Source organism: Urocitellus parryii, chromosome 9 (genome assembly GCF_045843805.1).
Source record: "Urocitellus parryii isolate mUroPar1 chromosome 9, mUroPar1.hap1, whole genome shotgun sequence".
Taxonomy (NCBI): Eukaryota; Metazoa; Chordata; class Mammalia; order Rodentia; family Sciuridae; genus Urocitellus; species Urocitellus parryii.
In genome coordinates, this window is record NC_135539.1 from 6,206,292 (window position 1) to 6,347,404 (window position 141,113).

The window sequence follows — 141,113 nt, forward strand, 5'->3', positions numbered from 1 at the left end:
GGCCTGCCTTGGCGACTTAGCCAGACCCTGTCTCAAAATAAAAAATAAAAAAGGAGCCCAGTGGCAGAGCACCTCCCTGGATTCAACCTCCAGTACCAAAAAAAAAAAAAAAAAAAAATTGTGGAGGGCTAGACACATTTTACTACAGCCACACACTCTCTTTCCCCTCTGCTCCTCACTCTCTTTCCCCTCTGTTCCTCTCTCATTGGTCCTCAATGACATGACCTTGTTTCCAATGTCCAAGGTAATCTGCAAAAAACACACAACTGCTTGTGAAATATTACTTATAAAACATTATGTAGCCCCTAGGCTGTCTAGAATTTGAGAACTTTTACGTAGGAAGAGGCCTGGATGATGGATGTTCCTTGAATTCTTTTTTTTTTTTTTTTTTTTTGTGCTGGGGATTGAACCCAGGGCTTTGTGCATGCAAGGCAAGCATTCTACCAACTGAGCTATATCCCCAGCCCCTTGAATCCTTTTTTTTTTAAATTTTTAACTTTTTTTTTTTTTTTGTAGTTGTAGATGGACAGAATGCTTTTTTATTGGTTTATTTTTATGTGGTGCTGAGGATCGAACCCAGTGCCTCATGCATACTGGGCAAGCGCTTTGCCACTAAGCTACAGCCAGTCCCCCTTGAATTCTTTCTTAAGCAATAGAATCCTTTTAAAAAATGACATGTCAGGCAGAACCCCAATGAATAAACCAGACAAAAGGGGAACTTCATGACTGAAAGAGGGATGCCTGGCCCATTTGGTTCCCCCTCATCCTCCTGTTGGCTACTGAAGCTTTCCCCAGAGTCAGGAGGGGCCCTAGGAGAATAGCTTGAAAAGTGCCTGGGGACTCTAGTTGAACACTATATCCCATGAGCTGAAGGCCTACAGAACTATAGAGACATCTCGACTGCCGTCGAAACAACAGTAAATAAATCAGGGGTGTGTGTGTGTGTGTGTGTGTGTGTGTGTGTTGTTTTCTTCCTGAGGGTCAGTTTACAGTACCTCTCTCTGGGGGCCATATAGCAGATTTCTGTAATTGCCATAAGTCTTGGCTCTCATTTGGGTAGAAGATTTCCTCTAAAACTCTTTGCCAGGGTGAGGGTCTGTTGGGCCTCTCCGTCCCTACTTGTCTAGCTCAGGGGCTTTCTTGTGATCAGCTTTCTGCTCCAGCGGTCGGTCACCTGGTTTCTGCCTATTTGGGGGGCCTGATGATTCAGATACTCGAGGCTAATCACGGGCACTGTGTTAAGGAGGAGGTGATGAGGTTCTGCACCTGAAGTGATCACCCCTGTCTCTCTCCTCGGGCAGCCTGGCTGAGAACCAGATCAGTAACAAAGGGGCCAAAGCTCTGGCCAGATCCCTCCTGGTCAACAGAAGTCTGACGGCTCTGGAGTAAGTAGGACACCTAAGGCCACTGGAACAAGGAGAGTTTTAAGCCATCTCCCTCCTATGAAGTGACTGGGTCTTATCTGTCCTTCCCTGAGGCCCCAGACTCAGCCCTGGTAGACTCTGGGCATGGCGTCCTGTCCCATTTAGGACAGGTTTCACCTCCCTGCAGCCCACATGTCCTCCTGGACGGCTGGAAGGACAGCCGAGCTTGCAAAGTCACGGCTCCTCAGCTGTTGAGCTTCACCCTTAATAGCAGCCAGTTTTCAGTCCTCAGCTCGTCATTCTCATCTCCACACTGGAACTGGGCCCGCTGGGCTACCAGTCCTGCTTCCTTTCCCCATGTGTCTGCTACCTGGAGACACTTCCTCATTGCTCACTTATTAAGGATCCCTGCCTTGGTTCCACCTCACGCATTCCCTTCAAAGATCCCAGATCTGAAGGTCTGTGTACTTTCTGTCCCTCCTCTCCTCCCTGAGAGTCATTGTTCTCTCTTCTGTCAGCCTCCGCAGTAACACCATTGGACCACAGGGAGCCAAGGCGCTGGCTGAAGCTCTGAAGATTAACCGCACTCTGACCTCTCTGAGGTACGTGTCTCCTGCTCCCAGCCTCCAGGAGAGGGCCTGCAAAACCCTTGCCTCAGGAGGCACCTATGGAGTGGGAGGTGATTCAAAATGGTGGGCATGGGACACCAGCTTTCACCCACTGGGTACCAGAGCTTGTATCCTAAGCAAGCTTCAAGTCCTAACTCTTCCTTCCTCTTTGAGCCTCTGTAACTCCTCAGTCATGGTGTTAGACTTCCCCGGTAAGCTGCCTTCTTGAAAGGGCAACATTTGGTGTGGTTGGCTGTGTCCTTTTCAGGAGCCTGTGGCGGTGTCCATCCTTAGTGGAGTGGGTACCACTGTTCTGTTGTTTTTCCATTTGTTTATTGTTAGTATTACTCACTACCATTTTGAAGTACCAAGGTAACTGGTATTAGTACACTCGGCGCTATGCCACCATGCCTCAATCTCGTTCTGAAATGTTTTCATCATCACAAAGGATTAGCTGTCACTTTCCATTCTCCCTTCTCTCCAGCCCCTCTCGTGAGCCAATCCTTCCTGTCTGACTGGATTCACCCATTCTGGACATTTCATCTGAATGGAATCAATGGTGCCAGGTCCATTGATGACATGCCTCTTTCTTCTCTCCTGCTTGGCTCCTTTGTCTTTTTCTGTAGGGTGGAAGGAGTGGGGTGAGCCTCAAGCTTCTGACCCATCTGGATGGGCCCTACAACAAGTAATAGCATGCACTGGTGTTTCATTCTATTTTATGATAATACTCTGTTGAATGGAGAGGCCACGACTGGTTTATCCATTCACCCATCAATGAGTATTTGTGCTGTTTCCTCCTTTTGGCCATAATCAATAATACTGCTATGAATATTTGTGTGCAAATATTCAAGTGCCTGTTTTCAATTCTTTGGGGTATATACCTAGGAATGGAATTGCGGGGTCACTTGCTAATTCTGTTTAACCTTCTGAGGAGCTGCCAAGACTCTCTTCCATAGAGGCTGTGTGAGGGTTCCCAACAGCAATGTGAGGGTTCCAGTTTCTCATCATTCTTGCCGGTAATTGAGTACTGTGGCTTTTAGGTGCAATGGGCTATTGATGATTTTGTTGTTGTTTGACAGAAGCATGGGCATCTTGCTCTCACTTGGTAGGCATGGGCTTAGAACCCAGTGAAGGAAGGTCTGACTCTAGTGGGCAGTGAGGAGGGCACATAATGGTCAGGGCCTCTTCTCACTAAGGCCAGCTGCTGCCCTCTCAGCAGGTACCCTGTGGAGGTGCCTCCACTGCAGGGAGTTCAGGCCACACCAGGAATTCTCTTGTGCTCCATCAGCGATATACTCCTTCCTGCCTCCACAGCCTCCAGAGCAACATGATCAAGGATGATGGTGCCAGGTCCATGGCGGAGGCCTTGGCCTCCAACCAGACCCTCTCCCTGCTGCAGTGAGTGAACACACCTCCCCTCTCTTCTCCCACCTCCCCTCTCTCCTCCCACCTCCCCTCTCTCCTGTTTGGCCTCTTCTTTTCCTGCAAGGAGAAATGGATGGAGTGAGGCTGAAGCTTTCTGACCCCTCTGGATGGCCCCAGGATAACTTGATGCTCACTGCTTTTCCAGAGAATAGTTGTGGGGAAATTACTGGAAATAAAACCTCTTGTCAAACCAGAAAGCCCTCTCCACAAACGTAGGAATGAACACAACAGTCTTATTGTTGAATAAGCATTCAGGACTGCAGTGCACATTGTAGGCAATCTGCTGCTGGCCTTTTCTGCAGCCCAGCAGATAGGACCCATCCCTTACTCTCTCAAGATAAATGACAACTTATAAGAAAACACAACATCATTTTTTTTTTTTTTGGTAGTACTAGGGATTGAACCCAGGGCCTCATGCATGCTAAGCAAGTGCTCTTTTTTTTTTTTCATTTAGCCTTTTAAAAAAATATTTGTTTTACTTGTTGATAGTCCTTTATTTTATTTATGTATTCATATGTGGTGCTGAGAATCGAACCCAGTGCCTCACACATGCCAGGCAAGTGCGCTACCACTGAGCCCCAGCCCCAGCCCCAAGTAAGTGTTCTTCTTATTTTTATTTTGAGACAGAGTCTTGCCAAGTTGACCAGGTTGACCTCAAACTTGCAATCCTCTGGCCTCAGTCTCCTAAGTAGCTTGATGAAGCCATTTGTCACTTATAGCTTATGCTAAAGTCACCAAATAATTGGGGGTGATCATCTATTTCCCCAGTTGCTTTTATCTAAGGGAAAAATAAAAATTTTTCTGTCTTTATGACAAGCAGGTACTCACAACAGGTGCCCAGGCTAATTCCCACAGAAGCAGGAAGACAGGGACCATCCCCTGCTAGATTTTTACCTGTATTGAGACCCTGAGAAAGACATTCCTAGGCTGTGAAATGGGCAGGAGGTTGATTGAGCTCGTAAAGAGACTCGCATATTTCTCAACAGGACAGAGAGTACTTGCAACCTCATGTGTCCTCTAAGAGAGTGGGGGTTGTCTCTTTCCTTTTTGGAAGATTACATTTTTTTTTAAGGCTAGTATTTGGCCTCATGTAGGAGGCTCTGTCCTGTTGATCCTCCTGTCCCTCTCCCCAGAGGTTCTCAAGGGGGAAGGCAGGCTACTGGCTGGTCTAGATGGAAGACTGACAGATGAGGGCCCAGCAGATCTTGTGCATGTAGGTCCCCCATGCAAGAGGGTGCTGGCGCTATCAGCAGCCACTGATTACCACTTGCAGGCAACTTACGTGGGAGGCCCCAGCTGCTCTTGTCCCTTGTTCTCCCACATGAAAACATCACCAGACCCTCTGAGACCCCTTCCCACTGCTGTACAAATGGAGACATGCTCCAACTTTTCTCTACCTCTTGCCCTGAACCTAACTGTCCTTGGCCTGGCAATAGCTGTGGTCAGATTTGCTGATGGACCCCTCTTGTCTCCCACAGCCTGCAGAAAAATAGCATTGGGCTCACGGGAGCCCAGCGGATGGCAGAAGCCTTGAGGCAGAACAGGAGTCTGAAGGAGCTCATGTGAGAAACACAGAAGGGCCAAATTGGTATTCTCAGTGCCCAGCACAAGACTAACCATCCTAAATATTTGTGGGCACAGGCATGAATAGAGAGATGGGAATATGGTTGGAAGGGAAGATGGGAGGATGGTGAATAGATGGATAGATGGATGGATGGATGGACTAATGGATAGATGCAGGACAGCTGGCTTTTTGATTACAAAGCACTGGGCCAGAAGAGTGGAGACCCAGATGTCCAGGATGGGGTGACTGCTCACCTTCTCAGGCTCATGCTTACTGCCTTCCCAGCTGGTACATTTCTTAGTAAACTTCACATTAAAGTACCACCAAAACCTCTCGCTAAGGGTCGATACTGACCTCCTGCCCTTGCCAGGGAGTCAAGAAGAAGGACTTTGCTACCTTGATCTTTTACAGGGATAGGGGGTCACTTGCAAAGACCACAGATTAACCGGACCCAAGCAGAGCAAATTGCCCTGGGCACCCTTGAGACAGAAGAGGCTGCTTCCCCTGAAGGCTTCCCTGGGCCCTGATGCCCAGGTCTGGCTCTGCGCAGCTGCTGCAGGAGGCGGGCTCACCCATGTCTCTCTCTTGCAGGTTCTCCAGTAACAGCATTGGTGATGGAGGTGCCAAGGCCCTAGCTGAGGCCCTAAAGGTGAACCAGGGCCTGGAGAGCCTGGAGTGAGTCTGCCTGAACACCTTCCAGGGTGATAATCATTCCCGGGCTCTCCATCTAGCAGAAGGCTGTCTGGTAGTGCCAGAAGAAGGCTGCCAGCCAGCACCTCTTCCCTGCCAGAATCCTGCTAATTCCAGCCCTGAGTGCATTCTGCTCTCCTTGTCCATCAGCTCCATGTCTCTGGACAGTAAGGCTGGGGTTACCTCTAGTTTCCAGAACAAGTTCCCAGTGCTCTTGATAAGTGCGCAGATGAGGAGGGAGCTGGCTGCCACAGCCTTGACTGGACAGGGGGTGCTGAGTGACTGCTGAACCATACTCTTTGGGCCGCAGAAGCAACGTGCCTTCCTCTGAGGACATGTGGAGCCACCCATGTCAAGGCAGAGTCTAGACCTTGGTGCTTGTGCTAAACCTACCTACCCTGACCTGGCAGGGGCTAGAAGGTGGGGCAATGGGAGGAAAGAGGGATGAGAGCAGCAATCTCCAGGCTTCCCCAACCCGGAGCCTGTGGCCTCAGGCTGGACTGGACAGCTTTCTCTGGGTCCTGGGACAGCCATGACACCACATTCTGTCTGCAGCCTGCAGAGCAACTCCATCAGTGATTCGGGAGTGGCCATGCTGATGGAGGCCCTTGGTGTCAACCAGACCCTCCTCAGCCTCAAGTAAGTCCTGGATTCCCTCCCACCCAGGGTGTCCTTTTGACCAGAGGCTATGCAGGAACTCTGGGATTTGGAAAGAAGAGCTGGTGCTGGGAAGCATGTTATGGGGAAATCTGTGGCTGGGGCAGGCTTGGCTCTGAAAACTGGGCACCCTGCTCCTCTTGAGGGCAGGACATAGTTGTGGCCCTATGGGCTGCTCTGCTGCTCCCTACCCATGTGCAAGCCCTTCAGGTGCCCAGCATGCTCACCTGCCTCTTCCCTTCACACTTCTGAGGTCCTGTCATCCTATCCTCTTCCTCCTGGACGTTCTTGTATGGTCGTTAGTCCTGAGTGGGGGCACCTGGCTGGCAGCCCTGGCTTGGAGCCCTGGTTTGCTAGAACTGGCTCCTTCATACCTCGGCCAGCACCTCTTCCCTGCCAGAACCCCACTAATGCCAGCCCCGAGTGCATTCTGCTCTCAGTCTCTGACCTCCATCCCCTTGTCCAGCAGTTCCATGTCTCTGGATAGTAGGGCTGGAGTTACCTCTAGTTCGGCCCAGGATCCACCTGAGGTTTCTTAAGCTTCAAAAAACCTGGGTGTATCTGCCACTAGAGGTCTCACCTGCCTTGTAGGAAGCTCAGGGTCTTCCCTTTCTTTCTTAGCCTTCGAGAAAACTCCATCAGTCCTGAGGGAGCCCAGGCCCTGGCTCATGCTCTCTGCATCAACAGCACTTTGAAACATCTGGAGTACGTGATGGGGCCAGGGAGGGTGTGGGGAAGGGGGTAGAGACTGGGCCTCCTTGGGATCATTTGTGCCACAGCCTCCTCGCCCACCCAGAGCTCAGAGCTGGTGGGCACCATTGTAATGGGCCAGGCCCTCAGTACCCTCACCATTTTACAAGGCTGAAGAAGGACCTGGATGGGGAAGAGGCAGCCCTGGTGACTGGTGGCAACCCTCACACGAGCCCTCCCCTACATTGTGGTATAAATGACACAATTGACGACAGGGAGATACTCTGCTGGTCTCCGCTGGGGATGAACCAGCCGAAGGGAGGGGACTCAAGAGTTGATGTGGGGTCTTAGTATTGAGAAGCAACCCCCAGGGCAGCTCCACCACATTCTGGCCAGCTGACCTGTCACTGCACCCACTGAGCTGAGCCTGGGACCTGCCCCTGGGTTGTTTTCAGGATTTGGTACGACACTCCCCAGGACACCAAAGTTCTCACAGATATAAGCCAAATAACTAATATCAGCACAGACTTGGGTGGTCCTTGGGAAGAGGGGGAGTGGGTAGAACTCCCCAGTGACCAGGGACAGGCAGCTTCAGGACAGGTTCCCATTCACTCGTTTCTTCTCCCTTTTCCCAGCCTGACAGCCAACCTCCTCCATGACCAGGGTGCCCAGGCCATTGCAGTAGCAGTGGGAAAAAACCACACCCTCAAGTCCCTTCAGTGAGTCTGTGCCCCACCCCAGCACCCATGCCCCTCTGTAGAGCTGCAGGACTACTCCCAAAGGGCCACAGACCAAGCCTGGCTTCGGGACACCCTCACCTGGGTCTCAGGGGCTTTCCAGGCTGCCCATCTTCAAGTAATATGTGCCCCCTCTCCATGGTTCTGATTCCTGAGGCTGATCCTCAGACAACACAACTGTGGTGGGAGATGGGTGCCACCACGATGCCCTGGGAAGCCATGCTTTATGCAGGGACTGTCTGGAGAACATTTAAGCTTGTCCCTGTGGTCACCACTAGTAGAATATATGCTGACCCTTTGGGAACTAAGCCTGAGGGGAGCAGCAGGAATCCTCTTGGACTTATCCTGCTATCAGATCCTCTAGAAGCTTCTGGAGCCTCCTTGGCTCTGCCCCTGAGCCACGTGTTCATGTGTCTGTCTGCTTAGCCTGCAGTGGAACTTCATCCAGGCCAGTGCTGCCAGGGCCCTGGGACAAGCACTTCTGCTCAACAGCAGCCTGACCAGCTTAGAGTAAGTGTGGCCTGCAGGGACTAAGGGGAGGTGGGGTAAGCAGGGAGGTCTAAAACCTCAGAGTCCCCAGGCACAAGGCTGGTGAATGGATGACCCTTGGTGGTACAGAGCTATCTCTGCCCTAAGACCAGCGGGCTTTTTTCAGGCCTCGCCTGTTTATCTGTGTATCTGTTATATAGAGATATATAGCAGTTTTACTGGGACATAATCCACATACCATAAAATTTGCCCATTTTATTTATACCAAATAAAATGTGTACATGCACACAAACATATTCTGCCATAAGAAGGAATGAAGTACTAACACACGGTGCAACAGCAACATGGATGAACCTGGAAATGTACAATAAACACAGGTGTGCTGGGGAGCTCAGGGGTAGTGTGCTTACCATGATCCAGGCCCCGGATCCAATCCCCAGCACATACACACACACACAAAATTGTAAAACCAGTACCAAGATCATCTTAGAAGATTTCTCTCATCCTAAAATGAAACCCATACCCATCAGCGCTCTCCATTCTCCTTCCCGCATCCCTCAAAGATGAATCTATCTGTCCCCTGGATCTGCCTATTCTAGACATTTCATCATTCCACATAAATCCAGTCATACAACATGTGATCTTTTGTGACTTTTTTAGAGCCCCATCTGCTTCTGCCCTGACAATTCTCCCTCGGCCTCCAGGATACTCTCTCTCTGGATGGTCCTCCTCAATCTTCCCTTCTGTTCCACTCTGATTCTGGGGCTCTTTGGGGTTCTGGCCCAGACCCTTGTAATGACATTCTTTTTCTGAGTTTGCCTCCTCTCCTAGGGCTCCCACTGCCTTGAGAATTCCAATGACCTCCACATCAATATTCCAGCTCTTAAGCCCTGTGGAATTCACACCTTGGCCTGTCCCCTCAGTGTCCCACAGGTAGAGCAGGATGCTGCATTCTTTCCCACAAGCCTTTCTGGTTCCCCATCCGGCTCCTGGGACAAGCTACTATGCAAGCCAGAGCACCACACTTGCTCCTTCCTCCATTTCCAGCTCATCTCCAAGTCCTGTCCATTCTCCCTCGTGGTGTCCCTCCCCTCTGTTTCCCCTCCACTGCCAGCATCCAGGCCACATCCCTACTCACCTGCTTCCCTGGCAGCCATCCCCTCAGGCTGCTGAACAGTGTCCCCACCTGGGTGAGATCCTTCAGTGCTGTCCAGTGCCTGCAGTGAAGTGTTACCCTGCAGCATGGCTTACCAGGCCTGGAAAGATCTATTTCCTTCACACTCCCCAGTCTTTTTTTTTTTTTTTAATTTAACTTTTGTTTACTTGTTATTTATTTTTTTAAATGTGGTGCTGAGGATCGAACTCAGGACCTCACCTGCCTCACCTGTCCTAGGCAAGCACTCTACCTCTGAGCCACAACCTCAGCTCTCCCCAGTCTTTTGTTTCTCACCACTCTAGGAACTCGGCTCAATTTCCCTGGGCTCCTCAGAGGTGCCAGGCCCTCCCCACCCCTCATTACCTGTGTTGGTTCAGATCTGTCTCTGGGTACCACACTGGGATAGGAGACTCCATTGGCCTTCCCTGCAGCTGTACTTAGCTAAACTACTCATTTAATTGAAAATTCCAATCTGAGTTCCAACAGGGTAGAACTGCCTTTCCTGCCTTGCACATATCCAGCACACAGGGCATGCTCAAATATAATGAATGCAGACTGATCACTTTACATGCCATATCCACTTGACCTAAACTCAAGTCATTTATCGTGCCAGTGCCTGCTATTTTCCTTGAATTTTGAGGAGTGGTGGTTATAAAACCCTATCAGCAAGAATGGTCTGGAGATTGAGAGCTTTGAGTTAGTTTCTGGTTGGCTTTGAAAAGCATTCCCCTTTTGGTCCCGAACCCTTGTTATCAGCAATTCCCACGTGTTCTTTCCTGGACTCTGATGGTTTGTTCATGGCTGGTGTGTAGTCTGAATTGAATCTGGAAGGCCCAAACACAGCAGGTCCTTCCTACAGTGCTGGCCCGTCCCTCTGTGCCTGAAGAGGTCACTCTGTTCAGCTTACAGGAGAACGCCATTGGGGATGAGGGAGCTTCTGCGGTGGCCAGTGCGCTAAAGGCAAACACAGCCCTCACTGCTCTCTAGTAAGTCCCTGTGGTGCCAGGAGCCCAGGAGCCCAGCTCCTTCACCATCCTCTCATGCTGCCCGCCATCTTTGTTTACAGTCAAGAAAGGTGTGTTTGATATCAGTAACTGGGAAATCAAACACCTAGAGGCATGAATTAGGGGTACCATGTGTCCTCCTCCAGTAAATCCAGGAGATTGCTTCTGCTTTCTGCACCCTGTGTCCAGACCTCCGTCTCAGGCATCAGGGTGTAGGAGGGAGACGCAGTAGTATTCTCTGGACAGGTCATAGACCAACAATCTGCAGTGCTGTTTTTCCACTTCTACTCCCCGTGAAGGGTGGACCTTTTGGAGGGAGGCCTTGCCTGCCTACACTGATTGCCCCTCCCCTTGTAGCCTCCAGGTGGCCTCCATTGGTGCACCAGGGGCCCAGGCGCTGGGGGAAGCCCTGGCTGTGAACAGAACGCTGGAGATTCTTGAGTGAGTATTCCTGTCTCCGGCAAGTCTTTTGCTCAAAGAATTCAAGCTATGGATTCATAGTGGATACCAATTGACACGGAAACTCACAGATGATCTTCAGTATTTCAGGTCATGTGTACCCCAGCGTCTCTATTCCCACTCCCTGCCCTTTTCCTGGAGTCACTAGTTTGTCCTGCTCTTTGGGTTGGCCTTGCCCAGGCTAAACATGTGTGGAGCCCCTGTTTAGGTCTCTGGTAGCAGTGGCCATGGATCCTGGTCTCTGAGAAGGTCCAACCCCTGGTGAGGGAGCTTAAGCACCATGAAGCTCTTGGGTGTGTCCAGGTCATCCTTGCTCTTATGGTTCCCTATGAGGCTAAGCTGGTCACTTGCTGGATGGAGTGCTGCATTGTCCATCTCAGCCCAGCCTTTCTTGGAAATGTAAAAGGACAAGGACTCCAACAAAGCACCCAAGCCTGGGCTGGCCTCAACCCCCTTCGTGTTGTCCTGCTCCCTAGAGCCCAGCCTGGTTCTAGTGCCTAAAAATGAGGAAGGTGCAACCCTCACCTCCAGTGATTGCCGAAGTCCAAGTAACCCCACATCCACCTGGAGAGATGCCATTGTCACTTCTCAGCCTGTCCCTGTACCTTAGGTGTCCTGTTTTTCCTGACAGCTTACGAGGAAATGCCATTGGAGTGGCAGGAGCGAAGGCCCTGGCCAGCTCACTGAAGATTAACTCCAGTCTCCGAAGGCTTAAGTGAGTGGCTGTCAAACCTGCCTGTGTCCTGGAGCAGCATACTGCTGTGCTGGATCTTCCCCGTGAGCTAAAATGCTCCTGATTTCCTCTAGCTACTCCTCTGACTATTAAAGTCCATACCCTTTGTCGGTGGCTTTGTTCCTTCTGCTTAAGTCAGAAATCACTTAAAATCTGCACTTAGGGTCTTGGGTGGGGCAACCTGGCTGCTGACAGACACCATCATGGTCAAATGCCATCTCACAGTTGTGGCACCTACAAACAAGTCAAACCCAGAACTGCTTGTCCTCCTTGCCCCCAATAAGGTAATGTCTCCTTAGGCATTTCTCTGGTCCTGATGACTCACTGTAGTGACTCCATCTTTTCTTTGCCTAGTCTTCAAGAGAACTCCTTGGGGATGGATGGGGCCATATGCATTGCCAGTGCTCTGTCTGGGAACCATGGGCTGCAGCACATCAAGTGAGTAGCTTCACTAGCACTGGCCCTTTCCACTTTTGCCCCACCTTCAGAACTGATCCCAGGTCAGGCCCTGCCTTTAGCTCAATTCTGGGAACCAGTGCCCAGGCCTCCCAGCAGCTCCACAGAGGAATGCATTCTAAGGAGGAGGCAGCTACAGACTCATCTGTGGTAGGGACTGTGGAAGCACAAAGGTTCCTCAGTTGCTATGGTGACCACTGCTCTACTCAAGGGAACGGGTGGGTGCTGAGGCCTGTCCTAACCCTTCTCTTCTAGTCTCCAGGGAAATCAAGTTGGGGACTCTGGTGCCAGGATGATCTCAGAAGCTATCAAGACCAAAGCTCCCTCATGCACTGTGAAGATGTGAGTAAAGCCAGTCACTGGTGGAGAGGATGGACAGACTCCAGAGAATGAAAGCTTCTGAACAGAAAGTGATCTCTGGGCACAATCCTGCATTCTGGGAATGCTGCTGACCCAGTACAAGAGCTGGTCTCCTGCACAGAGGAAAAAAGGGTGCTACAAAGGAGGTCTCAGGCACCTTTTCCTAGCCCAGGGCAAGTCCTGACAATGGTGGATAGAAATTCTGCAATGGTAGAGAGAAGGAGCTGCTACCAAGGGACTTGAGGACAAAAGTCTCAAAGTTCATCAATGTAGGGAGTTGGTTCCACGTTATTTATATCCAAAGTATTTAAAAGTCCCAACTTTGAACAAATTTAGCTGGGTACAGTAGTATAATCCTGTAATCCCAGCTAACTGGGAGGCTAAGGAAGGAGGATGGCAAGTTTGAGGCCAGTCTGGGCAAGTTAGCAAGACTCTGACTCACAATAAAATTTAAAAAGGGATGGGGAGGTAGCTTGGTGGTAGAGCACTTACTTAGAAGTGTGAAGCCCAGGGTTTAATTCCCAGTACTAACACACCCACCCTTTTTTCCCCTTCATCTGATGAAAAAAATCATCCCTTTCTCTGGAATGAGTTGCCATCTTCAAGTCCACGAAGGACATAAGTTTGGCAGGGGTGACAGTGGGGACCTTTCTTCCCTTTCTTAAGAAGGAAAGACTTTTGAGTGATCCTTATAGATATAGAAAAATTAAAGGAGATTTGTGAAGATAAATGAAGAATTTAATTCTAAGATTTTGGAGATGGAGACGAAAGTCTCCAAGGGTTCTGCCAGTTTTGATTCACTCTACGTAAGATCTCTTGGACAAGGATGATGTCTGCCACATTATCTGAAGTCTGGCACACTGGTTAGTCAATGCTGGTTCCTTGATGTTGTTATCCTGTGTTAGGCTTCCAAAGCCTCTCCTGTGGGTATGGCTTCCCTACAGAGATAAGCAAGCTGCGCTTCCATGCGGCAGAATTCCGTAGCTATCTGTCTGGATTGAAAAGGGAAAATCCAAACAAACATCATAGCACTCAAAAACTAACCAACCAAGAAAAATGCTTATGAAGACCATTAAGTGATTATCACTTATAATTGTGAGAAGATATAACTGCCATTCAAAATATTTACTTAAAAATAGGTATCCACTGTGGCTCAGTAGTAGAGCACTCACCTAGCATGTGTGAGGCACTGGGTTTGAGCCTCAGCACCACATAAAGATAAATAAAGGTACTGCCCATCTACAACTAAACAATAAAGATATTTTTTAAAAGTTTATTTATTTATTTATTTATTTATTTTTTAAATATAGGTATCCAGCCAGGTACAGTGTTGTAATCCCAGCAACTTAGGAAGCTGAGGCAGGAGGATTGTAAGTTCAAGACCAGCCTCAGCAATTTAGCAAAATTTAGTGAGACCTTGTCTCAAAATAAAAAATAAAAGGGCTGGGGATATGGCTCAGTAGCTAAGTCTAATCCCTCATACCAAAAAAAAAAAGCAAGGGCATCCAGAGTCGTCATGGATGTTGACCCTGAGAGGCAATGCTGCTATTTATAAAGGGGAAGAGGTGCCTTAGGAACTTGAAATCTGACATATGCTACCTTAACATCACATCAAGGGACAAATGGCCAGCACATTCCCTGATGCACTGCCTTTAGGACATAACAGCTTATGTAGCTTCTTGCCAAAAATGTTCATCTGAACCTAATCATGAAAGAATGATGTCACAAAATCCAAATTGAGGGCCATTTTGCAAAAGCAGCCCAACCTCTTAAAAAATATCACTGTTATGGTAAACACAAAAGGCTGGAGATTATTTTAAACAAGAGATTAAAGAGGCCTAACAAATGTTAATGCAAAATCTTTGGATCTTAGACTGTAGGAAAAAAATTCTCTATAAAGAACATTATTTGGAAATTGAAGACGTGAACATTGTCTTACATTAGAGATATATTTTTGTTGGGTACAGAATTCTACGTGACCGTTTTTTCTTTCAGTACTTTTAAGAGATTGCTCTATTGCCTCTTGTTTGCACTATTTTTACCTCAATTGAGAGCTCAGCAGAATAGATAAGAAGGTAGCAACCAAATGCTGGAGAAAGCCACTCCCTGCAGAAGCTGAGCACTGGAGAAGTCGGAAAGGCCAAAGCTGTGGAGAATAAAAGGGTGTCCCTCTAGGGACTTGAGGCAAGCCTAACTTAAAACTAGAAGGCAAACCCCTTTTTCCACCCAAGCCTCCCTAGCACCCCACTGATAAGGCTTTATGGCATACTGGCTGCAAAGGAGAAACAAAGTCTGGCTCTATTATATCACCACAGAGCAGGCTGAAAAGGTAAATATGGAGTTGAGGCAATACACTGATAATAGAAAAAGTTTTTTTTTTTTATTTTTTGTCTTTTTCCATTTTTAATTTTGGGCCATTTCTACTGCTGTGTTTTCAGGGTCAGCATGTCACCTGCTGTTAACTGCAAATCACACATTTTCATCTCAGGCTTTTTTAATCTCTGGAAGTTTTGTTTGAGGTGACCCTTGGGTCACAGCTCAGCTCTAACACTTCTGTTTTTCATGTTCTCATCCACTCCATTCTGGTTCTTGTTAACCTTGCCTCCTTTGAAATTTTTCTTTTTCTCTCATATAAAATTCTAGTGGAATTTCAGGAAGACAGAGGTAAATTAATGTATTCTGTCCATCATGTTTAACTGGAAGTTTCCCATTTCCATAAGTGAATTATACCCAGATGTACCTTCCTTACCTGCTATTCTTCCTGTATCTCTCAGGTTACAAGCATCCAAAACAAAACTCCCCTTCACCTTCAATCTCTCCTCTTCACCAGCCCTCCCTAGATAACAGGCTTCAAAGCTTGTCCATTCTCCTGAGGTCCCTTCTGAAAAATGAACCTAATTCTTGAGGCCATCACCAAGAGCTTGCTAACCCTCTTGCTGTCTTCTGTTCCAGTTTTTGCCAGAGTGATTTTTTTTTGGGGGGGGGGGAGATCTAGTCTCTGCAGGTTGCCATCTGCCTACAGAACAAAACACAACCTGTTCCTTAGCATGACAGAGTAGTTCCTTTGGATACTCCCTCACCATATGCTCTACTCTTCAGCCTTAATGTAATACTTATCACTCTGTAGAAAGGCTGTGCCTTTTGACCACTCTGTGCCTTTGTACATTCAGGCTCACTATGATGCCACATTTGACTTGTCTGTCTGATGGAGACTTACTCAGCTTTCAAGATGCAGTCCAAATCTGACATTCACAGAAATCTTGTGTCAACTCTTCCAGGCAAGGATAGTTGCTCCTTACTGTGGATTCCCATGACAGTATATAATATTCTTAACATGCATGCAACATACTGCATTATAATATTAAATCCTTTTTCTTTCTAGGTTGTCAGATGCTAAGACTTAATTATATTTGAATTCTCCAGGGTTAGCAAAGTGGCTGAAAACAGTAAGTGCTAAAAAAATGTTTGGTGCACAGAGGAAACAAGGACCAAGAAGCTCATCCATAGCAAAATGATCCCAAGGCCAAAAAGCTGGACAGAGTCCATGTGACCATATATTGCATTCCTGAAACTGCTACATTATTACTACTCTTTCCTCTGTATTATATGTTCACATCCTTAGAAAACAAATATTCCCTCTGAATCATTTAAATGTGCCATTCCTTTAACCACAAACTGGCCCAACTGACAGGGTCACTGATTACATTTTGTACCAGCCCTCCTCCTTTCACTCTTTAAGCAGACCACACCCTCTTCTCAAGCCATCTGAAACAGCTGGGGTTCAGTGTGTGATCACAGATACACCAAAGCCAGCTGGCCCACACAGACCCCATCAGAAATAGTAGAGAAGAGAATTAATTCATATACCCAGAGAATGGATTTCTGTTTCAGGTAAGAGGTAGAAGCTTTGGCTCCTTTCTAATTCAATAAGTCCTGGATCCTAGCACCTGAGAGGCCCTTGGGTCCCTTTAACAGCTGTGATATTTACCTTGAGTGCTGCTAACCTAAATGGACACACTCTTCTTTCAAATATTTGACATCAATTAATTTAAAATGATAATGAAAGAAATTCATATTTCTTAATGTCCCAGATAAAATGGAAACAGTTATTTGCATTTCCCATTGGAAGTCCCTGCTTATGTTTTTGGTTTCTGCATGGTACTGGGATCAAACCCAGGGCATCAAACATCTTGGCAAGTGCCCTACCACTGAGTTACATTCTCAGCCCCAATTTTGTTCTTAATGGCTACTGCCAATAAAAAGTAAAATAAAATAGAGGATTTGAAAATTTCTTTATATTTTCTGCAAATGCACATATTTTAAACATTTGAACAGGTCCTTTAATCATATAGTAAAAAAATTGCCAGCAATGACCAAAATGTTAATTTTTCATTGACCTAATCTCACCATTTTTTTCAGGGCCTGAGGTATGCTCAAAGCACCAGGCCACAAGATACTTATACATCTCTGACTCCAGGATCTGTCACAGGGACTGAAACACTTAATGACAAGGACCAACACATGCAGTTCTCTTTGTTATAGAACCTGCTCATGCAGTGTGGTATTGCACCATGGTGAGACTCTGCATGAAGTCAGCGAACCGACTGATGAAGGATGACATGGAAGAGGTGAAACTACAAACTGCCCTTTGCAGCTGCTGCTTGCATCTGTATTAAAAGCCCTGGGAAGTGCTGGGGAGTGATACTGGCCTAATTATATTGTTATACTGTGTGCATGTATGAATATGTAACAACAAAACCCACCAATACGTACAACTACAATGCACCAATAAAAAATGTGGGGTCAAAAAAAGCCCATTATAAGGAAATATCCCAGAAGGAAAACAGAATTTTCCTGACATAAGTCAGGTCATCAGGTAAGCCAAAACTGTGACATTTTGGAAAACAAGTGACTCTTCTGCCTCTCAGAAGCCATGGGGTCTGAGCAGCCACCAGGTTCCCAGCCCACCCATTTCCTCTTCAAGCTAATGCAGAACATTTCAAATTAAGGTAAATTAGCTTAATGCTAAGTGTTTTTTAGGAAAGATACATAAAATTTAGGAAGAGAGGAAAAAAGAGCAAAGATGACAAAAACATTTGTTACATAGTATCCTAAAAATTACATGTATCATATTAACCTGTGAAACTTTCTTGAATACATAAATATGAATAAACAAAATAATAATACTTTCAAGTAAACATAATACAAAAAATATGATATTAAATGTATTGTATTACAGGATAAATAACTTTAGAAATCTTAACTTTATGATTATAAAATATATGAAAGCTGTTCCATGATTTTCATATTAAGCTAACTCTACTGTGGCACAGTGGTACACACTTGTAATCCCAGCATCTTGGGAGGCTGAGGCAAGAGAATTGCAAGTTCAAGGCCAGCCTGGGCAATTCACCAAGGCCCTTCACAATTTAGTGAGACCTTGTCTCAAAATAAATAAAAAAGGTTGAAGTTTAGTTTAATGGCAAGGTATCCCTGGGTTCAATCCCCAATACAAAAACAAACAAACAAACAAATCCACAACCATAAAGCAAAAAACAAACTCCACCTGTCATTTTTTATTTCACAAACAGGGAAATTCTAGTGCTATTCCACTTAATTCTGGTTTATTTTCTTAATTAATTAACTAATTATTATTATTTTAAATTGAGGATTGAATCCAGGAGCACTCTACCACTGAGCTACATTCCCAGCCTTTTTTCTTTTTTGAGACAGGATATCACTAAGTTGCTGAGGCTGTCTGTGAATTTATAATCCTCCTGGTCCTTGGGAGTCACTGGGATTACAGGTGTGTGCCACCATGCCCATTGATTCTGGGTTATTTTTTTTTAAATGAGAAACATGAATGTATATTGGCAATGTTTCCTTAGTTGACTCCTTCTCCTAAAGAGACATGTGGGTTGGGAGATTCAGAGAAACTGTCTTTGTCCCTATATTATGGATAAATGTCTTGCCCAACTTTAGACAAGACCAAGGAAGGAGAGTGGAGTCCCGACCGCCACTGTGGCAGGAGTTTGGAATCTCTGAAGGGGTAGCCCAGGTCTGTGGTTCCCAAATTTAACTGGGGAAACAGAGGGGACTTTGATCTGAGGTGGATCTGACTCCCAGGGGAATGTCAGCTGTCAGAGAGAAACTTAACACATTCATAATCTAGAATATCTCTCTGTTGCCTGACTTCCAAGGATACGTGGTTTTCATCTAACTTAGCTACTATTTCAGAGAATTTTAGTTATTAAAATACATCTAGGCTGGGTGTGGCGGCACATGCTTATAATTCCACTGACTCAGGAGGCTGAGGCAGGAGGCTTGCAAGTCCAAGGGCATCCTTAGTAGCTTAGCAAGAACTTGCTCAAAAATAAAAAAATTAAAAAGGCTGGAGATGTAGCTCAGTGATAGAGTAAGAAATTATGAGAAGAAAAAAATAAATAAAGGCAAGAATTAAAAGCTGATATATAGTAAATGTTCTAAACTATGCAAGTGATTAACAAGCCAGATGCTCCCCTGTAACTCCTAAAACAAGTATTGTGCCAAGTTCCAACCCAAGATCTGCTGGGTTCTGAGAGGAATGTGTAATAATAGCAGCAGCCAAGACTTACACACTATCAGCCTGGTTTTGTCCTGTGGGTTTGAACTACTAAGAACACATGCATTTCCCAAGGTTTAGGAAATAAAGAAGGCAAAAGAAAAACATCTTTGGGGTTTGCTTCAGTTGTTGATTAGACTTTGTGGAATGCAAATACAAGATGATAAAGCAGAAAGAAGTAATGCTTCTTAACAAATGAGCCAAGCTGGTGTAATGAACAAAATACAGGTTAACTTCCTTGCCATCTAATTTCCCATTTACCTACAAATCTGAGGCTTTTAATCTGCCTGGGTCCCTTGGCAAGAGGGTCAGAAGTCATTGTCACTCTCATCCAGGGGCTCAGGTTTCCGAACCCTTCGATTGGGCTTTGCTGGTGAGAGAGCAATGCTCTCGTCTTCCAAATCATCGTCATCTTCTTCATCATCTTCCATGTCAATTTCACTGTCCTCCGAGTCTTCCTATAGGAAAAAGGCAACAAATGCAACTGGGGAGCCCACCTTGTCCTGAGAGACCCTGCCTCACTGTTCACTGTAGCACCAGGATTAAGAGTACAGTAACCAGCAACAGCTGACACAGCGGAGGAGCAGGGCAGCGCTGCAGTCAGGCATCGGGGCCTCAGCAGACACTGCCGGCTGGGAGACATCACGAGGTTCCTCATCCTACCAGCAACCTGAACACAATATGCAGCTGAGCTTGGTGCTGCAGGGGTTGGCTCACTACCGGTCACAAGGCACCCCTGTCTGCACACTAAGAGTCCTGGACACTGCTTGGCTCCTGGGGCACCAAAGATCCAATGAATAGCAAGGAGGAAGGGAAGGAAGGCTTGTTTTGGTTCCTTCCAGCTAGTGATGGAAAGCAACACAGAAAATGGGTGCAAAGAGCAAAGTGAAAGGCACACCTGCACCTCCATCATCTGGACCCAGGGAGACCAACTCAGGCCAACTTTAAAAGCGGATACACACACACACACACATACACAGAGTAATTTTCTTCTTAAAGAAAAACAAAAACAAAAAGACAGAAACCTTGCACTACCATCCTCTCATGTTACTCCACCCTCCTCTTGGCTGAACTCTTTAGGAGAGTTGCTGAGCTCACTGTCCCACTCATTCCTCTCTCATGGATAGGCTAATGAGGCTCTCAGAAACCCTACCCTGCTCTCATCAATGGATTCCAACTAAACGGATTCACAGTGCTCACCTTGCTTGACTTATGGGCTCCATCTGACAGAGGATCACCACTCCTTCCTTGAAACCCACTCCTCTGGCCTCTTCCCCCAGCTCTAGTGCCATTTACTCTATCTCCCTTGCCTTACCCTCTTTGCTTCCTTTCTTCTCTTCCTGCTCCCCTGCTAAGCAATTTACCTGCTCTCCTGGTTTCAATACCATCTACATATGGGTGGCTCCCCAACTCCATCTCCAGCTAGACCTATTCCTGAACAGACCTGAATTTCAACTGGCTATTCCATACTGACACATGGATGTCTAATAGGCAGCTTACCCTTAGAACATCCACAACCAAACTCTTGATCTGCCCTCCAAGCTCCTCCTCAACAGCCCTATCTCAGGAAAACAAAAAACAAAAAACCCTGCACTTAGTTGACTCAACCATAACCGAGGTGGCTTCCTCTCTCTTCAGCACCTATGTCCAACCCACTAACAAAACACGATGGCTCCCCCTCAGAAACATCTAGAACTTGACCTCCTTTAAGTACCTCCACTGCCACTCCCTGAGGCTGAGCCACTGTCACCTCTGACCTGCAAAACCATGCTCACCTCCTCACCAGTTTTTCTCATGGATGAGCTAACTCCTGGCTCTCTGGGGCTGTAGTGTTTGCTGGTCCCACTCAGGGAAAAGACTGGGTTCTCATGGCATCTGTGAAGCTCATGACCCCTGCTACCTCTTTCAGCTCCTAGCTAGTTCCCTCCATCCATCACATTCCACGGCCATGCTCCCTAGGCCCACATGCCACTCCCATGCAGTTCATTGCCTCCTTTCATTCAGGCCTCTGCTCAAATGTCACTGCACCAGAGGCCTTCCCTGACCATGGGGGGACATCCTCCCACCTTGTCTCTGTCACTCCATCTCCGGAACTTGCTTTGATCTCCCTGAGCATCCTGCCTGGCACACCTGAGCAATGGCTTTCTCCCATGAATGTTTTAACAGTGCATACTGCAGGTACTTAACAAATGGATTTTTAAAAATTATTATTTTTTTATATTTATTTTTTAGTTGTATACAATACCTTTATTTTGTTTATTTACCTATGACTGTGGTATATCTGCTTGACTTCTATCACTGGAACATACATCCTAAGGCATGTATCCCCTGCTGTATCCCCCAGAGCCCATAACAGTACCTGGCACATAACAGGCACCTCAAATATGGCTGTTGAGTGGCTGAGCATTGCCTTGAAGAACCAAGCCCATGCTTGGGGGCTGTATGACAAGTGACAAGGCAAGAAAAGACCTGAGCTATAACTGAAATTTCATTCTGAAAAGGACACAAGCAAATCTAACAGGGACCAGATCCCCTGCCTTCTTGGCACTACTGGCTCCCAAGTCAGACTCAGTTTCAGACTCAGGTATGTAGGACAGATGGATGGAAGCTACCTCACCCTCTACGCCCTACCTGTTAAAAGTTATTTTTGAGGTACTTTCCCTGTTTCTTTACAGACTGCTTCCTAGGAAATCAAGACCTAATCCTCCATGTGCATCCTGCCTGGTACACCTGAGCAATGGCTTTCTCCCGTGAATGTTTTAACAGTGCACACTGCAGGTACTTAACAAATAAATCTTTTTTTTAAATTATTTTTTTAATATTTACTTTTTAGTTATACCCAATACCTTTATTTTGTTTATTTATTTTTATGTGGTGCTGAGGATCAAACCCAGGGCCTCGCAAGCACTAGGTGAGCGCTCTACCGCTGAGCCACAATCCCAGCCCAACAAATGAATCTTTGTACAGACGCATAAGCCTCTGCTTCTGTCTCTGAATGGCCATCAGTGCTGTGCCCAGATACAGGTGGATTTCACAACAGAGCTGGTCTGGGGTCCAAGTCAGTTCTGACACCTTTGCCATGTGGGCCATTACTAGGGGTTCTCACAGGGTGAAGGCCCAGGGTGATGGTAGGACATCCGTAATGACGTGATACCTCTAGGACCCTCCTCTGCTTTTCCCTTCTAGTTAATTTCCCCAGTCAGTTATCAACCCAGTAAAGCCTAAGGTGATGTCTTAGCTCTTGCCCGGCCTGAGCCCTGGTCTAAAGAGAGCATTTTTACAATGTTCCTTACCCAGAAGGGAGCTGAAGACAGGGCTGGTCTTGGCTACAGCACTGTCCCTTGATTTCAGGGGCCTGCTGACTCCTAGCTACAACCTTTCCCATGTCTGGCCTTGGCACTTTCCCTTCCTACTGAGTCCAGGGACCTTGAGGCCTCTCTGCCTCTCACTGTGGGGTCTGTTCTGAGTGGTTTCTTGGCCAGCAGAGAGGAAGCATTGTCCCTGGGAGAGGCTCTGCTGGCTGAATGGGCTGACATACACCAACAAACAGACGAGGCAAAAAAGAAAACCAACCTGCTTCCTGGAGCTGGGAGTCTTGCATTTACCTAAGAGAGCTGGTGCTGCTTCCATCTTTGGAAAGCGAGAATGGAAAGAACAGTAAGAAGGCGAAAAAAGTAGGGCAAGCAAACTGTGTGAAATGAGAAATGAGCTATCAACAAGCAAAGAGGAGCTTAGCCCCTTAGTAGGCCAAACTTTGCCCCCAATCAGTAATATACTGGCTGGGAACAGACAGCCCCCTGGCTGCCAGCAGCTTCCTGAGCTAAACTAGTCTCTGAGGACAGCCCAAGATCAGAAAGTACAGAACTGCTTGGGGAGCAGGATGCAGGCAGTTGGTTGGGACTCACATCGTCATCAGAGTCTCCACCTTGCATTGTGCCCACGACGCGTTTGCCTGGTCTTCCTGGAACAACAAAGGCATGCAAGAAACATGAAACTTTGGCAAGTAAGGCAGGAAATGGCATCCAGAATTTGTTCTCCCTTAGAAAACTGAGAAAAAGAAGCACACTAAAAACTCATTTAATCAGCATCCAACTGACCAGAACTGTCAGTAAATAGTAATGGATACCCCATACTTCTACTTTGAAGGAAACAAGAAAGGCAATAAAATATAAACATGAGTAATCCCAGTGAATTCAAAGGCTGAGGCAGGAGGATTGCAATTTCAAAGCCAGTCTCAACAACTTAGTGAGACCCTGTCTCAAATTAAAAAATTAAAAAAACAGGGGCTGGTGCTGTAGCTCAATGGTAGAGCTCTTGCCTAGCATGTGTGATCCACTGGGTTTGATCCTCAGCACTGCATAAAATATACATAAATAAAATAAAGGTATTTTGTCCATCTACAACTAAAAAAAATTTTTAACAAAAATAAAAAAAAATAAAAAGCTAGTGATGGGATGTAACCAGTGGTAAAGTGCTACGGGTTCAATCCCTAGTAACAACAAAAAATATATAACCAGGCACACAAGTATGTATATGTGTATATGTATGTATGTATGTATGTATATATATATAAAAAAATGTGTGTGTCTGTATACATATGTGTGTATATATATATATACAGTGTGTGTATGTGTCTGTATATAAAAAACAAAACAGGAAGGCTGGGGGTGTAGTTCATCAATAGAGCAATTGCCTAGCATGTTCAAGGCCTTGGCTTTAATCCCAGCAGCACAAAACACAAAATAACCATTTATTGTGAATTAAAATAAAATTTTAAAAAAGCACCCTGAGTGTTTTAGGAAAATTAATGAATTCCATTATTAGTTTACATGCAGTGGAACTGGCATGCTAGCTGTTGAAATATATCTTCCTTTAAGGACCAATGCCACTTGTATTTGGATCTAGGTCTGAGCTTTGAAATGAAAAAGTTAAAAAAAAAGTTAAGCACTACAATTAGTAATTCATCTTTCAAACATCATTATTATCTCAGAGATTCTCTTCAGAAGTCAACAGTGTTTAGATGTGACACCTGCAAAAACTCAGGGACTGTCCTTTACCAGGAGGTGGGGCAAGGGAAAGGAGCAAGCATGACTCCCAGCCAGGTCCATGTGAAAGGCAGCTTGGGCAGTGCATTGGGAGCACACTTGGGACAGGCTGAGATGACTGAACACTATTTACAGACAAAATGCAAAAACTTTCTCAAAGCCCTTTTTTAGCTTCTAGAACTGAACTCTCTGATTTTACTCTGCAGGTAAAGTAGTCAACAGAATTTAGGAGAACCAATGCTTTACACATGTCTTTTTACATCCCTGGCTCCTATCCATCAAGTGGGAGTCATAATCTCTAATCTCTACTTATGCCAAAATGCTTCTTTTTTTTAAATTATCTTATGAAATAATATAATATATAATGAAATAATAAATGAACAGAGCTAGGCTAAGAATAAGAGAAAGCAGCTGACAACCAAAGTTAATTGTAAAATGATGAAAGGACAATGATTCATCCTTAAATTTATTAGGTATAAAAATGCAACTGTACTCCAAACATTAAGTGGTGGTAGATAAGAAATGTATTTAAAGGAAAATACAGGTCAATTTAGTAACACCTATCAAAATTAGTTTATAGATGGGGCTGTGGTTGTGGCTTAGTGGTAGAGCACTTGCCTAGCATGAGTGAGGCACTGGGTTCGATCCTCAGCACTACATAAAAACAGATAAAGGTTTGTGACCACCTAAAATTAAATATATATATATATATATATATATATATATATATATATATATATATATATATATATATATAGTGTATAGAACCTTTGGCCTAAGAATTCCATTTTTTTCATGATGCAATCTGAAGAAACACTTGCAGAAAGAAGTATACATAAGAAAGAGTAGAAATAAATGTCAAGTAAATGACAGAGTATGCCCAACTTAATTAGGAGTGTAGTCATACCACAGAATATGATGCAGTCATTAAAAAAAATGAAGACATGGGGAGAGTCACAATGTATTTAATCTTAAAAACAAAGGCAACTTGCAGAATCATACAAAAGGTCTGGTCCCATTTAGGACAAAGAATTTTTGAGGTGATCTCTGCACCCACATTTGATTCTATGTGTGTATATGTACGTACAAGCTTGTATGTGTATGTGTAGGTACAGAAAGGCAATTTGTAAAGACACGAACCCCAGCCACTAGCTGTGAACCCTCTATGGTGGGAATGGGACATGAGGAAGACCCCAGGGGAGCATCCCATCTGCATCAAAAATCCTGTTGCTAGGATCTTTGCAATTAGAAGGCAGAAAACAGAAGAACATTTTTAAAGGCTGAGGTGGTCATGTAATCCCTTCTCATTGCATTAACTTACTAACTATAATGGGTGCAATTGCACTAAGAGCAATTTAAGACTGAACATGGGAAGAATTGAGCTCAATGGCAGAGGCAGTGTGTTCCCATGGCCTCTGTGAGAAATGCCAGGCTATAAATAGGAATCATCTGCTCTCAGGACTGCAGGTAAAAGTGTTAGAAGCAACCATGACCACTGAGCAGTTTAAGAGCCAGATTCTGACAGACAACAGAGAAGAACAAACCTGGGGCAAAAACTGCTTCCAGGGACCATTCATGGTCCACTGTGTACCTTAATATTAAGCAGCCCTGATCCAATCCTGGCCATGGTGTTCTGTGAAACAGACCCAGGAAGTGGCACATGTGAAAGAAGCCATGCTACCTTGCATGAGCACCTCCATGGCCGTCCGTGGCTTGGACAGCCGCCGCTCCTCCAACTCACTGTCGGATTCATCGTCCTCCTGGATGTCTATGTCTGAGTCATCATTACCTGGTGGGAACACAAGCAGGCAGAATAAAAGAGCAAGTCCATCATTACAACTGAACAGCTTTTGTCTAGTAAGGGTCATGCACAAAAATTTTCTGCCCTTCCTATCCTTTCTCTGGATGCATTAGATTTTATGAGACTCCCTGGATCCACTTGTGTAAACTTAGTGCAGAGTTAATGCAGACAATAATGTGCCACATTTATTTTAAGCAATTTTCATGGCAAGAAAAAAGTGGGTCACATCTATTAGTTAGAAACACTAACAGTCTGAAATTTTAAAAACTGAGTAGCCACCTAACAAGGAAGGTGAAATTCTTGGTTCACTGAGAGAAAAACCACTCTCTGTTCAGTGTCAGGCCATTACCCCAACTCCAGCTCCCTGATCATACGAAGATGAGGAGAAGTAAGAAGAGGAGCCCACTGAAAAGACAGCTAAACAAGACCAGAGGAAGGAGTAGTCAGGCCAGGAGTGGCAGAGTGGGCTGTCTTGAGAAAGCTGGTGACCTGATGACTGGCAATGTGAGCTGGTGTGCATGATGCTGTTGTGGGCCAGGCTATATGGGCAATGACCAAACAGACTCCATTTTACACTGAGACTCCATGTCGTATAAAATGCTTCTCCCATGGGAACATTCTGCCTCTGTACCTATCAATAGTTGCTTAGCACAGCATGTTTGATAACACAAAATGCCAATTCTTATACAATGTAAAACTGTTCTCTCTTTGACTCCCATTTTTCTTGGGAATGTACCCTGTCAAGAGATTGACTGTCTAGATGTTAGTAACCATTCTCTAACTTGTACTCGGCTAGGGTCATCTGAACCCACTTCTCTTCTGCTTGCTTGCTTCTATGCCAGCCTGGACATCTGTGGGAAATTCCAATGTACCCATTGCATTATTTCACTAACTGCTCAATTCAGCTTCTGTACCCCTGCTTGCTTGTAGCTACATCAACCTGGATGTGGTTTTTGCCTCTAAAGACCCTGAAATGCTCAGGCTTGAGGCTATTCCTTACAGAGACACTTATGGGTTTTGTGGGGAGTAGTCACAAAACTACTGTGACTACTTTTTATTTAATAAATAAATAAAAACTCTCCAATTCAGACAAAATGGACTTGGTACGTTTTCTGAGAGGTCTGCCCCATAACAATGCTCTTTTCTTCACTGAAGAAACTCCTTTATAAAAACACATCTTGGCTGGAGAGAGAAGCAGCTCAGGGGCAGGCTTAGCAATCCCTGGGCCTGGGTTCCATTTCCAGTGACAAAAAAAAGATGTATTTTTAAAACGTCATTTTCAGTGTAATAGCTCTTCGTATTAATTCTTTTTTTTTCTTTTTTAGTTGTAAATGCACACAATATCTTTATTTATTTTTATGTGGTGCTGATGATCCAACCCAGTGCCTCACACGTGTAAGGCAGGTGCTCTACCTTTGAGTCAAGGCTGAAAATGCCCCTCTTTATATTAATTCTTAAATACTTCTCTGGATTCTTGCAGGCTGAACACTACCTAAATGGAAACTACAGAAGGAAAGTCTCCATGGTGGGAATAAAAAGCTCTCCCCCAGTACCTGACTTCTCTATATCTAGGGAATGATGTGGATTTTGATGGGGTTTGTAGTTGCCTTTCTTCTTTTTTCCTTAGCAGTGCTAGGGATGGAACCTAGGGTGCTGCCTCCACTGACCTACATCCTCAACCCTTTATATTTTGGGACAGGGTCTAAATTGTGTAGGCTGGCCTTGAATTTGCCATTTTCCTGCCTCAGCCTCCCAAATTGCTGAAAATATTTTTGTACCTACTATCATCAATGAGATTATATACATTAAAAAGTTTACAGCCTGGTGTGGTGGTCTATGCTTATAACCCCATATCATCTGAAGGCTGAGGCAGGAGAAGCCCAAATACAAGGCCAACCTCAGCAACTTAGGCCATAAGCAATGTAGATACTGTCTCATAATAAAAAAATAAAAAGGGCTGAGGATGTGGTTCAGTGATTAAGCACCCTGGTACCCTGCCCCCCCAAAAAAAGTTTACAGGGTAGATCTCATATTAATCGTTATTACCATATATTTTCTAAAAAAGTGCTAAAAGAAAATATTTACAAAATAAAAACTAAGGTTAGAGAAAGTAAATGCAAATGTGTCAAGGCTGAAAATGCTAGTGCAGAACAAGCAGCTCTGTCCCAGCTCGGCCTTACTTCCACTCTTGAGCAGCCGCTTTTCCTCCTCCTTTAGCTTGTTCTGCATCAGGCGGAGAGTATTTTCAGCTTCCTGTGGGAAAGGAAAAACCATACTTAGAAGCCATGACCCTCTGCTAGACAGTCCTCTTCTCCTTTATCATGGAGTGAGCTCTGCTAGGTCTGTGATAAAGAACTGGGGAAGATCTAAACTTTCCTGAGCAACCCTTATAGTCCCCAAACCAGGGGCCCTTCCTCTCTGTGATCACCCAGCAGCCCTATGGAAAGGGCCTGAGAGGTGTACTGGGCCCCACGCCCTCTCACTCCTCCTGCTATACCGAGCAATACAACTGCTGCCATCACAGGTGCCATGTGGGCTGGCAGCCAGGACTGACAGGCATACGCCTCTTGCTCACAAAAGGTGGCACCAACGTTATTGTCTTTCTGCCTTGTGCCACCTCCACCACTCATTTTGAGAGATGCCAATGGACAGGTCAGGACCTGAAAAGACAGGAGGTAACAGCAATCTTAGTTCCTGGCCCTGATTAAGCCAGGCCTGGTGACATACACCCATAATCCCAGCTCTTGGGAGGCTCAGGTGGAAGGCCAGCCTGGGTAACAAAGCAAGACTCCATCTCAAAAAAAAACCAAAAACTGTGGCCTTGATTTGGAAATTAGTTTTCAAATTATTGTTGTTGATGTTCTAAACATTAAAAATAAAACACAGCAGTGGGGGCTGGGGTTGCGGCTCAACAGTAGAGCACTCGCCTAGTATGTTCGAGGCCCTGGGTTCGATCTCAGCACCACATAAAAATAGATAAATATAATAAAAGTATTGTGTCCAACTACAATTGAAAAATAAGAATTAAAAAAAAATAAAGCACAGCATTCAGGTATGAGATATATTGAGGGAACAGGTGCCATAAGAACCCACAGCAGGAGTGAATGCAGAACGGGAGGAGAGGACTTGCTGGAAGAAGGGGTAAGGGCATCCTCAGAAGCAATGTGGGCCAGGGGCTCTCCTTCTGAGGCATATTCTTCAGTATCTTCTCTGAACCCAGGTAAACAAAATGACCATTAAAATTTTTCAATTTAATTTTACTTTTTTTGTGGTACTGAGTCAAAATTTATTTTCACAGGGTTTTCATTGTGGTTTCCCAGATAGCCAATGTTTATAATGTCCTGAACTCCAGAATGTACCCATTCTATGCTGTTCCTGAATGGCTGCCCCTCTGCCACATAGCAGTGGTGGCAATGAGTTAGCTGAATCTAAAAAAAAATGTATTACACACTCCCAATCAGCAATCTCGGACAACAAAACTGCCTTACCTAACTGATGTGCACAGGCTTGTAAGATGGTCAGCATTCCCTTAGTACCAAAAGTCATCAGGGAGACTGTAGAAAGGGAGACTATAGACCAACTTCACCTTGAACATCAGTTCTAACTGACTATTCTCAGCTTAAACAGAATATTTCTAAGAGTCAAGTCCAATGAAAACATGACTGTAGCCTGGCACAGTGGCACACACCTGTGTTCCCAACTACTTGAGAGACTGAGGCAGGAGGATAGCAAATTCCAGCCTAGGCAACTTAGTGAGACCTCGTCTCAAAATGAATTTTAAAAAAAGGCTGGGGTGTGGTGATGTATGTCTGTAATCCCAGTGGCTTGGGAGGCTGAGACAGGAGGATCACGAGTTCAAAGTCAGCCTCAGCAATTTAGTGAGGCCCTAAGCAACTCAGCAAGACCCTGTCTCAAAATAAAATATATTAAAAAAAAAAAGCAAAGAAAAAAAAAGTGATCACTGTGTACTCTATTTTCTTTTGCTTTGAAGCTCTGAATTTCACATTGATCAACTTGTGCTGATATCTAAAATACTCTTTCCTACATAAGACAGCTGTTCAGTTCTGGGTCACAATCAACCAATATAAAGCAATGAGCTAGTTTGGGTTGTTCAATTAATAAGGGCTTGAAAATCTTCAAGTGCACTGAGAATGTTTAGATCTAAAGACCACTTGCATAATTTGTGGGGATCAGTGCAAAATAAAATGCACTTGCAAATTATGATGTATTTCAAGATGGTGATAGCAGAGCAAGTGCAGGCCCTTTTTAAACACAGGGCTACATGACTGCACAGGTCCATGTTGTTCCAGTTTGTACTCCTGACCAAACACTGATAACACGACATCAAAAGAATCACATGAGCAACACTCAGATTAACACTTTTTTTCCACAATGATATCTACAAACTGACATATCACCAAGCACAAAACAACACGCCAGGAGGAGCAGTCTGCAGAGAACAGGCCAAAGACTCACTTCAAACCTCTCCTGCTCCATCCTGTGATGATCCTCAAGCTGCTGTTCCAGGTAAGCCAAATTTCGAAATTTTTCTAGGTAAACATCATAGTGCTTTTGCAATTCTTCCTCAATCTTCTCATACTCATCCATAAAGGCTGGTCTAAAATGAGCACATGAAGTTAAAAATGAAAGGTTAATTAATATACAGTGACTTGAAATTTTTATTCATATCCTGACTCCACCATGGCTTTCTTTGGAAACCTTTAATTACAGAAGGTTCTTTACTCTTGATAAGTGCTCAAGACTCATGTCCTTTTTCTCCTCCCTACCCCCTTAATAAGCCTTCCTTTCCCTTCTTTTCTTCCTTCCCTATTTTCTTTTCTGCGACTGAACTCAGAGACCACTGAGGTACACCCCAAGCCCTTTTTAATTTTATTTAGAGACAGGGCCTTGCTAAGTTGCTGAGGTGGCCTGGAGCTTGTAATTCTGCCTCAGCCTCCTGAGTAGCCGGGATTCAGGTATGTACTACAGGTGGAACATGCCTGCTACAAACTTCTTTTTAAATTACAAATAAGATGTTTATTAAAAAAAACTTGAAATAATCCTGAGTGTACAAAGAACAAAGTAAAAATTATTCATAATCTCATCACCAAGTATGTGTGACAGACATTTATTTTTTAGTTGTAGTTGGACAAAATACCTGTATTTATTTATTTTTATGTGGTGTTGAGAATCAAACCCAGGGCAAGCACTCTACCACTGAGCCACAACTCCAGTCTGGAATGTATTTTTTTTTTTTTTTTAAGAGAGAGTGAGAGAGGAGAGAGAGAGAGAGAGAGAGAGAGAGAGAGAGAGAGAGAGAGAGAGAGAGAGAATGTTTAATATTTATTTTTTAGTATTTGGCGGACACAACAACATCTTTGTCTGTATGTGGTGCTGAGGATCGAACCCGGGCCGCACGCACGCCAGGCGAGAGCGCTACCGCTTGAGCCACATCCCCAGCCCCTGGAATGTTTTTTTTTTTAACAAAAATTAAATGTTGCTATAAATGAAGCTTTGTAGTTTATTTTAATATACTGCTGACTTCAATAAAGAGCTAAAAATAATTATATGCCTTATACAACTCTTAAAAATCATTAAGTTAAATATATTTTACAATTTTTTTTCCTGTGTGTGTGTGTGTGTGTGGTGATGGGGATTGAACAACCCAGGGCCTTGGGCATGTGAGGTAAGCACTCTACCAACTGAGCTATATCCCCAGCCCAATAAATTAAATATATGCATTGTTATCTTGGCTAAATATAATGTTCCACTGTTGGGATGTACCAAAGTTTAATGGGGTGCTGCAAATGAATGCAGTTTTTAAAACATAAGACTTACAGATAAACCATTACATAAAAACTTGTTTCAACAGAGTGTAGTGGCACTTGCCTACAACCCCAGTAGCTCCAGAGCTTGGGCAGGAGGTTCTCAAGTTCAAGATCAGCCTTAGTAACTTAGTAAGACTCTGAATTAAATAACAAGTAAAAAGAAGCCAGATGCAGTGACACATGCCTATAATCCCAGCAGCTCAGGATGCTGAGACAGGAGGATTGCAAGTTCAAAGCCAGCCACAGAAACATTGAGGTGCTGAGCAACTCAGTGAGACCTGTCTCTAAATAAAACACAAAACAGGGGTGGGGGTTGAGTACCCCTGAGTTCAATCTCCCTGCCCCTGCCAAAAAAAAAAAAGTAAAAAGGACTGGGGGTGTACTCAGTGGTACCCAGTACTGGAAAAAACAAAAACAAAAAACAAATCTGTTCAGAACTAAGGCCCTAGGTTTGATTCCCCAATGCTGCAAGCAAAAACAAACTCTGTTTCAACTAGTTGGTTAAACTTTTTCTCTTATTCTTGATCTTAAGGGAAAACTTTGTTCTTTCAAAAATACAAACATAGAGCTGTGCACCTGTAGTCCCAGCTCCTCAGGAAGCTAAGGCAGGAGGATTGCTTGCAGCCAGGACTTCAAAGGCAGCTTGGGCAAAACAGCAAGACCCCATATCTTAAAAAATAATAAATAAGTAAATACATACACATCCACACACATCACTGGGAATGGATATAACTTAGTGTTAGAGGACTTGCCAAGGAAGAATGAGGCCCTGGATTTAATTCCTAGTACCAAAAATAATAGTAATACATACACACACACACACACACACACACACACACACACACAAAATACATGATATATATACCCACAAACTAAAAGTAACTTATAATCTCTTAAAATAGAACAAATAAACTTGTCTACTAAAGGATCTGGGCTTCAGCAGAATGACTTTATGCCTTAAGACAGAATTTGTCAATAAGACCAATTGAGGGCTGGGGCTGTAGCTCAGTGGTAGAGCGCTTGCCTTACACATGTGAGGCACTGGGTTTGATTCTCAGCACCACATAAAAATGAATAAATAAAATATATATTAAAAAAAAAGACCAATGGAGCTGGTGGTGCTATTTCAGGAGTGGAAGGAGAGTTGCTCCCCATGCAGTGGAGAGCAATGGCAAGGAGTGAAGGTTGGAAACAAGTGAAAAAGGTGGGCAGCAGCTCCAAGAAAACAGAAGAGCAATGACACAGCAGCCGTTCTGTACTTTCCTACCCTGCTCCCCAGAATCGTACTCCAGTGAGATCCAATCAGAAGGAAGCTGAGTTGCTAAAACATGAGGAATCGTCCAAATCTGAAAAGTCTACAATCTACTCAAACCAAGAGGTGGGAGTATGTTCTGTTTCTACCTAATTTAGGCAAGGTCTTAGGAGATGAAGCCTAGCGTAACTCCCACCATCTGGATTTACCTGCTCTACCTCATGATCCAAGCCACTTAAAAGGGTGGCTGAAGAACTCAGCTGTCTCCTAGACCCTGAGACTTGGGTGCAGCATGCCACCCCAAGCGCGACACCTCACAGGGGGTTCTGCTTGCTACGGGAAAAGTCAAAGCCAGTGAACTCTGATCCTTTGTTATAGCTTTACAAGTCACCCTTCTACTTACTCAAGTGTTCACACCTACCTGACGCTCTGTAGAGTCTGCAGTCGCTTCCGATTTCTTTCCAGTTCTAATTTTCTCTTTTCAATTTTGGCTTCCAAATTAGCCTCATCGGAGGCCACATTATTGAGTAGGTCTTTAGTCTTCTGAACCTGCGCCTACATTTAACAGGAAATAATGAGACCATGCGGACTCTTTGAAGATGGCAACTTCTCAGTTCTTCAGACCCAGCAAATCACACTGAACAAACAAAAGCACAGACAACACAGGCACTCCCCCAAGCAATGCTGCACCTCACCACCTAGTTCCAGGAAGAATCATGCACAGATCCAGAAAAAATTTTTATTTCAGCAGTACTGGGGATTGAACTAGGGGGGCTCAACCACTGAGCTGCATTTCCAGTCCCCCTCCCCCATTTTTTTATTATTCATTTTGAGATAGGGCTCCTGCTTAAGCTGCTCAGGCTGACCTCAAACTTGTGATCCTCTTGCCCCAGGCTCCCAATAGCTGGGATTATAGGTGTGTGCCACCATGCACAGTAAAAAATATTATTTTCATGAAAGGCAGGCATTTCTGCCCAGGAAAATAAATGAAGATGACGAGAAATGTCTTAATGGTGTACCTGTCCAGCTCGCCTGGCTAGAACTGGGTGCCTACGCTTGCACTGTGGGCTTGCCTTCCAACACTAGGCTGTTCTACTTATAGAACACACACACAAAAGTATGGCTCTACTCTGGAGGGACAAAAAGAAATATGAGCTGGCCCCAATCCTAACCAATTGCCTGCTGGGATAAAAAAAAAAGGTCTCTTTTCCTCTTGATGTAACAGAAGCTTGACGATAGACTAAAAATAAGAGAAAACCACTGTGTTGGTGAAGTCAGCATAAAAGCAGCGTGACCTCATGGAAGGTCAAGTGGTGTGCTGGTGTGCTCCATCCTTTGGAAGGGACCTGTGTAGAATGGGACAGAGGCCCTGGGTAGTGGGCCTGAGGAGAGGAGGGAAGGAGCAGAGACCACTGTTGACAGCCAAAGACATTCTTATGCTCTGGCTTGAAGCAAGTTCTATGGGACCAATTGCCCAGTGATGTCTGTGTCACCTGGGAAGCTGGGCAGCAAGTGCCCCATGGATCAGAGTGCCAGTGAGCCACACCAGGAATCTAGACACAACTGGGCTGTGTGTGGACGCCCTCCTTACTGCTGTGACTGTACAACCCTGCATCAGGTTTCTGAAGGTGAGGTAGGTTTCCCTTCAGTAAGTCTTCATGTGTCAGTGCCTCACAAAGGTTTCCTGACAGTTTACCCACAGGCCTCTGAAAAGCTATGGAGTTCACCTGAGAAGCCCAGATATTATCCATGATTCTCAAGAGATTTAAGTGCGTTTTTGGAAGCAACCACAGTTACTGTCAATGAATTTATGGTTTAATTTTCATTAACCACTTGGTCTAACTATATTAACCACTTCTAAGATGCTTTCTTTAAAAAAAAATCACTAATGATTCATGAACTGCAAATACTTTAAAAATCCAAGTAGAAATGTGAGTCTGCTCCAGTCAGAGGAAAGGTAAGTCCCTCCTGAACAACTCAGCTAGTATCAACTGCTCTCTGAATCAGTTAGACTAAAGCCTAGTGAATTTATCTGACCTCAGAAATGAAAATTATTAAAGGTATCTGTTCCTCAAATATGAAAGACAGACATCTGTAAACATAAACAATTTTTCTGTTTTCTGATATATCTGGTCTTTACTTCATATCCCCTTTTAAGTATCCACATTGTTGTTTTGGTTTTATTTTTAGAATTATAAAACATAACAGGTATTTTCCAACAATGAAAGGAGATCATAAGACATGATCCAGGGGCTGGGGCTGTGGCTCAGTGGTAGAGTGCTCGCCTAGCATGCATGAGGCACTGGGTTCAATCCTCAGCACCACATAAAAATAAAAAAATAAAGATACTGTGTCCACCTAAAATAAATAAATAAAAAAATATTTTTTAAAAAAAGACATGATCCGAGCTGGGGATGTGGCTCAAGTGGTAGTGCGCTCGCCTGGCATGCGTGTGGCCCGGGTTCGATCCTCAGCACCACATACAAACAAAGATGTTGTGTCCACCGAGAACTAAAAAAAATAAATATTACAAATTCTCTCTTAAAAAAAAAAAAAAGACATGATCCAGCTCTCATTTTTTAACATATGAGAACTAAAGGCACATTCATGCCACATTCACTTGATTCAGTCAGAGTGTTACCAAACATGAGGATGAATTAGTATTTTTTAAATTTAGAAAGTCACAAACTCACAGAAAAGCTGGAGTATAATAATACAAGCATTTTTTTTTTTCCTACCCAGGGGAGAGTGGTGCTACCCTGAAGTCCCAGTACTTCTATAGACAGGGACTTCTTCCTCTACAAGCATAATGCCATCAGCACAGCATATGTGAGCAAAGGCCCATTTAGTCTCCCCTCTCATCCAGAGGATTCCCCCCACCCATCCCCTGCAGGCAGCAGCCCCATGGCACACAGGTGTCACTTCTCTGGGGCCTCCTCAATCTGGAGGGTTCCTCAGCTCTGTCTTTGATTGCCTCATTTTTGAGGAGGACAGGCCAGCTCATTTATGAAATGCCCCCCGGTCTGTCTGATCAGATTTTGATCATGCATCCTGAGCAGGGATACTGCAGAAAGGGCTGCCTGCTATCAGGCACCACAGTTTTGATTTGTTTCACTGCGGTGATGTTTGCTTTGGTCATTTGATTAAGGGGTAATGCCAGGCTTCTAAGAAGGTACTCTTCTCCTCTTTGTAATTAGTAAGTATTTTGTTAGGAGATACTTTGAACATTTATTTCTTAAATATAAGAACCCATGGTTTTCTATTTCTTTCAATTGCACTGTAAAATCAATTACTATAATTTATTTACTTAGATGCTTACACTAACTCTGGTTTGGCCAGCAAAAAGCCAATCAAGCTGGCCTGTGGCCCTTTAACAGATCCCTGTACTTCTTCGAACACTTCCTTATTTTGACACACAAGCTTGTACTTTTCTGGACCCAGCTCTGGAATTAATCACTTTCCCAGAGAGCCTTGTCTCCCTTCAGTGGATAATGGCACAAAGAAGCCAAGATGCAGGTGCTGGTTGTACTCAGAGCTCAGAAATGTGTGAGTGTGGGTGTGCTCATGTGCATAATGACATATCTACATATATGCATACATTCCCCTACATGTATATCAACTTATTCCTATATTTATTAATACATATACCAAATATCATGCCTTTAAACAATACTTCCCATTTTGGGGTTAATTCTAAATTTCTCTTCCCACATTTATAACTCTCTTCTCCAATGGTGAGGAACTCTGCTCTGTTATTCTTTTTTTTTAATATTTTTTTAGTTGTCAATGGACTATTTTATTTATTGGTATGTGGTGATGAGAATTGAACCTAGTGTCTCACTTGCTTGCATGCTAGGCAAGCACTTTGCTACTGAGCCACAATCCAAGCCCTGCTCTGTTATTCTTTTTTTTTTTTTTTAAAGAGAGAGTGAGAGAGGAGAGAGAGAGAGAATTTTTAATATTTATTTTTTAATTCTCGGCGGACACAACATCTTTGTTGGTATGTGGTGCTGAGGATCGAACCCGGGCCGCACACATGCCAGGCGAGTGCACTACCGCTTGAGCCACATCCCCAGCCCTGTTATTCTTAATATATTGACTGATCTGGTTGATTTGCCTGTGAAAACCAACTTCCCAACCCTACTGCCACACCTTCTTACTCAAGAAGGCTTAGACTCCCTTCTCTTGGCTGCACAGGGTAATTTCTGTTTAATGATAAGAGTTATTAAAAAGAAAACCTGACTTTTAGAATTGTGTACAACTTACAACCAAGTCTGATTTTATGCCTATTTCTAATTTAAATATGGCTCCTTGCCTGTGTTTATTGAATAAAAGGAATCATTAATGATGGCTGAATACCTATTGTGCACCAAAGACGAAGCTTAATGTGTACTGCTGTAATTTATGCTCCATATAGTTGGTACAGTTGTGTTCCACATTCTACACATGAAAAAATTGTGGACATAAAAGTTAATTCACAGTTGGATGCAAACCCAAGCACTCTGAGCCCAGAGTTCTCCTGATCATGTGTCTTCCATCATGGATGTTTCTAGATGATAGGAGCAAATAATAGTTGATGGTGGGTGAGCAGTAAAAGACAGTGATCATTCTATTTACTACAGTGCTGTTTAGTATTAAGAGAACCTGGAAAAGGGCTGGGGTGTAGCTCAATGGTAGAGTGGTAGCATATGCATGGCCTTGGGTCCCATCCCAGTTCAATAAGAGAAGGGGAGGGCAGGAGAGGGAAAAACTGGGAAATTATTTAAATGCCCAGTGGTAAGAAATTGATTAAATAAAATAAAGCCTTATTTACCAAAACTACTGAAGAATTTAAAATTGCTAAATTATTAAAATAAATGAATTTTTTATTGTTTCAATTTTTTTTTAGTTGTTAATGGACCTTTGTTTTATTTAAATTTATATGGTGCTGAGGATAAAACTCAGTGCCTCATACCTGTTGGGCAAGTGCTCCACCACTGAGGTGGAGTGCCCTTGAAAGAGAGACCTGGAATGCTCCCTCATCCTTGGCCAGATGAGGACATAGCAAGGAAATACCATCTGAGGAACCACTGAGAAACCACCCAGCCCCCAAAAAACTGATGAATTTATTTTTTTCGGGTGGGGGTATCAGGGATTGAACTCAGGGGCATTCAACCACTGAGCCACATCCCTAGCCCATTTTGTATTTTTATTAGAGACAGGGTATCACTGAGTTGCTTAGCGACTTGATTTTACTGAGGCTGGCTTTGAACTCATGATCCTCCCGCCTCAGCCTCCTGAGCAGCTAGGATTACAGGTGTGTGCCACTATGCCTGGCCAAAATTGATGAATTTTAAAACATGTTTTTTAGTTGCAGATGAACATAATACCTTTATCTATCTATCTATCTATTTATTTTTATGTGGGGCTGAGGATCCAACCCAGTGCTTCACATGTGCCAGGCAGTGCTCTATCACTGAGCTACAATACCAGCCTAAACTGATGAATTTTTATTAACAGAAGAAATTGTTCTTATGCATATGAGGAGAAAAACAATAGCAGTTAGTAACCTAAGGCTCCTAGAATACCCTCTAAATCCCTTTGAAATATCCATCACTAGGTGTAGTTTGTTCTATCTTATGCAGGTATAAAATACATATTTTTGAGTCCCAGGCATATAAAACCAAACTAATCTTACCAAAATCTCTTTTATTGCAATTCTCATTACTTTTTCAGTTTCATTTATTTCCAGAGGTCTGGCAATGGCTTCTGTTCTCAGTTCCTAAGAGAAACAATAAAATCATTTACATAGATTTTCAAAAAAGGAGTATTCAAAACCAGTGTTCCTAGATCCACATCTGGCTTATGGACTAATTCTCAAAAGTTTCATTACGGGACTGGGGACACAGCTTGATGATGGAGCACGTGGTTAGCACATATGAGGCTCTGGGTACAATCCCCAGCACCAAAAGAAAAAAAGTCTCATTATTATGTGGATCTCTGATGTAAAAAGACTTCTGCCCATGACCTATAAATGTCCTTTGATGCCAACCTTGTCTCTCCCTAGACCTCAGGATTCTCCTTTTCAGTTCAAGGCCTAACATGCCCTTAGCTCTATGTGCAAACCTGAACTTAGCATCTGTTACCTTTTCTCCCAAATTTACTTCATGACTTACATTCTGTTCAAACTAAGCACAACATAACTTGCTGTCTGAATCCCTGCTATAACCTTTTTTATGATTAAGTCTTTCTAAGTTGCCTATTACTGATAAATGCAGATGAGAATGGTCACCTTGACCCTGCTGCTAGTATTAAGCATAAACCAATCAAGGGGGCCTTGTGGCTATCACATCAGTACTGGGAACTTTGGAACCATGGGATTTTAATGTGGATGTAGTTATTAACCTGGTTAGAGACTGAATGTTTGTCTCATTCCTGAGGATCCTGTTGAAACTCTAACCCAAAGGGTAATAGTATAAGGAAGTGAGATCTTTAGTATGAGTTAGATCATGAGGGTGATACCCTCATGAAGGAATTAGTGCCCTTGTACGAGAGATCTGGAATGCTCCCTCATCCTTGGCCAGATGAGGACATAGCAAGGAAATACCATCTATAAGGAAGGAGCCCTTACCAGACACCAAATACACCAGCACTTAGATCTAGGACTTCTTAGTCTCCAGAACTATGAGAAATAAATTTCTATTGTTTTCAAACCACTGAGTCCATCATATTTTGTTGCAGTAGCCCAAATGATTAAGATGCAGCTGCTAGAGCTCCTATCACACTCTACCTTGCACTTCTGTTACTCTTGTACATCTCATCTCCCCCACTGGTGGGAAGCAGATCATGGCTATGGCTTCCTTAAGAAGGCAGAGCTTGATGTTGTGCCTGTGGCTGGCACTGGCTCTCAATATAAGTTCACTGAGTGTGTACACACATTGTGGGGTGGTGGCAATTGGGAATTGACCACTGGGCTACCTCCCCATCCCTTTTTACTTTTTGAGACATGGTCTCAGTAAGTTGCCCAGGCTGGCCTCAAACTTGTGATCTTTCTGCCTCAGCCTCCCAAATAGCTGCGCTTATAGGCGTGCACCATTGTGCTGGCTTATATACCACATTAGAGAAGTACTATATTCAGAGCTCATGGTTTCCTTGGGAACAGTTCAGTCACTGATTATTTATTATTCCCTAAAGGACAGTGCTGAAAGAGTGTCCGGGGGATGCTGGTGAAGTCTTACAATGATGCCATAGTTCCCCTGGTGCTCAGCAGGTCACCAGCTCTGTCTCTGGGTCTCAGGAAGGTGTATAGACACACAGGCACTATTGTGCTATACACAAAAAACCTGGAATTGACTCCCCAGTTACCAGAAATGGCTGTCAGATGTTAGTGGCAGTTTTGTTATGCCTACCACTTCACCTGGTAGCAACATTAGATTGGCACATGATGAGCCAGGATGGTAATGTGATATCCAAGTCCTCACCCCTGATATCTACTTCCAGTTTGTTCCTGGGTTACAGTGAAAAGCAGGGGAACAAATACCTTTACACTGTAGCAGAAATGCCAGAACACAGGCAAGACAGGAAGAGAGGTGTTGAGGCTGGCATACCTAATAGAAAGCGAGGGAATGAAATTCATTTACTGCAAAAACACTAGATTGGACCCGTGTGCTTCAAATGCCATCAATCGTTACAGGTAAGGATTCAACAGTACTTCGTTTCTTCTTGAACCAGTACTTCTCCAATTCTGCTGCTTGTTGGAATAGCCTGGATAACTTTAAACCCTGATCTGGTTCTTAGCCTCTGATACGCCAACTCACTGGTATGAGGACAACCTGGACATAGGGTGAGTCTAAGGTTCAGTAAAGTTTAGTAACCACATTATTTACAACAGACAAGTACATGCCTGTTCCTTGGCTGGCACCAGTTGAAATAAAGGATTGTAAATAAGTTTAAAAAGTAACATTGATTCCAACTGTTTGGGTATGACTGCCTGGATCACCTGGAAGACTTGAAACTAAAAAAAAAAAAAAAAGTCCTAAACTTTGCTGTATGTATCACCTGGGAGACTTGAAACTCAATGCCTAGGTCACATTTCATAACAGAGACATCAGAATGAAAGCTTGCTTCAGGAGTTTGTAAAGATTCTCCAAGTGAGGCCACAGGAGCAACGTTTGGGATCCATAGGCTGAGAAGAGCATTGCTGAGAATTCTGAGGTTGAGTTCATGGGGAAAAGAGCACCATGATCAGCAAGGTTAGGCACAGGTTCAAGGACAATCTCAGCCACAGGCCAATATTTGCCACTCCTGAATTAGAAGTTCAAGGTATTAAAACCAGTAGATCTCTGACCAGTAGAAGAAGAGGACCTAACATTTTACATCACTTTCCACATTTCCTCATTTAATCACAGGTAAAGTTTAATACAATAAGAACCACCAAAAAGCAAGAAGCATAATTGAAAAAGAAAACCTGGAAGAGAAAATCTACATTCTTTCTCTGAACAATGCTTACCCTCAATTCAACCTCCTTGCCCAGCAAGTCATATAGTGATGCTCCTTTGGAGGTGATTTCAGAAGCAAGCTGCCTAGCTGCTTTCAAATCTGCAATCTGGAAGGTAAATATCAGAAGCATGAATTTCAGTTTTTAACAGGCATCCACAACAAGTTGCTTATTATCAACTGCTACCTTTAGGGAGGATATGTTTTTAGCAGTCCCACAATTACGTGCTGTAGGACAGCACTCCCAGGACATCTGCTTAGGAAACACTGACCTAAGTACAAATAAGACCAATTCCAGAATATCTGGTGTCTCCAAAAACCAAATTTCAAGCCAATCTTAATCCAAAACCAAGAGATACAGAAAGAAGAAACCTGACATGCTTCCAGTTTTGAATAGGTCACAATGGGTCCAGCAACAGCAGTGGGGTAACCAAATGAAGGGGCAACCTAAGGGACACCTGCCCTACTGCAGCATCCTCAAGGCCTATATTCAACCTACCCTGTCTCCTCATTCTCTGCCTCTGACTTTCCCCAATAGGGTGCTGTGAGGCTCAGGTGTGGTTGCATCCTCTAAGTACTCACAACAGTTCTCAACTCCCACAAGCATGGGGGCTACTGCCAGGAAGACAATGCCAGTGACTATGATGCCAATTTAGCAACCAGTCTTCTTTCTTAGGATATGTGTTTGCTCCCCTCTTCCTTGAGTGTGTTATATTTCCCAAAGATCCAAACATAAACATCTACCTGCTAGGTCATTCTCCCTCTCTCCAAAACAAAGAATCCCCAACTGCTCTTTTATTTCCAACACACTAGCAAGAGTCTGGGGACATGGTCTGATCCAGCTCCAGATGCTTTTCCTACTTGACTGGCAACAAGTTTCTAACTTGCTTTGCAGGATTCTCCTCACCTTCCCCACCTCTTGACAGTGATACCAGCATTCCTTCTAACCCCATGACTTTAATTCTACTTATGTGCTCCTAACCCCAGCTCCAGCCTCACACACCAACTACCTGCTCAGCATCTCTACCTGGACATCCAGGGCACATCATAAATATAACATGTCCAGAACCAAACTCATCTTCCCCACTACACCTCTGCCCTTTCAGACTCTTCTTTACTTCAGCTAATGGCAACTTAATCCTTCCAGGTGCTCAGACCAAAAACTTCAGAGCTGAATGTCTAATACTGTAACTGTTAGCCACATATGGCCACTTTCACATTTAAATGACTTAATAATAAAATACAATTTAGAACTCATCTCCTCAGCTGTGCTAGCCACTTTGGCCAGTGGCTTCTGCAGAAACACAGCACAGATGCAAACCATCAGCAGAGCAGGTCTGACAGTATTGTGCCACTTTGGGATATTCCTAGCGTCATCTCACCTATCTCAATCCATAGTCAGTCCCATAAAATCTACCTTCAAAATATGTCTGCACCTGTAGCTACTTCTCTTTACCAGGGGCCTGGCTCCTGGTTAAAAAACAATGTGTGAAAAACTAATAATAAAAAAAAGTAGAAAGCAAACAAACAAACAAATAAAAAAACACATGATTTTTCAGGCCTGACCATGATAATTAGAAGGCTTTCCCTGGCAGGCCTCACAGAGGAGAGCTGTCCTGATCCCCAATGAGGGGCATAGCTGATGCACTGGTCTCTGAAGGGCACAGCAGGCAGGACCCAGGCCCCTGGCCAGTCATGCTCTAGTCTGTGTTCCTAGCCTGGCTGCCTTTACTCTAGTCTCCTCATCTGAGCCTTGGGCCGAAGTCTCTTCAGGTGCCTCTCCTGGAGCATGGGGCTCAAAAACACCTTCCCCACCTTGGCAGTATCTAGTACTTTTCCACTTCTGGTCCTCCTTTCACCCCACTTCAGGGTCCATAAAACCGCCAGAGTCTTTTGTTGGGGGTTCTGGCCCTTAACTGGCAGACGCATCATTCTATGGGGGAACATGAAACAAACAGTTATCCCTTCCTCTGGCATTAGAGTCTTGCTCAGACTACGGCAATCAATGATTAACTTCCATGCTCGACTCTCACTTCAGTCTGGTGGCAATGCAGCAGGCACAGGGATCCTTTGCATAGAAAATTCAAGCTTAAACATCTCTGCTCAAAATCCCATTTTCCAGCTCAAGTAAAAAAATTAAAGGGACCAGAGGGCCTCCCGTCGTGGCTCTCACCACAGAGATCCCTTACTCTTTTCAAACATACAAAGCACACTGTTATCTCAGGACATACGTCCCCACCCCCATTTGCATGGCTGTTCCTTCCTTCCCTCAGATCTCTGAAGCCACACAACCCATGAGGCCTTCCTGGTCACTCTAGGAAAAATACCTTCCCCAGCACTCTCCATCCTATCCTGCTTTGTTATTCTCCATGGTGGTCACTTTTAACATTGGGGTTCATAGTCTGACTCCCTCAACTAAGCAACAGGACAGAGAACTCTATCCTCTTTGTTTACACCTATATCCCTAGCATTTGAATGGTTCCTATTAAATATGAGGCTTTCAGTAAAGAATTGCATTAATTCACTGTGCCTTTCCTTTTATCAGAATGCTGATGAGCACAAAACTGGCCAACTGCCCTTGGTCAAGCAGTAAGGAATGTGGTGGTGCTCTGAGTGCCACGCACATCCTACTCCCGAGTCCAAGAAATAAGCACTCCTTTAGTCCTTACCTTGGAGCCGAGATCAAACTTGAATTTGCTGACATCTTCCTCTCCTATTTTTGAACTCTCCATCCCTTTGGTCTTCATAGCATTATAAAGGACAGATGTGACCTTCAGCAGTTCTTTCACTGCATATCCATCAGCCTGGTAAAGCTTCTTAGTATTGAGTTTTATATGTGCCTTCGTGGCCTGTTTTAAAAAAAATATATTAAGGCCCTTTCTAAATAATCCTATATAATCTAACCCAAATCCTATGCAGGTAATTTGAAAATGCCTCTGCTGAGAATTGGGAGACAACCTAATAGTATTACGATTAAACAACTAAGTGACTCATGCATTGTGATCTGGTATATAAATTGATACAATCTTGATGGAGAGCAATTTAGTAAGACACCAAAATTATATATGGACATATCTTTTGTCCCAGCAGTTTCATTACTAAGAACTTACTCTAGGGATATATGTAGACACCAAATGATATGCATAGGCTATTCTTCACAGCATTGCTTCAAAGAGTGAAAGTTGGAAGCAACTAAATACCTGTCTACATAGATTACATCAGTAATGGTGTATCCATGGGGGGGGGCACTCAAGTGTAAGAGAGAATGAGGAAATTCTGTATGGGTCTGGAAAGTTCTATAAAACATACTATTAAGTGAAGACAGCAGAATATTACACAGGGGAATACAGCATACTACCATATGTGTAAAAGGAAGGAAAATAATAACACATAACATTTGCTCGAAGAAATAAACTCTGGAAGAAATTTAAAATAGTGGTTACAGGGAATGCGACTGGAACCATGCTGACAGGGTAAAAAGTCAGTGTATTCTATGTAATTTCATGATTTTTAGCAATTTTAAACCATGAAATACATTGTCTACTCAAAAATAAACTGGGCTGAGAGTGAAGCTCAGTGGTAGACCATGTGCTTAGCATGCAGAAGGCCCTGGATTTGATCCCCAGTATCAAACTAATTAAATTTAACAATAAAATAAGCAAAAATCTTAAATAGTAATTAATTAAAAAACAAAAAGCTTCTTTGTGAATTGGCTCCACAGAACCCTGGCAATGGAATGGTTTTAGAAAGTAAACTCAATTTGAAAGCAAATCTAACTAAAATTTATCCCTAATTTATTTAATTCCACAAAATAACTGTGAACTAACCATGAACTGGGCAATGGCCTTAATGAAGAAAACTCGGTCTTGTTCAGTCTCAACATCAGAAGGGATGTCAGTCTGGGGCTCATACCTATGACAGAGAATAAACAAGTAAGTCCAACAGAAGTCCTCAAGAGAAAGTGGGCAACTGAAAGGACAGTGGCTCTCCAAGTCTTCAGATAAGGTAATATGGTTAAGAAAAACTTCAAAAGCAACACAAAATACCTAAAGGGCAAACTCCCACCTAACAACACATTTAATTGATTTAAAAATTAAACACGGGGCTCAGCTTACAAAATCAAATCTATGTCAAATCTCAATGTTTGGTGAAAATAATCAGAACTGTAACTCTAGCTAACAGCCCTTGATACTGACCATAGATACTAGGACTAAACAGTTCTCCTGGAGAAGGAGCAGAGTTGTTGAAGTTACTTTCACTGAGTTACTGATAATTCACCAGGGCCAGCAGACTGCAGCCCTCAACCTGTTTTTGTTTAGCTTGCAAGCTAAGGATGTGTTTTACATTTTAAAGACAAAAAAATTATATTTTCTATACACAGGGAATAGATATGTGTAAATATACGTAAATATATCCTATACATAAGAGAGCTTATGTAACATGTATTTATTATCTGGCCTTTAGACAAAAGTTCTCTAACATGAATCATCTCAGATTTTTTGACACAAAAAGAAACCTAAGATACTCCTAATCCAGTACATCCCAAGTACGAAGGGAGGTCCATGACATTCTGTGGTGAAAGGATGAAGAGGAGCTTACATAAATGCCTTACAGAGAAACATTCCCTTCCTGGGGTGTTCTTTGAATTCAGCCAATTCTCAACAGGTCACAAATTCAAATTGTACTGAACTCTTGCATCACAACAGTACCTGGTTTACAGTTGGCTAATTAATAAAATCTAGCCTTCATCCTTAGATTTCAAGTGTGGTCCTAACCTTTTCACAAGCCAGAGCAGCACTTCAGACACAAGCCCAAAGTTGGGTGTGCGGAAATTTTCCATAGAAATGTGTCGTGGGTATCCCAGGGCTCTCATCATCTCTGTGAAATCTGTCCAAGAAAAAACATAATTCAGTCAGTTCTTCACCAAATGGCAACTGCTTATTACCTTAGATATTATCTCTGCTTTCCCTTCTTACTCTCAATCTACTAACAGCTTTAGGGGCTATTCAGCAATTCTTAAGAGGGAAGGAAAAAAGGAAATAAAATTGAAAATACCTAATCTGTTACCAGGAAAAACATCTACTCAAGTCCAATGGGAGAAGATGCTATATAGGAAAATGGGCTTTAGGGATTAGCTGTGGCTTTAATTTTTCTCTGATTATCTCTTTACCATTCAAAATAAGAAATACTTGGCCTTATAAAATTTAACAAGGAAAGAATATTTTAAAATGTTAACAGCAGTTATGGGGGGTAGGGTAGGGTAACTTCATGTTTCTGAGTTGTCTTTTTGTGTGTGAATATACAGGATCTTAATAACACAAATTTTAAAGATTAATTAATTTCCTTGTATTCAGAAAAATGTTAAAGAGAGCAGTTCAATACTAGAGCAATATTTAGATTATCAAACAGATTAAGAAATAGTATTGCTAACACTTCTTGTTATTCCTAGATTGGGAATGCCTCAGGAAAAGCCATAGTACTTGCAACAGATCAAGATTTGGAAACAAACACAATCAACATTTTTTTGAGTTTCCATAGTGTGCCAAGACCAATTTTCCATGTGCTTCCTGACTATGTAATATTTGTCCTCATTCTTCCTGAAGAGGGATGTTCCAAATGTCCCAATGACATTCACAAATAACCTACCTACCTGGATATTGAGAGTCAGGTCGGCTTCTACCAGATAGTGGAAGACAAGGTTTGAGCACAGGGAAAAGAAGTCACTTTGTGACTCTTTTTTGAAAATCTGAATAGACAGAAAATAAAGCAGCAGCTTTCTCATCACAGGCATTGCTGAAATACTTCTTCTTGCTAAGGACTACTATTAGTGGTCGAATTCTGTTAATTTTGCATTTTTCTTGTCAAATGGAGACTAACTTGAGACTGTTACCATACACTGCACGATTGCAGAGCATTCAGAATTTTATTCTGAATCCCTCTTTTACACTTTCCCCAGCACAACCCTATTCAATGTCCCCTAGCAAAGTGGTGGCCCCACCAAAAAGTACACAGTAGGAGACACCTGTCTTTACAATGTAGTCACCAAAGACTCTCTCTCATTCCAGAAGATATGATCCCACAATGCTAAGAGGTGCCTCAATGAAATGTGATTAGTCTTCCTGTATATGTACACCAAAGAAAGAGAATTTCATAACAGAAAAGAGTATTCTCTAATGCGGAAATTACAGACACCAGCAATTTGATGAGAAAAAGAGTCCAGAGACTGCAGGTTGACAATCACCTAGTACTCCTCTGCAGATGAGGCCAGTTAGCTTAACGGCTTCAGATTCAGAAAATGACTGTGTATAAAAGACAAGAGGCTGGGATTGTGGCTTAGTGGTAGAGTGCTTGCCCCACACATGTGAGGCCCTGGGTTTGATCCTCAGCACCACATAAAAAATTAATAAAAAATAAAGACATTGTGTCCATCTACATCTAAAAAAAAAAAAAAAAAAAAAAACCCGAGATTTCCGAGTCACACAGTCCTAGGTCTTAATCCTTTGTTGCAACCAGTTCTAGCTGTGTGACCTAAAGCAAGCTACTTTACCTCTCTATGCTTCAAAATATTTCATCTACCAAACCACATCACCGCTAAAGTGAGGACTAGAGCAAGTCAGTGAATGAAAACTCCTGGTGAATAACAGGCGCCCCTCAAGGGGTAGGGACCCACTCCGCGCTCCACCCTGCCCCAGGCTGCCCAGCCCTGCCCTTCTGGCAAAGGCGTAGAGTCCCTTCTCGCCAGCCCTTTCAGAAGGACGCGGGCTTTGGAGTTCCCACACGCTGCATCCCATCCCCGCGCGACCTGCTACCACCTGTCACTCGTCCCAGCTACCGGCCTTCTCGGTGCCGCCTTGCTCATCTCTAAACGAGGGGCACAGAACTGTCCAGAGGGCTAAGGAAATCATGCATATACACTGAAAAGTACCAGGCAGAACCTGAAAACTCAAAAAGTGCCAGCCGCATTAGCCCATCCTCCAGCCCCCTCCTGCGGTCGCCGTGTCTTCCCGCACAGCGCCGAGTGGACCCGACTCGGAAGTCTGCGCTTTGCAGGCACCTTCCGAGGCGGCTGTTGGGTAACGAGTGAGTTCACGAGGAACCGTAAGGCCGGTCCCCCGGCCGCTCCCTACACTTCAGGTGCTCGGCAGCCACACGCGGCAGGGCACACCGAGCTTTCCAGATCAAGGCGCTCTCGGGGAGGGGGCTCGTGGTAGCGTGGGGACCAAGCGGGGAAGACCCGCGGGCACGGGGGGAATGGGCGGCCTTACTGCGGAGGTCGCGGAAAGACATGGCGCTCTGGTTCACGGGAGCCGCGGTTGCCGTCGCCCTCCCCTCAGCACTCGCGGGTCTCTATGGCAACACACCGTCACTAGACGGCGTGCGGACTGGGCCAAACAGGTCGTGACGCACGCATGCGCACTAAGAGGGCAGTCTGCAGGGGACGCCACGGGAGACGCCTAGGGCCGCGGGCTTGGCGAGTTGAGTCCTTTTACACGCTTTACGAACACTTGGCATCCGCTGATGTGTTCTGAATGCCTACTCTGTGTTCCACAGAGTTCTAGGCGCTTCCCACACGCCTAGATTTCCTCACTTCTGTACAGAGCGTACTCTCATGACGCGGGGTGCCCCTTCTGGGTCCTGCCTACAGCATACTTCCTCTCTGACATACACACAGGGCCCGCGCCCGAGGCCATCGAAAAGCGTCTGCAGCACGGAGGGGTGGAGGTTTCGAGGTAGACGATCCTGGACTCCGCGCACGCGCAGCCTCCTCGGTTTTTACGACCGGCCGGAAATCGTCTGGCAGTTGTCGTGACAACCTTGGCGGATTCCTCGGGGATCGACCGCAAGGAGGCTTCAAGTCCCTGCCAGGACGCAGAATGTCGCGGCAGTGTCTTCCCGGGGCGCCGCAGGGGTCCCTCCCTGGCGACCACCACGGGGCAGAGAGGCGACGAAGAAGCGCTGGGGAGATGAACTGAGCTGAGTCTGGTAGGGTGCACGAAGAGGAAGGCAAACCCCAAAGTGAGGCGACGCCGGGCCAAGGACGCCCTCTGTCGGTGGGTTGTGGTATTGGCCCAGTCCAGAGCCTCGCATCTGTGGCCAGTCCAACCTGCATTTACGTGGATAAAGAATAGTCTTCAACAAACGGTTTTGGAGCAGTTGTAAACCCATGGCAAATAAGTAAGCCTCCATTCTTATCTTGCACAATATACGAAAATTAAAAATGAGTCGGGCGCGTTGGCGCACGTCTATAATCTCAGCGGCCTGGGAGGCTGAGGCAGGAGGATGGCAAGTTCAAAGCCAGTCTCAGTGGGGCTAGGGTTGTGGCTCAGAGGTAGAGTGCTTGCCTGGCATGCTTGGGACACTGGGTTCGATCCTCAGCTACCACATACAAATAAAATAAAGATATTGTGCCCACATAAAAAATATGTTACAAAAAAAAAAAAAAAAAAGCCAGCCTCAGCAAAAGCCAGGTGCTAAGCAACTTCTGGCAAATAAGTAAGCTGTGGGTTGTGGTATCGGCCCTAAGATAGGGCTGGGGATGTGGCCCAATCAGTGATTGGATGCTCCTGAGTTCAATCCCAAGTGCCCCCCCCCAAAAAAAAAAAAGTAAAAATGGATCACAAATGTATATGTAAAACCGAAACCTAGGGGAAAAGCTTTGTGTCTGGGTTAGGCAGGATTCTGTAGATATACAAAGAGTACAACCTCAGAAAATTTCTTTGGGATAAATTGGATTTCATCAAAATAAAATTTGCTCTTCAAAAGGAATGGTTAAATTTTTTTTCATCAAATTGGGTTTAGAGATCAAACTGACATTCGTTAGAGATTCATGAATGGGTAGCACCCCTTCTCTGAGCTAGATGCTGCAATGGGCATGGCAGAACAGTGGAGTTTTTAAGGTATCTTGAGGAACAAGGAGGAAATGACATAAAGCAAGGAGAGGACTGGTTGGCAGCAGTTGCTTTCCCTGTGTGGGTTAAAGCAAAGAGCACTTCCTTATCAAGTTGACTCAAGTCAACTGGGTTGCTTATGATTGGTTGCTGTGAATCTCCTGTTTTTTGGAAAACCAGGTTCATTTCCAAACTCAGTTTGATTATGTGGCACCTAGCATCAATGACTCCATTTGGGCTTGATCTGGTCTATTAACATAACCCCCCCATAAATTTTATTTAACAAACCATTAAGAAAACAGAAAGACAAGCCACAGACTCGAAGAAAATAATGTCACAGAAGACATATCCAGAATATGTAAATTCTCAAACACTAAATGAGAAGATAATATAATTAAAAAATATAAACAGATGCTTCACAAAAGAAGATATTGGCATCCTTGTCAGAATCAATTGACCATAGATGTATAGGTTTAATTTTGAGTTCTCTAGCCCATCTGTGTGTGTGTGTGTGTGTGTGTGTGTGTGTGTGTATGAAATATGCCAGTTTTATACTGTTTTGATTACTGTAACTTTGTAGTAAGTTTTGAAATCAGAAGCTGTTAGTCCTCAATCTGCATTTTCATTTTTCAAGATTTTTGTGGTTATTTGGGCTCCCTTGTAATTCCATATAAATTTTAGGATGTTTTTCCATTTCCTATAACAATATTATATGTCATCTTGACTGGGCTAAGGGACACACAGATGACTAGTGTACCATTATTTCTGGGTGTGTCTGTGAGCGTGGTTCCAGAAGAAATTAGCATTTGAATTTGTAGACTGAATAATACAAGGTGGCCCTCACCAAAAGGGGTAGACATCATCCAGTCCACTGGGGTCCAATTAGAAAGGTGAAGGAAGAGTTTAAGTGGGTACATCCATCCTCTGTCCTTGGACATTGGAGCTCCTGGTTTTGGAGCCTTTGGATATTAGACTTATACCAAATGCCATCTCTATTCCCACCCTCACTCTCAGGCCTTTAGACTTGAATTGACCCATTGGCTTTCCTGGTTTTCCAGGTTGCAGATGGTATATTGTGGGACTTCTTGGCCTTGTTGATCATATGAGCCAATTCCCCTAATAAATCTTCTCTTAAATAGCTGTATATACACTATTGATTCTGTTTCTCTGGCAACCCTAATACACTATCTAAAACCCATTGACATTTTCGGAAGGGTTGCCTTGAATACTTAGGGGAATATTGTCGTCTTGACCATATCAAGTCTTCAATCTATGAACATGGAATGCTTTTCTATTTTCCTGTCAATTATCTCAGCAGTGTTTTTTAGCATGTAGTGTTGATTAAGTTTGCTCCTGTTTCATTCTTTCTGTACTCTGCTCATGTGTAGAAATACAACTGACTTTTGTGTGTTGACCTTTTTCCTAAGACTTTGCCAAACTTTTCTTTTACCCCAACCCTAGATTGTTGTCTTTCTTCCTTCTTTTTTTCCTTCCTTCCTCCTTTTTTTCTTTCTAGTGTGTGTGGATTCTTTAGTTAGCTATGACATCCATAAGCTTTTTGCATACACAAGATAGTGTTATCTGTCAATAGAGAAAAGTGAATGTGTGTTTTTTGTGCTTTATTTTTTATTTTTTTGTGGTACTGGGGACCAAACCCAGGGCCTCACATATGCTAAGAACATGCTGTATCCCTGAGCCACGCTTCCAGCCCAGTCTGTTCAAGAAACCAGGAAGCACTTTTCCAAAGTAATTGTACCATTTTACATTCCCAACAGCAGTATATGAGAGTTCCAGGTTCTTTCTCCACACCCTTATAAACAGTTGGTATTATCTACACACTACTCAGAAAGTTAAGGGAAAATGGACAGACCAGTGAAGTGACTTGCCAGTCACCCATAACCACTTTCTTGGCCCAGTCAAAGCATTGATCCAGGACTCACCAAGGCCTCATCCCATCCAGAGATGAGGAAGCTAAGTTCCCCAAAGGTCACCCCAGAGAACAACTCTCCAGTCGGCCAGGCTAGAGCAAACAGGGACTTCCTATGGGGTTCTAGTCCCCTCCCATGCCCTCCTCCCATGTTGACTTTGCCCTGGGCTTTATCCTCTCCCAAACTAGGGGTCCAGGAAGGCTGGAGTCTTCCCTGTGACATCATAAGAGCCAGTTGTCGTGGGAGACCTGCACACCCACCCCTCAGGCAAGGCAGAGCAGGGCCCTGCTGCACAAGGCCTGGCCACTCTTTCCCCACCATACTGGCCCTCCATGGAAGCCTTGGTCTGTGCGTTCTCTGAGCTGCGCATAAGAGAAGGTGCTGGGCTATGGGGAAGAGTGGCAGGTCAGATGCCCTCTTGTCCCAGCTGGGGCTCAAAGCCACTGGGGTGGCCTCAGGGACATGCATACTTGGGAGAGGAAAATATGCACTGATTCAAGCCATTTGACTCTAGGCTGGTCACTTCCTCGTGGACCCACTGTGCAACTTCTATACTGAGACCAGAATTCTCTTTCTAGGGTAGGGGGCACAAAGGGCTTGAAGTGCCAAAAGGGATTTCAGTCCCAGGCTTTAGGCCTCCCTGTTGGTTTAGGGGTGTGAAGAGGGGTAATGGGCAATGGGCAGGGCGGAGGCAGAAAACCAAGCCCACTTGGCAGACAAGTAAGCTGAGGCTTGGCAGACTGGGGGAGGAGCCCATAATATGAGCTGGTCTTAGAGACAGGTGCCTGCATTCTCCCCTCATGGATGCTGGACCAGCTGGCCACCACCCTCCTGCCCTTCCCCTGTAGATGCAGTGAGCTGGGCCCGAGGACGCCCCAGTCACCTGGACACACCACCCAACATCTACGAGGGGGGCCTGGGGGCCCAGCAGCAGCAGTGCCCCAGTGCCCAGGGAAACAAGCCCAAGAACTTCCGGCTGCGCCACCTCCGGAGCCTGGCTCTCTACCTGCCAGGCCATATGCAGCCTGCTGGCCAGTGCGAGAGCCACTGGCTGGGCCGGCTTCTGGCTGGGGGGTACCTACCACAGCCTGAGGGCTCAGCCTGGCCCTTGGACCTTCCACAGGGGACTCTGGGCCCAGGTAACAACCACTGCTCAGCCCTTCTGGAAGCCCAACTACCCAGGGACAGCCTGGGAGATACAGGTGAGCTCTGCTAAGGCAAGAATGGGGACAGGAGGGGTAGATCCCAGGAACTCAAATGGGGCTTCTCCAGGGATTAGGGTGGGATACCAAGATGTTATGCTCCAGAGGCTCAGATCTTGGTGAATCTGCCCCATCCCTGTACCCTATTATTGGGTTAAGGCCATCAATGTACCCAGGTCACAAAACTCCCAGGCCCATGGGGTCTTGGTGTGGTGGTGGTGGTGTACAGCTGGGTCAGGGATGGAGTGTATCAGGGCAAGGGGGTATGAAGCAAAGGGAAGGCTCAGGGACTGAGTGTTCTGGGTTCCTGTTCTAGCTCTGCATTTGATGAGGGACTTTGGACAACTCCCTGTCTTCCTGAGCCTCAGTTTGTCCATCTGTCAAATGAGGCATTCAGGTTAGGTGAGGGTCCTTCCAGTTTGAACCATTCACCTCCCACTTCCTTCCCCCAGTTCTCCCAAGGAAGGAATGCCATTTATCCCCTTCTGTTTTGAAGGTGTCAGGGTCTGGGAACTGTAGGGTGGGTTGCCAGTCTCCCTTGAGGTCTGAGTGACTCTTCTCTTTCCTCTTTCCTCAGCTTCCAGTTCCAGCATGGACCCAGCCAAGGGTGCCCCTGCCCAGCCAGGTCCCCCTGAGGGCTTGGGGCTCAGGCCCAAGAGGTCCTGGGGAGCCTTGGAGGAGGCCATGTGTCCCTTGTGCAAGAGAACCCGCTCTGGGCCCTTGGAGAGGCCATAGGGATCCTGAATTCCAGGGCTGGGGACAGAGGGGAAGGATAGCCAAGGAAGAGGAGGCAGGTCCAAAGAGGAAGGGCTCAGACCGCACAGTAGCCCTGCCCAATGAGACAGCCCCACAGCTGCCCAGCACCAGATTTGGGCCAGCTCAGGAGAGTGCAAAGAGGGAGGGAGGAAGAGGTCCTAAGGGAGGGACAGAGGAAATAGAAGCATGGCCCTGCCCTTGCAGCCTGCTCAAACTCCAGTCAGCCACTTGCACCTAGGAGGCCAGGCCGAGCAGAGAATCGGGTTCCTGAGAGGCCAGGGAGCCCTCAGGTCTAAGCTCAGTAAAAGCCAAGGCCTGTACCTTCTTGTCTGTGTGTGTCTGTCATCAGGCTAACTCAGTCAGAAAAATAGCCTTGTGTAAACTCCAAGTCCAGGGGCAAGGAGAGGAGGTTGGGTTTCAGGAAGGTGCTGAGAGGAGAGCAACTGAGGCAGGAATGTTGGTCTGGAACCTGCACAATCCCCACTGAGAACTTGGGATCCAGCAGGACAGGCACCACCCTTCTCTGTGCTGGCCTTGGATGCAAGCACTGGGTGTGGGATTCCTCTGTACCTGGGTATCTGAACAGGCTGCTGGGCCTGGGGCTGGATTGGTCTTTGCTGTGGTGCCACCCTGTTTCCAGACATCATTCAGCATCCCCTGGGGGACACACCTGCTCTGGTTGGGAATCCCTGCTCTATACCATGGGGCTCAGTACTTGGAGGAGAGGGGCTTGCTCTAGTGGCCCTTGCCTATCTGTCTCACTTTCAGTCTGAGCAGCTCAGGTCAGGCTAGGATTGAGCATTAGCCCACCTCAGATTCCTGCCGGAACACACATGGTGGTGTCAGGGAGAGAGAAAGGTCTCTTTCTCTTTCCCTGCACCCTGGTTCCAGTGGTCACCCACTGAGTGACAGAAGGGCCATTGCCTTCATCCTCTCCCACAACTCTTCCTGGACTTGGAGGCCAGATGGGCCTGAGAGAGAACTATCCAAGACAAATTTTAGGAAGGAGCTGAGGAAACACAAGAGTCAGCTGCCCCTGCTACCTGCCAAAGCTTTTGTGAGGCTGCTGTCAAGGGTGCTAGGTAAAAGCTGGCAATCCCAGATCCTTGGAAACCAACAAGGAACAGATCCCCTCACTTTTGAACAACAAGAGCAACAAGGAACAGATCCCCTCACTTTTGAACAAGAGCAACAAGGAACAGATCCCCTCACTTTTGAACAAGAGTGTAGGCTTAGGAGCACTTTGCCCCAGAGTTCAGACCTTGTGATGCTCAGGCTGTGGTCAGTCAGTGGCCACTTGGGTTACTCCTGATAAGCCATGTGTCCCTGTCTTAAGGCCCCTGTACAGTCCCTTCCCCTTGTATAGGGATTGGCTCTGGGTCTTGCTTTACTAGTAAAATGTGAAAGTGACATGATGTCACGTTTGGGTGGTAAGAAGGCTTGGCTGTTTCCCCATGTGCTATGGGAGAGATCCTGTAAAGATGAATGGTCATGTAGAGCCGATTCTTCTGAGGCCACTACACAGTTGGAAACCAGTCCTGGCCATGCTCAGTGTTGCAGCCTTAGCCCATGTCTTCCCCCAGGAAAGACATTTGCTGTTGCCATGTGCTGGCCCAAAGAGAGCTGGCTCCAAACTGGCCTTTAGACAATTGCTCTCTAAAACCTGCACAAGGCTGGGCATGGTGGCACACACCTGTAATCCTAGCCATTCAGGAGGCTGAGGCAGGAAGATTGCAAGTTCAAAGCTAGCCTCAGCAATTTAGTGAGGCCCTAAGCAACTCAGTGAAACCCTGCCTCAAAATGAAAAATAATAATAAAGGGCTGGGGATGTGGCTCAGTGGTAAAGTACTCCTGGATTCCAACCCCAGTACCAAAAAAACCCCAAAGAGTTGAGGATGTAACTCAGTGGTAGAGCACCTTGGTTCAATCCCTGGTACCAAAAACCAAAACACACTTTGCACAAGCTTTTTTGAAAAGCACTCAATTTAAGATGACAGTATGAAAACTTCACTGTCATAGTGTTCTGGAAACGGGTTCATGTGGAGGAGCACCCTACATGTCCCCAACAAGCAGACATTTGGGGAGATGTGACTGTGGGCATACCCTTTGCATGTGATTTCCTGAATGTTGGTGGATTGGGATCTGAGTGACAAGCCTTTCCCACTTGTTCTACAAGTATGGGGCCCCTTGTGAGGGCTGCTAAGATTCTTCAAGCTGGCCCTGCAAAAGATCCTTGGGTGATATACACAGGGATTGAGGATATTGAGCCCTCCCAGGAGGGAGAAATGCAGCCATTTCTTGGGAAATCCCCCCTCAGCCAGGGGCAGAGCTGGCTCTCTTCAGACTGGGTAACTGTGTGAACCTCTTGCTTCCTGGGAGGTAGATGACCAGACTGTGGTCTGAGGGGTGGGCTGCTATAGCAGGTACCATGAGGGCAGTCCCTGCAGTCTCTGTGACTGGCTAGGAGGCCAGCTGAGAGGGTAATAGCTGCCTTCAGGGTGGGTTGTAGCAGAATCCCTGAATTCTTGGACACACAATTGACCAAGGGCCTCTGGAGTCACCCCTTCATCCCAAAGTTGACCCCTCAGCAACTTTAGGCAAGGATGATAGTTGTCCTTGCATAAATAACCAAGACTGAGCCTCAGCAGCACGGCACTCTGGTGGGGCCAAGCTCAACAGTCTTATTTGGTTCCACTCGCCTCGGGCACTTGTGCCCAGCTGCCTGACCTCCTGGGCACCATCAGGGCCTCCTGCTCTGGCAGTGATACAAGTCCTCTCCCAGATCCACTCTGCAGGCGATGGACACTTCCTAGGGAGGGCCCTCAGGAAGCAGCATGTCCCTGCTGCTGGCAGAGACTGGAGGTATGTGAACACAGGAGCACACTTGGGCTTCAGAGGGTCTACCCATTACTTAACTGCAGCTCTTAGGTAACTTCTCAGCCTCAAGCCAGTTTTCCTCACCTGCTTAATGGGGAAGCAAACATAATCCTTCTGGGGGTGGCTAAAGGTTTCAAGGACCAGGCTGGTGAGCACCTGTCACAGACTCCCATGGCTGGCCCATAGCCTCTGCTATGGTGCTGAATTGGTCTGTGAAGCTTCTCCAAACTAAGAGAGAGCCCTCAGGGGAGCTACCCTTGTGGACCAGCCCCAGCTGAAGGTGAAGAGCCAGGGAGCCAGACCAGACTGAAAGGGGTAGCTGTTGAAGTCCCTTTAAGAAACAGTCCAGCTGTGGCTCTCATGTCTGGAAGCCCTTCACTGGCTTGTGTTCCCTGGCAAGGCTAACAGAATCAGAAGCCATCCTCAGGATAGCAGTGGCAAGCAGTTCTTCCAGATGGAGACACAGGAGGAGAAGGGCCCAGAGTGCATCAAGCTGGGCACTGGGAACAGGATGTGACCAGATAAAATCTATTTATTTGTAATGAGACAAAACACTACAATCTGTTCAACACTGGGCTGGACACTGCAGTGATTCAGGGAAGGAGGGAGGTACAGGGCAAGGCCTCTGAGCTAGATTATGAATGTCCAAGGCAGAACCTTCTGGAAGACTCTTCCCTGACCGCATGGGGCAGAAATGAAAAATCACATGATCACCGTTGATTGAGAGGAACGAGGATACATAGCTGGGGCCTCAGCACACAGCTGACGCTAGTTAGCACATCAGGGGCTATCCACTGGCCAGAGCTGTCCAGGGAGGGGGACACTCTTCCTGCCTGGGGTCTGCCTGAACTGTTGAGGACAAGCAGAGGCCTTGGGCTGCCTCCAGCACTGAGAGCCCCGGGCTGGGAAACGCTGAGGGAGGGGAGTACACAGTCACCAAAGCCCTGTCTGCTGAGCAGTTCTTCCCTCCTCTGAGGGTTGGTGAAGCAAGGGGCATGAGGACCCTCTGCACTGGCTCCCATGACACTGCAGCAATGCTGTTGGTCAGGACACTGGCAGCTTGGAGGTGCAAGGTGAGGGATGCTGGAGGTGTGGGACACACATGCTGCTGACATGGCCTCAGCCCTCAGAGGCTGAGGCGCCTCAGGCACCGACTGCCCCTGACCCCAAGGCCAGGCCCCACCAGCCTTCGGCAGCCATGATGCCCAGCGGGGAGCTCAGCCCCCTCATGTCTGCATCTGACCAAGCTTCGTAGCTTCAGCTCATGGAAGGATAGGCAAGTGCCTCGTGGGTGCCTATCCTCAGTCCTGATCCCAGGAAGGTCAGCTGCACGCAGCATGTCACAATCCAGCAGGCAGGATGATCTCTCCAGAAACAGGAAAGAGATAGCAGGAGGCCACTGAGGAAGAAGGAACTGTCCCATAATCCGACCACTGTGCCAGAGCTGGGCCCTGGAGCTCTACTCTCCCGAACAGCCAACCCTACTCTGCCCACCTCTCCAAAGCCTCTTGTGGGGGGGTAGGGGTGACCCCCACCCTCTAGGCTTCTTGGGGCGGGTCCTGTATAAAAGCCTGGAATTCTCTTTACTGCACCCCCTTCTTCTGAGGCTCCTATGTCTTCAGGTCAAGGGTGTCCACAATACATATGCTTCTTCTTCACAGCAGAAAGTTCAGTCTGGCTTTGCAGGAAGGAGCTGAAGGAACAGGCAGTGGAGTGGGAGAGGCTGGTGAGGACAGCCCCTTCCCGGCGAATGCAGCCACACTTGGCAGGGCCGAGGGGATGGTGAGAGTGCATGGAGGCAGGACCAGGGCACCCAGTGGAGGCAGAGGTTTCCAAAAACAGGAGAGCCAGGGAGCCTGCAGGGAAGAGGAGAGCGGGGCAGGGTGAAGGCAGTGTGGGACTCTTGCCCATCCCCACTGTCTGGCCTATGACCTGCAGGTGGGGGCCAGAGTGCCCCCAAAGCATGAGCTCTTCTTCAGGTCCATCATTCCTGCCAATGGCCACCAGGCTCCCCTCAGTCCTGGTGCAAATAAAAGCACCAATGGCTCATACTTGGGTATACAACCAGATAGCCACAAAGCCTGCTTAAGTCACCAACCCTCCATGTGGGTGTACACAGGGAGTGGGCTTTAGATCCCTATGTCCCTTCCAGCTCTGATGTCCTCTGGAGCCTTGAGTATAGCCTCAAAACAACATGGGTGACCAGAGGAGCTGCATTTGAGCAGAAGCCTCACCTATGTGGTGCTCACCCTGGGAAGCACACACAGGGCTTTGGCTTGGAAAGGCCACTAGGCAGGATGCTGACAGTGGTGCTGTGTTAAAGCTGAGTGTGTGTGGAACTTCTGGAAGCAGACCCAAGACACAGGTCACCGGGCACTGCTTGAAAGAAGCTGAGCAACTAGGGACACAGATAGGAGGGACTTGATCTTTTTTGTACCTTTTCAATTTTTGAACCATTTAATTGCATTATTTTAACAACAACAACAACAAAAAGTAGTTCAGGAAGTGAAAAGATAAAGTTATGGTCAGGGGCCCGAGGCATCTCTCCCTGGTTTCCTGCTCTCTTTCACAAAGCTTCTAAGTTGGATGGGAAACACTCATAGGTGCCTGTCTAGGGACTTCTGTTTTTGCTGTTGTATGTGCCAGGATCTCTTTGCCCTACCATCTGCTCCTACCTGTTGGAGACCAGATGCACGCTCTGCTCCTGAGCCCGCGTAGCACCGGGCCTGCAGCTGGGGCAGGCCAATGGGCGGCAGGTGGCCGCCAGCTCCTTGCAGAGGAAAGCAAAAATCAGATGGACAGGAAGGTGGGCTCTGCAGGGTGCTGAGGGGTGCGGTCTGGAAGAAGCTACCCAGCTGGCATCACATGGTGCGGCTGTACTCGATGCCACCCTTGGTGGAGATGCCTGACCATGGTAGGAAGCTGCAGAGAAGGCTATGAGCCTGGCGGTAGATCCTATGTGGGATGGAGCAAGGGCTCAGGTTGGCTAGTGCTGAACCCAGGTGCTGGATATAGTCCGTGGACTCTGTCAAGGAAGAATGACTTCCCCATCAGTCCTGCCTGACTGCACATGCTGACACACAGTCGGCATGCAGACGGAACACTGCACTTTGTGGGGGTCCAAGCACTCACTGAGCACTGTAGAGCACTGGAAAGCCTTGATAGAGGAGCCTTCTACTTTGAACAATAGCAATGGTAGAGGCTGATGATAAAAGCACCTTTTGGGCAAAGCCTTTAGCTAGAAGACAGGATGCCCATTCTAAGGTGATACATAGGGAATGAGGCAGGGGACAATCAGGAGACAACTGTTCCTGATCCTTCCCCAGACTCCCAAACCTTAGCACAGGAGGGACACAGCCCTGTCCTTTCAAGATGGGGCTCAATGGTGCTGATGCCTGGATGCCCACAGGGGCCTGACTTCACATGAGCTCCGTGGCCTCCCTGGTTCTGGTCACCTCCCTCTTCCCTATTTGCTTGTCTTTGAAGTGAATGAACCCTAGACTTACTCACTTGAACATCACTCCCTCCCCCCGCCACCAACCCCACAACTGCTGCGGCATCTCCTGGTCTTCCTCCTGCCAGGGCTGGACAAAGACCTAGAGGAGGCAGTGGGGTGGGGAACACTTCTGGGGTTGTGCCCCTACCATGAGGAAAATGTGAACCCAAGTGTTCAAAGAAAGCAAAAGTTTTTTTCACTCATTCTTTTCTCCTGCTAGCACAGGCTGTCTGGGCAGGGGCTTTGGTCTGCTTTGCTCACTACTGACCCAGCACACCCAGCACAGGAGGTTGCCCATCAGTGATTGTGGAGCGGATGGATGGATCTTGGGCCCAAGGGGTTAAAATCCATCCCTCCTGCCAGGCTGAAGTTGGGGACCTCCTTCCCTCACATGTGACCAGACCCATGCACAGCACACCTGATTATCATCTGAAGGCGAGCATGGAGCTGACTGACTGATTCAGCAGCCCCCAGCCAGGAAGTCATGTGTCCTCCCCCAGCAGCAAAGGATATAAGATGGTCCAGGGAGGGTGACCGCCATTGATGTAGAGGACATACGTGAAGCCATCTTTGAGGACCCCTCGGATGGAGTAGTAATAGGGCAGATAGTGATGCTGCCTAAAGTCTCTGTTTTCGTAGAAGTTTATCGCTGTGTTGTTGGTGGTGAGGACATGCAGATAGATGGCTTTGCAGTGGTCCTGAGCTGTGGTTGATATGTGATCTTTTAAGCTTTCAAGTAAAAGGGAACCTTAAGAGAGGAGATGAGGGTTACACATAGTAAAGCAGTTATTTTATTTTGAGACATGGTCCAAGTTGCTGGGGGTCTTGCTAAGACATAGGTTCAAGACCCAGGCTGGTCTTGAACCTCTGGGTCTTGAACCTATGATCCTCTTGCCTCAGCCTCCCAAGTCACTGGGATTATAGGTGTGAGCCATTATACCTGGCACGGCAGGCCAATTAGAAAGGGCAATGAGGATGGGGCTGTGACTTCTGTGAGAGTCCAAGGTCTCTGTGTTCAGATCAGATCCCAGCCTCCTGTCATCTCCCACTGTGAAAGCTCATGGCCAGATGGAATTTGTGAGCTGCAGACCACTGTGGCCCACTTGCGTGGCCTGGAGGTGCCCTCCTGTGGACTGGACAGACAGTGGAGGCACACCAATCTTTTAGATGAAAAGAATAAACTGGAGGCCCTGAGCTCAAAATGAAGACTGCTGCTCACTGTTGTGACCGAGTGGAATGGGAATTTGATGACATGGCATCTGATAAATGTTGGTGTGTTCTATTTCTTCATTTATGTTTTCTGTTCTCAACAGAGAGCGTCTAGCTAACAGACAGAGTTGTTGTGTGTGGTAGTAGGAGGGGCAAAAGGGTTGGTCTATTGTGAGGCCACCTGGGAGCAGATGCTGATCTAATTGTGACAGATTTGGGAAGGAAGCTACTGTGGAAAGGCCTGTGATGTGTGGAAAGAGTATGGGGAAGGCCAGTGGGGTGGGAGACGTGCTGGGAAGAGAGATAATGTGGGTCTGACCCAAGACAGGCAGGAGCAGGTGACTGGGGATCATTTAGAAGCTGGATTCATCAGGACAAGGGAAGTGACAAAATTGAGGGGGGAAGGGTGCCCAAAACATAAGCCCACTGCCCCTTACCTATGCCATGCTTCCTGAATTCTTTCACTACTCCCAGACTTAGAATGTACGCAACTTGTGTGTCAACAGAGAAGTTGGAGGCTAGAATATCTCCATCCTAAAGAGAAAGAGATGGAGTCAGGATAAGGCACAGAGTACATTGCAGAGTCTTTCCGTGGTCTACGTGCCCACTCCCCTGGCCCTGAGACCTGGAGCCACATGGGTGGGAAGGGAAGAACAAAGAGGGTAAGGGAAAGTCACCCTGCCTGCCCATGGAACTGAGAGCGTTTGGGCCCTGCTGGCAGAGGGCGGCTACTGTGAAGATGCACCACGAGGGGCTTTTCTGCAGGATGAGAGGCTGCTTCGTGCCAGAACTTGGTAGCTTACGGCAGGTACAAAGGCACACCTGTCCAGCAGGGACATGTAGCAGGTGTTCAATACGGTGCAATGAGACAGATGGACAAGTATGCCCCCGGTGGTCCTGAGGAGGGTGTGCAGGCGAACACATGCCCTCCTCCACTACCCATGCCAGGAAGAGCATTGCAGGGCTCCACCAGCATCTCCACGAAGAGCCCTGCATGGGACAATGGTGAATCCAGCCACCAACAGCTTCTTAATTCTTCCATTTCATAAAGAACAGGAAGGACCTGCCAGGTGTGTGGTTTGCTTCCTTAAGGATGGACGCTGGGTGACTCAGCCTTTTTGTTCTCCAATCATGTCGGGTGGGGTAGGCTTGGGCCCTGCTCTGAGTCAGCACCCCACCCACAGTGAACCCAGCAAATGTAGACTCTGCTTGAAGCCCTGGCTGACGGTGTTTAAGTGGCCCTGCCTTCCCTAGGGTCGAACCCACCAAGTCTCTCAGAAAGGCCCACGTGAGTGCTGGGGTGTAGAGGTTCCCCTCTTGAAGTCCAAGAGCAAAATGGTCCTCAAGCCTGCCTGGAGGGAAAACAAACACATTCCAGAAATTTCTAGTCACTCTTGTGGGGAAGCTGGCTGATGGCCTGGGGGCACCTAGGAAAAATCTACAAGAGGGAGAAACAGGTAACAAGGTAGGAGAAAGTGGGACAGTGTCCCACAGAAGAGGAAAGATCAAAAGAATATTGATCTTGCTCTCTCTCTGCTATCTTAGCACTGAACAATGGAAGAAGAGGCTCAGGAGGAGCTAGGCTAGAAAAAGCTACTCTCAGATGAAAACAACTGCGCTAAAACAATCACACACGAAATGGGGTAGACATCAGTGGTCCTGGCTCCTTAAGAGGAAGAGATGTTGCCTTCCTTGCTTTTTGTTTGGTGCTGGGGATAGAACCCAGGGCCTCATGCAGGCTAGGCAGGCTCTCAGGTTTCCCCCTCCTTGGAGTAAATACCAGTGTGGTAAACACTCTTGGGTCACTATGACCATAATTACTAGCAGAATCTATCAAAGTCAGTCAGGAGGAATGTGGTGTGTGCCTGTGGCCTTACAGCTTATATTTAGAGCATGGCGTGCTAACCTGAGGGTGCTGCAGATGCTCAGCATTCTGAGGTAGGTAGGGAGGCCTGAGGGGGATCTGTGAGGTTGGGTGTATCTTTACTTTCACTAGACTTGAGCTGGAACTTAGCATTTCCTTGAACAAACCACAGTAGGACTGGCAGTTTCTATGGCATTGCCATCAACACAAATCAGACATTTTTGTATCACATGACAACTGTGCAAATATTCAATGTATCATTCCTGCTTCAAAATGATTGTCCTTGTTAGGCCTGATGAGGTCTTATTACTTGCTACATGTGTGAAGGCACACATACTCCTATGTCAGGTACACACAGAAGTGGACCGGACACGAGTCTCATGCGCTGCTCTGAACCCTCAGGTCACAGGCTCCTGAGACACAGGGCCACAGTGCACTCGTGCGATTCTATCGCAAGCCCCCTGCAGCCATGTCCGGTGACTATTGTGTCTATCACCACACAGACGTACCTCTTTATGTATTTTGGTCCTGCTCTTAATTTCAGCTACTATCATTCCCACAATGGCACCTCTGTAGGTCGCAGCAAGGGAGAAGAACTTCTTGTTGGATGTGATGTCACGATACCATGAGTCTGGGTACCTGGGGAAAGACACACTCAGGTGAGCCTGTGGGGCTCTGGCCATCACTTAACTACCTGTCACAGCTCTCTTCTAAAAAGCAGCCAACATTCCAGGCAGGAATGGGAATTGCTGATGTAAAAATGATTTTACTAGATCTAAGATATGAGAAAGGAAAGAGAACTCCAATAAAATTGTCTCCATGGAGCAATTCATGGAGGGAAGCACAAGGTGGCCTATTTCTCATCTGGGCAAGCTGAGATCTTAGGACTCTTGGTAACCCAGGACACTGGGTGATTTGGCACTGAAAACTCATGGAAATGATCTGAGGAAGAGCCAATTCACAGGTGGGTGGCTCTGAGTTTCCAAAACTTCCCTGGACAGGCGAGAAGGGGGGAACACAACCTCAAGGGCAACATGTCATTAGGGCTGCTCACCAAGAAAGCCGAGATGCACTCCCCACCCCCAGGGGAACATGGAGAACACCTCATGCAAAGGCCCAGGATGTGGTCATGTCAGGCAGATCCAGCACAGGTCAGGCGGGGGAAGGCATTGGGATTCATGGGTTTTCTTTCTTAAAGATGGGAGAGACCTAACAGGTTAGACTGGACACATTCTTCAGACCAAGAGCAGAAGGACGTGATACAGGGGCACAGCGTTCTGCCCTACTCAGTTCTGCAAAGGCCACACCAACCATCCAGTGAGAAGTTCCTCACAGGGCTGAGTACTGCCCAAGCTCCTCCGAGCTCCAGGGGTGCACAGCTGGCCCTGTGGTCAGAATGTAGTGCTGCTATCTCACAGTGCACAGACCATCATTCCACCTTCTGAGAGCCTGAGGCCTTAGGCCCATCAAGTTCTGAGAAGAGACCTCTGCATTATATATAGCACTTCACTGAACATATCTGTAATTAAAATTTCTGAGCAGATTTCTTTTGGGGAACTTCACATGAGAAAGGAGGCGAGGTGGGAAGAGCCGTGGAGCAGACAGACACAGGGGCTGAGCTCCACTGCCCTCCTGGTAACTCTGGACTGCCATGGCCCTTCCAGGCCTGCTCCTAACTGTACATTTTGACAACATGGGCTGATGGGTCCTCTTCCAGTTTCAGCACTTGTGGATACATGTTCTCCCCTCACCCTTGCATCCTGTAGCTGGGACACAGGTGCCCAACACTTACTCGATGGGGAACCAGTCACCACACAGGTGCTTCACAGTGTCTATGTCATCGTGGCAGAGGAGACGCAGGCTGACCTCGCTGAGGGCACTGGATGGCACCACCTCTGTCATTCACACCTGCAGGGAGAGGAGGCAGCATTACCTCACAGTTCGTTCACCTGTTCTCTTCTGTACACTGACCCTGGCAGGCAGGCAGGCAGGTAGGTAGGCAGGAGGGGACCTGGGGCTTCCCATGATGGAGTGTCTTCTCTCACACCCATATAGCCTCCAGGTGTCACGGTCACATCCTTTCTGCAGATGAGGAAGAGCTAGCAAGCTGTCTGTGGGCTGTTTTTCTTTCTTCTTTGTTCTGAGGTGCCACAGCTCCTCAGAGTGGCCTGGCTTCATGTCTTATGACTGCGTCCCACAACTTCAGACAGCACAACAGTCCCAGCCAGCCCGACTTCTTCCAATCATGGCTTGGCAGCAACCAAACACAGATATGGGGCTCATTCCCCTGGGGCCAGGGAATGGCTGGGTGTCCCAGGCAAGCAGTGCTAGCTAGCACCACAGTGGATCATACTCAACTTCTCCTCCGTCTAGCAAACACAGGCACCCAGAGTTCAAATCAACTGCCAGCAATTTTTAAACCCAGAAAGTACACTCAGCCCAGGCTAGTGGTTGAGCAGCCGCCTGTTTTACTCAGGAAGGAAGGAAAGAAGGAAGGAGAGAAAGAAGAAAGGAAGAAAAGACAAGTGAGGGAGGGAGCCCAAGAGCTGGGCTCTGACAAAAGGGAAAACAGTTTCCTCTTTTTCAAGTTGAAAAATAGTAATCAAAATGGAAAGGGTTACACATTCACCCTGTCTTCCTAGGAGGAACTGTGCAGTTCATCTTAAATGGCCAAGGAAAAGTTCTTTTTTGTGTTAGTCTATTATTTCTTTTTTTGAGGAAAAGTTATCACAAAAGAACAAAATTCAGTAAAAGTGGAAATAATGACAGAATCATAAAGTCACTATTTTGAAACTACCAAAGGAAATCTCAGAACCCAGACGCCATCAGACTGTTAGACCAGCAGGTGAGAGGCAGAGAGGTAAAAGCCTGCTGACAGGCATCCAGCGGAGGGCCCTCCCCAGCCTTAGGTCAGCCCTGCCTCTCAGGCCTTGGGTTGGGACCAGTGCTTCAAGCTTGGCCCAAGCTTCAGGGTTTCCTGCCCCAAACTGGTTCTGAACCCAATGGAGCCTTTAGACCAAACTTCCTAGTTGCAGATGACACTCAGCACAGAACAACAAGAGAAAAGAGCTCCAAGAAACTTAGATGTCTGACATTCCACATTAATTCTTTTCAGGAAGTCAAAGTCAAACATACAAAGTAAATGAGAAGAGACAAGGAGAACTAGATATAATAAGTAAAGCCCTACCAGAGAAATAAAGTTGAAACAACACTTTGGGGAGACAAACAGCCTGGCCAGGAGGGAATGTTATGAAACTATTACTAATTTTCTTACATGCCATAAGGCAGAGAGGTAACATCTTTCCCAGGAGATGAACACCGAAATACTGGGGAGTGAAGAACCATGATATCTGTTTTATTTTTTTATTTTTTATTTTTTTTTTAAAGAGAGAGTGAGAGAGGGGAGGGAGAGAGAGAGGGAGAGAGAGAGAGAGAGAGAGAGAATTTTAATATTTATTTTTTAGTTCTCGGTGGACACAACATCTTTGTTGGTATGTGGTGCTGAGGATCGAACCCGGGCCGCACGCATGCCAGGCGAGCGCGCTACCGCTTGAGCCACATCCCCAGCCCCATGATATCTGTTTTAAATGGCTCAAAAATAAATTTACCTATGAAGTGAGTATGACAAAAAGCTATCAACTTTTGAACCTAGTGGGTAGCAGGGCACACCACAGGCATCTATCACCCTATATGTGCAACTTTTCTATATCTGAAACTTTTCATGATAAATGTGGTCAGGGAAGGACTATCATTACTTGCCTCAGTCCAGGCACTGTGCAGAGAGCTAAGGGACCTGGACACTCAGCCATACCAGCTGCTCAAGGTCGCTGTGCCTGCCAACCTGACCATGGCTTATGTCTGAGTCCGCCTTCAGCTTCAACAGTCTGCAGGCCCCAGTCAAGGATGGAACAAGATGCCTACCCATCATTTCACCCCAGGCAGAGCTCTAGAAGTCCTATCAGCTAAGCTTCCACAACATAGCTGATTCTGAACAGGAAATCATTGCTTAGCTCTCCCCAGAAAGAGCAGTATGTGCACGGGCAAATGACACCAACCAGCAAAGCCATAGCCTGGGTGACCACAGGCAGACCTACCTCAAGAACGGAGAAGCTGATACATAGGAAACAGAAACAGCAAGGCTTGGATCTCTGTGGTTGCCTGGGGCAGGGGACTGACCACAAAGGTCCTGGAGGTCAGGGAATGACTTCTTGGGGGATACAAGTGTACGTTGATTGTGGTGGTAATGACTACCTCCATACACACCTGTCCAAACAAGCTGAACTCTACGGTACATGACATTGTCTGTGTATACAAACATCAATGATGATTTAAAAGCTTTTTAAAAAATTCTGTTGAGAGGGCTGGGGATATAGCTCAGTTGGTAGAGTGCTTGCCTCGCATGCACAGGCCCTGGGTTCAATCCAGCACCACAAACAAACAAACAAGCAATCAAACAAACACAAATTTCTGTTGAGGCCTGATAGAAAAGAGAGAAATCCATACTAAACTAGAATCTCTTATGTCCTAGGATTTACACATTTTTTTCCTTAGTATTCTTGGGACAAGGCTCTTCCCAGTTCCACTTTGAAGAAAAAACAGGCTGTGAGACACACAACTTTGTAGACTCTCCCATTCCTATTAAAAGTATTTCCACGTTTCCAAAGACCAATTCTTTAGAGGCCTTGGTGTAAAAACAAAAACAAGTCACATTCGACTGAGGGAGAACCCTGTGATCACAGTGTCTGATCTGACTGGCAGCAACGAGGTGGGAGATGCTGGCCACACTGTGCCATGAGAGGAGATGTGGGGCCACTGGCCTGTGGTTTACCAGCCTCCCTTTAGACCAGGGGTCTGTGCTGATCTAGGGGCCAAGACTCCCAGAGGCAGGGCTACAGCCCCATGTCTCCTCACCCTGCTCCCACCTCACACATACTTTTGTGGGAAGGCTGGCCTTGGGCTGGCTGCAAACAGCACCCTGGGTCCAACTATGGGAAGAAAACATGGAGCTGGTTAAAGGAGGTCTTTTGACTAAGCAGGTCCTCTTTTCAGGTCTGGCAAGCCATTTCTGGGGATCAGGGGCCTGAATCTGTGAGGATCACTGTTGCCACCCAACGTGCTCTGTGAGAGGTCTGTGCCTATGAACATAAGTGAGGACACCAAAACACCTCTATCTGGACAGGCTGAGACCACACAGGAAGCTTCTCTTCTGGGCCATGGTTGGCCTCAGGTGGCCATGCTGTCTGCCCATGCAGGGACATCCATCTCCCAGGCTCTCAATGCTGTTGGTAGCCAGTTCCTATGCTAAACAAAACTGTGAATTAACCCAGATAAGTTTGGGGCCCCTAGAAATGGCAGGGCCAAAGCCTCGGTAGATGGCAAAGAATGTTCCGACCAACCCACCTCTGAGCCATCTCCTGACACAGGGCTTGGTCAAAGAACTCTCCAGGCCCACAGCAGTCCACAGGCCCAGTGCACTGGGCCTATGACTATGCGTTCCATTCACCTGAGAGGCTTTCCTCAGGTGATGAAGCACAACCAATGCCGGAAAGACAGAGTGACTAAGGCTTAGAGCAGAGCCAGGCTTGAGCCCTAGATGACTTCATGTGCCATTCACATGACCAACACTCTGGTGCTGGCACCTGTGGGGACCCTCATGTGCCCATCTGGAACTTTCCAACAAATACCTATGCCCCACTGCTCTAAGGTTACTACGAGACAGAGCCAAGAATCTCAATGACTCAGCTACAGCAAAGGGATCAGCAGGGTGAAGTCAGCACAGAGGCCCCAGGAGATGGAGACTGGCACTGTCTGTCTCAGGCCCTCTAAATGGAATGGGTACTATGGCTGTGCTGGGGGGATGGGGGCACCAAAGTTACAGACATATGAGCCATCTTCTGGTATGTTTGCCTAAAAAGGCCTGAGACACATTTTCTATGACAAGCACAGACATAGTATAGAGGAGAATCAGAAATTCACCTGACTTTTTAAGGCAGAACATGAGCTGGGGAGTTTCTCCCTGGATGTCCTGGCCCTTTGTCTTCAGGACATGGGTGACTGAAGCAATCCATAGAGGGGCAGACAAAGGATCTTCCAAGACCCAAATGAAGAGCATGCCCTGCTGGGAACTGGACCCAACTGGCTCTGGTTTCCTCACTGCTCACACATCCTACCTCAATTTTGTGAGGCTGTTTGCAAACCACCCCCCACCCCTTTCATACTGAAATAATCCCTCTAGTCACAGGACTGAAGGCCACTTTTCCCTGAGGTCTTGTGGCAGTAGGAAGAGGCTGGCACCTCCACTTGTCACCATCCCCACTTGCAGAGCCAGGCAGGGCACCCTCTCACCAACACCACTTCCCAGGGCTTCCATGTGCTTGGCTCACATAGGGAAACAGAGCTGCAAGATACCCCAACATCCCCAGGCACAGGCACATCCTGTGCCACACATCACTGCCAAGTGCTGGGGCATTCAGGATCCGAGGGACATAGAATCCCGCATGTTCTAGTTTAGGGAGGAAGGGTTTCTTGGTGACACAGAAGCACTTTGCTCACACCCGGAGTAAGAAGGTGGGGGCAACCCTATTTCCTGGAGTTTGCTTTCCTTGGCAGGCCCAGTCCTAATGCCCCAAGTCCACAGGGGCCACCCTCTTCTTCAGAGATGCTGCTTCTGTTACCAGACGAATCAGCAGAATTTTGAAACCTATCCTGCTCTCTTAACTGCTTGTGAGGTGCACTGGACTCCACCCTCAATCTCTGGAGCAGCCATCGGGTCCAGCCAGCATGGCCACACTACCTGGGCCTTCCTTCTCTTTCTTACCATGGCTCATCTTTGCCAGCACCAGGCTGGCCCTCCACATGCCTTCTATGTTGTGCCCCTTGTGCTCCAGATCCTGCTGAAATCTAGAGTCCCAGCTCACCAGGCTAATCCCAGCAACCATGAGTCCCAGGATGGCTCTCCAGCTCTGTGCTTCAGCTTCTTTCCTGTGACTCTAAGAGGATTCTACCACCTTCCTCCGAATTTCTGGGAAGATGACATGAGATGGCTACTTTCACAGGCCCCAGCCAGCTCTACGTCTCCTTCCTCCTTGATCCACACAGGCCCCCATCCTGCATTTTAAAATCTTCACTGCTGCACAAAATTCCCTCTAAGGGACCGTAGATACCCTTGTGCAAGAAACGTCTTTCAGGCCTCCCTGATGCCTCCTTGGCCTTCAATACTAGGACCTGCTGCCAGCCTCCTGCTTTCCTCCCTCATTCTCTTCTTAGACTCACCAACTTCTACGTGGCTCATGGGAGTCTCTTGGAGACCCAGCAGCCTCCCCTCAGGAAAATCCCTCCCCAAACTCTGTGCAGCTCTTCTCTTGGTCACTCTTTCTCAGATCCTCATGTCCCTTTGTTCCATGACAAAGCACCGTCCTTGCCCTCACCCTGAGCACACCAGGTTTCCTCCCAAGCAAAGCATGAAGGAAGATGCACAGGCTCCTCCACCAACAGGAGCTGGACCACAAGGCCCCTGGGAATGTGAGATTCTGCAGACAAAGGTTCACTGCTTGGGAAACCCCACAATGGTGAATGTTAAGCTTTTGCCTTTAGGACGGATGGAGGAGAAAAGGAAAAACACACCAGTGACAGCCACAGGACACTGTCGTGCACAGCAGTGAGATAGGCGAAGGGCTAAAAGCGGAGTGTGGAGGAGGCAACGTCACCATTCATAGCTCCTGTGTTCACGAGAGCAGCTGTCCTGGCAGAGCAAGCCATCTCCACAGCAGCCTTCCAGACTTCAGTGTAGTAGGAAGATGAGTCATTTGCAGGGTGACAAGAAACAAACACCCACCTCTCTTTTTCTGAACAGCAGCCTCTTACTCAAATCTTCATGTTCTCAGGGGAGCCCATATATTGACCACATATAATTTGAGACACATTTAAAAAAAAATTTTTTTTTAGTTGTAGATGGACACAATGACTTTGTTTATTTTTATGTGGTGCCAAGGATCATTGAGCCATAATACCGGCCCCATTACACATCTTTAAGCATTAACTAATGACACCAGAGGATTCTGTTTGTTCAAAATTCTGTTTAGGACCAGCTAAATGAAGGAATGGTATCAGCAAACAGAAAGCAGGGGTCAAGGGAAAGGGCTAGAGAAGGGGAGATGGGAAGCTGCTCCACCCTATCCTGTGGTTATCCAAACCACAAGGAGCTGGGCCTGGTGGCACACACTTCCCAGTCACTCAGGAGGCTGAGGCAGGAGGATCAAAAGTTTGAGGCAAGCAGTGGCAACTCAGAAGACTCTGTCTCAAAATAAACAATGAAAATAAAAGAGGGGACTCAGCATATAGCTCAGTGGTAGTGGGCTGCCGGGTTCATCCCCAGTATCACAAAAAACAACAAAACAAAAAACTCCTCATGGATCTGTTCCCTTAAAATGCAGGTTTGGCCCCATGTTCTTTATGCCTCTGTTAAAAATAGCACTACATGGTTCTGGCGAGGTCCCAGGTCCAGACCCAGTCCTTCCTCTGGTGGAACATTCCCTCCACTTCATACTGTGACCCAGTGTGAACACACTGGGTCATTAACTTATCGAAGGTCAAGCCCTGCTCTGGGGACTGGAGAATTAGCTGTGGGCAGTGGGAATCTCACCCACAGGGAGCTGCAGAGCTGTCCTGTACCGTGACCTAAGTACAGAAACTGCTGCTCTGGCTAGAGGGTTCCATGGTGAACAGCAGACCAGTAAACACTACTGTCACCTGATCTGGAAAGGGAAACTCTTCCCCCACAGGGACAAAGAAATCTATCCCCTCACACCTTCCTGAATACCACACCTGAAATGCACAGGGTCACAACAGGCGGAAGATGCCTCTGCCTGTGTTGTGCATCTGCCTGGCTGGGCTGGCAGTGCTTTCCTGTTCACCAACCAGCTGAATCCCCCAGTCACTCTGGGTCTCCACTAGTTAAGTTTAGGGCCAGACTGTGCCCTAAAGTCAGATTGGAGGAATGATGATTCACCTTTGATGCCCCCTCAGTCAGCATCAGAACTGCAGAATGACAAAGACAAAGAGGAAGACCAGAGAGAACAAGACCCAGGAGGAAGAGAATGGGCGACTGGGGGCCAGAAAGTATGGAGCCAAAACCAGACCCCATGGCTAAGTCGCCTGAAAGCTTCACGTTCCTGGCATAGAAAACAAGGCGCAGGGGGCTGGGGCCCATCACACTTTGCTTCTTTTGCTGCGATTTCTACTGGGGGTTATTGTGGTTTTTCTTTCTTTCTTTTTCTTTCTTTCCTTCCTTTCTTTTCTTTCTTTCTCTCTCTCTCCTTCCTTCCTTCTTTCTTTCTCTCCTTCCTTCCTTCCTTCCTTCTTTCTTTCTCTCTCTCTTTCTCTTTTTTAATATTTCCATTTCTGGGTTTGCATTTAAGATCCTGCAGAATCAAATACATGTTAAATATGAAATTAGGTCAGATTTGGCATAAATTACTATTTGATTCTGATCATTTTTTTCTTTTTCCTTTTGGGTGTTGAGGAATCAAACCCAGGGCCTCATGCATGCTACTCAAGAACTCTACAACTGAGCTATAACCTCAGTTATAGTTAGCTGAGGTTAACTTTTCTAACTAAAATGATATTCAGAAGGAACTCAAACTCCTGTCTGAATTTGTCTCTGGAATCATGGCAGATGTTTGTGTCTTATCACTCATTTCCCTCTTAGTTTTCTGCAACAATCTTGGGTTGTTTTTATCATCAAATAAATAAATAAATACTTTTAGATCGTTTGTTAAAATAGTCATATAGGATATTTAAAATTAGTAGTGACTGGGAAATTTTACAGCATCTCTTCAAATTATGAGTAGAACTAGTACCTATCATACTAAAATAAACTAAGCACTGATTTTTAAACCCTGTGCCCTGATCTGGACAGACTAAGCACTGACTTTCATGGCACTTGGGATACTGGTGCCATAAATAAAAGTTCTCAACAAGACTGCAAGTTGTAGAGGAGCCTGTAGATAGGGTGGCCAAGCAGGGTCCCTGTGACCTTGGAAAAGCAACTCTAGTGGCTATTCGAAATCCAATTGGAAAAATTATTTTGACGTTTTAAGACAACCATTTCCAAAAGGGCTTATTTTTGGAGAATGGAACCTTTCATTTTTAAAGTATAAAAGTGTAAAATTAATCTGTGTTCATAGTAAAGTTAATAATTTATAAGCAAGGGCTGGGGTTGTGGTTTAGCCGTAGAGCTCTCGCCTCACATGTGAAAGGCCCTGGGTTTGATCCTCAGCACCACATAAAAACAAATAAGTGAAATAAAGGTACTGTGTCCAACTACAACAAAAAAATAAATATTTTAAAAAATAATTCATAAGCAACAATAAAGAATTTTGTACTCATCCCCCAAAATAATAATAGTCACAGATTTCTTGTGGTTTGTATGAGAAAAACATTTTTGATACAGGCAAGGTCTTGCCTGGTGAGGGGCCTGCAGGCTGCACAGGTGTGTCTAAGCCATGCTGCCTGGGGAGACAGTGCCCTTTTCTGCATGCAGACTTTAATAAAAGGCTATATGGGGTGTCCTGAGGGTAAGCAAAGTAATCTGAAACTCTGGGTAAAAGAGGAGCAGCAAATGTCTGACTGGCGAGATGTGCTGAATGCTACAAAAAAAACAGGAGTGAATCATCCCCAAACAGGTTACAAGGGCAGTGGAATAAGCACCTTCCAGAGAAACAAGCATGGGAAAAGTATCTAAGGGCAATCCATGAATGCCAAGGGAATGATGGAAATAGTGCTGCATCAAAATTTTCCAGAAGAGTCCTTTTCAGTACTTAAGGAAATACTACCTACCTGCTGTTTTATAAAGTGGTATTGCTTTCTTCTAACAGTTATTTTCAAGCCGGGCTCAAATGTCAATACTTTGCTGCCTAATGGAACCTACTTCAGGAATAAACAAAAAAGAAGAACTTCATTGATTTTAATAACAATAATTATATCACAAAAAATAGAGCTGGAAGAATTTTTTTAAATGTGCTTTGCTAAAGATGACAGAATATCTTTCGTCTTTCTATAAAAGTAAAAGGAACAAGGACTTTCTCCAACATTTGTTACGTGTTCCTATCCAAGACCACATCTTTACTTTGCTGGAACTTTGAATCTGTGTTTAGAATGTTTATTTCTGGCATCAGTGCCCCAAATGCCATGCTATTCCAAGGGCACCAGATTTAAAAGCCAGAACTGAAAGTCTATTTTAGGGCAAAATAAGTAGTCATTCTCCTTATAATTTGAAGAGACATTTGAAATATCTACGCTGTCACACTCATGATTGCTTTTACCATCATTTTTGGTATGTTTGGCTCCTCCTGGCCACATAGATCCTGACTGAGGTAAAGAGACATGAGGGAGCTGATCCTCATTTGATGTCTCTCCCCTGGCTCAGAGCTGTGGCTACCTCAGGGTGACTGTCGTTCTCCTGCCAGCTTCCACACTGGGGCATTCCAGCTGCATTAAGCACCACCGCTCGACACTGACCTGGACCCCAAACCACTTCCTGCAGAAAGCCTTGGCTCCACATTCAGACCCCTTCTTCACAAGCACTTCACATACTCTGCTGTGCCCAGCAGAGTATGAACTCTTTCGTGTGTGTCTGGGTCAAACATACAGGACATTTTAAAATCAACAATGTGATTGCTGGGCTCCTGACAGGCCCTGAACTGCTTGCTCTGCTAGCTCTTACCAGAGGCCATGCTGAAAAGAGTGACTGCAGGGAAGGAGGCCCAACTCTGGAATACCAAGGCATATACAACCCTTTCTGAATCACAGCATTTGAACTTAGCCTAAAAGAGCCAGCATTTCCAGCTTCACTTTGCAGACCAGCATGTGGCTTGAAAGCAGTTCCAGCAACATACACTTCAGTACAGAGTCCACACCCCAGCCTTGCTTTCTGCAAAGGAGAAACACAGGTGTCAAAACCACCATGAGGGTTTTGTGAGTTCCTTGCAGGGGATGATGAGGCAATAATGGATATCAAATGTAGATCAGCAGTCACCATTTAAGAGAAGACATGCCTGATAAGCAGCCACATTCAACTCAATGGGGAGAGCTGTTACCAAGAAGTGGGACCTCTGGCCCATTTTGGTCAAGCAAAGACAGTCACTGCTCTGAACTGTTTTGAAGACTTTGTTTACATGTGTGTCCTGTGACTGCAAGGTAAGGATTCTATATCTATGTGATCTAAACAATTCTTAGGCTGCCAGATGCCACAATGTTGCTAAGAGGTACACTGAGGCACCAAGTCATCAGCGCACTGTGACCTCCAAGTCATGAACACCAGCACCCTTCCTGGTCTTGCTTCAGGTCTATCTTCTATTTTCAAATCTCCTAACATCCAGGAATTTTCTTCCATTCCAGTCAGAAGCATGCTGTTGCTAAGCAACTTGGACAAGTCACATCTTTAGTTACTCCCCACGCTGTGCGTGGGTGTGGTTAAAACAAATGGGGTGATAAAGTCACTTCAAATTACAACTGGGAGAGGCTAAAGATAGGACACATACAGACCTAAAAAAAAAAAAAGAAAGAAAAAAAACAATGCTTTATGTTGGCATGTTGACACCAGATCATGCCTGACTTTGCAACACAAATCTAGCACATCTGCTAGCTCTGTGAGATGAAATTCCAGCAAACCACAGCCCAGTGGAGGGGTCCACGAATGCCACAATCTTAGAGGACTGATTTGCACCTTATTTCTGATGGGTACAAAATTCTACAAGAGGAGGATGAAGACCTATGTTCCCTGTTGTGATCAATCTGTTGGTCTGGAAAGATAGCCCTTGATTTTCCCATCTGCTCTTCTATAGCTTAGGCCAATTCACTGATGTATGCACACACATGAGTATCTACACCTGTTTTTGCTCAGGGCCCCTTTTAACTCAACAATACTGAAGGTGACCTGTCCAGTCAGAAATACCACCACAGAACTTCTACAACTTCCCTGGACTTCACAGTGTCATACAAGATTTGCATTTTGAGCCACATGGCTTGCCCTGCTCCGACAGATATGCGTCATCTAGGGGTTTTATGTCTTAGATGTTTTGATAGAAGGGAAAATCTCTGTAACAGGAAACCACCTCTCCAGGGATTTGGTACATCATGGAGTGTCACTCTGTTGGGCTGTTACTCTTTTCTTTCAGGACCAATGAGTGACAAGAGTGGCACAAAAGCTCACCCAGCTCAAGGACTTGGCAAAGGGAACAGAGATCAAGGAAGCAGCCAAAGTTCATGTTTATTGCTGAGTACCTCCTTGTCTCACCTCCAGGCAGGGCACAGCTATTTGTCGGAGGTTCACAGAAGGCCCACAGCTTTCCCTCAATTTTGTCAGGGGGCAAATCACACAAGGTACAGATCCCCTCATCTCCCTGGCAAGTGCCCAATTTGTAGAGGTGGTGGAGGGTCTGCACCGCGGGTCCGTAAGCTCCCCGGAAGGCGAGCATTTGTCTTGGTGTTAAAACTACGGCTGGGAAGGGAAGTCACGAGGGAACCAAGGCAGACCCCTGGGCTTTCAGGAGCCCACCGGAGGGCCAACAAGTCTGCCAACAATCAGCCCGGCGCAACAAGTACCCAGAAGCGAGGGCCGCGCGGGCAGACCCTCCGCCTCCAAGACCCCGGGGGCGGGACTCCGCGCACCGCCTCTTAGTTCTCAAATTCCGCGACAACTCGCCCTGGGGCCCGGCGCGGAAATGACCCCAGGCGAAGGCTGGCCACCCGCAACCCTCGCCCGCTTCTGGGCCGGCGCAAATTCTCGCCGCCACTGGAACCGGCCCGCGGGCTGGACGCTCGAGCAACGAGGAAGCGCTGGCCCCCAGAACCCAGCCTCCTACAGGCCCGGCCCGCAGCCGCCTCCCGTCCTCCACTTTGCAGGCCAAAGCCGGCCGCCTCACCTCGGGCGGGAGCCGGTGGCAGCTGAGGGCGTCGCGGGGCTCAGCGCATCCTGGGGGCTCAGGGAGCCGGACTTGAGACCGCGCGGGGCCCGCAACGAGTTATGTAACCGGCAGGGGCCGCAGCCGGGACGGAGGCGGCGGCCCGCGGCACTTCCGCCTCCCGCGCCCGGCCGCGCCGCAGCCCGGAAGCCGATTGGACACCGCCCCGCGCGGCACCGCCCCCTGACGCCAGCGCCGCCATCTTGGGAGCGGGCAGGTCCCCCAGAAGCCGGCGGGGTGGAGGAGCGGTGGTGGTGAACTGCAAGCGCGTAGGGCGGAGCCCGGCGCCGGCGCCCTCCGGCAAGTCGTGGCTTCCAGTAGCAGACGGGAGGTGGCCTCAGGTTGCGGCGGTTCATCGAGGAATTCACCCAGAGCTTGGTGTTAGGGGATACGTGCTGAGCAAAGACTTTACGGGAACGCATACCTTGCTTTCAAATAACGACAGAGCTCCACATACCCAAAGGATGGAGCAAGAAGCTGCGTACGGCCAGGCGTTGAAATGAATAACCTCAAAGGATCTAATTACTATCCAAGAGATTTAAGTCATCGCAAACACTTTTTTGCCCACAATACTGTAAAAATGTACTTAGAAATGTTAAAACTATTCTTTAAACATTTCGAGATGGAAAATGTTCCCAAAGATTTTAAAGTTTTAAAGGTAACTTGGCTTAACTAGATCAAGAGTGAATAGTTAAGTCTATTGTCCATGTAGTAGCTAGCGGAATCTTGATCTCCTTATAGCAACCTGTGTTTTCTTTTTGTAACAGTTTCTGTAAGATTCTTTTTCAAAAGGCTGGAAAATCACTTGGCCAGACGAAGATCTATATACTACTATTTAGAACTCTGTAGACTTACATTTTAAGCACCACAAATATGCTGTTGTTAGCAGCAGGTGTGGTTAGTGCTTGGACCCCTTTAAGACATTTTGAGCATCCGATTATATTTAGTGTGTATTATTGTTGAATTATTTCTAGTTAATCATGTTACAAAAACTAAGATTGATTATAAGATTCACACAAATATGGCAAAATAAAGGGAAAATGAGGGTGGGCATGTAATAAAATGCACATTATTAAGTCCTACTTTTTAAACATGTGCCGCACTTTTAGCTGCAAGCTTTTCAGAATCCAATATGAAAAGACAATTGGTTACAAGATTCATCTAACCAGTGTTTAGGAGAGTATTCCCTGGAATCCATTGTCCCATACTTCTTCCTCTTTCAGAAAAGAAATCCGAAGGAATTCTAATCTGTCATATCTAGTTTTTTGCTTTTTTTCTTTTTTTGATATTGGGGATTGAACCCAGGGGCACTTCTTTACCACTGAGCTACACCCCAAGCCCTTTTGGTTTTTAAATTCTGAGACAGGGTCTCTGTAAGTTGCTGAAGCTGGTCTTGGACTTGAGATCCCCCTGCCTGAGTCTCCCCAGTTACTGGGATTACGGGCAAGTACCACCACACTGGGCTGTCGTATCTTCTTGTAGTGATAAAATCTCACTCCTTACAGCAGGCCAAATCATTGTCAAGATAAGCTTGTACTTAGTCTTCCTTGCAGCAAGGGCGGGCTCTGTTGTAAAGTTTTTACTGGACCAAGAGGGAAAGTGAGGTAGGCAACTTCTGTGTCACATCCTTAAAAGGCCATTGCTGAAATGTTAACTGGTGAAGGTAGGTGAAGGGTGCATAGGTGGTTATGTTATTCTTTTAGATATTCAGGAATATTGAAATTTTCAAAGTAAAAAGGTGGGTTAGGAAAAGAAAACTGCCTACTCTCCACTCTCCCATTTGCTAGGACATGGAAACAGTAGTAAACCCTTTCAGTTACACAGGAGAGGCAAAACCCGACCTGGGTCCTTGCACCCCAGCCTGGGCTGTGGTTCAGAATCTGACCTAGAATTTGTTAAAACTGTGAATCTCAGGCTTCATCCAGATCAACTGAATCCAAGGGCATTTAGCTCAGGCACTGGCATTCGAAAGGATCCCCAGGTGAAGAATGGTAAGCATGTTAAAAATTTGAGAAGCATGCCCTAGGTGATTGCACAGTGAGGACATTCTGTTATTTTCAGGGCTCTGTGTATTGCACTATAAGACGAACTTGGCATATACATCCAAACTTTGAGAACACTCTTTTTAAACCCAAATGAGAAAATGATTACAATTTCTCCAGGGCTTCCTATGTGCCAAGCCTTGTGTTTAAACAAGATCTCAATTATCCTCAGGACAACTTGGGCACCATTTGTTGCTACTAAGAAAATATTCCACTCTCTCCCACTGAGTGGCCTTGGCCCCACACTGTTTCAAAGTGGTCCCTCACTGGTTTAATCAATTAAGATCAACCCTTTCTCCCTTGGCTTGGTGACAGTTCAGATGACCCTGGCCTAAGCAAGAGAGGGCAAGGGGCATCTCCTGGTCATGGGGATTGTTTCAGGAACAATCTAATCATAGGGAGCGTAGTTCTAATCCATCCTCCAAGTCTCTGCCTTCTTGGTTTTGCACTGCTGTATTCTAATTCTTAATCCAACAGATTACTAGCTTTGTAATGATCATCTTCTCCTTCAGTTAATCTATTGAACTGAAAGTTTTGCTACAACTGAATTTCATCCAGTTGTGAAGTCTAGGCAGAGCTGCCACCTCTCTCCTCTAGAAGTTCTGTTTCATCAGGAGTTCTCTGGAAAGTTGTTTCTTCTTCCCCTGCCCCTAATTGTACTATCAGGTACATCACTATTTTTCTCTTGGCTATTCATGGCCCATTTCACCCTCTGGCCTTGGGTCAAGTAGAGAGACACCTAAAGGTTCTACTGGTGGGGGAAAGCTGCAGTCTCCCATGGTCTGGTCACATATCAAATTGTCAAGCAGGGCCTTTAAAAGGAAGCCCCCGATTCCTGCGTGCTCAGCTCCCCAGCTCTCACCTAGCCTTGGAGACAAGAATGTAATCAGGTTCCTGTGACCTAAAGAGAGCAGCCAGCTACCATCTGCATGGACAAGCTCTGCCCTTCCCTTCTGAAGACACTCCAAGACCAGAATCTCTAGAAAATGAGGTACTTTAATGTTCACCCACCGTTTTTCATGGCCCTGATTCACTTATCTGGCCCATATAGGAACAAAGTCCAGTTTTGCTCTCTTATTCTAAGCTTGGGTGATCCCAAAGCCTCCCTTCTCTGGATGCGACCCACCTATGACCCCTTGCTCTATTTGGAAAGAGTGGTAAGATGACCTATAGCTGGGGAGGGAGGACAGCAAGGACTGGCAATCCAGTCCCCACCAACACCTGGACATTCAGGTGGTAAACAATACTGCAGCTCACAAACACGTACATACACCTGAACACTTTTTTTTTCTTTTGTTGTAGATGGACACAATTACTTTTATTTACTTATTTTTATGTGGTTCTGAGGATTGAACCCAGTGCCTCACACATGCTAGGCAAGTGCTCTACCACTGACCCACAACCCCAGCCCCACCTGCACACTTTTTGATTACAGATGTTTTCAACTCACAATGGGATTATGTCCTGAAAAAAAAAACCACCATAAGTTGAGGGCTCATGGTTTCAGAGGTCTCAGTCCATAGAAGGCTGGCTCCATTCCTCAGGGCTCAAGGTGAGGCAGAATATCATGGTGGAAGAATGTGGTGGTGGAGGAAAGAGACTCAGGCATTGCATGAAGGAGAGAGAGGGAAAGCAAGGGGAGGAGGGAGGAGGGAGAGAGGGAGAGGGAGAGGGAGAGAGAGAGGGAGAGAGGGAGAAGGGGGGGGGGAGAGAGAGAGATCTGTTCAGATATATATATTTTTAATATGGTGCTGGGGATTAGAACCCAGGGCCTTGTGTATGCTAGGCAAGCACTCTACTAACTGAGCTATATCCCCAGCCCCATAAGTTGAAAATATTAAGTCAAAACTGCATTTAACATTTCTTACCCACCGAACATCGTAGTTTAGCCTAGCCTACCTTAAATATGCTCAGAACAGTTACATTAGTCCATAGTTTGGTAAGATTTCCTAACACAAAACCTATTTATAATATTGACTATCTCTATTGACTATCTCGTGTAATTTATTGAATACCTATGTCCACCAAAATGCTGGCAATATTGAATACTTGTAGCACATTGTTTGCTAATTCTCCTGATCACATGACTGACTGGGAGCTGTGGCTTGTGACAGCTTTCATTGCCCAACATCTTTTTTTCCTCAACTTTTAAAATTTGTCCTTTTTAGATATACGTGACAGTAAAGTGTATCTTGACATACATACATGGAATAAATATAACTTATTCTAATTGAGCTCCCATTCTTGTGGTTGTACATGATGTAGAATTTCACTGGTCTTGCATTCATATATGAACATAGGAAAATTATGTCCAGTTCATTCTTTTTCCTATTCCCATCCTTCCTTCCCTTCATTCCCCTTTGTCTAATCCAATGAACTTCTATTCTTCCCTAGTCCCTCCCACCATCTTGAGAGTATTGTACCACATATTGCTATCCTGAAAAAGATCAAGATTTGAAATGTGGTTTCCCCTGAATGTGTATTGCTTTTGCATCATTGTAAAGCTGGAAAATCATTAAGCTGAACCATAGTAAGTTGGGGACCATCTGTACTTCTGTAGGAAAAATTCCTAGAATGTTGGTTAAAATGATTTTAATTAACCACCTTTTAACTTTGGAAACAAATCACAGAATGCCTGCTAGAAAGGTTTTTACTAATGTGTTGTCATACCAAGAGCAAGAAGACTCCACACTTGCTACACCAAGACAAACAGTCCACACCCCTGCCAACATGGGAAACTATTCTTTTTTATTTTTTGCACTATATTAAAATTTTTTAAATTGGTTTTTTAGTTATACATGACAGTAGAATGTATTTTGACATATTGTATATACAAGGAGTATAAGTTTCCATTTTTGTGTAAGTAAGTAACTTATTCCATCTTGTACATGATGTGGAGTTACACTGGTCATGTATTCATATGTGAACACAGGAAAGTTATGTCCCATTCATTCTATTGTCTTTCCCATTCCCATTCCTCTTCCTTTCCTGGCACTCTGCCCTGTCCAATTCGGTGAACCTCCCCTTCTCCCTCCCTTGCCCTGGAATACTATTCTTTACCTCTCTGCAATTAAAATTACAAAGATGTCATTGTTTTCATGTGTATTTCTTAGTCTGTTTGATCATTTTTTTTCAATTTTTATTAAGTATATTTCACCTTTACATAACACATTTTTACAAATGTGTCTAACAAGATAGTTTGGTTTAACTTGGGGAGATTTTCTGACATTAAACACTTTTTTGAGGTAATGCATGCCTATGGTAAATGTTTTATTTTTTATTTTTTTAAATTTTTTAAATTTTTTTAAGTCTTTTTTTTTAAAGAGAGAGTGATAATTTTTAATATTTATTTATTTATTTATTTATTTATTTATTAGTTCTTGGCAGACACAACATCTTTGTTGGTATGTGGTGCTGAGGATCGAACCTGGGCCGCACGCATTCCAGGCGAGCGCGCTACTGCTTGAGCCACATCCCCAGCCCAATGGTAAATTTTTTAAAAGGACAAAAGGATTCAAGGTGAGAAATATTTCCCTCTGTTTCTGAGTACCAGAGTTCTCCAGGGAACTAAGGTTATCAGGTTCCTGACATTCTTTCAGAGATATTTACATGGACAAGCACTCTATTTTCATAAATAAAAAGCAAATATGAGATGAGGGCCAAACTTTGAAATTAAATTCTCTTTTTTCCTCACTTAAAGAAGGCCAGGCATTGTGGGTATTCAAATGGTGACCAGGAAACACTCTGCCTTGTGTGATTAACTGATAGTTTGATCAGGATTTCAATGCAGATGATTGCAAACAACTGTGCAATATCTAGAATGGAATGAGTAAATATAGATTTACTGTGTCTGCTATGTGCTACACACTGTTATAGTCCTTCTGGTAAGTTCTCTTTTCCTTCCTCAACAACTCTGAAAGATAGGTATTGTCCCCATCTTACAATGAAATACTCACCCAAGGCCTTTACGGCACACAGGATGAATGAAGCTCCTCTCCAAAGTGGCAGCTCTGAGTGCCCATCACGAAGGATGAAAATCAAGAAACAAATGGATTCTTTATTAGAAAGGACCGGTTCGTCACTAAAGCCATGAACCATAACTTTCCTGACTTACCTAGGAGGAAAGTCACAAGGTTGCAAAAGCAGCCTTTACAGGAAGACTTCTTTCCTAGTGTCCAGGAGAAAAAACAAAATAAGTCACTTCATGGCAAGCTCTGCAGCTTGTTAATCAGTACTTGTTCTGCCTGAAAGGGCTCTTGACCATCCTTGGGGCACTCCCAGGAAAGTGGAAAGATTACATGAGATTGGCATGAAACAGAGTGGATGGTTCTAAGGGTTTTATTAGTATCCGCATAGATCAAAACCAGGACAAACAAGAAAAAAATATTTGGGGTTTCCAAAATATCTGGAAATTCTCCCTTGGTGTGAAATAATGCATATGTATAAGATGGATAATCAAGGATGAGACTACTTGCAATTAGAACCAAAACAGAGAAAGAAAAGGACCATGCGGCTACATAGTTCCTGTCTCAGAGGGTCTGCTTCTCCATTTATCTGTCAGTGTACTCTAAGACTGGGCTTATTAATTAGACTCACAAGGGACTGTTGCTTAAACTAAATATTTATTTGCATTCAGTTAGAGTGACTGGAATACTCTATTTTACTTAAAAAAAGAATATGCTTATTTACCCTCCTATGAATTAAGTGAAAGCCTTTATTTTACTAAACCCCCCTGAATCATTCAGTAGTAATAATTTTAAAAGTATTTATTGACAGGTCAAAATGGATTTCACATAAGTAAGTTTCCTCTGAATACAATGGCAACATTCCAAACAGGACAGAGAAGGCTTTGACTCCTTTTCTGGAACTCTTTTCCCTACTAAGTCTGGATCCATGCCTCATCCTTCAAGGTAAAAAACAATCTTTTGGGGGCTGTGGTTGTAGCTCAGTGGTAGAGTACTGGGTTGGATCCACAGCACCACATAAAAATAAAAAAGGTATTAGAATACAATAATCTAATTTAAAAAAAGTCTTCTTCGTGTATGTGGGGGGGGGGGGCACCCGGGTACTGAGGATTGAACCCAGGAGCATTGTACCATTGAGCAACATCCACAGCCCTTTTTTATTTTGAGTTAGGGTCCCACTACTCTGCCCAGGCTGTCCTTGAACTTGTCACCCTCCAGCCTCAGCCTCCCCAGTCACCAGCCACTGGAATTAAAGGCATGCACCACCATGCCCAGCCATCAGAAGCAAGGCCATCATTTTACTCCTGGCCATCCCATCTCTGTAACTCCTAGGCTAGTAAGTCTCAATTAAATCCTGGATCTCAGAAGTCTTAATTTGATGAACCCTTTTGGGGGGGCAATAACTTAAACATGTAGTCTTCTAACCGACTACCCATCCCGTCATTTCTTTTCTATCCTCATTGTGTCTAACCTGCATTCTCTGTGGGTCCCATTACCCTCCAGGAGTCTTTGTTTGAAGCTTCTATTTAACAAGTATTAATCAGGGGCTCAGGCTGTAGCTCAGTGGTAGAGTGCTTGCCTAGAACATGTGAGGCATGGGTTCAATACTCAGCAACACATAAAAATAAATAATAAAGGGGGGCTAGGGTTGTGGCTCAGTGGCAGAGTGCTCGCCCAGCACGTGCGAGGCCCTGGGTTTGATCCTCAGCACCACATAAAAATAAATAAATAAAACAAAGGTATTGTGTCCACCTACAACTAATAAATAAATAAATAAATAAATAAATAAAGGTACTGTGTCAAAAAAATTAATCAGTATCAGCAGGTCTAGAATCTGTAAATGGAAGCTTCTCTGGCTTCAGTAACTGAAAAGCAATTTGGCTGGAATTGACACAGCAAAGTTAATTTATAATAATGACATTAACATGTTGGAGGTACATTTTATAGCACCACATCTCTGATGAAGAGATTCCTATCCAGTTAGAGGTAACCTTAGTTTTGAAATCAATGAAAGCTTCTTGTTTTTGGTAAAAGTAAAACTTGCAAGCATGAGGTGCAGCCATCATTCCCATAAGAGACTGGGAGTCAAGAATACATGTTTTCTTTACTGTTCAGTTGGGTATTCTGGACACCTGTGAGAAGAGCCTCTCTAAAGTTGTGAGGAAGATAATCTTGTTTACATATACTTCTTTGGTGCATCATGAGAAGGCCCTGTGCCAATTTCTGATGAGTAATAGACATACCCTAAGAACCAGAGATGTACTTAATTTTAGATAGTGGGCCCTAAAGAGCAGTATTATCTCTGAATGGAAACCATATCAAATCTAATGAGCAATTAATTCTGGAAATTATTTTGAAATTCATCAAATAAAAATATGTACTTAAGAGTAACAGCAGTAATCTCTTCGTGATAGCAATGTGGTGCTTTGACAATGTTTTTGCTTATTTCTATTTTCAAACTTTCTAAAACACACACATACTGCTTTTATAATAATAAAAAATTGGGGGGATACTGGGGATTGAACCCATGGGTGCTTAACCACTGAGCTACATCCCAACCCTTTTAATTTTTGATTTTGAGAAAGGGTCTCGCTAAGTTGCATAGAGCCTTATTAAATTGCTGAGGCTGGCTTTGAATTTGAAATCTCCTGCCTCAGCTTCCTGAGATGCTGGGATTACAGATGTGCACCAAAGTGCCCAGCAAAAGTTATTTTTAATGAAAAAAAAATGTGATCTTATGAGAGAAAGCTGGTGTTCATGTACCAAAAGCATTTCAATACATAGAGACTATTATTATTCTTCTTGGTATATTAAAGGTGGAAATGAAGACTCCTCTAAAAGGAGGTTGTGGATTTTTAATTTTAATGGTTAAAATACATCACTTGAGCATATAATATTTATACAATCAAATATTTCAGATTTTTAAAAAATTGAGTTAAGCATATAATTCAGTCTTATTCTTTCAATCTTAATGTAGTTTAGGCTTTTTATCTCATCAAACTTTCATGTTTCCTCTTTCTTTGTCCACTTATTTATAGTTTTGGTAGTTTGCTGCTAGAAGGGCTAGGGAAGATTTTGTTTCTTCTCCCATTTCAGGAATAACTCTTTTTCTTCTTATATAACAAGTTAATATTATAAGATTCAAATCTAGTCATCGGAAACTGTGCTTATCTCTCTGTAATAATGGGAATAGGGTTCAAAGGCAAGAGACATGCAAGCTTACTGTTAATTTAGTGACTCTGACAGCATCAAGGTCCTAATGCTTCCATATTTCTTCCCTGTCATTCTTTTTTTATATTTATTTTTTAGTTTTAGGTGGACACAATATCTTTATTTTTTATTTTTATGTGGTGCTGAGGATCGAACCCAGTGCCTCACGCATGCCAGGCGAACGTGCTACCACTTGAGCCACATCCCCAGACCGTTCTCTGTCACTCTTAGCCTATTAGTGAAAGTGACAATGCAATCCAGATAATATACACAGCTGCAAATCCAGATTAGAAGATTCTGAGCCCCCAAACAAGGCATCCCTGGAAAAAAAAAGCATTAAGCATAAATGAAGAGGAGAAAGACTCTATAATGAAGTTACCTGTAGTTTACTTCTCCATATATTAGGCTGCCTGCTCTTCTTCATATATGCTTTCGACTGATCTATTGTTATAGGGGAGTTTGTTCTTATTCCTCCATCTGTCCTTGAAGCACCTTTCTCCTTCTCCTGGGGCCCTCAGCTACCCTTTTGTGACCCATTTCCACAAAATTTTTTTCCTAGCTGTCAATAGATGTCACTAGTAATATGTTAACTATTAGCTACCTGTCCTACTTCCTTTTGTTTTCTAATAGAGCCCTGATTTTGTACAGGTAGATGGTCAGGGAAGTCTGGGTCCTGCTTCTGATGCCAGGGCATGAAGCTGATATACTAAACCAAATTATGATGGTCTTTTTACCTTGAAAATTACTGGTTTATGATGAGTACATTTCACAATACATGTCTGTGTACATTATCTGGGTTGCATTGTCACTTTCACTAACAGGCTAAGAATGACAGAGAAGAAATATGGAGGCATTGGGACTTTGATGCTGACACTGAGCCAGTAAATTAATCAAATGTCCTATCTTTGAACATCATTTTGTTGGGCTTTCTGTTACTTGCAGCTGAAATTATCCTATTTGATATTCCACTAAATCCTGCTACTTGTCAACTCTTGTGATATTGTTTTAATGAGTATGCAATCATTCCCTAAATAACCTGGTACTAGAATAAGAAATTGTGCTAAGATTCACTTAGAATTTTTATGGTACCTATCATTCTTGTTTTTTTCTTTCCTTTTTTTTTTTTTTTTTGGTCCCATGAAACACCTTCATAAACTTACAATTCCTTTTACTTACATTATCTTACTTTTGAAATTGCCCTCTAGGTTATTGATAACAGACATTCTTAGCTCTTTGTTCAGAGCAAAGAGTAAAATTTTTAAAAAGCTAAGGAAAGCCAAGTTACAAATTGGTCGAGATGAATGAACCAATCATTGGCAGAGTTTGGAAAAGGGCTTGATTTTCTAACAAGTTTCTAACCACAGCACCCAGTGTCAATCATATGGGACATGTCTGGCACTGGAAAGGGTTGAATGGGAGGTATGAGGAGTGGATCGATGTCCGGTGCAGAAAACCAGAGGCTCTACTCCTGCCTAAGGTCCACCGTGGCTTTGAATCACTTGGTTGGGCTACAGCTGCAGGTTACAGTGCAGTGGGGACCAGCGACCTGGCCTACCCTGAACTGAACCTTGTGAGCCAGTAAGACCCCTCTACATTCCATGGCCCCATAACCAACCGAAGACCGCACACTGCTCCAACTGCGACTAGGCCGGCCCCTGGCCGCATTCCCAGGCCCCGGCCAGACCCGCACTTGAGACACACAAGGCCCTGCTGGCCGCTCCCAGATCTCATTACCGACTGTCTTTCGAGTCTTCCTGTGTTCGCTCTTTCCTTCTAGGAAACATCACATCTCTCAGGGTCAGCAGGCCTGGAGCTCACCGGGGAGACCCCACCAGCGGAAACGGAAATACCTACTGGTAGAAACACAGGAGCATCTGCGTCTCCCACTTGCCCCACTCTTCCAGGCCTCAGTTTAGCTGCTCGATTGGTCTACTCAGAAGAGGATCCGCCCCCTCGGAAAATTTGGGCAATCACAGCGCGGCTTGGAGGGGAGGGGAGGTGCTGTAGGGCGCAGCTTCCAGAGGCTCCCTTCAGCGCCTGCGTGGGGGAGCATGGGAGCGTGGGAGTTTTGCGGGGCAGAGTCTTTGGTCGTCGCGTCTCGACTGGGTGTGGCTTCCTGCTGCTTCGGCCGGGGTAGGGCGAGGCTCTCTGCTCCGGAGCTGAGTGGGCCCCTTTCGAGGCTGGACCCGGGAGAGTAGTCGGCCCTGGTTTTCAAGGGAGCTTGAGGGAGGCTGCGGGCACGAGGAGCTTGGCCGCCGAGTGGGCCCCTCCAGGGACCTTTGTTTCTATTCGAAGCTTTGTCTGACTTCCCCGAAGCGATTGCGGGAGGTGCCCCCCACTCTGCAGATGGCGTCTGCGCTCGCGTCATCCGACGCCCAGGTGAGACGAGCTACCTTTTTCCCATCCAAGTTCAGTGGTTATTTTCCGGCCTCCGCCTGACCTGCTCGGAGAAAGGCTAGGTACGCCTGTAGTGATGGGAGGATGCCCGATTCCCGAATAGCCCTTCGCCCTTCGTTCCTAGACCGGTCACAGATGAGAAGTGGTTTACCAAATTCTTTTCAAAACCACTAGCTAGGGAGCAGAGCCCTTGGGAGGGGTTTGTAGCAGTTTGTCAGTGTCTTCCTGGAATGCCTCTGGAAATGGCAAATTTCTAGGCTTCACTCCACACTCGTGCAATAATGATAATGCCCAGCTGATTCCTAATCACAGCAAAATTCTGTAAACGTAGAGGAGGAGTAGAGGGCCTGGATGTAGTGATGGAAGGAGCTGAGCAATGAGTGCCATGGGGAAGAAAGAGAGAGACCAGTAAAGGAAAGGATATTGGGAGAATTTAAAAACCTCTCTTGTGAGTCTTCCTTGGCTGGCCAATCTTCTTTCTCTTACAGTATCCATTCTAAATGAAGGGGAGACTTCATCATTCTCACAACATACTTTCTTGACCCTTAAGTCACTGCCTCAAAATTTATGTCCATATTTACTCTCTCCTTCCTAACTCCAACCCCACTCCTAGACCCTGTTTATATCCCATTCTAGCACTTGGAAATCTTTTAGGCCAAACCCTTTTACCCGTTGCATCTGATGATTTTAGCTGTTCTCTACCTCCCTAGACTGAGGGGCTGTACCACTACACTCTTGTATTGAGATGGGTTCTCATGTTGTTTCAGGGATCGATCCTGTATGACGACCTAGCTGTGTATTTTTGTCAAGAGGAATGTGTGAGCCTGCACCCTGCCCAGGAAATCAAAAAAGAAATCAAACAGGAGTGTTTCGAAGATGTGGCTTTGATGGGTAAGGCAATTGTTTTTCCTGCATTTTCGGACTTTTGTTAATTCTAGGATGAGGATTTCATTTCTTGTCCACATGTTGATATGGTGGTGCAGGACCTTTTGCTGAATGATTTATACAGATACGGTGAAAACTTGCATGAAGGAACAAGTTTCAAAGTGTAGGATGATTTTTGAGAGACAGACATCCAGTCTAGTATAGTACCTGTGATTTCACACAACCCATGGCAATTCCTGGTAATCTTCCCTAATATTTGTTGCAGTCAATTTACAGTTGCACTTGGGAAACCCCATTACTATAAATTATTGTCATTTGCTAAAGATGGCAAAGTGATTTGCTCTTAAGGGGGTGCTATGCCTTTCTCATCCAAGGGGGATCTTTGCAGTATTCCTATGCCTATGCGTGAGTATATTTTACCTCTGAACTGGGTTGAGTATCTAAACTATCCCAGAACTTATGTTTTATATCTTCCATTTCTCTCATTATCATGTCTGTGTTTTTCCTTACCTTCTTGAACATATGGAGTATATTTATAATAGCTATTTTAGTATTTTTTTTCTGCTAGTTTTTTTTTTTTATCTTTGTCACTTCTGGGTCTGTTTCTAGTGATAGTTTTTTTCCTTGTTATGGATCATATTTTTCTGTTTCTTTACATGCCTGGTAAGTTTTGATTGGATTTTGGGCATTGTAAATTTTATTTTGTTGGTTGCTTGATTTTGTTGTATAAAAATATTTTTGGATTTTGTGGTGGGATGCAGTTAAGTTACTTGGGGTCAATTTTATTCTTTCAAGGTTGCATTTTTTTTTTTTGCTTTGTTTGTGTGGATTCAGATCAACCTTTAGGCTAGAGATGATTGGTCGTACTTGTGAGGCAGTTATTTTCCTTAGGAGACTGCTTGATGTCCTGTGTGCTAGTGGGTCTTTCCACTTTGGCTGGTGGGAGTATGAACTATTGTGTGAACTTTGTGTATTGTTCTATGTTTTCCTTTTTGGTGGTTCTTTCCATGGCCTTGGATAGTCTTTCCATGTATATGGAGATGAATACTCAGCAAAAGTTTTTAAGGAACCTTTTGTAGATGCTTAAGTTCTCTAAGAAGTTGCTCCTTTTTTATTGTTTTGCTCTCAAATCCTAGTGACCCTGATATCCCAGAGTGAACTCAGAAAAATCAGAAAAACTGGTGGGTACTGTTTGGATTCCCATGCATTATACTATAGACCAGAAACCCTTTAGAGTCAGCGACTTGGAACAGTCATAGGACTTTAGTTCTTTGGAAGGAAGAGTCCTTTTTGTATTAATATATTAGCTTTATAAATGAAGAATATACTTGTCCCTGCAGGAGACTGGTTCCAGGACACTGCCCTCCACTCAAGGGTACCAAAATCAGCAGATGCTCAAGTCCCTTATATAAAGTATCATAGTATTTCCATATGATCCATGCACATCTTCCATGTGCTTTAAATCACATCTAGATTTTAATAATACCTAACCCAAAGTAAGTATAATATAAATAGATGTTACACCATGTTGTTTTGGGAATAATGACAAAAAAGTACATGTTTAGTATTGATGAAGTTTTTGTTTAGAATATTTTCAATCTGTGGTTGGTTGAATCTTTACATACAGAACCCATAACTATGTGAGAGCTGGTTATATTTGCAAAAATATTCAAAAGGAACTCTTTCTGGCAGGCCCAAGTTTTGTCAGCCATCCTTGAGGTAAGACTGGCCATCATTGACCTGCTGTACACACAGCAGCCCTACTTCCATGGTTCCTCAGGGCACAGACATTTTAGAGACTTCTCCTGGTGAAATGAAACTACTTTTAGTAACCTGTTTCTCTGTTATAGTAGAAAAATACTTGCCCTCTTTTTTGATAAAAAAGAAACCCCAATCTTACTCCAGTTTTCATTGCTCAGCTGTCACTTGAGTTAGCTTAAATGATGAAAAGCTCTTGAGTTTTAAATATATTTCTAGACAGTGCATACCAAGATTGTCCTTTGTACCTATCCCACTCGACTTTGACTTAGTTAGAGCCATTCTCTGCTCCTTCCCCTTACAGGTTCACCTGGACCTGGATCTTTGAGGAAGCCAGGAAAGCCTCTTGGTTTCTGACTTTATTATGTGTCAGTGTCTAGGTTATAAGGTAATCCATTTGCAGTTTCCTGGTCCTCTGTGTAACTGCTTCTTAACTGCTGCTTTCCCTAGTATCATATGAAGGTGTTCTTCGTGTTTTGCTTTTTTTAATCAACAGGAGGGGAAGGGAAGACTGAGATTAATCAGCAATTAAGCCAAGAGTCTATGGAACTTGAAGAACTTTCCTTAGAAAAGTACTCCATTGCTGCACCCCTTGTCTATTACCCAGAAAAGTCCTCTGAGGATGGAGTTGGAGTCCCTGAAAGGAAATTCTCAGATGGAACTTCCACTTGCAAGAAAGAGATGATAAGCCTTTTAGTTACCATTGACAATCACACCCCATTAGTAGAATTGTCTCAATGTTTAGGAGTCAGAGCACTTTCTGAAATTCTTGAATTTCCCTGGGAAGAAGCCAAAAATGTGTTCAAGTGCCCTGAATGTGACCAAAGCTTCAGTGATAATTCATACCTTGTTTTACATCAGAAAATTCATTCAGCAGAGAAAAAATACAAATGTGGTGACTGTGGGAAAGTCTTTAATCATAGAGCCAACTTGAGGACACACAGGAGAATCCACACTGGTGAGAAGCCTTATAAGTGTACCAAGTGTGGTGCCAGCTTCCGCCAGCAGTCACATCTGTCCCGGCACATGAATAGCCACATAAAGGAGAAACCATACACATGTGACACATGCGGGAAAGGTTTTATGTGGCTTCCAGGATTGGCACAGCATCAGAAAAGCCATACTGTTGAAAAAGCATATGAAAGTGCTAATGGTAGTAAATATTTTGATCAGAAAACAAATCTGGCTTTGCATGAGAAAACACACACATCAACCACCCCATACCAGTACACCCAGCGAGTGAAGAGCTTTAGACACCCCCTATACACTGACCTCCCTGAGAAGGACCACAAGGAGGTCTCTCACAAATGCCATATTGATGATGAAAATTTTTTTTCATTTTCCAGGTTCAAACCCTTACAATGTCCTGACTGTGACCTTACCTTTCCTTGTTTCTCTGAGCTTGTTTCTCATCAAAACACTCATATAGTAGAAAAGCCCCATAAATGTAAAACATGTGCAAAAAGTTTTGCTTTGGATTCAGAACTTGCATGCCACCAGAAGAGCCACACAAGAGAGGAACCTTTCAAATGTACCGTGTGTGGGAAGAGTTTTAAAGTGAATACGCATCTCATTACTCATAAGCGAACCCATAGAAAAAACACCATGTAAACACAAGTTTACATTAATGCTTGGGTTTTTCAGTATCTGTATGGTGGAAACAGTTACTGTTTTGTGCCAGGCACTGTGCCAAGCACTTTATTCACATTCCACTTAATATCTGATTTTCACCACAACCTTGATTTCAGCAGTATTATTTCAAGTTTTTAAATAAGGAAACATCATCAGTATCACATAGTTAGTGAATGAAGCCAGAATTTGAACTTAGTTACTGTTCACATTCCATTTGTATGAGCCAGAGAAACAAAGTACCTTTTTTAAAAAATTCAGTTTTCATGAAAATGAAGGTTATTGTTAGATTTCTTTTAAAATTTTGTTTATGTGGTTTCTAAGTAAGTTTTAGAAAGAGGAAAATTTATTTATTGCCAGTTTTGCACATATAGTATCTAGAAAATCGAATCACTTTATATCTGTTTTGTACTTTTTGTTATAACTATTTGAATGTAATATTTGTATGGAGATAATTGTTTTACATGTGAATTTCTAGAGGAGTTTAGAATATCCTCCCCCTGCATTAAAATTCCCAAATGAATGGGACTTGTTGATATTTTGATGGCAACTTGTATCTATGGAGTTCCCATTCTCAGATCTGATGTCAAGGGAAAGTCTTGGCAATTTTGACTCAAATATTTGGTAGGAGTTTTAGCAGTCTTACCACCCCTCTTCTGGAGGTTAGACTTAATTCCAGTGGGTATTTGATACACTTTAAGGGGATTTGCCTCCAAATCCCTGTTGAAGCACATTCCCTGACTTGTTATGAATAATCATAACTTTTTGAGCATGCTAAATACTTTAGGTATGTTATCTAATTTAATCTTAGGAATAAATATGTGACAGAGAAAGAACTGTCTTTGTTTCATAAATGAGAAACTGAAGCTCCTAGAATGTTAAAAGTCAGTACTTTGCCAAGCACACAAAGCATTACACTGTAGTGAGGCTGCCATTTAAATTTGGGTGTCTTCTGCCAGGTGCGATGGTGCACACCTATAATCCTAGCAGCTGGGGAGGCTTGCCAGGAGGATTGCAAGTTCAAAGCCAGCCTCAGCAAAAGCAAGGTGCTAAGCAACTCAACAAGAACCTGTCTCTAAGTAAAATACAAAATAGGGCTGGGGATGTGGCTCAGTGCCCCCGAGTTCAATCCCTGGAACCCACCCCCCCAAAACATTGGGTGTCTTCTAATTCTAAACGCTTTGCATTCTGTGACACTTTGTTATGTTTTGGCATTCCCACCAAGTATTAGCAGTGCAAGCAACCAGGGAGTCTGAGGTATGGAGGGACGATGGTCATTATGAAGACCACCCTGTGTACTTGCATCTTGGAACTCCTTCATTCTCTTTGCACTTTATCCAAAGCCTGAATTTCAAGTATGCTCATAAAGCAACAGAAGACCCTCTGGGACTTCTAGTGTTAATTCCCATCCCTACAATCAGATTTGAGATTTCAAGTTCTATAAGGTTTTAGTTTCCAAAAAAATCACAACACTTGCTCTCCATCTCAAAAGACAAATACATATAAAAATGGTTAGAATTTTAACCAAGACACTTCATAACATAGATCCTTAGGTATTGTTATACAGATAAATATTGCTGCAAAATATTAAATAGTGTGGTTATAAAGCAGAGATATTATAAATATACAAACAGAATTTCTTTTTACATTAAAAATGAGTGTATACCTATCAGCAAAACTATATGTGGTCTTTTGATTGGCATATAAGAATGGTCTTACTCTATTTAAATAGTATAAAAGTACAATCCTTACTAAACTGGAATTATTGCTGGGAAATCTCATGAGTAGACATAAAGGCCTCTTTGAGGAGCAGTTGGATGGAAAGTAGTACCTGGAAGGTGGTTTTGAACAAATTCCTTGGTTTGTTCATTGATGCAGTAATGAAAATGTATATTCTACAGTTCCTTAACATGATGGCTGGAATATCAAGTTCTGTTAAACAGTCATCATTGATGAAAATAACATTTTCCTAAAGGAATTCATATGCGAACATTTTACATGTTATATAATTTAAGAAATTGTGAAATTGTGGTGTTTTTCTTAAAGCAGCTGAGCTAAAAATAGTTTCATTTAGAGTTGTTTTGATACAAGTAATATAGTCTCTTCACATTCCCCTATGTAACACTGAAAATGACTAACCCAATTATTCAGGGTGTTAAAACTAAGAACAGGGGCTGGGGATGTGGCTCAAGCGGCAGCGCGCTCGCCTGGCATGCGTGCGGCCCAGATTCGATCCTCCAGCACCACATACAAAGATGTTGTGTCCGCCAATAACTAATAAATAAATAAATATTAAAAAAAAACTAAGAACAAATGACATTTCTTAGTAAATGCCAATTTTGAGTCTTTGATTCTTGAGATTCCATATAAGTGGCAGTGTTCAGGTGACTGCAAGAGAAGATGTAATACAATGTGAAACTGCAGCTCTTGCTCAAAATAAGCTGCAATTTACTGTGTATGTGTTCAAGGGGAGACATAGCAGGTTGTAGTTTATCTGAATAAAAGAATGTTCATTAATGTCATTATTGCTGTGGGACCTTAGTAGGAAGTGCTTTTTTCTTGGACCATCTGTTTAAAAAGTAAATGATCTTTTATTAGAAATGTGTATGTTTATCTGTATTTGTCTTGTCGATTAGGAGAGCTATTGATGGCCATTATCCATGTTTTGAAGGCCCATCTGAATTCAGGTGTTTTTATTTTAAAATTGATAACCCTCCCTGCATGAATAACCTAGGAAAGAGAGGGATACAACGTATATTATATATAAACCTAAGAATATGCTGTAATCTTTAGTTCCTTTGGATACCTCAGAGTATGTTTGCTGTATGCACTTTACTGTTTGTTTAATGTTTCAATTTTACTGTTTTGGTGCATTCTCATTGGTCTTAGCTCTAGATTGCAATATCTCAGCAGTGGTGATGTGTATCTGATGTGCAATTTGTTATCTAATAAATGTTTTGGTTTTTTTTTTAATGAGGATGGCAAGGAAGTGAAAAAATTTTTTTGGTACTACGGTGATTTTAAATGGTAATAATGATTTTTGAAGCTCATTGGATTGTGGTTTGAAGGGGTTGAATGAATGCCTTTGTGCAATCTAATAAAGTAAGTAAAGTCGTTTGCTCCCCGGAATTCGACACAAAGTTCCAGCGCTATTCCAGGAAGACAGCTCTAGATATCCACTCGCCTTCCGGTCTTGCTGCATAGCAGCAGTACAGGGCCAGGTACCTCCAGCTCTACCGGGCAGCAGCTGTCCATCACGGGATGCCGCCCCGTGCCGGGAGTCGGGGGTAGGAAAGCGGTGAGTAGTTCTCCCAGAGGGCTTCGTATGGCGCGGGAGAGACCCTGGGTTTCCACTTGGCCACTACCTTACAGGTTGCCGGAAATGCTAACCAGTGGGGTTTTCCAAGGTGGCTACTGGCCGGAAGCCGGAAGTATCGGTCACTTCCGGTGCCCGCTTCCGTCAGCGCCTGCGCACTTGGGTGTTCAGCGACGGGCATCCCGAAGCGGAGTTTAAGTAGGCTTCTGTTCCAAATCCACAGAACACCACGGGTCTCCATAGAAACTGGGCAGTGGGGATGCGAGTGTTTGCTGAGAGGCCCCTCGGGACTCTCCGTTGCACCCGCGGAAGCCGGCAGCGGTGGGAGACAATGCGAGTCTCCATCCGGTGAGTCCAGGCACTGGACGGAGAAGGAGCCCTGGCCCACCTTCTAGCGTTGCCCCCACCCCAATATGGGAGATGTGGAACTGTCCAGCCAATGTTTCTGGCTTGTTGAAAAGGGTGTTTTATGCGTCTCAAAATCGTTCTAGGTGCAGTATATTCTTTCTAAAACCAATGCCAGTCTCGGACTTTAGGTGTGACCCGAAGCCATTTTTTTTTTGTTGGCGTTTTAGGGGTCTAGCTGTGTTTCCCAGGCTGGTCTTCAACTCCTGGGTATGATGATCCTCTTCCCTTCACCTCCCAATTAGCTAGAATTATAGTAATATACCACCAGTGTAGGCTTCTTGCTGCTATATTCTAACTTGTTTCTGGAGAATTGATTAATCTTGCATAAATGTGCTGCCCCAAGTTATCTTAGCCAATTCTGTGAACATTCATACCTCATTTGATGTCAGTCAAACTTAACTGATCCCTTGTAGAGTTGCAGGTGCCTAGGAGAGATCATCCTTGGCGTGTCTTTGAGAAATCCAAACATAGACCCAAAATAGAACTGGTACTTTAACCCTGATTTGTTTGCTTCCAATATGTGGTACCTACCTACGTGATTACACATGCTATAAACAGACACCCTCTTGCTTCTTTTGTCCTGCTACAGTTTGAATGTTTGTGTCTTCAAAAATATGTGTTGAAATATTACCCCACAAGGGGATAGTATTAGGAGGCACAGGACTTTGGGAAGTGATTCGATTTTGAAGATGGATCCCATATAAGTGCTCTTATAAAAGAAATGCAGAGAACTATGTAGCACCTTCTGTAGTGTGAGGACTGGCCATTTATGAAATGGCTTCACAGACATGGAATCTGCCAGCCTCATAATTTTGTACTCCCTGGCTTCCAGAACCAGAATAAATTTCTGTTGTTCATCAGCTACCCTGTTTATGGTAATTGGTAATAGCCAGAATGAATTGAGAGACCATCCATTAAGTCATCAAGACCTGTGAATTCTACCTCAGAAATCTCTCAAATATTCTGGTGATGTAGCTCATTGGTAGAGCATTTGCCTAGCATGTGTGAATGCTTTGGGTTGGTCCCCACCACTGCAAAAATAAAACCAAAAATACCTCCTAAACCTGAGCACTTTTTTCCTTTGTCCTTACCTCCTTTGTATCCAACAGTACTTACCTCAATTGATGGAAATAGCCTGCTAACCCCTCTCATATTCTGTTCTTTCCCAGCACAACTTAAAACAACTGAGAATGTCACCATCCACTGACTTCTTGTTGGATTTCCCTGCTAACTTGAACTCCACCTTCTACCTTCTTTCTTCTTTTTCTCCCTTCTCTAGCTGTACTTTCTTTCATTTCTTCAAATATACCAACTCTAGTTCTTCAACAACCATGTACATACTTGTTTTTGACAGTGGTTGGGACAGAAACTAGGGTCTCACACATGGCAGGCAAGTGCTGTACTACTCAGTTTTGCCCAGTCCTATAATTTCCCTTTTACTTAAAGCTTTCCTTCCATCCCTTCTTTTGTTTCATCTTCCTTATAGCACTTACTGAACTTGTAATGTAATTATTAAAACTTATGGTTTAATTGACTCTATATGGCAGGGATCAGGCACATGGTAGGTGCTTACAATTATTCAGTGAATGAATGAACTTTCTGTTTTCTCTCACTTTTTTTTTAAACCAATGGTTGCAGCTAAGGGATTGTCAGAAGTGAAAAAGAAACAGGTAACTTGTGCTGCCATTTTTAAGTAGGCTGAACAGACCCAGAGAAGCTGTAAGGTGCTTAGGGGAAAAAAGTTGACTAAAGAAATACCCAGGATCAAGATGTAATGAAGTTGTGTAGGATTGAAGGGCATAATTTAGCAAAAATACACAATTTGTAAGCTACATTTAAAGAAAGGAGTTAAAATGATTTTTGTGCTTTAAGCAGAATTGGTTTTGAGCTAGTACAACAGAGAAGGCCACTTGAACAATTTGAGTCCTCACCTGACAGCCTTGAACCTCCAGAGAGTAAAGTGTTAATTATTAAAGTAGCTCACATCTCTACTTGCAAGAAAACAGGATAAGAGTTGTATCTAGTCCAATAGTATTGTTGCTTATTCTGTCCCTATCCTAAGAGATCCCCTAGTGGGAGTGGAACAAGCATCCCAAGTGGACAAAATGATGCTACACCTGAAGGATAGGATACTCAGGGAATTCTGAGAAGGTAAACTATGGAACAAATGCACTTGGCTTCTAGATCCACATTTCTGTTAGGAGTCAGAACTTCTAACAGAAGTTGACAGACTTGAACTTCAGAAAGATGCAGAATAGAAAACTCCTGACTTTCCTTTCTTCCATGGATGTGTCAAATAAACTTTTATACATGGGTCACTTCTTTCTAAGAGAAATCCAGAAACTGGTTGAGAGACTCCTTCACACTAGGCAACTGAAAAAAATATCCACATCAAAATGAGTAGAAAAAGTTAAGACACGTGCACCACAAATCCCAACCTGGGCATAGCATCATACAATTGAAAATGAATTACAAAATCCCAGCTTCCTGGGGACTGATGGATTTGGGCCACACATAGCTCTCCAATTTATATAGTCCCCGCTTAAATCACCTTGCTCTGGGAGTAGACATGGTTCAGTATTTGTGAGTTCCCTAAGACAAAAGAAAAAAAAAGAAAGTTTTCAACTTGCGCATGAGCACTTCCAGAGTCCAGTGTAGAGCAAACATGCAAATATACCTAATTCCAAGTTTCTTCCTAGAAGAGATTAGTCTGCACACTTTCCTGGCTGCTGCCTGAGGATTTAGCTTCTAACTAGCCTGTGTCTTGAGCTGATGGAGGAAGTAAACAACAAACATCAGGAAGCCTGAACAGGCATGTGGCCACTTCACTTCTCCCCTTACCTCATACTCCTACAGTTTGCTCCAGAGGTAAAGCCATGTCTCCAGCTTCTCCCTGGAAGGAATTTGTCCTCACATTGATTATCTTAACTTTTCTAGATCCCACCAAAGGACTGAATCACCTAGTTCTGGGAATTGAGGGGGCTCTGCATTGATGAGTCCCCCCTAGACCACAGAAAACAAACAGGTAGTTTTGTATAGGCATGTAAGCATCATCAGCTATTTCTCCTAGCTCAGTCCAAAACAAGCAGGCAGAAACTCCCAGCTTTCAGTTTCTCCCTAGAAAGGGTTTACATACCTAACATCAATTTTTCATAGCTGCTTCTATGAGTAAGGCTTTTAAGTAGTCTGTATTTGGGAGCTGACAAATCAGCAATGAGTAGTCTTCTAGGAATCTCAGTGTATGTGCAGGCACTTCCTACACTTCCTCTTGCTAGCTAACTCCAGAGATAAATCCAGGTCTCCAACTAACCCACCTGCCTCTGAGAGCAAATGGGACTTGGCATTTGCTAGGCCTTGGGAAGCATTAAAGAGCAAAACAATGGGTTGAAGAATACAGTTTAAAAACGACTAGGAATTTGCCACAGATTTTCTCTCCAACTTAGTGCAGAGTGAGTAGGAGATAAACTCCAGCTCCCAACTTTTCCCTGAGGTTAGAAGAACTGGAGTATACATCTGACACCACAGCTTTCCCAGTTGCATCTCCAGGAATTGGACTTTATTTCATTTGTCTTGGCGCATAAGGATGGCATTTGGTACACTCTAGTCTTTTGGGGATACTGAAAACAGAAAGCAGATTGGACAAGCACAGAAGATTGAGAGGCACCCAGAATCTCTGGCTAGGCTCATTGGTGAGATTCATCTCTTATACAAGGCCAGTTGTTAAGACTGGGAGAATGGATTGTCTTTTTTAAAAATATTTATTTCTTTTAGTTGTACACAATGCCTTTGTTTTTATTTATTTTTAGGTGGTGCTGAGGATCGAACCCAGGGCCTCACACATGCTAGGCGAGCGTTATACCACTGAGCCACAACCCCATCCTGGTTGTCTTGTCTAATGTGCAAAAATCAAAATAGAAGCTGGGCATGGTGGTCACATGCCTGTAAACCTAGTGGCTTGGGAAGCTGTGGCAGGAGGATTGCAAGTTCAAAGCCAGGCTCAGCAACTTAGGCCCTAGTGTGACCTGTCTCAGAATTAAAAGGGCTGGGGATGTGGCTCAGGTGAGCTCAAGTCACACACCAAGCCATATTATCAAAATTGTTAAAAGTTAAAAAGAATTATGAAAGCATCAAAAAGAGAAAAGCCACTTCTTATGTACAGGAGATCCACCTTAAGACTATCATATTTTCAGCACAAACCTTTCAGGCCAGAGGGATGATATATACAAAATTCGGGGGTGGAAGGGAAACTGCCAAAAATATTATGCGTAGCAAACACTCCCTTCAAAAATAAAGGGAAGATAGAAGACTTTCCTCATACAAAAACTGAGGGAGTTTATCACCCTCAAATGAAAAAAATCTCACTTTAGCACTAGGGATATATATAGGCCCTGAATTTGTAAGTGTAATGCCTTCAACTTTGTTTTTCCTTCCCTGAATTTGATCCCCAGCACAATACAAAGAATCCCCAACTTTACACTTCAATTACTAGAAAAAGAACAAACAGAACTCAAAATTAACAGAAGGAAAGAAATGATAAGAATCAGAGCTAATCAGGAAAAAATAGAAAAATCTATGGAAAAAAACCAATAAAACTATTACTTGGTCTTTTGAAAAATTAAAATAGACAAACCTGTAGGTAGACTAAGAAGAAAAAAAGACTCAACTAGAAAACAAAATAAGAGCTACTGCAATGGATTCCCCAGAAATAAAAGGATCACAAAGGGGCTGGGATTGTGGCTCAGTGGCAAAGCGCTTGCCTCACACGTATGAGGCACTGGGTTCAATCCTCAGCTCCACATAAAAATAAATAAAATAAAGGTACTGTGTCCATCTACAACTAATTTTTTTTTAAAAAAAGGTATCACAAGAGGGCTATTATAAACAATTACATGGCAACAGATTGGATAGTCAATAGGAGATGGGTAAATTTCTAGAAACACAACCTACCAAGGGCAAATCAAGAGTAAGTCTGAACGGCCCATTAAGAAAAGAGATTGAAATAGTAACCAAAAACCTCCCAGTAATGAAAAGCCCAAGACATGATGACTTTACAGATGAATTAATACTATTCCTTCTTAAACTCATCTAAGAAATAAAAGTATTACCCTGATACTGACTATAAGCAGACTATAAGAAAACTATAGTCCAATATCTTTAATGAACATAGATATAAAAATCCTCAATAAAATACCAGAAACTCAACACCTCAAAATATTAAATTCTGTGACTAAGTGGGATACAAATTTAGCTTAACATCTGCAAATTCACTAATGTGATACACCACATTAACAGATGAAAGATTAAAACTAGTTGGGTATGGATTGCACACCTGTAATTCCAGCAATTTGGGAGGCTAAGCAGGAGGATCTCAGGTTTGAGACCTGCCTCAGCAACTTAGAAACTTCACAAAACCCTGTCTCATAGTAAAAAGTGCTGTTGTTGTAGCTCAGTGGTAAAGCGCCCCGGGTTCAATCCCTAGTACAAAATAAATAAAGATTAAAACTACATGATCATATTATCAGATGCAGAAAAAACATTGACACAGCTCAGGAGGCTGAGGCAGGAGTATCATGAGTTCAGAGCCAGCTTCAGAAAAAGCAAAGTGCTAAGCAACTCAGTGAGGCCCTGTCTCTAAATAAAATACAAAATAGGGCTGGGGATGTGGCTCAGTGGTTGAGTGGCCCTGAGTTCAGTCCCTGGTACAAAAAAAAAAAAAAAAAGTTTCCACTTATGATAGCATCAAAAGGAGTAAATACCTAGGAATAAATTACACTTGAAACTCAAAAACATTGATGAAAGAAATTAAAGATGTCATAAATAAATGGGAAGACATCCTATGTTCATGAGTTGAAGGAATTAAAATTGCTAAAACGTGAATACCACCAAAGGCTTGGGTTCAATACAGTCCTTATCAAAATTCTTATAACATGTGTAGGGATTCAGCTTGACATCACTGTAGCCCTCTTAAATTGGAACCACCGTGATTGCCCCTGAATAACCCTGTTTATTCTCCAATCCTATAGTTTCCCTAGCATACTGTAAACAAAATCATTAACCTATCATGTGAAGCTTTGTGATTGGACTCTGGGACTTTTCAGTACCTGAAGTCTTTGATTTTAGCTTGAGATAAACTATGTGCAGTCAGTTTTGTCCTGGCATCATGTATACCTTTACTTCTGGCACAAATTGTGGGGGTCCACTGATCTGCCACTCATATCCACACTTCTGTCAGTAAGTAAGTCCCAACATAAATTGCAGTCTATATAATCCTGGATATTTTTTGCCTCTTTTTTTTTTTCAGTTTCACAGCAACTGGTGCTGGTTCTCATGTACTAGGACCAGGTTGTTGCAGGACAGTATATTTAACAGAAATAGAAAAAAAAAAACACTCTAAAATTTGTTTGAACCACAAAAGACCCTGAATAGCCAAAGCAATCTTCAGAAGGAAGAACAAAGTTGAAGGCATTAACTTCCTGATTTCAAATTGCATTACAAAGCTATCATAATCAAACTATAAAATATAAATTGAAATATAAAATCAAAACATACACATAGATCAATGGAACAGAAAAGAAAACCAAGAAATAAACCTAAACATATATAGTCTACTAATTATACAAGTGCACCAACAATACATAATGGGGAAATGAGAGTCTCTTTGATAAATGGTTTTAGGGAAACCAGATATCCAGAATTAAATTGGATCCTTACTTTATACCGTACACAGAAATCAACCCAAAATGGTTAGATATCCAAGAGTGTAAAACCTGAATCTATAAAATTCCTAGAAGAAAGCAGTGCATCTCCTTGACATTAACCTTGGCAATGTTTTTGTTTTCTGTTTTTCTTATATAACACCAAAGTCTCAGGCAAAACAAAACACATGTTGAAATATCTTAAACTAAAAAAGCTGATTCACAGCCAAGCAAAGAGTTAAGCCAGACTTGGTTTTCATTTGCTCTCCTGGATACCTGGCCCAGGAGACCCCACTGGGGTCAGCCCCACCAAAATCACAGATTTAATGTGAAGAAAGAGGTGACTGCAAGGTATGCTTGGGATACTATTACAAAAGAGAGGGTGGTATTTGGACTAAACATAACAGGGAAGTCAGAGTAGTGAATCAGATAATTAGAATAAAACTAAATGGCTGGCTATGTGCCAGGCCCAGTCGTGCTAAGCGTTTTTCCTGTCACCACCATCGCCTATTACAGGTCGGAAAGGGCTGGGTCACAGGGTATGCTGAGAAGTGAAGGGAGACGGATGCGAGGCGCGTTAACGGTGCGCCCACCACTCCCGAGGAGGACCGAGTCTGTTTCCACAGTGCCCAGCGCACAGTCGTAGTCTACCCCACAGTGTGCAAGTGTGCGCGGCCTCTGGGGAATCGCTGCTGCCACCCCGCAGCTGCCCTGGCCGGCGAAAGTCGGCCCCGACTCCTGTGTCAGGGGTACTTCCATCGTGTCGATCCTGGGTATCTTAGGAGTGCGGTTGCAGTTTGACGTTGGTGTGGCTTTCTGGGTCGACTGTTTTCCCCCTCTACACCGAGTTACGACTGCACCGCCAGCCAGCGCGAAGGGTGGCGGGCACGTAGCTGGCATCCAGTAAGTACCGACACCTTTTTTGTCGGCCGAGTGCCCGCGTGCGTCAAGGCGCGCAAGCCCGTTGCCGTGCGCCACACTTCCCAGGGGGCTCCGCGCTGCCCGCGCTTCTTATTGACCGCTCGGCGACAGTGGGAGGCGGAGCTTCCTGGGGGACCCGCACTGACCGTACTTCCTGCAGAGGTCTCTGCCATTGCAGGCGGGTTCTCTACCCACACTGCTGCCCCCACCCCCCAGAGCTCCCTGGTTCATCCCGCTGGTGGGGGCCGGCTGCGGCAGATTCCCACGGAATGTACCTAGTGGCCCCACGAAAGGGGGCGTGTGAGGCCACGAACCCATTCCCTCGCCTCACGAGCCTGCTCTTCGATGCGGGCAGGAAGGCAGGGGCAGGGTTTTGCTATTATGCAGCCAGCGATCTGACAGTGACAGACAGGAGGAGCAGGAGGAAAGCCTGTGGTGGGGGTGCTGCTTCTTCCCATAGAGCCCACTAATGGGAAGGTAGTGTCACAGAACCCTCCTCGCGACTTGGGTCAGGGCTGCAGCCCTGGTGGAAAATCAAGGTGGAAAAGGAGCAGGCGTGAGCCTGCCTTCTGGGGGCGCACTTCCCAGTTCTGCCCTCCCCGGAAAATAGTTCTTTGGGATGTAATGGCAACCTCCATTACCTCCTGCCTCAGGAGGTCCCATTACTCTCCCTCAGAACAAATGTCATCAAAGAACTTCCCCCTCAGCTCTTGTTACTCCTTCCCTGAAGTACATATCTGACTTCTGGTTGACCTGACAGCCTAACCTATGATTCCTCAAAAGTTTCTATTAGGGGGACTTATTTTCCTTTTATAGAATAGCCCCCTTTCCCCCAGGGAACCATCCTGCCCAATGTGATCTGTGCCTCAAAGCTGGACATCCAGGAGCATGCTTTCCAGAGGTTTCTGGGTCCCCCAGGTGCTGTGCCTGTTCTTGGCTCTGAAATACATGGCCCTGGTGGGTTCCCTCTCCACATTCAGAGCAGTTCAGATTTACGAAGGCTTAACCTTTTGTGGGGTGTTCTGGAGGCCCAGTACAGTTCCCCTCATCTCCCTATTGTGTCACCCCTATCCATTCCCTTTCTACTGTACTCATGGGGCAATGAGGGCTCCAGGGTCAAAGGCCAGTATGCCCAGCATATTAGAAAAGAAAACTGGGAGGGTCCCAAAATGAAATGTTGTAAAGTGGGAAGTTCTCTATGAAAATCTCTAACAAAAGCTTGGGTGCTAGTGCAGCAGGTATAGAGGAATCTATGCATCAGGTAGAATGTGGACAATGTCAGTGTTTCTTCTAACAACACACTGTGATTTTTGGAAAGGTTTGGAGAGAAGAGTGTGGGTTAGTCAGAGGCAGATTTGATAACCTGCTTATAGTTTTGCCTTGCCCACTGGTCTGCACTTCTGGCAGTGGCTGGACCAGTCTTAGGAGAGCCATCCCTATGATGACTGTGCCTCTTGAGGGCCCAGACACTTCTGCCCCTTGGAACTGTTGCTTTGGGGTGGTTGGGAACTCACTATGCAGGAGGCATAAAGTCAGATCGTCTCACTTAAACCTCATAAGGCAGATAATAGTATTCTCCTCTTGCAGTTGGAGAAACAGGCTCTAAAAGGATGAGAGCTGGGACCCAGTCTAGGTCTGTAAAAAGACAAAGTGCACACATACTTGGCTTGCTGAACAGCATCCCAACATTCTACTTAAAATTTCTAAAAGATAAGTAACTTTTAAAACTTCCCCATAACACTGTCTTTGGCTTAAAGATCCTGGCTCCATTTGGGTATATGCTCCACAGTGTCAGCTTTGGGGCTTCACCATTTCCTAAGACAGAGTCCTAAGAATTGACCAACCCTGGTCTTCCCTCTGTTGTCCTGTGTTCACAGGACACTGTTCCTGTTCTCTCAGGACAACCTAGGTCCTTGGTACAGATGTCCTCCTGCCATACTCACACAACAGATATTACCGTGTATGTCCTCAACACTTTCAAGTTGGATACACTAAAATTCTACTTTGTAACTATCACCTTTGGATATTCTGCTTCCACTGCTCTGACTTGAGGTGCAGGGACCCATGAAGTCCTTGCCCTGGGCAAAATCAACTGGTTATGTTGCCAGCAATGGAGGCTGTCCATGGTTTATTCTTTTAAATTGAGTTATAATCCACATAACAAAATTTACCTTTTTAAAGTGGGTTTTTGTATATTCACAGGTTGTGCAACTTTCACCCTAGAAAGAGACCCCATACCTACTAGCAGTCATCCCCTATTTCTCTCTCCTGAGCCTCTGGAAACCACTAATCTACTTTTTGTCTGTTCACATTTCCTATTCTGGACATTTTTACATAAATGAACTCATACCATATGTGACTTCTGGATTCTTGCCTAGTGATTTCAAGGTACATCCATGTTGTAGCATATACCATTTCTTTTTATGGTTGAATAGTGTTCCATTGTGTGGCTGGATGGCATTTTGTCTATTCATTCTACCATGTTATTTCTTGGGGTGTGTCCCCTGTAAATCTCTTAGGTGTTCCTTTTCCAGTTTGGAACAGTCAGGTTGCTTGTAGCATACTCGGATGCAGATCTAAATCAGGAAAGCCTGACTAGAATTCTTTTCCTGGTACTGGGTGTGGTGGTGCACACCTATAATCCCAATAGCTTGGGAGAAGGATCATGAGGCAGGAGCATCATGAGTTCAAAGCCAGACTCAGCAACTTAGCAAGGCCCTAAGCAACTTCATGAGACTCTGTCTCTAAATAAAAATACAAAAAGGGCTGGGAATGTGGTTCAGTGGTTGAGTGCCCCTGGGTTCAATCCCTGATACCAAAAAAAAAAAAAAAAAAAAAAAAAAATCTGGGTTACTCCTCAATTTTGGACAACTAAGTCACCTCTTCTCCAATGACATGTTTCTCAGGGACCTTGCTTCCTCAGATCCTCATCTTTCTTATCCTACATCCTTCTATACTTTTGGGCTTCAGCAGATTCAGTAAGAGCAACCACAAAAAACCCTTGATTCCCAAATTCCCAGCCCAGTGATTAATGAAAGACATTTCTGGATGCAGTGGTACATACTTATAGTCCCACTACTCAAGAGGCTGAAGCAGGGAGACTGTTGGAACCCAGGAGTTGGAGGCAAGCAGGGGCAACATAGTGAGACCCATCTCAAAACAAATCCAAAACAAACAAAAAGCCCCACAAACATTGAAATCAGACCTACTCCTAATTCAAGGGCTGTTTAATAGTTGTGCTGTAGAGAGTCTGTCTCTAAATAAATAAATAGGCTAGGGATGTAGCTCAGTGATAGAGTATCCTGGGTTCAATCCCCCATATGGCAAAAAATAAGTAAATAAAATTATATTACAATGAATGGAATGGAAGAGACTGTTTATAAGTCATATCTGTAAGGACTTGATTCCAGAATTTTTATAGAATTCTTACAACTGAACAATAAAAACAATCCAATTAAAATCGGGAAGATGTTTTAAATAGTCATATTTTCGAAGCAGGTATACAAGTGGCCAGTAAACATATGAAAAGATTTCCAACATCATGAGTTATTAGGGAAACGAAAATCAAAATCACAAGATACCAATTCACACTCACTAGGATGGCAGTAATGAAAAAGACAACAACAAGTATTAGGGAAACTGGGACTCTTCACATACTGCTGGTAGGAATGTAAGATGATGCAGCCACTTGGAAAAATTTGGTACTTTCAAGAAGAGTTAAACATAAAATTACCACATGACCCAGAAACTCCACCTCTAGATATACACTCAGGAGAAATAAAGACATAAAAGCTTACGTATCAATGTTCTTAGCAGCCACAAAGTAGAAACCCAAATGTCCACTAATGATGAATGGACCAACAAAGCGCAGTCCATTCATACAATGGAGTATTGTTGGCAATAAGAATAAAATCCTAATGATACAACATGGGTGACCTTGAAGACATTATGCTCAGTGAATGAAGGAGGGGGTCTTGAGATGGGGCCAGAGCAGAGAGTGATTGCTAATGGTTTAGGGTTTTGTTTTGGGCTGTTGAAAATGTTCTAAAGTTAGACTGTGGTGATAGTTTCATGAATACACTATAATCACTGAACTGTACACTTTACATGAATTTTCTGGTATGTGCAGAAAGATAGCATTTCTGTTTTAGAAACAAAGGAGGAAATTTCAACATGTCTGTCATAGTCAGGAGTTGCTGCTAATTTGATGGGAGTGATAATTGTATTATGGGATGGGTTTACAAGTCCTCATCTGCTATAGATGGAAAATACTCTTCAGAAAGGTTTATGATGTGGGTACCCCACATCATGAGTTATGGCCATACACTCTCCTCATCTCTCTGAGGGTGACACTGACCACACATCTGGAGTAGGAGTTACCTCCACCCTGACACAGATAGGTGCTAGGCAGGGCCTGGAGAAGATAGCAGAACCTAATGGCAAGGGCTGCATATGGGAGGAAAAAGGCCCTTTTATTATTTGGGGGTGCTATAAACAGAAGCTGGATGCATGCTAGTGGGTCAGAGTCCTGCTGAGGCTCTGGGGCACTATGCATGGGCAAGGAAGCCAAGGGGAGCCCTCCATATGAATATAGTACCCAGGGGCCTTCTTCCAGGCCACCTGATCTTTCCTGCCACTGCTTGCCTGGAGGTGAACCTTATACCAAAGGAAAACGAGTCCGGGACAAGTCAGTCAGCATCAGACTTGACATACTCTGGAAAAGAATAGTGTTCAGAGCAGTGATTATGTCACATTTATTCAAGGTCCACCACTAAACGGGTACCCAAAGACATGAAGATTAGACAATTACTAACGGGTAATCTGAAGACAGGAAAAATGCCAAGCAGCAGAAACTCTTTTAAGAACAATCCCCATGTCTACCTTTATAAATAAGAGAACTGGAAGTTCCTTCTCTTTCAGAAAATCCTTTTTGACCAATCAAGTTTACTCAATACAGATATGGGTGGGTGGTAGGTTGAAACACGGCCCCCCAAATATATCCACATCTTAATCCCTGGCACCTGTGCATGTTACCTTATATGGCAAAAGGGACCTTGAATATATTATTAAGGATCTTCAGATCATCCTGGTAGGCCCAATATGACAACAGTCCTTATAAGAGGAGGGAAGGAGGGCCAGTGTCCAAGAAGGCAACACAATGAAAGAGAGGGGGATTCATCCTGAAGGAGGAGGAAGAGGTCACAACCCACAGAATGCAGGTGACTACTGAACCTGAAAAGGTCAGGGAAACAGACTTGCTCTCAGCATCTCCAGGAAGACCCAGCCCCAACCACAGCTTGATTTCAGCTGAGTAAAACCAATTCTGGACTTCTGACTTCCAGAACTATAGAAGCTTCTTTTGTTTTAAGCCACTAAGTTTGTAGGCTTTGTTACAGCTCCAGTGGGTAACTAATACAGATGTGACCAGCACTTGGAAGTTATTAATAGACAACATACATTTGGCCTGGAGAAGGGCAGGGAAAGGAAGGAATGTGAGACGCAAAGCCTTTAGCTAGTGACAAGCTGCAGCATGGAGTGAGGTGAGGAGCAGGCTGAATGCTGAAGATAAAATCCTTCCATGACTTAACATAGCAGTTGGGAAGGGGATCTGTGATTAGAGCCTGCAGGGCCAAAAAAGCTGGACTTTCTGTAAGTCTCTGACTATCACCAGGATCTCTGAATTCAGGTAGAAGTATGGGCCCTGAGGTTGAGGCCTCAACTGTTCAACTACTGAACATTTATTTCTTTTGACTAAGCATGGGCCAAGTTCAAAAGCTGAAATGATGGAAAACACAGTTCTTGTCTTTAAAGGGCTGCTAAGAGTGAATGGCAGTTTCCCTATCCTGGGATCACTGACATGTTCAGCCAGGTGGCTGTTGTGGGCACTGTCCTGTGCCCTGGAGGCTTTGTGAGCTCCACCTGCTAGAGGCCAAGAGAACCCTTCCTCCCCTGAGTCACAACAACCTGAAATGTCTCTACACATTGCCAGATGTCCCCTGCAGGGCAAGAATGCGGCCAGGTTGAGCAAGCCCAGCTTATGGAGTCTAGCAAGGAAGCTGACCCATGATTACAAACCAATTTTTCCCTGGGATTTGTATAGGCAGCTCTTGTGAGATGGAGGAGGGAAGATGGAGTGGAAGGCAGCAGGAATAAAAGGTAAAGAAACAGTGTGTGTAAAGGTGCTGAGTGAAGACCCTCGAGTGTGCTCTCGTCCCATAGCAGTTAAGAGGAACATAAGCTTCTTTGGGGCAGAATCCTGTATGGTAGTGATCTGATACTGACATTTCAGGAAGACTGCTACCTGCTCCTGTTTCTGCATGAAGCAGTGCACCAATCTGCCAAAAGGCTCCTCAAAACTGAGAAGCAGGCTGGCTTGCCTGGGGTGACCTCGAATTATACACCGTTTTAATTTCTACTTTGAGAAAATAAGCGGTGGAATTAGATGATTTCCCAGGCCTAGTTCTGGGACTCTTAACATTTTATATAAATGTATTTTGTCATTTAAAAAAATGCTATGGAGGGACAATTTATATATCATAAAATTAATTCATTTTGATAACTTTTTGCAAAGTCACTGAGTTGTGCAGCCATCACTGTAATCCAGTTTTAAACACTGTTTTCCTTTCACTGGTTCTGACAGTTTTAAAGCTCATGGCCTAGGTAACAAAGGAGAGCAGGCAGAACCCTCCTTACATTTCTGAGCACTTAATCCATCACTTCCTCCTCACCATGGCTTTTCCCCATCTTCTGGGTTAGGGTTGTTGCAGATGTGTGGAATTTCTTTTTCTAAATCAAAGGTGTGTGATATAAAAGATCCCTTTTTTATTTTGATAAAAGCACCATGTGCTGGCTTGGAAGTGCTCCTCGCACACAGGCACATACTCAGATTCTTTGTTATAATCAGCTAGGCATTTACAGAAAGAGTACTAGGGGGTTCATTTTCCAATGAGTGTTACCTTGAAATTGTGGAGAACTGCTCAAGTATGGAGATGAAGATATGGTGTGGAATGGCAGCAAATGCACAACTCTCTATGGAATTCACCTTTAACATATTTAGAGGATAAGTAATGCCACGGGGGGGGGGTAACAGCAGTGGAGGGGTCACCTATGGGGTCATTCTGATTCTCCCTTAGTAGTTATTCCCCATTCTCTGCAGATACTGCAGTACTCTTTGCCCCAGTACCCAGACCTGCCATCTCTTCACCCTGTCACTCTGTGCAGTGGGTCCTGGACAGCCTTTCTGGGGCTCCTCACCAGCCAAGCATACACCATCACTCCCCAAGGGCCATTTGGTTTCCCTGTTAAGTCATGTAATCTGATTTACATGTCAGTAGGGAAGGAGGTACAGGAAGCCCTTCCCTGTGACTGTGACGCTTGAAACACTCTTCAGTTCCCATGGTGGAGCCTATGGTGTTGGTGGAGGTTTGAGCTTTGGCGAAAGCTTTTCCCACACTGGCTGCACTGGTATGGCTTCTCTCCAGTGTGGATCCTCTGGTGCAGTTTCAAGGTCGACTGCCGTCCAAAGCAGTTTCCACACTCTCCGCAGGTGTAGGGTCTCTCTCCTGTGTGTACTCTCTTGTGTCGCTTCAGTTCCGAATTCCACGTGAAGCTTTTCCCACAGTCATCACATTTGTAAGGTTTCTTCGCGGAGCGGGTTGGCTGGTGGCCAAGACGCTGTAAGCGACTGCTCAAGCTTCTTTTAACTCCTTTACTCTTCTTCAGCTCTCTCAGGGGGTGACTTTTGAGGGGGCTGCTGATGTATTCCAATTCCCTGCAATGTCTCTGGTAGTGAACAAACGGCTTCTGAGCATTTGGGGGGCTTACCTGCCTCCGAGACAACCGGGGCTCACTCATGTTTGCCCCTCGTGGCTCAGGGCTCTGCAGACCATTCCCTTTGGATCTGCCAGTTGACACTGCACATGGCTTTGCTCCTTTAGCTCCTTCCTGTTGTGGATTTTCCTTGTTGTCACTCCTTATTTTTGGGGCCTCTATAATTAGAAAGAATACTCTTCATTTTTCGCACTTAGAAGAAAAAATGTGAGTAAAAGAGATATGAAATGTACAGTGTGGATTCTCAAAGATGCCTCTGCTGGCAACTTGCATTAGACTCCTGAGGGTGGGTACTCACTAACAAGCAGGCTCCCAGCCACCCCCCTGCTGAGTCAGCATCTCTGAGGCTTGGACCTGCAAATCTGTACAGTAATAGGCTCCTGGGGTGTTCTGATTTATATTAGAAACCAAGTTCTCCAATTCTTTTCCTCCTTCCTAAGTTTAGGAAAAAAGGAACAGGGAAAAGGTAACCCACTGGAACTGAGCATCAGCTAATGGATGAAAGAAGGAAGGGAGTTGACATTTATTTATTTTCTTTTGATGGGGTCTTGCTATGGATGCTACCCAAGCTGGCCTCAAGCTCCTGAACTGGAGCAAGCCTCCTTCCTCAGCCCCCCAGGTAGTTGTGACTCCAGGTGAGTACCAATGTGCCTGGCTGAGAGTTGCAATCTTAGCATTGCAAATCTTAGTATCTAGACAAATACTCCTCATTTAGATGAACATGATCAAAACCCTCTTCAGAGGATGGTTAATCCAGTGACTGGTTTCTGTCATTACAAAGGTGATAGCGTGACTAGAATATGGACTAGATGTGTATTCTGGTCACAGAAACTTCCCACCATGGACTGCCAGGACTGAGGATCAGGATGGAAATGCCCTGGCACAGCTCTTGGGAAGCTGCGGATATTGAGCAGGGCTACCCAATAGGAGCTCTTCTGAGGTGGAGAATTTGTGTGTGTGTTGTTCAACAGGGTGGCCACCAGCCACATGTGACTGTGAGGCTGCTAGTATTTGAAATGTGGCTAATATACCAGAAGAACTGGATTTTTAAATTTAATTTAATTTAAATTAAATTCAAGTTTAAATAAGTAGCTCAAACAAATACAGTCAATTGATCATCAAGGTTTTTAAGATAATTCAGTGAAGAAAGAATCGTGTTTTCAATAAATGACATTGGGAGCACTAAATTTCCACAAGCAAAAGAGTGAAGTTGGATTCTGCTATTTGTCTCCCCATCACCAAATTAACATGCCGACAATCCATAGTGCAGTGGTGCTGGGACATGGGCATCTGGGATGCAACTAGGTTATGAAGATGGACCTTGTGAATGGGATTAATGTCCTTATAAAACAGGCCAAAGGGAACTTATTTACCCCATTTTCAGCCATGTAAGGAAACATTGCTATCTGTGATGAATGGGCCCTCCCTGACATTCTGTGTGCTGGTGCCTTGACCTTGGATTCCCCAGCCTCTGGAACTGTGAGCAATAAATTTCTGTTGTTTATAAATCAATCACTCAGTCTAAAGAATTTAGGCTAAATGGACTAATAGACCTCTATCTTATACAATATATAAAAATTTACTTGAAATGGATCAGCAATCTAATATAAGAGTTAAATCCTATCTCTGAAGAAAGCATATCTATATCTTTGCAGTCTTGCTTTAGGCAATGGTATTTTAGATATGACACCAAAAGCATAAGCAAAGAAAAACAGAAATTATACTATCAAAATGGAAGACATTTGTGCTTCACAGGATAGCAAGGACAACCCACAAAATGGGAGGAAACAATGGGAGTATTCAGAATATATAACTCTTAAAAACTCATTAAAAAGACAACCTAAGTTAAAAATGGGCTAAGGCTCTGAAAGCTACTTCTCCAAACAAGACAGACAACTGACCAATAAACACACAGAAAGCTTCTCAACATCATAATTCATTAGGGAAATGTAAATCAAAACCTCAAGAGGATACTTCTTCACACTAAGATAGCTATATTAAAAAAGACTGATGATAACAAGTGCTAATGAGAATGTGAAGAAATTAGAACCTCATACTCTGTTGGTGGGAATGGACAAATACTTTGGAAAAATGGCCTGGTAGTACCTCAAAAAGGTTAAAAACAGAGTTAGCTATGACCTAGCATTTCCATTCCTACATATACATCCAAGAAAAATAAAAACATATGTCTACATAAAACTTGTACACAAATGTTCACAGCAACTTTATTTATTTATTGGTGCTAGTTATTGAACCCAGGGCCTTATGCAGGCAAGGCAAGCACTCTACTAACTGAGCTATATCCCCAGCCTGCAACATTATTTTTAATAGCTAAAAGGAGAACCACAAAGTCCACCAACAGGTAAGTTTTAGATAAAAATGTGGCCTATTCATACAATGCATATAATTCAGCCAAAAGTAAGGATCCATGCTACAACACGGACAAAACTTGATAGCATCATGGTAAAGAGGTCAGTACAAACTGCCTTGTAGTGTATAAGTCCATTTATAGGAAATATCCATAGAATAAGCAAATCCATAGAAATAAAAAAAAAAGATTAATTGTTGTCAGGGCTATGAGGAGGTATAAGTGGAGAGTAGTTGCTATGGGTAATGGGTTTCTTTTTGAGATGATGAAAATGTTCTGGAATTACACAGTGGTGACAGTTGTACAACTTTGTAAGTATATTAAAACCCACTGAACTGTGTACTTTAAAGGGTGAATTTATAATATATGTATTATATCTCAATAGTATAACTTAAAGGGCCACAAGTGGCTAGTTGCTACTATTATATTAGACAGTGCAGCTCAGAAGGATCTTTGACATGAGGAACATGGGATTCCACCCTTCTAGGGATAAAATGAAAGGAGACACAAGCCAGCACCTGCATACCCACTGTCTCTGCTGAGAGAAGGGAGTGTGTGGTCCACCTTGTTCAGGACCATGAAGGCTACATTATGGGGCAGGACTTCCACAAGGGTCAAAAGCTTTTCTTCCCAAGTTCCAAAAATAATCAAAACAAAATGCAATGGAGTGAATGTTTATGTTCCCCCAATTTCATCTATTGAAACCCTAACTCCCAAGGAGGTGGCATTAGGAGGTGAGACTTTTGCAGGTGATTATAAGGGCTCTGCTCTCACGGGAATGCAATTCCTGCCCTTATGAAAGAGGCCTGAAGGAGTTTGCTTGCCTACTCTGCCATGGAATGTGAAGACATAGAGAAATTGGTAGTCCACAACCCAAAATAGGTCCCTCATCAGAACCCAAACATGCTGGCAGTTTGGTTTTGGACTTCCTAGCTTCTGGAACTGTGAGAAATGAACTTTTGTTGTTTCTACGCTGCCTATTCTCTAATATTTTCTTATAGATGCCTGAACAGACTACAACACAAAGTTTCTCCCTAAACACAGCAAATGTTAAAGAAACAGAGCTGTAGCTTTCTTGGAATCACCCTCTCTAATCTGCTGGCTGTATCCTGGAGTCACACAAGACTGACCAGAAAGTCACTGTTATAATAGCACTGTATAGAACAGGGCCAGCAATTATACTGGTATTGTACCAGAGGCAGATATGGCAATAGACACAAGGATTTAAAGCACAAAGGATAGCACAGAAGAGGAGGAAAAGGAATAATATGGAGTGGGGCTTTTTCTCTACTGGGCAGAACATTCTTTAGCATGGGACCATGGAACTTCATCTGTGGTTATATCTAGATCTCTCTTTATCCTACGAAGCTCTGAAAGGGACAGAAAAGTAGATACTAGAATAATCCTACTATGCATTGGATTCGTTAACAAAATGATAAAAGCATACTTATTTGTAGTTTCACTACCACTGTAATTAGTGGAGTCTTTTAGGGAATAAATACCAATACACATAACATTAAAAACCTGGGAATAAATATCAATACACACACACACACACACAGTCTATAACTTTGCAGAATGATAAGATGCTTTCATGGAAGGAAAGAGCAGATGAGAGGGAGAGAGAAGGCAGAGTGTTACCTGTCCCAGTCAATATGGGAGCTGGTTCCTGGGGGAGTGGGGATTTCTCCCAGTGACGGGGGCTCAGCTGGTCATGAGGTCCTTCCTGGGAATGCTCCACCAGAGAGCTCTCCCTGATATCTCTCCTAGGAATTTGTGGTTGGAAGTCTGGCAGTTCCTGTTCTCCAATCTGAGATCCAGTTTTCTCCAACAGCACCTTCTGTCCCTGCATACAAACGGCCACCTAGGAACAAGCCCCATCCATTAACACTCCAGTTAGGACCAACTGAGAGCAGCTTTCTTGCCCACTGCTGTACAATAACCCCTTTACCTTGGGAACTTCTGCTCATGGCCCAGAGGTCAACTTTATAGAGACCATTGAAACGCTCACAGGAAGCAAGGGAAGGGAACACAGAATGAGGCAGCTTCACAGCATCCAGTACTTTCTGACTGCCTATCCTCAAGCATGGGCCTTTAACAAGGCCTGGAGTTGAAAGTCATCAAAAGAGAGCTGGCACTAATATTAGGCACCAATGGGTCAGTCATGACACTGGCCCATCAAATTCCCTCCCCACACCCCACTCACCTCTCAACTTCTGTTGGAAATAGGCCATATAGGAACAGGAATCAGTATGGTGAGGGGACATTAAAAAATCATTTTAATATTTTTTTTCTGCCAAAGACTCTCCTATCAGGGAGGTCCAATAATAGTAGGGGTCTAAAAGAACTGCCCCACCTGTTCCCATTTTCCAGAGTACATATGTTTGCTTCCTGCTTAGGCCTTGGCTGGGGTCTGGCTTGGGGAATGGGATGGGAAAGAATAGCAACACTAGGCAAGTGAGCTGTAACCTCCTGATTCAGAGACAACAGGGCAGACACACCACTGGAAAAAAATTCATTGAAATTCCCCCCAAGTCAGCTGATCTTTCCAATAATTCTGATTGTAGGAATGAATGGGGATTAGATCTATCAGCAGAGATTCAAGAACCTTAACTCTCCCCCCCCCCCATATTGGTGATTGAAAACAGCCAGGGTCCCTTGCATGCTTAGGCAAGCACTCTGCCACTGAGCTACATATCCCCAGCCTTTGAACCTTAAAGCTACTTTCTGGGACTTGCCGCCCACAATGGAATGAAAAAGCAGAGCACCTTGGTGCTCTACTTCCTCACTGGATGTCAGTAGCTAGGTTTTCTGAAACTTATTAGAAGTTGCAGGGGGTTCCCAGATAGAGGCTGGAAGTAACTTTTAAAAATCTCCTGGACTCTTAAATAGGGAGGGATCCAGAGATAAACAGTACAAAGATGACCCAAAAAAACAAACAAACAAACAAACAACAACAACAAACAAAAAAAAAACCCAGGGGACCATGACAGAGGACTCTCCTTACCCACTGCTTTGGTTTCTTGGATGCTCTGTGAAAATCTTCTACCAGGGTCACAATCTCCTTGCTGCTCATTGGACATCGATGCCTGACCCGAGCCTGGATTTCCGGGGGCAGGATGATTAGGAACTGTTCCATCACCAGGAGCTCCAAAATCTGCTCCTTGGTGTGCAGCTCAGGCTGCAGCCACTGCCGGCAGAGCTGTCGGAGCTGGGAGAGTGCCTCTTGGGGTCCAGTCACCTCTTGATAACGAAACCGTCTGAAGCTTTGTCGGGAGAGCTCAGGATCCGGGAAGTTTTTTTGCAGAGTAGGTGTTCGTTTCTCTTCTAGCTTTGTTATTATGTGTCTCTCTTGCTTGGAGGAAGCCTGAGTCTGGGAACTCAAAGTTATCTCCATTTTAGCTGCCATTTTGGGGGGCTCAAGAAAACAACTTCTCTCTCCTTGTAAACTGATCAAGGCTTTGGGATCATGACCCTGGAGAAGTCTCTTTGAATGCTAGAAAGATGGTAGAAGCTCCTCAGAGATGTTGGGAAGGACGACTGCAGAGACAAGGCCTTATTTGCCAACCCTTTCTCCAGACAACCTTAATACAACAGGTCCTGGGAGGGGGTCTGTGTTTCCGTCAGTTTGTAAAACTGTCTTGCAAAGGAGAAAAATCATAACGTCCTAAGGGCACTGGGAAAAAATATTTCCTTTATTTCGGTAATAAGCACACAAGTCTCCGACGAGAGGCGAAATATAATCTAACGGACAGGGACTGGAATCCCCGGGAAAAGTTCAAGCCGTCTTACAGGTAGCTCGCTCCAACTCTCCCGCATCCCGGCTGACGCCGACCGCGAGCATCTTGCGGGGAGCGGCGGCGCAGGCCCCGGGAGGCCCCAGCGCTGGCCGGGTGGCCAGTGCGCCCGGAGTCTGCCCACGCGAGCACGACGCGGTGAGGCACGGCAGGCCGAGCGGCGTGGGGCCGCGGCCCAGTCCGGCCCCGGCCTGGCGGAGCCGCCGCAATCACGCGCGCAGCTCGGCGGGGTGTGAGCTCGGCCCGGCGCCTGCGACACCAGCGCCCGGAGGAGCGCGGTGCCCGTGCCCACCTGCAGCCGACTCACCTCTCTAGGGACCCGGGACCCGGGACCCGGAACCCAGGAGCTCGGGCAGGGGGCGGGGCCGAGGCGCGGGCCGTGGAGAAGCCCACACACTGCCACCCCGCGGGAGGGCCCGCCTCCGCCCCGAGGGATTGGCTCCTCGGGGCAAACCCCTCGCCCATTGGCTGAGCAGTTTGTCATACTATCGCACTGCACCCCGGGAGTCGTAGTCTTGGCTCGGCCCCGGAGCGTGCGCAATGGGTGGCCTGTTGCTGGGCTTGCGCCGCTGACTTCCGGCCTCGCGGCGAGGAAGTCTGTGGAGTCCCCAGTGCTAAGGCTGGGTGGGTCTTCTGCCTGCTGGCGGCCTGGAAGGATAGCATCCCCGGACCCCCTCGCTGCTCAGAGCCTTGTTCTAGGCGCTTGGAGCGGGTCCCGGACCCGCAGCTGGCGCCGGGGCCTCCCCTCTACCCTGCTCGCTTCGCGCGGGGTCTGAACCACAGTTCCCGACCAGCAGATGCTTGCTGAGTGGGGAATGAACCAGCTCGCTCCCCATCTCAGTTTGCATTTCTCCGAGTGCGCCATGGCCAAAGTGGAACAAGTTCTTGAGAGACCTGCATGAAAACATTTAGCAACGAATGGGTTGTCAGGGCTCTGGGGGAGTACAGGCTCCTCCTGCAGCATGAAACCAGAATAGCATCTACTACATTGTCCAGCTATTCCAGGTGCAGGATGTGAGAAAACCTGTCAAAGTTCTGGTGGGAGTATGCTGTGTAACAGTAGGCAGGATTCCTAATCGCTCAGTTTCTGCTGTTCTGCTAAAAAGGAAAGCTAATCATAACACCCTTGAGTTCTTTATCTCTAGCCCTCCTGCCACAGTAAAACTTAAGTATTTTACTATTAATTTATCTATTTTTAAGTGTACAGTTCAGTAGCGTTCATTACACTCACATGTGCAACATGAATCCATTTTAATATTGCCTGCTGAGGAAATATAAGCTACGATATAAAATCCAAAGGAATACTATCTTTCTCATTGGAGCATTTGTCATTTGATCTGTTTTAAATAATTGAAACCCACTCAAAATAACTAAAAGATACTGCTTTGCCTAAACTGGCCCTGGCAATCCAAGTATGTAGTCCAGTCTCTCGTGTATTGGTAACCTCCTGTTATCAGGCTCATCCCTGTGGTGGAGGAGTGGAAGAGTGAGTGGGACATAGTTGCAGAGAGGGGCAGACTTACATCTACCCATTTTAGCCTTTCCCTGGAAATTGAGAACTTTCAACATTCTCCTATATGTGAAATCTCACAGAAGAATCTGATAGGCTCAGCTTTGTCCTATGCCCACTCCTGGGGTGGAGTGAAGGACACTGTAATCAACAGCCCCACCAGAGCCAATGAAACAGAGAGGGGCTCTTTCACAAAGGAAGAAGACACTATCAGATGACCATGAGAGAATCCTGGGAGCTAAAAACATACAATCAGAACCACCATTGTCACCATGTATGTACGTGGCCTGTGTGTGTGTGTGTGTGTGTGTGTGTGTGTGTAATAATAGTGAAGAGGTTATTCAGTATGCACACACACTAGTTATCTCAAGTTAAGATGGCAATTGGTGAGTCTAGTCTTCTTTGGGGTCAGGAGGGACAGGAAAAAGACTCAGTATGTAGGAGAAGAAGAGGAAGAACAGGTGGACTGATTGTGAGAAATAGTTGGATGATTCAACAGCTAGGGAGAAAAGTTATTTTTTTATTTCTAGTGTTTTGAAGCCTCAGTGTTTATTGTGGGGGGAGAAAAAGGATGGAAAGTGAATCACAGGAAGCAGAGTGAAGGAAGATGGACTAGGTTTATGCTATCTTTTGTCATTCTCCTTGGCCCCCTTCAACCGAGAGCCTTTTCTTTCAGCCATGAGTCTCTGTGTATCTGTGACATTCATGTCCCATTGATTCCAGAAAAATCCTCCTTCCTGGAGAACCTGGCTGCCTAGCGATTTGGGGAAAGATGGAATCTGATCCCCAGGTAGAAGTGTCAATCAGTTTGTTTAAATGATGGCTGCAGCAAAGACTCCTCAGACACACTCATCCTCAAACAAGGACTCTACACAGAACAGAAACAGCTACTCGGGGACACCACCCTAACCCCAAGGCCTCCCACTAGTGCTTTCAGGCAGTTCTGATAACAGGAGGTAGCAAGTCCCCATGAAGCTTTTAGCAAACTCTGGTAACTCTGTTGTCAGTGGCTGAGGCCTAAAACACACTCCAAGGAACAGTTCCTGACCATCTTGCCAGATGCCCACATTGGTGAGGAAGCTGTGTGTCTGGTTGAGGATGCACAGAATATTCTCTAAAAACAGATGAGAAAAGGAAGTTGGAACCTTGGGGTTTTGGTTATGAAGAAGTGGGGCATGGGGCACAGAAGTTGTTTCTTGAGAGGCACCTAGAGAGATGATAGCACACAGACCATCCCCACAGAATGCCCATATTGTCTGGGAGCATGTCTCATCTGCAGACCTGACTGGTGCTATGATATGCTAGATGTGGGGGATTTTACAGTGACAAAGACAGGCCTCTGCCCATGGGGGATAAGAAACTTTTCAGTTAAGTGCTAGGAAGGAAATGAACTGGTGATCTGATAATGAGAAAGGGGGTAAGGCTAGGCCTCTCCTGGGACATCTGAGTTAGGATGAGGGAGGAGAAGGAGCCAGTTGTACCAAGAGCTGGGAAGAGAGTATTCCAGGAAGAGAGCCTGGGTTGCAAGGGGATGTGTTTGGGAAAGAGGAGGGAGGATTCATGGACAGCTTAGAGATCAACAGGAAGAAAGAGGACATGAGACAAGGTGAAGAAGCCTTTTAGGCTGTGAAGGGATTTGGGATTTTATTTTATAGGCATCAGGAAGGCCCTGAGGAATATTACCAGGGAATGATGTGATCTTAAATTTTAAAAAGACCACACTATAGTCTTTTTTGTGAAAGGCATGGTTTGGAGAATGCAGGGTGATCAGTTTGGGGGTGTCAGTATTAGTGTAGATGTATGAGAATGTCCTGGACCAGATGAAGGCTGGTGGAGGTAGAGAGAAGGGGACCAGTGTGAGGTATCTTTTGAAGACAGAATTGACATTGGATTTTAGAAAAGAGCCTAGAGCTGGGTTCACAGAGGCTTCTTAAAGAAAAAGCCAAAGTTCCCATTTCCAACACTTATTCACCATTTTTAGTAGTGTTGGTGTTATTAGGCTGTTTGCTGGATGCTTTCATTTAAGTGATCTTACTTCATCATTTCCAAGACCATTTTCTATTAATATTTATTTATTTACACAGTACTGGGGATTGAACCCAGGCCCTTTTGCTCTACTATTGGGCCATACACATAGCTCTTCTTTTTTGAGACATGTCTCACTAAGTTGCCAAGGCTAGTCTTGAGTTTGCAATCCTCTTGCCTTAGCTCCGAGTAGCTGGGATTATAGTTGTGTCCCATTTTGCCTGGCTTATTCCTGTAGCAATACTTTGGCTCCTGGACTGTTTCTCCCTGCTTCCTTAGGTTTCACACTGTTATTTAGTGCCATTCTTAGAGGTTATATGTCCAACTTTGGCAGAAATTTGTGATGACAGATAATGGGGGGGTCTGTTCTGAGGCCCCATATTCTTTTTCTCTCTTTATACAGTTTGTTTTTGAAATTGGTGCATTGTACTTGTACATAATGAAGGGACTTGTTGTTACATATTTGTACATGCACACAATACAACAATTTGACAAATATTACTCCCCAGCACTTGCCCCTTCACTTCTCCTGCTGTACTTTACCTCTACTGATCTTGCATTGATTTTCATGAGATCCCTGCCCCCCCCACCTTTCTCTTCCCTTTTTCATAGCTTCCACACATGAGAGAAAACATATGACCCTCAACCTTCTGATTTTGGCTTATTTCACTTAACAAAATGTTCTCTACTTCCATCCGTTTCTCTTCAAATGACATAATTTCATTTTTCTTTATTGCTGAATAAAACTCCATTGTGTATATATACCTCATTTATTTATTTATCCATTGATGGACACTTAGACTGGTTTCATAGTTTGACTAATGTGAATTGTGCTGCTATAAACATGGGTATGCATGTATCACTGTAGTAGGACTTCAGTTCTTTGGGATAAATACCAAGGTGTGGTATAGCTGGGTCATATGGTAGTTCCATGCCTAGTCTTTTGAGGAACTTCCGTACTGATTTCCATAGTACGGAGTAGTTGTACTAATTTACAGTCTCATCAACAGTGTAGAAGTGTTCATTTTTCTCCACATCCTTTACAGAATTTATTATTATTTGTATTTTTTTTTAAAGAGAGAGTGAGAGAGGAGAGAAAGAGAGAGAGACAGAGAGATAATTTTTAATATTTATTTTTTAGTTCTCGGCAGACACAACATCTTTGTTGGTATGTGGTGCTGAGGATCGAACCCGGGCCGCACGCATGCCAGGCGAGCGCGCTACCGCTTGAGCCACATCCCCAGCCCTGTATTTTTTTTTTTGTAGCAGGATTGAACTCAGGGGCACTTGATCACTGAGACACATCCCCAGTCCTATTTTGTATTTTATTTAGACATAGGGTCTCACTGAGTTGCTTGGTGCCTCACTTTTGCCGAGGCTGGTTTTAAACTCATGATCCTCCTGCATCTTTGGGATTACAGGTGTGCATCACCATGCCTGGCTATTATTTGTATTTTTGATGACGGCCATTCTGACAGGTGTGAGAAGAAATCTTAGTGTATAGTTTTGATTTGCATTTTCCTATCTACTAATGATGTTGAACATTTTTTCATATATTTGTTGAACATTTATATTTCTTTTTTTAATTTTTATTTTAGTATTTATTTTTTAGTTGTAGCTGAACACAGTACCTTTATTTTATTTATGTGGTGCTGAGATCGAACCCAGGGCCTCACAGGTGCTAGGGAAGCATTCTACCACTGAGCCACAATCCCAGCCCTGAACATTTATATTTCTTCTTTTGAGAAGTGTGTTTAATTCATTTGCCAACTTATTAATTGGTTGAATTTTTTTGAGTTCTTTATATATTCTAGAGATTAATCTTATGTCATAAGAATAGCTATCAGGGTTGGGGATGTGGCTCAAGCGGTAGCGCGCTTGCCTGGCATGCACACGGCTCTGGGTTCGATCCTCAGCACCATACACAAATAAAATAAAGATGTTGTGTCCACTGAAAACTAAAAAATAAATATTAAAAAATTCTCTCTCTTAAAAAAAAAGAATAGCTATCAAAGATTTTCTCTCTTCTCTAGTTTCTTTCTTCACATTCAGATTTGTTTCCTTTGCTGTGTAAAAGCTTTTTAGTTTGATGCCATATCATTTATGAACTCAGCATTATTTCCTAAGTTTTAGGGGTCCTATTGAGAAAGCAATTGCCTATGCCTTTATGCTAGAATTTTTGTCTTATATTCTTTCTAGGGGTTGCATATCTTCTGGTCTAATTCCTATGTCTTTGATCCATTTTGAGTTGATTTTTGTGCAAGTTGAGATACAGGGTCTAGTTTCATTTTTCTACATATGGATAACCCGTCTTCCTAGCACCATTTGTTAAAATGGATCTCCAATGTGTTTTGGCACCTTTGTCAAGGATCAGATGACTGCATCTGGGTGGGTTTGTCTGTGACTTCTATTCTATACCATTGGTCTGTCTGTTTTGAAGTCAGTACATGCAGTTTTTGTTACTAAAGCTCTGTAGTATAATTTTTGTGATTATTGAAGTCAGGTATTTTGATGCTTGCAGCATTGCTTTTTGGCTCACAATTGCTTTGGCTATTTATTCTGTCTCTTTTATTCTTCCAAATGAATTTTAGGACTGTTTTTTCCTAGCTCTGTGAAGAATGTCATTGGTATTTTCACGCCTCAGATTCTGAGACTTGAAAGTGCTCGTGAAGGAGATGGCCCCTTTCCGAGCAGCCAGAGAATCACTGAGGTCCCCACAGAACCTGGAGGCTATGGGGTGGGGCCTAGGAACTTGCAGGTTCCTGGGAAGCCTACCATGAGAACCTCAGCTTTGCGCAGAAGCTCCCCTCTTAACAGTGGCTCTTTCTCCTCCAGCTGGATTTGCTCCTCCAGATCTCAGGAATCTGCCTGAGGAGGGAGGGGCTCTGACACAGGAGGTAGGTGCTGGGGTCTGGACAGCTGGGTCCCAAGTGAGCTGTGGTTGACACCTTCTGTCTCTTTTGAGATTACCATTTCACCTTAGCATTTACTTTCACCCTGAAACCCCTTCTCATCTAGAGACATTGGAAAGATTTCATGCCATCCACTGAGCTGCTCAGAGTATTTTTTACTGCCCACTCTGACTTCATGACTCTTCACCTATCCTGCTCCCCATCAGATGGCTGACTTTCACTATTTATTCTCATTTTGTAATTTACATAAACAGATGGGCCAGATAAGGAAGTGTTCCTGTTTTAGATAAGGAATAGGGGAGTACATCCTATAACCAGGCTTTTTGCCCATGAATCTTGGCTTCCCTTCAAGTCTCTCCTGTTCACCCTCTTCTTAGTGGTACCTTCAGTATGTCCCAAACTGTGGAGACAGGCAAGCCACAACTCTTACAGTGAGTCTCTTCTCCTGGGGAAATGAGTGGGACTCAGGATGAGTAAACAGAAAGGGCAGATTTTGTGGAGAATTCTGCAGACCATGTCAGTTGGGAGAGGATGCCTTTTATACTACCCTGAACATTCTTATGTTTTATGGGAAAAGCCAGTGAGGTGTCTTCCCAGAATAACAGTAGGCAGCTGTAGTGTAGTTTGGGGAACTAAGATACAGCTTCTGAGGTTACTGAACCCCTGCATTTAAGGATAGACGGCCCTCCCCAACCCGATCACTGTGCACTGTGGCAGGTGTGCACTGGGACTATGAGGAGACCAGGACACTCCTGGCCATCCTCAGTAGCTCTCGGTTTTCTGAAAACCCTCTCTCAGTTCATGGAACAACCACATCTGCTGGGCCATGACAGAGTGACTCCAGGAGCAGGGTTTTCTATACACTCCAGAGCAATTCTGCACCAAGTTCAAAAGCCTACAGTTGAGCTGGGCATGGTGGCTCATGCCTGTAATCCTAGCAGCTCAAGAGGCTGAGGCAGGAGGATTGCAAGTTCAAAGCCAGTTCCAGCATAAGTAAGGCCCTGAGAAACTTAGAGATCCTGTCTCCAGATTTAAAAAAAAAAAAAAAAAGCCTACAGTTGAATTACCACAAACCATTAAGAAGCCCTATGCCTGAGTCTTGTACCTTTTCTGAAGAAATGAGTGTTCCTTCAAGCTCCTGGACCTCCTATGCAAGTGATGCTGTTCCTGGATAAGAAGGAAATGTTGCTAAGGCACAAAGGAGCCAGAACAGGAGCCCACAGGGGTTGTGGAAGTTGCATTGTGAACTGTGCAGAAGGACTGCAGAAATATTGATCCAGAAGTTAGAAGACTAGGCCTGCAGTCCTGTCTCCACACAGACCTGGTGGGACTTTCAGCCCTGACAAGTTGGACACGTCTACCTGGAGGCTATTAGCCTAGCAGACTAGAGGGAGTGGGCACTGCTTTGGGCTTTGTTGTCATCTCCATGTGTGAGTCTGTCAGGCCAGGAATCTTGGATTTTATCTCCCTTGTTCTCTAGAGGGAGCACTCGCTGACCTCGTTCACTGAATCCATGACATCTTTTCCTATGGAATTCCACTGCTTGTCATACTCAGATTGCTAGTTAAGCCTTCAGGCCAGACTCCATCATCTCCAGCACAGTCACCCCTGTGCTGACAGGGGCTCAACAGCTTGCTCTGTCCCACTTTGAGCTGGCCAAACCCAGGGTGGCCTTTTGTTGGTCTGCTACCAGAAGTCAGGCCATTTGAGATTAAGAACGCACCTATGTACATACTGACAGAGGACACAGAGTTCACCGTTAGCCTTAGTTTTATCATCATGTCAGGACATCCAAATGACAGGGTAGAAGAAAGGTTGTAGAGCTTAGTGTATAATTTGCCTGTGACCCCAGAATTTGGAGCTCAAAAATATTACAATTGGAAAATAAACTTAGGCTTCTGATTAGCAGGAGACTTAACCTCATGGAAAATTCCAGTTGGGTGTTTCTTTCTTATTGCCCTTGTTCCATTGTTTTCCTTCTCCATAGTCCAATGCATTTTTTCCAGGTTTTGAAATCAAGAAAGTGATTTAAAAAGATGATTCAGAAGTAGAAACGAGCAAGCCTTTACAGAGAACATCTAGTAGACAAAGATTTTACCACTCTGAGCTAAAAAAAAAAAAAAAAAAAAAAAAGCCTGGGAGAGTGAGCCCAGTGCCAAGAAACCTGCACAGACACTCTCTGGGGCAGGTGAGGAGAGACCCTCAGCCTGGGGAAGACAAGTTGCCAGAGACTTTGTACCAGGACATGGCCTGTTCACACCCTGTGTGGGAAAAACAACTCAGAGTGCATCCTTTTCCCCACAAGCTAAGCCCGCAGTGGGAAAGGCTTATGATTGTTCTGAATGTGGAAATGGTTTTAGTAGAGGCTCTTACCTTGTTTGGCATTAGCATCCACACGGGAAAGAAGTCTCATAAAGGTGGTGAGTGTGGGAAGGGCCTCAGTGAGTGCTCTGACCTCAGTGCCCATCAGCAAACTCACTGGAGAGGCCCCTTCAGTATGAGCAAACCTTCAACCAGAGCTCCAGCCTCACTGTGCCACAGAAGATGCATATTGGGGAGAGACCTTATCAGTACACTGTCTGTAGGAAGAGCTTCGGCAACTCCCAGAACAGTGCTCATGACATGGCCATGCTACATGGAGCCCCATTGTTGGGTGCACTGTAGATGAAGCTTCCATAGCTACTCCCACTTGAGGGAAGAGCCTCCAGTGTGCTGTCTGTGAGAGAAGTTCCACTGAGAGTAGTACACTCATCTGCCTTCAGGCAGTGCACACAGAAGAGTTGCTACATTACAGGAAGGAAGATATTACCTCACAGATTCACAGATTCCTCAGGCTAGGCATTTCCTAGAGCTGCCTTCTGCTTTTGGAGAGGTCTAGCCATCCCTGACTTAACGGTAGACCTGCTATAACTAGACCTTCAGAACCACCTCCAGGAACAAGAATCAGGATAAGGATGTTAGCCTATTCTGCAGACACCTGGCTGAAAATGAGGCTATTTGACAAGGAGAAGGCTGTAGTTTTTGTAAGGCCTGTCAGGAAACCAGAGCCTCCCTGTGGTCTGGAAGTTGTCTGAGAGCTGTACCTGGCCAGGTTACTATGGCAAAAATAGCCCACACGGGGCTAAGAAAGGGCTTCCCTCATAGGGAGCAAGCCAGAAGTTAAAAGCCTGGATCTCTTTTAAACCAGTATTTGACCTCAAAGCACTCAGGGTTATAAACTGCTGCTACCTTCAGGGCAGAAGATCACTGCTCTTTGTAGCTTAGTACCACCAAAAAAGGAACAAGGGCAAGGAAGGCAGTCTAAGGGATTGGATGATACTGATTAGTTAGGGGATGAGGCAGAAGATATCAAGGATAACCTTTGGATTTCTTGTTTAAAGAGGGTGCCAAGTGGAAGGAGATGCCTTTTACCAAGATGGAAATGATACTAAAAGAGCAGGTATTGGGGAGAAAATTCAGAGGTTCAGTTTTTGATACTTTGCAGTTAGAAAATGCACAAGAAACTCAAATGGTGCAGACTAAGGCCACAGGACTTACATTCTATGGCTCAGATGAGAAACCAGATGGGAAACCATCTTCATAGGGTATTTAAAGCTGAGAGTAAGAAAATCGCGATGTGATTACAAGTGTGGTCTGTGAACCTCTTGCATGAGTATGACCCTCAGGTGTTGGTTATAGAAAACTTAGGCTGTCCCATATACACACAATTTCTGGGGGGGGGGGGAATTCCAATAATTTGTATTTGGAATAAACTTTTAAAATGATCTCTATGCCTATTTAATTTTTAGGATCCTTGGCTGAGTGAGAAATGGAGGACCTAAAACTGAAGCCTGAGAAATAACAAGAGGCATGGAAGAAGAGCATTATCTGAAAAGGAGAAGGAAAGGCAGAGGGCGAGGACACTGGAATGTCAAGAGAATGGAGAATTTCAAGGTGGGGGGGAGTGATCAACTGGGCTTGAGGTTCTTTTTTTTCTTCTTCTTTTTTCTTTTTTTCTTTTTTCTTTTTTTTCATATTTATTTTTTTTAGTTTTTGGCGGACACAACATCTTTGTTGTATGTGGTGCAGAGGATCGTGCTACCACTTGAGCCACAGCCCCAGCCCTGGGCTAGAGGTTCTTGAGATGTCAAATGATTTGGGGACCAAGAAAAGTTTATTGGATTTTTCATCCCAGAGATCAATGGACCCCTCAACAAGAGTAACAGTGAAACAGTGGTAGCAGAAGCCAGATTAGAGAAGACAAGACAGAGAGGGGAACATGTGGAGAGAGGAGATTGTAGCTACAAGGAAATGTGAGTTCAAGAGTAGTTTTTAAAAACCTAAGAGATATCAGCATGTTTGAATAATGTTTCAGGAAATCAATACAAATACAAACTCAGACTTTCCACTGGTTGGGTTATTGATGGCATGCAGGCAGCCCAACCTCTGATAACCCCAGAGGACCCAGGCAGGAGAATGTGCCCTTCTGTCTGGACATCTAGTGGCTGCTGGGGACGGGTACTACCAGCTAACAGAAAAACTTGAAGAATTTCATTCAAAACACAGAACTGACACACAAGGGCCTTCCAAAACTACCATGGAATGAGCCTTTCTGAAGAGATGGCCAGAGAAAACAACAAATCCAGATCAAGAACAGAGCTGCCTCAACCTTACAGCTGTACCCCCACCTTACCTGCTACTGATTCTGGTCTGAAAGAACTATGAGGTCATGTCTGTGATGTCACAGACACTGACAAACTTTCATCTCTGGACACCCTCTGCTTCTCTTTCCAGCCTGAGACTTTGTGTCTCACCATTCCTCAAAGTAGTTGGGGTCTCCTTTAAAGCCCTATGGTCTGCAAGATCCTAAGTATGATTCCTGGCTCTTCTCTTGGAAAAATTCCTGGGGATGGGGCTTCATTAGCTTCAGTTGGAGCACAGCAACACCCTCCTCCATCACTGCAGGGTTGCTATTCTTGGAGCTCACACATTATTGTCTGAATACAAAAACCCCATCACTGATACCCTGCTTCACCCCTACAGATCACCGTGTGGACTCAGGACAGAAGTATGGGAATAGAGATCTCTGGAAAGCCAAAGCTAAAACACTGAATGAGAAATCAGGTATGTGCAGCTGGGTAAAACAGGACCAGATGGAAAGTCATATCCCAGTGCCACAACTACCACTGGCAAGAGAGCACAACAGAGTCCTGTTTGCTCAGAGCAGTGTAGGGAGTCTGTGCAGCCCCACCCTGAGCTTCTGAGCTCTGTTATATATGCAGCATACCCCAGTCCTGCTGGTCCCACTCTGGCCATCTCTTGATAACAAATCTAGCTGTATTAATCTGTTTAGAGAAGTGTCCCCTTCACATTGAGGCTGTTTTAGTCAGATTTTTCACTGCTGTGACTAAATGATCTGACCAGAACAACTGTAGAACAGGAAAGGTTTATTTACAGCTCACAGTTTCAGAAGTTGTAGTCCATAGAAGGCCAGCTCTATTCCTCGGAGCTCGAGGTGAGGCAGAACATCATGGCAGAAGAGTGTGTCAGAGGGAAGCAGCTCACATGGATTCAGGAAGCAGAAATAAAAAGAGTCTCCACTTGCCAGATACAAATATATACCCCCCAATCCAGGACCCAATTCCTACCTTCTCCAGCCACACCCCACCACTTCAGTAACCACTCAGTTAATCCCTATCAGGGGATTAATTCACAAATTGGGTTAAGACTCTTTTTTTAATATTTATTTTTTAGTTGAGGTTGTACACAACACCTTTATTTTTTATTTATTTTTATGAGGTGCTGAGGATTGAACCCAGGGCCTCACACATGCTAGGAGAGTGCACTACTGATGAGCCACAACCTGAGCCCTTGGTTAAAGACTCTTACAACAGAATCATTTCTCCTCTGAACTTTCTTGCATTGTCTCACACCATGAGCTTCTGGGGGATATTTAAACCATAATAGAGGACTTAACTAAAATTCCTCTGTCTTGCTGTGCATTGCGAACCATCACAAAGCAAGCACTTCAAGAACCAGAAGATTTTCATTCAGAGCTGGCTCAGTTGAATATAACTTGAAGAGGAAAAAGTTTGTGTTCTACAGGGGATATGTGTCTCTCTTCATTACTGAGGAGGAGAGACCTACTGAAAGCTTAGTGTTTGGTGAGAACATCCAGTCTTGCCTTTGGCCCACTCTCCTGGAAAGGAAAAACAGCATTCTCTTAGGAAGGCTGACATGGACACCAGCTGGGGAAAAAAAGAAGTGATAAAGAAGGAAGAGCAACAAAATCAAGATTTTCCACCTGTTCCCACTGCCTGTCCCATACCCAAGCCCATTACAACCTACTATCCATTTTCTCTGACCATACTCCCTTACCCTCCCACTGCCTTGATGCAGTGGCACATGCATGTAATCCCAGCCACTCGGGAGGCTGAGGCAGAAGGACCACAAGTTTGAGGCCAGCTCTGGCAACATAAAGAGACCCTATCTCAAAACAAAAAATTAAAAGGAGGGGCTGGGGATACAGCTCACTTGGTAGAGTGCCTGCCTTGTATGCACAAGGCCCTGAGTTCAATCCCCAGCACCCCCCAAATAAATAAAAATAAAAAGGACTGGAGATGGGACTGGGGGTCCCATCTCAGTAGGAGAGCAGGAGAGCACTTGCGAGCATATTCAAGGCCCTGGGTTCAATTCCTAGCACCACCAGAAAAGTGGTGGGGTCTGGAGATGTAACTTAGTGGTAAAACACCCCTGAGTTCAATCCCCAATACAAAAACAAACCCAAAAAAAACCATTACTTTGGTCCCCCAGGTTCTCAGTCCAAATCCTGTACCAAGGTCGCTGCTTTCTGGGTGATGCTCCATCACTCAGACCCAGCTTGAATCTCCCTGTGTAGGATGGTCAGGAATTGCTTTAGCTCCAGAGTTCTCTCCTGAGTGCAATGTCAGCTGTTGCCTTTAACAACAGAGCTCTCAGAGTTGGTGGAAGACCCTGAGAAGCCCAGATATTTGCTACAGTCTGGAGGGCTGATGGGAGATCTCCAAATTGCCAATCCCTTTGAGAGAGGTTAGCTTTACCATTAACCACCTGAGAGACTACAAGGATAGGTGAGGGGTTCAACTGCATAAGCTGATCTGCAGCTCAAAATTCAGTTCCTACAACTCTGAAGAATCACCTCCAGCTAGGTCTCTCAGATAAAATCTTTGCTCTGGAAAAGAGGTCATGTGATAATTTGTTTCTCTTCATTTCCTCACTCTAAAAAAGAACTAAAGAATGTAAAGTTTTCTCATCACATTCATAAAGGCTCTGACCTCATGAATGAATTAATCCATTGATAACTGAATAGACTACTGGGAGGTGGTGAAAGGGGGACATAATTAAAGGAGTGAATCTTGAAGATGTGCCCTTATGGACTGTATCTGTCCCTGGCCTCTTCCTCTCTGTATCTCTAGCTAACATGAGCTGAGAAGTTTTCCTCCACCACATCCTGCAGCCAATTATTTTCTACCTTACTTCAGGCCACAGCAATGGAGTTGGATGACTATAGAATGAAAATTCTTAGCTGAAAACAAATGTTTTCTCCTCAAAGTTGTTTTTCTGTTATTTGTCACAGTGATGAAAAGCTAATGCAGAGGCAAAATTGGTCTTTGCTTGAGATGTCTCTGACATCTGTACCCCTTCCATTTCCACTACTATCATTTTAAGGCAGGGCATCTAAAACAGCACGACTGATATTTGGGGTAAGATAGACCTTAGGTTGGGGTAGGTGGGCAACCTGTTTTGAAAGATATTTGGTTACATCCCTGACCACCGCCCACTAGATGCCAGTAGCACCATCCCAGTGATGACTAAAATTATCTCCAGACATTGGCAATGTCTGGGAATATCCTCTGTGGGGCAAAATCGCCCCTGGTAGAGAATCCCTGGTCTAGAAAAAGATTAACGTCTTCACCCACCAAGTTTTTCCTGCCTGAAACACTCTTTCCCCAAGTCCTAATTCATTCTTTCCATAGATAGTGAATACTAGGAATGGCTGTTCTCCACCCCTCCCAACCAGGAAAGAACACCTGAGCCTAGACCTTACAAATGTAGAAGAAAATTCTATGTCCTCAAGAGGGGCACCAAGAAAACGAGAGGATGAGGATTTGTAACAAAGCCACCTCCACCTTCTTGAAGCCTCCAGATCCTTCGAAGCCTCGCCCCTGCCCGGTACTCTCAAGGGCGCTTTATCTGCACACACCTAATACCAGAACTGGTTTCGGGAGGGTTTATCTACCGCAGTTTATCTACCGCTCTCTGAGGGCAAGTAGCTTCTATGTAGTCCCCTTGCAAGAAGGCTTCGGTGACGCCACGCCTCCCAGATAGAAGGCCCAGTTGTCTCCGCCACCGAGGTTTTGCGTCCCGGGACCCAGGAGTTGACAGCAACGGGGCAGAGGGCGAAGACACAGCCCTTAAATACACGCGCCACGAAAAGCCCTGCCCAGCGAGACTCACCTAGCACGCCGGAAGCTACCGCGGGCACACCGGAAGTTGCCGCGCGGCACGGCGGGATCAGAGGGCCGAGACGCATGCGCACAGGCCAGGTCCGAAAGCTCGCCTTCAAGGACCGCCCCCTTCCTCCTGGTTTCCGCCCTCTGCTAATCGACTTGGGTTCTCACCCGTGAGGGTCCTTCTCTCATACTCTGGGACCAATCATAATGTCCGAGAACCCCTCCGTGCGTCCTCGGGGGCACCGGTTGTGAGGCGCTTCCCCTTGTCGCTTGTGTTAGCCGGCGACGCGAGGCTCACGACCTGGTTTCACGGACGAGGTGGTGAAACTGTGCTGACACCTCGGAGCTTTCTGTGCTGGACGCAGAGCCTCACACCCCGCGACCTCAACCCCGCCCAACAGCCGGGACGTCGGTACTGGAGCTGCTTTAGCCCTCCAAACGAGGAAACCGAGGCAGAGTTCAGAGGACTTTCTAACGATAGAAGAAGGGTTAAAATTCATTACTGATCTACTTTATTCCTAAGATGTTTTTGTTTTTTAAATATTACGTTAGAACCACAAAACATTCTTGATCGGTAGAAAAGCTGGGGATCAGCAGGAACGATGGGAGGTCCCAGGGATACAGTTTCCCAGGGAGAGGAAATCAGTTTTCTGAAGAAGCAGGGTGTACAGTCAGCCTCTCAAGAGAACAGGATGTCAGCCCTGATCACAGGGCGCCCACAGACATAAGGACAGAACAAGTACCACCCCCCACCCCCATTTCCCCACATACAGAACAGACCTTAAACATAAACCGATCAGTAGATATCCCCATTGAGCAAAGCAAGAAAACCAACGTACCACCTTGGTTGGTCTCAATTAGGTTCTCAGGCCTGACAAAACCAGAAACTGAAGGATGTGTAGACAGGACCTCCGGGGAACACAGATGTCATTCTCACTCTGGAGACTGAGCAGTGTCCATGCTGAATGTAATTTCATTTTAAATAAATCTTTGGGGTGTGTGTGTGGGGGGGGGAACATGTCTATGCTATCAGTAATTTGCCTGCTCAGGACACAAGAAACTGAGGGACCTGCTTCTTCCTGCAACATTCCTAGTCTTCCAATGCAGTTCTCACAAATAAATCAGCTTCATAACTTACCTCCAGAAGTGCATTCCTGCCCTAGACCCTAGAGAAAATAACTATGATAACTATATCTTTCTTAACTAAATATATATAATCTATGCGGTGTCTTAATTTTTTTCTGATTCTGTATGTCCACCTCATATTCTAAAACTGCATTTAGGCCTGTACCACAATATATGTTCAGTCTTCAATCATTTCCCTTTTGATGGACATTCAAATGCTCTTCTGCTTTTCATGTATCTCTTATTCTGAATTGGGATTTTTCTGGACTTATTTTGAAGAGGATTGGGATTTGGAGTGCAAGTGAAAGAGTGGAGGACAATATTAAGACTTCTAAATATGGTTTTCTGCCGTCATTTTTGCTCCTCTTCATCCATCTATGGTTTATAAAGCTAGTGGTAGCACAAAGAGCAATAATCCATCAAAATATAGACTGAGGCAAGTGGGATGTGAAATGGACTGATAAAGTATTTCATCTTTGATTAAACATAGCATGGAGAGGGTTCCCAAGTATGTTTATTTAAGGAGCTGGTTGCAGATTGGTTTTAGGGACAGCCTATGGTCACTACACTGCCATCTGCTGGCCCTTCCAATAATCAGTGGTAAAGCAAATACTCAAATATTTCTACTCCCCGTGTCATGACTTTTTAAGTTACCTTGCTGCCTTCTATTCAGATGGTAAGCTAGTAGATGGCTGCATTGACAGGAAAGAGAGGGAAAGAGCCTTTGTGTGGGGACAAGAAAGGACATACTGTGCTTTTGATGGCCATAGTTCTGCATCTCTGAACCACCTAGAAGCTTCTTCAGTGTACCCCTAAGGGTTTTGCTCCTCATGCTGTCCATGAGAGTATGAAACATGGGTGTAACCAATAAGAATAGAGAGTTTGATCTGATCAAGGAAGTAGTTGTTCTTATGCTAGATTTAGTCAGAGGTGACTGTCCCAAGGAAAGACCACTACCACATTGTGGGACCTGCATGTTCCAAAGTCTGTGCTCCTATTTGTCCTTGTAAGATCAGATCTTCAGTCATCTAAGGCAATGTAGCCATAGGTGACAGGGATCAAGCCAATTGAAACCAGTAAAAAGATCTACAATGAACAAACCAAGTAAGGAAATGGCCACAGTGCTTGTTAGGACTAGGTCTCTAAAGCCACACACTATCATTTCTATTTTTTTTTTTAGAAGTCAGTTACAATATTTAGTTCACAGGGGTAGAGGAATTGGGCTCTACCTTAGGAAGAGAGGCATAGTATCAAAGAACTCAAAGGCCCATTTTAAAACACCCATAACTTGGTACCTTATTATTGTTGCTAAAATTGTCTTGTCATCAAGGAAATCCACACTTTTGCTCTTTCTCCCAACTGTCTGGACTGGCTCCCACTGATTCATACATACATCTGGACCTCAACCTTCACACTTTATCTTAATAATCTTTTTAGTTCAGTGTGGTTTTTTTTGTGGTACAAGGGCTTGCACCCAGAGGTGATCTACCACTGAGCCATATGCCCAGCCCTTTTTATTTGTTATTTTCAAACAGGTCGCACTAAATTACTGAGGCTGGCTTCAAACTTGTGATCCTCCTGCCTCTGCCTCCTGAGTCGCTGGGACTCCAGGAGTACACCACCTCACCCAACTAGATGGCTTTCTTGATCATCCTAATGCTTACCCTCTTGAACCACTGGGTTCAAGTTAATGTTGAGAAGACGTCTACCATCCACATCACTCAATTTGCTCAAATCTACCCTATTTTCTCTGTGCTTCTCATTTTTCATATTCTAAAATACCTATTCCAAGAAAATGTCTGAAGAAAAGTGGTGCTTTCTTCTTATTTTTCCACTACACCAATTTTCTTCTCTACCTCACACATGAGGTTTATTATAAATATAGTTATTAAGTTTATTATAGAATGTATACATTTTGCTTGTGAAAGGATTACAAAAATTTCCCTGGCTTTTTTTTCTCAGCCATCATGGTGTGTGCACTTGACTTTGTTCCTTGCTTTGTCTTCTCAGAAGACATTTCAGATTAAACAATTCCCAGCCAATAAACAAAAGCAAAATTGCCCCTTCTCTAATGGATTCAGAAAAAAACTAGTAAAAAACCAGAAACAACTCCAAGCAGAGTCTTTGGAAAAGAACCAGGCTGCATCTACAAGGAATTGCACATGAAATGGCATACATCTTTATGCTGCATTGAGGTCACTAACATTTTACTGGATTAATCTGAAAGTGATACCACTGCCTGGAAAGTTGGACATATTTTTTGTGGGGGCGGGGGATCTGATTTCTTTTGTTTCTATGCTCTGTCCCAGTAAGTTGATTGAGTAATAAATATGTGAAAACTTTTAAAATGTCACCCTATATGTACTTCACATTAAATTATGTCCTTGGCGTTACCTCAGTGCCCTTACAATGTTGGAGATGGAAATAGGGAGAAAGTAAAAGATGGTGCAAATGGGAAGAGCAACCTGGAGAACAGGTTGCAGAGTCAGGATGGAGCTCAGTCAGGAGCCCTGCATGAACAGTGTTGGTTGGGGGGTTGTTTATTTCTCACCAACTCCTTTATTCTAACCTCTCCTAATAACAACCATGGAATTCAAGAAAGGGGCTGACTCTCTCTTTTCGTTGAATGGTTTAAAATTTGCTCAATTGATCCAGGTATTCATACAGCCATTGATATCTCACAGGGCATGACATGGGGCATAAGTGGACTCCATGATGGGCTTTATGAAATTATTAAAACTGCTTAAGACTCCTGATTAGACAAGTGTATTTAAACTTCTGTTTTACTAAGGTATCAACCTTATATAGTACCTTACATAGGTCTTGGAGGTAATGTTTTCATTTTCTGAATTTCCAACTGAATAAGAGATTAGACATTCTTTTTCTTCTGGAACCCTAGATATAGGAATAGGATTTTAATATCCTCAATAAAAGAGCATGCCTCATATTTAATTGCGTTTTTGTCCTTTTTTAGCACTGGAAACTAAACCCAGGGGTACTTTAACACTGAGCTATGTTACAGCCATTTTTATTTTTATGTGATCATATAAAAGAACATTTTGATTCTTGTCCTTAGAAACTATAAAGACTATACATGATTTAGAAATGGGACTGTACCAAACAACAGCCAAGAAGAATCATCCATTCTATGCCTTTTATTTTGTCTGGTCACTCAGAAATATAATGTTATCATCTATGATTGTTGTTGCTTGTCACCTCACATTATTTTTATTCATTGATTCACTATAGTCTACTTTCCCTTCCACAAAAATTTAAGAACCCTTTTCCACATACTGATATGGTATATCTCTAAGGCCTGGCTGAACACTGATATTCTATGCCATGTTGTCTTTTAACTGATATTACCCATTTGAAATTCTTCACTCTCCCGTGATTGCCACTCTCATTCGTTGATAGAGAAAATATTGTTACTGGATTTTTCCCTTCTGCTTGTCTCAGGACTGGGCCCTGACCCACTTGCCCAAGTAACTGCATGCAATTCAGAGATGTAATAGAAGTCTTCAAAACATGGCTTCTATTTTCTTTTCTTACAATTAACATTTTAGCCTTTCCTAACTAGCCTGGGAAACTTATTATTCATTTTGAGACAGGGTCTCACTAAATTACCTAGGCTAGCCTGGAATTTGCAAGCCTCCTGCCTTAATGTCCTGAGTAGCTGAGATTACAGGTGTACACCACAGTACCTGTCTCCCTTCTATTTTAAAAAATATATATTTAGTTGTAGATGGGCACAATAACTTTATTTTGTTTATTTAGTTTTTTTTTTAATGTGGTGCTGGGAATCAGATCAAACCCAGTGCCTCATGCATGCTAGGCAAGCACTCTACCACTGAGCCACAAACCCAGCCCCTCCCTTCTATTTTTGACTTTGCTTCATGCCCACCATTGAGGATGAAACATAAATGTGCACATCTTGATAATGTTCTCTGAAAACCCCATGATGTGCTCACTTTCCAATTTAGGCTAGTGTTTTCTCCTCCTCATTCCTATGTCTCACAGCTTCTATAACTCCCATACTTCCCCTAGGGAGGCCCTGCAGAACTCCAAAATGTTTCAAGAATGCTTTTTCCCCCTTCTGTATTTTATCTAGTTATTTCAAAATTAATTGATTTTTTGCAGTATTGGGGATTGAACTCAGGGGTGATTTACCACTGAGCTATTTGAAAGCATTTTGAGAAAATGCTAGGTATTTCAAAATTAATTGATTTTTTTTGTAGTATTGGGGATTGAACTCAGGGGTGATTTACCACTGAGCTACATCCTCAGCCCTTTTATTTTTTATATTTATTCATTTATTTGTTTTTTTGGTACCAGGGATTAAACTCAGGGTCACTTGACCACTGAGCCACATCCCCAACCCTATTTTGAATTTTATTTAGATACAAGGTCTCAGAGTTTCTCAGCCCCTCATTGTTGCTGAGGCTGGCTTTGAACCCCTGATCTTCCTGTCTCAGCCTCCTGAGCCATTGGGATTACAGGTGTGCACCACTGTGCCTGGCTTACTTTTTATTTTTAGACAGGGTCTCACTAAGTTTCCCAGGCTGACCTTGAACTTATGATCTTCCTGCTCCAAGAAGCTGGGATTACAGGTGTGTGCCATCATGCCTGTCAATATTTCATAATTTAGATTAACTGACCTGAGGATAGGACTGTTCAGTCTTCTTGGTACTTAACTATTCTTACAAATTAATCAGCTGGCAATCTGGCTTATAGAACAGCTTTACAAGCTTGGTCATTATAACCCTACCTCCTGAGAACTTGATGTAATTTGAGTGTGATGATCAATACAAGTTTTGAGTATGCAAAACTTTAAACTGACGAATTCACCAAAATCATGCTTCTAGTTTGCTAGTCCTAGAGACATTCTTCACTATTGCTGTGTAAGACACTGAAAAAGCAGGATTTGATCTGTAACTGAAAAAATGAATTCAAGAAAGGAGAATGTGATTATTCTAATTAGCTTTGGAATTATGAAAATGTAGAAATGAAAAAAATCTATCATTCTTCGTTTGATGCTATCAAAGTGATAGTATAACACCAAATTGGCAAACATGAAAATGGTCTACTTGACAAACAGTTCTTAGGATGAAAATGAGGATTGGTGACGTTTGCTAATTCAACTGACTAAGCATTTATTGACCATCTACTAGGTATGAGGCATGTATTTAAGTGCTACGAAACAACTGAAGATCCTTTTGAAATTGGTTCTAAAACCTATCAATTTCCTTTTCTCTGGTAATGTAGTTGCTAAGCAACTTTCTCATATTAACCTGGCTTCTTGTGGGGGAGGTAATACATGAACAGCAGTGGCACCTGACCATTACTTTGCAAGTTCTAGTAAGGGGCAGAATCACATTGGCATTCTGATTCCAATACATGAGTTCCTTGAGTCATTGTGTGCTGGATCAGTTGCTGAGTTCTACAAGCTGAAGAGATAAAAAGCTAGAGGCTGCGGCAGAGGACATGGCTTATCGGTAGATCTTTCTTGGGCTCCTAAACTTGCTTAAGGAATCTTGGGGCATTCTATAACCCACTAACTAGACCAGCATATCCAAATACTGGGCAAACCTGATGGCTAGGACTTTCAGGTAGGATGATTTTGATAAAATCAGATCAAGACATATACTTTGGCTAGAACAGAAAGGCAAATACTTTGCCTGCCTTTTCTCATTAAATACTAGTCTAGACAGAAGGGAAATTTGAATGTAGACATATGGAAAAATAAAATGATAGAGATATATGTGGATGGGAAGCATAATTCAATAGACATAGTGTTGAGAAGAGACTAAGGGAGGGGGACGAACATGATGGATAGGTACGATACAAAAATGATTTGCTTGTGTTTTTATTGTGGGGTTGCCAGCACCCTGCCAGGGTAGTTTTCTGCTCAGGAGGTGATGAGTCACCTGAGAAAAAGAAAGTCAGAAATAATTAGTTAAGAATTAAGAGCCAGAGTCAGAAAATAGGTTCTAATGGAGTACCTGATAGGTTCTCCAGTCCTGGTAGGAGCTGGAACCAAACAACTAGAAAATGGCTCCAGTCCTTTATTTAAGGGAGAGTACATCAAAGGCAGGGATAAGATTTCAGCAGGTGGAGTCTTCCTTCCTGGTGTCCTGCAGTCAACAGGTTGATTGGCATCTTGGCAAGCCACACCCATCTCTGAGAGGCTATGTGTCTATGTGGCTCCAGTGGGTCACGCCAACTCCAGTGCAGTGTTGAACTGGCAGAGCTAGATAGGATATCACATGTACTG

The 141,113-nt window shown here is 44.6% G+C and overlaps 6 protein-coding genes and 1 long non-coding RNA gene across 14 annotated transcripts in view; 3 read left to right on the forward strand and 4 right to left on the reverse strand.

Annotated features, from left to right (window-relative positions):
• Window positions 1-12,378, forward strand: part of Nlrc3 (NLR family CARD domain containing 3) — a 16,264-nt gene extending 3,886 nt beyond the window's left edge. Inside the window, exons 4-17 of the mRNA XM_026385572.2 lie at window positions 1,302-1,385; window positions 1,883-1,966; window positions 3,287-3,370; window positions 4,876-4,959; window positions 5,553-5,636; window positions 6,207-6,290; window positions 6,930-7,013; window positions 7,634-7,717; window positions 8,162-8,245; window positions 10,283-10,366; window positions 10,742-10,825; window positions 11,475-11,558; window positions 11,931-12,014; window positions 12,288-12,378. Coding sequence (XP_026241357.2) covers window positions 1,302-1,385; window positions 1,883-1,966; window positions 3,287-3,370; window positions 4,876-4,959; window positions 5,553-5,636; window positions 6,207-6,290; window positions 6,930-7,013; window positions 7,634-7,717; window positions 8,162-8,245; window positions 10,283-10,366; window positions 10,742-10,825; window positions 11,475-11,558; window positions 11,931-12,014; window positions 12,288-12,378 — 1,183 coding nt within the window. The remainder of the gene's footprint in view (window positions 1-1,301; window positions 1,386-1,882; window positions 1,967-3,286; window positions 3,371-4,875; window positions 4,960-5,552; window positions 5,637-6,206; window positions 6,291-6,929; window positions 7,014-7,633; window positions 7,718-8,161; window positions 8,246-10,282; window positions 10,367-10,741; window positions 10,826-11,474; window positions 11,559-11,930; window positions 12,015-12,287) is intronic.
• A 3,334-nt stretch (window positions 12,379-15,712) lies between these two features.
• On the reverse strand, window positions 15,713-49,832 carry Cluap1 (clusterin associated protein 1). 6 transcript variants are annotated; one of them, XM_026385628.2, is made up of 14 exons: window positions 48,660-49,134; window positions 47,045-47,140; window positions 46,170-46,281; window positions 45,222-45,306; window positions 44,064-44,243; window positions 41,408-41,503; window positions 38,597-38,680; window positions 33,341-33,474; window positions 30,316-30,457; window positions 28,020-28,092; window positions 25,720-25,827; window positions 22,899-22,954; window positions 22,567-22,623; window positions 15,713-19,451 (listed from the first exon to the last, which is right to left on the reverse strand). In XM_026385628.2, the coding sequence occupies exons 3-14, from the start codon at window positions 46,268-46,270 to the stop codon at window positions 19,302-19,304; spliced, it is 1,266 nt and encodes a 421-aa protein (XP_026241413.1). In that variant the 5' UTR covers window positions 46,271-46,281; window positions 47,045-47,140; window positions 48,660-49,134; the 3' UTR covers window positions 15,713-19,301. The 6 variants fall into 6 exon arrangements, with proteins under 6 accessions (XP_026241413.1, XP_026241415.2, XP_026241412.1 ...); XM_026385630.2 differs by lacking the exon at window positions 47,045-47,140 and having other exon boundaries at window positions 49,045-49,832; XM_026385627.2 differs by lacking the exon at window positions 47,045-47,140.
• A 3,396-nt stretch (window positions 49,833-53,228) lies between these two features.
• On the forward strand, window positions 53,229-54,442 carry C9H16orf90 (chromosome 9 C16orf90 homolog). The gene is made up of 2 exons (XM_026385633.2): window positions 53,229-53,412; window positions 53,990-54,442. The coding sequence occupies exons 1-2, from the start codon at window positions 53,229-53,231 to the stop codon at window positions 54,145-54,147; spliced, it is 342 nt and encodes a 113-aa protein (XP_026241418.2). The 3' UTR covers window positions 54,148-54,442.
• Window positions 54,443-57,568: 3,126 nt separating this feature from the next.
• On the reverse strand, window positions 57,569-77,622 carry Naa60 (N-alpha-acetyltransferase 60, NatF catalytic subunit). 2 transcript variants are annotated; one of them, XM_077802371.1, is made up of 7 exons: window positions 77,537-77,622; window positions 65,407-65,522; window positions 64,124-64,253; window positions 62,188-62,284; window positions 61,055-61,289; window positions 59,721-60,063; window positions 57,569-58,901 (listed from the first exon to the last, which is right to left on the reverse strand). In XM_077802371.1, exons 2-6 carry the CDS (start codon window positions 65,514-65,516, stop codon window positions 59,907-59,909), a joined length of 729 nt encoding a protein of 242 aa, XP_077658497.1. In that variant the 5' UTR covers window positions 65,517-65,522; window positions 77,537-77,622; the 3' UTR covers window positions 57,569-58,901; window positions 59,721-59,906. The 2 variants fall into 2 exon arrangements, with proteins under 2 accessions (XP_077658497.1, XP_077658496.1); XM_077802370.1 differs by having other exon boundaries at window positions 59,721-59,815; window positions 60,960-61,289.
• Window positions 77,623-81,111: 3,489 nt separating this feature from the next.
• Window positions 81,112-83,777, reverse strand: LOC144257039 (uncharacterized). The gene is made up of 3 exons (XR_013344352.1): window positions 83,732-83,777; window positions 83,574-83,627; window positions 81,112-81,163 (listed from the first exon to the last, which is right to left on the reverse strand). It is a non-coding gene; the product is annotated as an uncharacterized LOC144257039 (long non-coding RNA).
• Window positions 83,778-88,880: 5,103 nt separating this feature from the next.
• Znf597 (zinc finger protein 597) lies at window positions 88,881-132,418 on the forward strand. 2 transcript variants are annotated; one of them, XM_026385250.2, is made up of 3 exons: window positions 88,881-89,171; window positions 89,957-90,080; window positions 92,329-93,641. In XM_026385250.2, exons 1-3 carry the CDS (start codon window positions 89,139-89,141, stop codon window positions 93,441-93,443), a joined length of 1,272 nt encoding a protein of 423 aa, XP_026241035.2. In that variant the 5' UTR covers window positions 88,881-89,138; the 3' UTR covers window positions 93,444-93,641. The 2 variants fall into 2 exon arrangements, 1 of the variants encoding a protein (XP_026241035.2); XR_013344370.1 differs by lacking the exons at window positions 88,881-89,171; window positions 92,329-93,641 and adding an exon at window positions 129,032-132,418 and having other exon boundaries at window positions 89,993-90,080.
• Znf174 (zinc finger protein 174) lies at window positions 108,206-119,085 on the reverse strand. Its single transcript, XM_026385251.2, has 3 exons — window positions 118,007-119,085; window positions 116,641-116,863; window positions 108,206-112,789 (listed from the first exon to the last, which is right to left on the reverse strand). The coding sequence occupies exons 1-3, from the start codon at window positions 118,406-118,408 to the stop codon at window positions 112,188-112,190; spliced, it is 1,227 nt and encodes a 408-aa protein (XP_026241036.2). The 5' UTR covers window positions 118,409-119,085; the 3' UTR covers window positions 108,206-112,187.
• Window positions 132,419-141,113: the final 8,695 nt, after the last annotated feature.

What these genes read in the sequence shown, in the direction of transcription:
- Cluap1 (XM_026385630.2), bottom strand. Translation starts at nt 49,504, where the DNA reads ATGCAGGTTGGACTGGCCACAGATGCGAGGCTCTGGACTGGGCCAATA. An exon ending in GCAAGGAGGTTGAATTGAGG is followed by an intron (nt 38,681 to 41,407) that starts GTAAGCATTGTT and finishes TGTTTCTCTTAG; the next exon opens with GAACTGAGAACAGAAGCCAT. An exon ending in TGGAGCAGGAGAGGTTTGAA is followed by an intron (nt 28,093 to 30,315) that starts GTGAGTCTTTGG and finishes CCTTTCCCACAG; the next exon opens with GAAGCTGAAAATACTCTCCG.
- C9H16orf90 (XM_026385633.2), top strand. Translation starts at nt 53,229, where the DNA reads ATGCAGCCTGCTGGCCAGTGCGAGAGCCACTGGCTGGGCCGGCTTCTG. An exon ending in GGACAGCCTGGGAGATACAG is followed by an intron (nt 53,413 to 53,989) that starts GTGAGCTCTGCT and finishes CTCTTTCCTCAG; the next exon opens with CTTCCAGTTCCAGCATGGAC.
- Naa60 (XM_077802371.1), bottom strand. Translation starts at nt 65,516, where the DNA reads ATGACAGAGGTGGTGCCATCCAGTGCCCTCAGCGAGGTCAGCCTGCGT. An exon ending in GGACCAAAATACATAAAGAG is followed by an intron (nt 62,285 to 64,123) that starts GTACGTCTGTGT and finishes CTTTCTCTTTAG; the next exon opens with GATGGAGATATTCTAGCCTC. An exon ending in ATTCAGGAAGCATGGCATAG is followed by an intron (nt 61,290 to 62,187) that starts GTAAGGGGCAGT and finishes TCCTCTCTTAAG; the next exon opens with GTTCCCTTTTACTTGAAAGC.
- Znf597 (XM_026385250.2), top strand. Translation starts at nt 89,139, where the DNA reads ATGGCGTCTGCGCTCGCGTCATCCGACGCCCAG. An exon ending in TCGCGTCATCCGACGCCCAG is followed by an intron (nt 89,172 to 89,956) that starts GTGAGACGAGCT and finishes ATGTTGTTTCAG; the next exon opens with GGATCGATCCTGTATGACGA. An exon ending in CGAAGATGTGGCTTTGATGG is followed by an intron (nt 90,081 to 92,328) that starts GTAAGGCAATTG and finishes TTTAATCAACAG; the next exon opens with GAGGGGAAGGGAAGACTGAG.
- Znf174 (XM_026385251.2), bottom strand. Translation starts at nt 118,408, where the DNA reads ATGGCAGCTAAAATGGAGATAACTTTGAGTTCCCAGACTCAGGCTTCC. An exon ending in CCAAGAAACCAAAGCAGTGG is followed by an intron (nt 116,864 to 118,006) that starts GTAAGGAGAGTC and finishes GCTTGTTCCTAG; the next exon opens with GTGGCCGTTTGTATGCAGGG. An exon ending in TCCCATATTGACTGGGACAG is followed by an intron (nt 112,790 to 116,640) that starts GTAACACTCTGC and finishes TTCTAATTATAG; the next exon opens with AGGCCCCAAAAATAAGGAGT.